The sequence below is a fragment of the Falco peregrinus genome, chromosome 13 (genome assembly GCF_023634155.1).
Source record: "Falco peregrinus isolate bFalPer1 chromosome 13, bFalPer1.pri, whole genome shotgun sequence".
NCBI lineage: Eukaryota > Metazoa > Chordata > Aves > Falconiformes > Falconidae > Falco > Falco peregrinus.
The window spans coordinates 22,263,790-22,405,281 of record NC_073733.1 but is presented as its reverse complement, the minus strand read 5'-3'; the positions used below and the strand labels follow the sequence as shown (position 1 = coordinate 22,405,281).

General features: G+C 45.7%; 5 protein-coding genes across 7 annotated transcripts in view; 4 read left to right on the top strand and 1 right to left on the bottom strand.

Moving 5' to 3' along the window:
* Positions 1–6,780: 6,780 nt before the first annotated feature.
* On the bottom strand, positions 6,781–16,173 carry HMGN5 (high mobility group nucleosome binding domain 5). Its single transcript, XM_005242612.3, has 6 exons — positions 15,834–16,173; positions 14,397–14,426; positions 13,841–13,870; positions 12,858–12,908; positions 8,764–8,907; positions 6,781–7,467 (listed from the first exon to the last, which is right to left on the bottom strand). Exons 1-6 carry the CDS (start codon positions 15,846–15,848, stop codon positions 7,420–7,422), a joined length of 318 nt encoding a protein of 105 aa, XP_005242669.1. The 5' UTR covers positions 15,849–16,173; the 3' UTR covers positions 6,781–7,419.
* Positions 16,174–28,691: 12,518 nt separating this feature from the next.
* SH3BGRL (SH3 domain binding glutamate rich protein like) lies at positions 28,692–66,333 on the top strand. The gene is made up of 4 exons (XM_055817830.1): positions 28,692–28,856; positions 54,634–54,819; positions 58,088–58,168; positions 62,376–66,333. The coding sequence occupies exons 1-4, from the start codon at positions 28,812–28,814 to the stop codon at positions 62,406–62,408; spliced, it is 345 nt and encodes a 114-aa protein (XP_055673805.1). The 5' UTR covers positions 28,692–28,811; the 3' UTR covers positions 62,409–66,333.
* Positions 66,334–68,368: 2,035 nt separating this feature from the next.
* LOC101915806 (TLR adapter interacting with SLC15A4 on the lysosome-like) lies at positions 68,369–74,385 on the top strand. Of its 3 annotated transcripts, XM_027794153.2 has the most exons (4): positions 68,967–68,982; positions 69,406–69,571; positions 70,774–70,835; positions 72,700–74,385. In XM_027794153.2, exons 2-4 carry the CDS (start codon positions 69,558–69,560, stop codon positions 73,665–73,667), a joined length of 1,044 nt encoding a protein of 347 aa, XP_027649954.1. In that variant the 5' UTR covers positions 68,967–68,982; positions 69,406–69,557; the 3' UTR covers positions 73,668–74,385. The 3 variants fall into 3 exon arrangements, with proteins under 3 accessions (XP_055673804.1, XP_055673803.1, XP_027649954.1); XM_055817829.1 differs by having other exon boundaries at positions 68,369–69,571; positions 70,777–70,835; XM_055817828.1 differs by having other exon boundaries at positions 68,369–69,571.
* A 4,696-nt stretch (positions 74,386–79,081) lies between these two features.
* On the top strand, positions 79,082–120,033 carry LOC101918234 (sodium/hydrogen exchanger 2-like). Its single transcript, XM_055818338.1, has 15 exons — positions 79,082–79,520; positions 86,201–86,385; positions 87,107–87,225; positions 88,472–88,881; positions 90,363–90,826; positions 91,191–91,441; positions 96,419–96,636; positions 99,828–100,024; positions 104,829–104,918; positions 106,990–107,060; positions 108,198–108,362; positions 109,045–109,156; positions 110,486–110,620; positions 115,053–115,119; positions 117,671–120,033. The coding sequence occupies exons 4-15, from the start codon at positions 88,716–88,718 to the stop codon at positions 117,805–117,807; spliced, it is 2,073 nt and encodes a 690-aa protein (XP_055674313.1). The 5' UTR covers positions 79,082–79,520; positions 86,201–86,385; positions 87,107–87,225; positions 88,472–88,715; the 3' UTR covers positions 117,808–120,033.
* A 4,326-nt stretch (positions 120,034–124,359) lies between these two features.
* Positions 124,360–141,492, top strand: part of LOC101923532 (transmembrane protein 182-like) — an 18,700-nt gene continuing 1,567 nt past the window's right edge. Inside the window, exons 1-6 of the mRNA XM_005236763.3 lie at positions 124,360–126,864; positions 126,945–127,129; positions 127,598–127,773; positions 130,345–130,462; positions 132,499–132,597; positions 135,192–135,329. Of these exons, the coding sequence (XP_005236820.2) occupies positions 126,698–126,864; positions 126,945–127,129; positions 127,598–127,773; positions 130,345–130,462; positions 132,499–132,597; positions 135,192–135,329 (883 nt within the window). The 5' untranslated portion in view covers positions 124,360–126,697. The remainder of the gene's footprint in view (positions 126,865–126,944; positions 127,130–127,597; positions 127,774–130,344; positions 130,463–132,498; positions 132,598–135,191; positions 135,330–141,492) is intronic.

Here is a 141,492-nt window from a genome sequence, read left to right as displayed (position 1 = left end):
CTTTTCCTCCTGTGCTGCCTCCCCTGCAGGCGGGGGGTTACGGAGGAGCCCGTGATTCAGCCCCGATGGAAGCTGGTTCCTGTGCAGACGCTTGCAGGGGCCGTACGCCGCAGCTGCGTTCCTTGGCTTCGGCTGCCCCGCAGCCCGGGTCCAGCAGCACAGGGCGCCGCGGGGACACACACAGCAGTCTGCCAGCCTGTGGTACCTTGGTTATGTCCACGCCGGAGTCACCGCTGTGGGCCTGTCCCCACCAGCAGCCAGAGACGTGTGCACTGTGACAGTGGGCAAGTTTTTCTCCTTTCAGGGTGCCAGGAGCATGGCCAGAGGGGCTCAGACCAAAGGTGTGTACAAGCCTGTGTCCCCTTGCCTCCAGCCCCAGCTGGAGGTGACAGGGAGGGGCAAAACCAGGGGACGGCGCCAGGGTCCCCTCCCAGCCTCCCACGGTTTGCCACTTCGGCTTGTCCGGCACTGTGGATGAGTCTTTGTGTTTGACAGCCCCACTGGGTCATCTTCCAATAATTTGTCCAATCACTTACTAAAGCATTACGATTTTTGGGATCCATTTGGGCAATGAGTTCCTCAGCTTAATTACACATTGTGTGAAATATGTTCGTTTTGCATCTGCCACTTGGTAATTTCATTTGGTGCCGCTTTGTTTGCTTTGTCCTCCAACACAAGAGCCATCGACCCCTATTCACTTTCTCTGTGCCACTGCATGAGTCTATACATCTCCCTCCTCCTTTTTCCCCCTGTCTGTCAATTCTTTGCAAGACAAAAAGGGTAATTTATTTAATTGTTGCTGATATAATGCGCTAAAACTCTCCTTTACCCCTCCAACAGTTAATTACACTTGTTAATTATTTTAATTACTCCCAGGGTACTGCTCCAGGTATGAGGAGGACCCCACTGGGCCATAAACACAGCGCAGGAAAGTCAGTGTTTACTCCAAAGAGCTATGTTGATGTAGCCAGTCTGTAACAGCACGGCTGGTGAAAACGGAGCGGGGAAAGCTTGGCCTAGATTTGCAAATTTCTGTTTGGAGCATGGAAAGATTTATAGGAGGCAGCCTTAGGGGAAGGCAGATCCTGCAGGATTTCCCTTGGACTAGAGTGTGGAGGCTTGGAGAGGCGACTCCAGCCTCTCCCTTCTTAGCAGAGACGATGCTTTCTGTGCAAAATAGAACGGCGACTTGGCCTTGTAGTTACAGCTGGCACTTCTCTGACAGTGGATACTGTTATATGAAGGAAGAAATCGCACCAAGCAAACTTTCCATCCGGCTAGAGAGCCGAGGCTCAGTCCTGGGCCTAGCGACAGCCCATCTCTGGCGACAAGACGTGTGCCATGGGGAACGACGGCCCCCGTTATCAATAAATCGAAAAAGATCATTTGCGGTCTTGCAGAGCGGCATCTGCCACCACCCTCGTAGCCAGGATGAAACCTGAGAGCTGCCACAATCTAAACTTTCTCTGCAGTTTCTTTTATCTTACTGGGGGAAAAACAAACAGAAGAGAATCAGAAAGCTTTGTGGGTAAGATGTCTCACATCTGGTTTTAGCTCCAAGAAATGTATTTCGACCCCCTCCCCGAATTGTTAAATGTTAAACAAAACCCCGTTGATTTTTCTGGATTTGGGCTCTCAGATAACTCGCAAGCAGCTTTGACTGCAAATTCCAGGCCTGTGCTACCCTGCACCCCTAAGGAAAGCAACGCACCTGGCTCGGCTGGGAGGAGGCATTGCCACACGGCGCCCCGAACCGTGCCCTGGGGCAGCACGCGGGCACAGCACGGCACCGACACCACCGCCTGCGCCGGAGGGAGGAGTGGGCTTGACCACTCTATTTTTAGGTGTCAATACAGCATTTTTGCCTGTGTTATTTATGCTTACCCCCCCCTCTTTTTTTTTAAGAATGTCTGGAAATGTTTAAGATGCATCCAATTGTATTAACATGCCTTTGAGAGCTTTATGGCGTCAATCTGATTGCCAGGCTTTTAGAAACAGAGCTTTCTAATTTGCGATTTTATTCCTTTTTATCACAGAAGCACCTACTTCATTTCACTGCTTTCAGGTGACACCTCAATCTGAAGTTCACGCTAATGCATCTGGGCATCACTTACACATCTCCATGTGACACGTTTCGAGCAATCCCCCCGCCGGTGCCACAGGAGGAAGGCAACGTTTCATTCCTCCGAGATCCTCTCCCACCGGCCCCTCGCTGCCTTCTTCCAGCGGCACTGGCAGAGGTGGCTACATCGGGGCAGATGAAGGCTGGGAGCAGCACACCGGTCCTCTCCCCATCCTCTCCATCAGTCACCCAGTCCTAATCACACCTTCAAAAGCAGGGGACGGCGGCCAAACAAGACACTGATGACTTCTGCCACCCACGTCCACGCTTGCTTGTGACCAGCTCCCCTCTTTTGGGCACTGGAACAGTCTCTGGCCAGAAGCCACGTTAACATTGTTCTCTCAAAATGAGAGAGGCTCCTCGAAAGCCACGCGGTGGCCTGGCCCAAGGGGTCTTCTCCACTCCCTGGAGCCCATCCTGGGCATCAGGCTTCTGAGCAGGGGCTTCCATGTCAGCTGCAGGGGTAAGGAACATCACCACGGGGACAATTAGAAAGAAGAGCCATCCATTTCTATTCAGGGGATTCAATTTTCTTTCTACTTCATCAGATTAACACCAATATAACTCCATTAACTACCAAGGAGTTGCTCTTGATCTGAAAATCAGACCCATCAGATTTTCCGGCTTTTTCAGGCAGTCACTTTATTCAAAGGAGCAAAGGTGGATGTAGGACGTGCCTACAAAAGCCTTCCTTGTATGTGCTTTGGAGGTGTTAAGAGTTGTTTTTTTCTTTCCTCCATTTCCCCCTTTTTTTTTAATCCCAAGGACCTCACTGTGATTTTCATTTTCTGCTTGCTGATGGCAGCCATACCTTTCCTTTCCTTTCTTCTTCTGTGCTTTTTTTTGAAAAGTCTGGAGCACCAGTCTGATGGGGAGCGGCTGAGGGAACTGGGGGTGTTTAGCCTGGAGAAAAGGAGGCTCGGAGGGACCCCATCGCTCACTCCAGCCACCTGAGAGGGCGTTGGAGCAAGGTGGGGTCAGTCTCTTCCCCCAGGGAATAAACGACACTACAAGAGGGAACAGCCCCAAGTTGCACCAGGGGAGAGTTAGATGGGGTAACAGGAAAATTTTCTTCACCAAAAGGGTGGCCAGGCACTGGGACAGGCTGCCCAGAGACTGGGTGGTGTCATCACTGTCCTTGGAAACGTTCAAGAAACGCATAGATGTGGTGCTTAGAGACACGGTTCAGTGGTGGCCTTGGCAGTGCTGGGTTAACCGTTGGACTTGATGACCTCAAAGGTCTTTTCCAACCTAAATGATTCTGTGATTCTATGATTCTATACTCTCCCACTCCTGCCCCTGTGCTGCTCCAGCACATTGCTGATGACAAACAGCAGGAATAAGCCTAGAGGTGCTTCCCCTTATTTCAGACCTCTTTCCAGGATGGTGAGTGTTTTTCTACGCCTTTTGCTGTCCTGACAAAACAGTAAGCTGTTGAAGACCCTGTAAGAACACGCATTACTGCAAGGAATGGGAAGTCTCAGTACTTTCTTTTAAACTTTAAAGCCATCCTGGTTACGTCAGCCCCATGCTGCGCTAGGAGGCTGCACCAGAAGTGACATCATGAGTCATATTAATGCACCAAGCCTGGCAAGAATGCCAAAACAAAAACCCTGGTGAAAAGCCTTGCTTTGTCCAATGGTTGCTACCAAATAAAAACATGATAACTAACCTCCTTAGCAATAAGACGGGTCTGAAGCATTAACATGATCCCTTCAGTGTTGCACCAAAATTGGGCCGTTGTTTGCTGTCACCTTGCTCTATTAACCCTGACTCCAGAGACGTACACTACCAGTGTCTGTTTGGACAGGATAATGTGGGCCCACACCGATTCCCACCCAAATCACGCTGGTACCCTCTCGACGCCACAGCACCTCCCGGGCCTGGCACTGGTCATTGAAATGCCCAACGTGACTTAGGCACAGCGGGACGCACCCACAGCCCGCACTCGCCTTGCCACAGAGGTTTTCTCTACATGTAAGATTTAACAATGTGTAGGATTCCTGCTTAGCAGGGTAACAGCATCGGTGCTGCTCACTGGCTGCTTGTTTAAACAGGACATCAGGTCTGTCAAACTGCTTCAACTGACGATGGTATCTACAACGTTACAAGCAGCAGCATCACCTCCTTTCACCAGGTTTCACTGCAAAATCCAAGTCAGCAGTTGCCCACATATCTTGTTTAATAACTGATGAGCTACAAGGGAATCTCACCATTGCAAGGTGTTGCCACCTCACTTTAAATCTCTTCCCCTAGCTAAAAATAACATTATGCCACTGCAGAATCATCAGTCTTTAGACTCGTGAATCTGTTCACCACATCACATTGTCTAAGGTCCATAACTGTTAAAATGAATATTGATCACCAAAGCCCCGCAGCCCACCCTGCCTGCCCAGCAATTCTATGAAACTTTCATAACCAGCACCAGAAGAGGAACACCTGTGCCGGTGGCACCCGGGGCACTGCTCAACAGCCGGCCAAGCACCTCGGTGAAGATTGTTCCTCCACATACTCCAACTGAACCTGAAAGCAGATACACCCAACTGACTGGTCAGTGCAAAGGTTCTCTCCCTTCGAAACCTCTACTTTTTGGACAACCATAAACTAAGCAAAGCTCGTTAGCTGCCGTGGAGCTAGCCTTTGATCCAGTGTCTAGACATCAGCACCAACAGATGAGGAGGATTTGGCAGAAGGCAGGCTCTATTCAGTTGTGCAGCTCGCTCAATACCCCATTGCTCAGAAGAGTTACGAATTGGAGTGAGGCTTGTCTGAAAAGTTGTTAAGCAATTTTCTGTACTTATTTGAAACAGGAATCTCATTATAACAATAGTTATAGAATTAAGAACAACTCTCGTCCTGGCACTAGAAGAGGAAGAAATGAACAAAACCACACAGTCACTTGTATGTTTCTGTAGAACAACCTCTGTATTAAAATAGAGAAACATGACTTGACACAGAGGATGACCTCAATTAGCATATGACGGGTTGATTACACCTTGGCGTATGGATGAGCCCTCTGTGAAGGAGAAAGTATCAACCATATTCATAGCGCCTTCTGTTATTTAAATAACAATGCTTGAAATGCTCAGTGACTAGAGGCCAAAGCCAAAGAGAAATGGCTCAATGGTACCAAGGGTTGGAGAAGGAGCTCACCTTCCTTGCAGAGCAGGATTTGCTATTTTTAAGTGCTTTTTTGAGAAACCACCAGGGGCAGGGGGAATATGCAAGTATAAAACATTTCATTGCAATATGCATTTTCTCCCTGAGGCAGTACAGGCCCATTGGTATTTCGCATCAACTTCAAGCGGCATTCACCACACTTCCACCAAACAAGGGATCCCAGCTACCTCATCGGTTTTCACTGCAGGAGAGACTACAGCGTACACCCGACAGTCACTGCTACCCAAGCTGCGCTGGATTAAGGGAACATACTGCCAAGGAGAAGGCCCCTAAATACTCTCTCACCTTCTCTGCTAAGGAAGATCTAGCTCAGTTAACCCTGATGCTTTCACCAGATGAAAGGTGGTGCAGCAGGAATAAAAATCCCCAGTGCTTTAGGCCTTGAAAATTAAATCCACATTAAACATCATCTAGTAGCCAGTGCCCTGGGGTACTGATCCTGAAACACACATTTTATGCAAGACACTATGCACAGAGATGCTGAGTTAGGTTTTGGATATGAGATAAAATATGCAAGCTTTTGGAATTTCACTTTCCTGGGCTGTGCAACAATTTAATGCACAAGATAAGGGTTCTGCATTGCAGACATTTTTCTTCCTATTAAACATATAATGTATTTGGTCATCAATGTGAAGAGGCTTTATATAAAAGGAAGCTTTAAGAGGAAAATTTTAAGTGTCCTTGATACAAGTTGCACAGAATAGCTGTAGCATCAAAAATGAGGCTGGGTAAAAACAATACTAAAGCCTTATTTAACTCCTGCCTAGTCTAGCTGTCATTTCCCAGAATAATGAAGCCTGCCTTAATGGAAAGCACTTCTGTACACGTACATGCTATCAGGCCAGGAGCGGCTAAGTAAGTCCAAAACAACATTTTGGGAGTAACACACGTGTAAGGAAGAAAGCTATAAACAACAGTTACGGAAGTATGCACTTTAACCAGGACTACAAACATTCCTACATTAACAGAAAACTATTTTATACTGTTAAGGGTTTGATGTAAATGTAGTAGTCTCTAAGCTTCTGCAATATTTCTCAGAGGAAAGACACACACACACTCCCCAAATCATAATCAATTAATAGGTACATAAAAGAAAACCGGACAATACCCTTCAGAATTTGTAGTAACCTCTATAATGGTTAGGGCCTATGGGACAACACCAAGTATGCCACCTCTTCTTGAGTAAGCACCAGAGTTTACAAGGTCAGCCATCATCCAAAAGCACCAGCTGAAGTTCCCAGCTGGGGTAAGCCAGCACGCTTCCTCTGAAATCATCTATTCCCATTTCGGCTACTGAGAGGCTGGCCCCTAAAGTCATTTTTGTTTATGTAACTGCAGACAACAGGGGCTCGAGCCCTAATCGTGCTGTGGCCCAAAGCTGCATAAGTTCCCTCAGCCTGAAGCCCTGCACTACCACAGCTCTCTGGAATTTGGGAGCTTTCCAGCAGTACGTTTGCAGCCCAAGCAACAAACCACAATCAGCTTTTGAGGAGTCTTTTTTATTAAGATAAATCCAGCAAAATTCCTAACAGTGGGTACATACAACCAACCTGCCCTTTTAAAAGAAATGTTTGTATTTCATTTAAAAACATGATTACACTTTTATTTATTTCTTTTTTCAAAACTGACAAAATAAAATTACATTTGGGAAACAACAGATTTCCAGCTCTTAGGTTTTTCATGAAAATAGCTCACCTTCTTTATAAAAGCAACCCACAGAACCACTGGAATGTTTAACACGGTTATTTGTTTTGAGACCTCCCCACTTTAAGAAACCATACAACACATACAAGGGAAAAATTAAAGTCTGAAGTCTGTAAGCATGACTTACACAAAAAGGGACACACTGACAGAAGTCAAAAGCTACCACCACTTATTCTTTCCATGTACCATACAAACTATTACAATCACAAAATTTAAAAACAATGAATTTTTTTGTTTTGTTTTGTTTGTTAGGGATTTAATTCCCAAGTAACCGAGATGAAGATGTTCCATAATTAAATTCATGCTAAAAAAACCTGCATTTATAAAATAGTTGATAAAAATATTCCTCTCTGTTAACAATACAGCATGGAGGTACGGATACCAAATGATGGAGATATAGGGCAGGGTTAACATTACTCGGACTTGGCTTCCTTATCATCAGATGCTTCAGCAGCTGGTGCCTATAAAGGTGTTTGGGAAGAATAGAAATATTATTTGTAATGCTAATCGGATTCCAATCTAACAAGCATCAAAGAGAGACTAGTTTGTTAGCACAGACATGGACAACATTTTGTGTACAGACAAGAATGCACAGCTACTACAGAAAACACCCACACAACACCACGTCAGCTGGTAATTCTAAAAATTGTAACACAGTTGAGTATTAATTAATTGTTGAGTTGACCTTGGAATGTTAAAAGCCTCCAAAGAGGCAGAAGTTTATAATGTATTTTACATTAAGATCAATCATACGCTAGGGAAAGTACCAAGTCCTCATCTCCGTAAGCAGCAGAGTATAGGAATTACACATCAAACCGCGATACTCATGTATTGTCCAAACTCTGGGGAAATTGGTTCTCACCTGTTTTCTATAAAAATGTCTGCTATTATTTTTTTAAGTCAACACATCAAAACTCCAAAGCTTCTATCAAAGATCCTTTGAAGTACATTAGCTCCATATTATTTTTTTAGCAAAGAAGCTCCTGAATTAGTTTTAGAAATGAAAGAATAAACGACCCATTAACTGGATAATGATACCCAACTCATGAACAGAGATCACTGTAAATCAAAAGCAACAGAAAACACAACGGGCTAGTCTGTGCCTACAGGGGCAAAGGGTGCCTGTAGCAAATGTTACTCTTCTACTATCAGCAAGAAATCTGCTAGGAAAAGGCCAGCAGAGGCTGACTGAAGCTTGTAGCTAGTCATAGCTCTCAGGTAAGCAGCTGATACAGTAAAAACATGTAAGAAAGAGGCTTGCAGATCAAGAGAAAAGACCCAAGTTCATTTTGCAGATCTCTCGCTGAATTGTTCTGAGGCAAAGAATTGTTTTAAAGAATTGTGTAAAACTTAAAACCAGATTTCTGGCACAGTACCAACCCACGCTGAGCAGCAGAGGCAATCCAGCAGTCCGGACAGGATATGCAAAGTCAGCTCAGGGCTGGATAGCAATCTTACTGAGCTTCACTGTTCCCCAAATACTCTGCATTGCTCTTGTGCCAACCCCGAGAGGGACACTATGATAGCACAGACCACCTGTGGAAGCACTCTACCACAGAGCAGGAGCAAGTTTGAAGGAGAACACTACTCTTTCAGGCTCTCCCTGGGAGCTGCCCTGTGTAGATACTGCAGTCAGTCTGTCTTTACAGGATGGCAGTGACACACACCACCTTCTCACAAGGAGGCCCAAGCGTTAGCTCCCACAGCTTTATTACCAATACATCTGCGTTTATTCACGTTTACTGTAGCTAAAGTACCTCGTTAGTTTTGGTATCTCCGTTTTCAGAGTGGTTTTCTTCTTTAGCATCCTCTTGTTTAGTTTCATCTTTGCCTTTGGCTCCTTTCTTCCCTTTTGTTGCTGCTTTTTTGTCCTCCTTTTTATCATTTGCTGCCTTTTCTTTCTGTTAAGAATACAGACCGTGATATGGTAAATGCCAGTTTCCACTTCGTACATCTGCAGAAGCACATCCTGAACTCGAAAACCATCTACACAACCTGCTCCTACATACTGAACTTCTATTGACAAAGATGAGATGAAAGTTTCTAAGGAGAAGTGCTTTCTTTCTGTTCTGTCCTGAATGTGCTACTGGGAAGTGCATAATATAAAAGCTGTGGCTGGGGTTAAAAGAATTCCTATTTTAAATAGGCATTCAATTAAATTAGCTAAAAAATGTTAAACTGGCCCATATTTCTGCTGTGCTGCTGAAAGGCGTACCACAGAACAAAAAGAACATGTACAACTAGTGGAAATACCAGAATATTTCAGATGTGCTATTAACGCCTATTTAGAAAACTGTAACAAAGCTATAGTCAAAGGACTTTCCCCCTTCGCTGCCAGAAATATTCCTTACTATAATAAACCACTTGTGTGATAGACAAGTTGGGGGCTCAACAGCATCACTTCAGTAACAACGAGAACTTTGCATTTATTATTTAGGCTCAGTTTCTTATACGTGGACCAGGCTAAATCAAAGCACCACTTGATGCTACAACTTCTGTAGTAACAGTTTTCTATATGGGAAGGTCAGATCCCAACCCCAATACAGTAACAAACATGACTCTCGTTAGTTTTACTTCTGAGGATCTGCCTCTTGCTGCTAATAAGTAAATGCACCAAGCAGACTAGCTTAGCTCCTTGCTTGATTAACCTAGTTCCAACAGAGGAACCATAAATACCTGCAAAATTACTCCTCACAGGTAAGTGAAGATAAACAGATAAATTCTGAAGATATATATCTCTCTCTCCTCTCAGAAGATGGAGTTGTCTCAGTGACTGGAAGTTACAAAAAGTATACTTTCTTACTTCAGCACCTTGCTTATTAATGTATAAAATTAATTCACATTAAAAATGAGCTGCTTGCTAAAGGTAAACCTAGATTCAGAGTATAAGGGGCAAAGTCACCTGATTCTTCAATGATACTGATGCTTAAAAATTCACCAATTCCTATCATAACGCAGAAAATTAAAGACCGGAACTTAGTAGCACTCAAATGGTTGAAGGTTTTTCCTCTCTGACCTCCCACTCCCCAGCCTGACCTTGCTGAGGGGTTTCAGCCCACCTGGGAAACTCTACTATGATACAGTTAGAAGGCCCCTTCTCCTGGGCTGTGCCCACCCTCAACAAACCTCTCCTCCTCTCTGGGGACTGAATTAGCAGTGACATGTAGTGGCTTCTTCCAAGAGATGTGTCACCAGAGGAGGAAAGAGTATGCCTCCACTCACTCTTTCCCCCTCTGCTGGCTGAACAGTCCTCCCAACTTTCAAGAGGCAGGAAAAAGATCACAGTACTGTCAGCGGCCAAGTATTCTGGTACCGCTTGGCAGTAAGGTTATAATTGCACTGCTACTATGGTACTGGTTTGCTCTCTGTCACTAGAACAGACCTCACCAGACCTCTGAAACATACGTAAGTAGTCCACAGTGAAGGGTTCCTCCAGCAGCACCAGCAAGCTCCAAACTCACAAGCCCAGGTGTGTTAGTCACTTGCCCTTCCAATGTAAACCATGAAGGATATTTACAGACTTGGGGTTGTTTGAAGGACGGTATCTTTCCCTTTACCCCATTTGAAAAAGACAAGAAAATATTAATGGAGCTAAAACTGTAATTCTCTGTAGCCCACTCTTCACTGGTAAAGCTCCTCTGAAGAAAGCATTTGAGGAGAATCCACAGAAACTGGCTTCCATGACTGGACTGACCAAAGAGAAAGTGTGTCATAGCAAAGGACTGTGAGCAGGAACCCAGGACCTCTGCTCTATTCTAAGATCTGCGGCTTCTGGGGACAAGCTAGTGGCTATCCTGTTAAGGGATCAAGCCCACTTCCACAACCATGCGAGCCCAGGAAAAAAAATACCCAAGGAGACATTGTTATATTTCAGTTTCCAAGGTTCTTCCATCCTCTCAGCTGGTTCTGAGCTAATACCATTACATTAATTTCCCTGAGTGACTTTTCTATACAGATGGCAATATCAATTCAGTAATAAGGTCATGTGTTTTATAAATAAGTGATAAAACTTTTTTCCAGGCTCTATGTTTTCCACTATGTCTAAGTTTAAAAGGTGAAATCTATTCTTACACACAAAGAAACATTCAAAGAATCTGAAAGTTTTAAAGTTAAGCATTTGGGGGAAACAAGAATTAAAGATGCCTGCACAATTCTTATTACATCCCCTTTTGCAGAGATATTGATCCAATATTAGAAGCTCTGGAGATCCAAAAAGGCAACTCAAATATCCTGGTTTCAAACCAGCATCTTAGAAGCAAGAGGACCATACCCTTCCAACAGGGGGGCAACGTGTGGGGCAATGACCAAGGCACCACTCCTGGCAGAACTGAACAGTCTTTGATCCCAGAGGGAGACTGCACCATATAGCTTGCACAGGGAACTGTCAAACAAAGTTCTGACAGTCACCTACAGTCCTTAACTTTTGAATGCGTATTTTCACAAGATGCGGTTAACACAGCTTTTGTGTATAAACCCTGAGATGTTTCCATATAACTAAAAAAGCAAACTTGGAAAAAAAAGAAAATACCAACAACATGCATTGTATGCCACTGCACTGACCTCTGCATGGTTCATCAGCAGAGGCAGAACCCAAGACTTTTAGATGCCCAAGCCGCTCTCTGCCACTTGGGCTGGAAGAGCAAACACCAGTGGCAGGGGCCCTCCTCTTCCCTAGGGATGAGCCAGTACAGGGAGATGCAATCCAGACTGTGTGCCAGCTGCTTGCTCACACCACAGGAACGCAGAGCAGCAGGGCTCCTAGGTTCCCCTGCCACTCCTGAATGAGATCTAGAAATCCAGCTGCACAACCAAGACATAAATGTGAAAAAACTTGCTCTGCACACCACTGCCATTAAAGAGCCGAGATGCCGGGTCCCCAAAATGACAAGCAGGGTTCTTCTTCTTGTCCATTTCTCCTATCTCTGTTGCTCCACATAGCAGGACTTGGGAGGTAGAATGGTTTTCATCATCTGGAAGTCTACTGTGCCATATGCAATTGCAGGGCCTTTTAAATGTACAGAAAAGAGCTGCAGGTTCCCAGCCTGTCATCCCCCGCATCTCTCACACTTCTGCTTTGCCCATATGACTGTCCAAAACCACAACAGAAAATGTATGATAGGAACAGGTTAAAAAGAACGCTAAAGTTTTGTTGTTGGAATTTTTTTTCCAGCTGCAAAGTCCTCATAAGATCTGAATATTTACAGATAGAAAAAAGCACTGCAAACTGACCACTGGGGAAGTTTGTGACAGGAAGGGGGTACAAAGAAATACTCATGGATTGCAGAACTGTCCCCTTTTGAATTTCAAATTGTAGCTCCAAAACAACAATGAGCTTTAGATTCTTTTTTAAGTATACTGTCAGATATGCCAATATTTTTGACATTTCCAAAATTATCTGGCTTAAGGTAACGGGTATGTAGAACTTTACCCCCAGCAATTAAAATTGTATAAATTGATAACTAACTGACAAGAGTGCCTTTGAATAAAAACATTGTAAGAAACTGTAATTAAAAGCACGATTTTCAATGCCTTCTCTAATTGACCCTCTGTTCTCTATTCAAAGCATTGTTTTCCCAACAATGCACTATATGAAAGTTCAGAATGGCCTTGCAAGGCAAGCAGTAAAGCCTCACCACAACCAATCTGTTCAGTTTACGACATTCCTTCACTAGGAATTGGATAAAATTATCTTTACATCCTTCACATTCTTTCAACTCATGAAATCCAATCTTAAATCTTTAAAGAAAATAATGAAAAAACAAAATGAGCAATTGTGGATCTTTTTTCCCCCCCTATAAACACCTTGAGAACAAGAAGCATAACTTCAGTTCAAGAGATCTCGAGCACTTACCTTAGGTGCTGCTTTTTTGGGCTTTGGCTCCGGTTTAGGCGGAGCAGGTTTCTGTATGAAACACACATAAGAAAGAGTGAGACAAATGCTATATATGTTTTAGTAACACGTTAGTAACTTTCGAAAACTGTTCAAACAGAAAATAATTTAGAGCTGTCTGCTTCATTCTGTAGTATAGAGGAGTAACTGCCAGAGGCAGATCAGTATGCTTCGTTATCCAAATCCACATCTCCTCATGTATGTTACGGTGGCTTTCGTGCAGATGCTGACAGGAGCAGTAAGTGGACCATTACTGTGTCTGGGTGCTACTGTCTGCTGTCAAGGCAAACGCGTGTAAAAAATGAAAGGTATTAACATCTGGACATAATTCTAAGTATGAACACACATCTTAGCTTTCACTAAAATTAAGTACTTTCTTTTTTAAATAGCAACCATTATCCATTTGGCATGTCTAAGATGGCTTAAAAAAGGGCTGGGTGCACTAACCATCTGTAGAAAAGGATGCCAAGAGCCTGTTTAAGGCTGTGGCCTTGGGCTGAACCCTACCGCTTGACACAGATTTACACCCTCTAGGTCTCAGTTTACCCAGCAATTGGGCCCACAAAATCAATGGGCAAATTACAAGTATAGAGCAGGCACTCTATAGAGCTATGAGCAGGAATGTGGATGGAGAAGACCTACAAAGAACAAATGCATCTTGACATCGATATTCCTTGACTCTGGGCGCTCATGCCTCCAGACTGAATGTTAACTAACAAAGATGGTTACACCTCACGTGAAACGTCTAAAAGTAAGACTGTAACATGTTGATACTCATGGACTGGAAACACAGAATAGTAGGAATTTTACTTTTGAACACTGCAATATTCTAACCATGCCTTTCACAGTGCCAGTGGGAAAAAACCACAGTTTCTCTGTAACTGTCCCTTAGAACTTAGCATTCCACGTGATGCAATATTAAGAAAGTAAATAAAGATACTTACAGCGGATAGTCTAGCTGACCTTCTCTTTGGCTGCATAAAGAAAGATGTGTCACTAACATTCAGAAAGCATATAAAGCAGTGCTTTCTCAGAACTGCAACCCAGAATAATAACAAAGCACACTACGTCACGAAGCCCCATACAAAGGGGATTTATGAAATTATGGGCATTATGGTGATGATCTCCCAAAAGCACAGCTTAGTTCAATCATTCTCACTCTATGCAGCTGCCCATTTACCACAGTGAGGCAGTAAGTGATGAAGTTTCTTTACTTGCAGGTGTCGTGCCATTAAGGCTCTGTCACTGAGCCACTGCCCATAAAGCTGAAGGGGACATGATCCTGTTCGAGCCAATGGCCTCAGCCCAGCAGAGCTACTGGCTGCAGCCAAGACACCCAGTGCCCACCTCAGGTGACAGGCCAAGGAATGAGCCCGGGCACCCCGAACCCAGGCACAGGGCCCGCGCCCGCACCCACCCTGGGGGAACTTGTAATTTCTGTGGAGCACCACAGAAGTTCTTGGAGGAGCGGGGACGGGCAACCAAAGAAGCAGCTCCTACCTCCTCCTTTGCCTCGCCTTCAGCTGGAGCCTGCAAGGAAAGCCAGAGACTGAGGTGAGAGGGTGGCGCCATCCCCTGCACTCGGCTCCTCAGAGCCCTGAGGGGAACCCAAGGGCCTGAGGGGAACCCCAGCATCCCCCGCAGGGCTAAACCGTCTCCCGGGGGGGCTAAAAACAGGAAGGTCGATGGCGGCGACCGATCGTCTGTGTGTGTGTCTGTGTGTGTGTCCCCCCTCCCGCCTCCCTCAATCTCCTCACGGACTGCAACTCCCACAATGCCCCGGGGCCGCCGGGCCTACGTCAGCACGCCCAGGCGTCCCCGCGTTTAAAAAGTTCCCGCCAAATTACCTGCCATAACAAGGTCGTCGCCAGCCCCGCGCAAGGACAATGCCGGCGGCCTGGCCCACGCCCCCCACGCTATCGCCCGGGGGGCTTCGGCCTGGCCCCGGAGACCTCCGGCCCTGCCGTGGGGCCGGGGGTCTCCGGGGCCAGGCCGAAGCGCCCCGGGCGAGCCGGGCGGGGGGGGACGCGGCGGGTGGGGGCGGCCGCCGGCTCCTCCTTCTCCTCAGCGGCGGGGCGCCGGCAGCGCGGCCCCGCCGAGCCCTGAGGGCCTCAGGGGCGGCCCGTGGGGCCCGGCTGGCAGTGGCGGGGCCGGGCCGGGCGGCGGGGCTGGGGAGCTTGGAGATGAGGGGGGGGGCGTCGGGGTTGGTAGAGGCGGGGTGGGTGGGTGAGGAAGGAGGGGGGGGTGCGCGGTGGGGCCCGTCGAGCTATAAAGTTACTAATTATGGTGGTGAATCCCTTCCCCGCTTTCCTTCAAGGACAGTTTCAAATTCTGCGCCGCCTAATGGCTCCAAATTACCATTGCACAACCATCTGGTATGACAAGAAGTGGGAGGAAAAAAAAAAAAAAAAAAAAAAGGAGAACAAAGGCAAACGCAGGAGAAAGAGGCACCGTTTAGACCCAAATCCTCCCGGGGAATGGCCCGATCCGCCCTAAAATGCTGCCGGAGGTGGCCGGGGGTGCTGGGGCCGTTCGGCGGCGGGGTTTTGGGCGCTGGGCGAGCGGCAGAGCCCTCCGTGCCTAGCGCTGCCTGCCTGTGTTCTCCATAGGGGCAGCAGCAGCACTATGGCTGTTTGTAATCCAGCATGGAGACACTGCTCAGCCTTCTCCTTGCAAACAAAACAGCCCAAAGTGAACTCACAGGCTTCCCCTGCCCGCGCCAAGCGGCCCCGACACACGCCCTAGCCCTCTCCCTCCAGTCCCAGCTCCGCTTTAGGATATCCACAAAAAATTAAAAATGCAAAAACTCCACATAGGCACACACACACGCGCGCGCGCGAAAATTTACAGGTAATTTTGCAAATCGCTGTTTTAATCTCTCCCCTTCGTTCCCCATCTGTCTCCCCTAATCTTTTTTTTTTTTTTTTTTGTACTTACCTTTCTTTTGGGCATAGTTGCACCTTAATAGTTGATTGCAAAATATATAGATAGAGAGAGATATAAAAAATAAACGTAACCACCAAAAAACTGTTTCAACCGTTCTGCCAAATTGCAAAAAAAAAAAAAAAAAAAAAAAAAAATGTATAAAGGACCAAGAGTTAATTGCAGCACAAACTGAACAAAAAAAAATCCCCCCCTCTTTTATTGCAAACAGTAAAATACACCAACACGCAACCAAACTGCATGAATGGGGAGCGCGAGATGGGCCCAGCCGCCGAGTGACGGCCGCGGTGGCCAATGGGAGCGCGGGCAGCGGCCCGAGAGGCGGGGCGGGGGCGGGGGGCGGAGCGGCGGCCGTAGCGCGAGAGACGCTCGCAGGCGGAGGGACGGCGGCCCTACGCTGTCTGCGCAGCGGAGCCGGCCTAAAGCGCGCGGTGAATACGGCGCCGCCGCCGCGGCGGGGAGGGCGCCGGCAGCGGCCCCAACGCGGCCCGCGGCGGCCGGGCGCGCTGGCGGGCGTGGGGGGTCAGCCTCCGGCCCGCCGCCTCCCCACGCCGCCGCCGCCTCTCCTCAGCGCCTCGGCGCTCTGCCGCCTCCTGCCCCGGCGGCCACGGCTCGCCCCCCGCTCCCCCGCCTGCCTCCCCCTCGTTCCCCCAGAGGCCGGGAAAGAAACTTCCACGAAAGTTACCACAGGCCGCAGGACGACAACATGGCGGCGGCGGCTCCGGCCCTCCCGCCGCGCCCGGCTGCGGGGGGCCGCCATGCCGCGGGGCCCTGAGGCCTGGCGGCACAGGCCGGGCCCGGGGCGGGAGCGGGGAGCGGGGAGCGCAGCCGGCCGGCAGCCGCCGCCTCCCGCCTTTGCGGTACCTGTTGGCGGGGCCGTCGCGGCCCCGCGTTAGCCCGGCCGGCGGCCTTTGTGCGGGGGGCCCAGGGCCCTGCGGCGGCCTCTCGGCCCGTTCCGCCTCGGCTGCGGCGGCCGAGAGCGCACCCCAGGCCGGAGCTGGCGTTTGGGGGTAGGCCCTGAGGTGCCAGTCTGGGCCTTCTGCGCGGGGGCAGGAAAACTGCCTCCCTTTTCCATCATAACCGGCTGCAGCCTCTGCCAGGCCTTCCACCACCTCTGTTTCTTAGGGGAAAGCACAGGGCATTCACTAATACCGCCTTTAGGACCAAAGCAACTGAGGCTGGAGAAGCAGGAGCTGCCACTGTGAGGTGTGCCTGTTCCTGCCAAAAGCTAGTCACATCTCTAAAAATCTACAATGAAGGAGATTTGGCAGGCTTCATCAGCTCTCAACTGTCCTTAAAACCACCAAGTTTTCCCCAGCATCTAAACAGAACTTCAGTTGTGAATTTAAGAGTTCCTTTGCCCAGTGTCTAGCAGATAGAACAATTAGTAAGCATCGATTTACACTAACATTTTAGATGCTGCATCATTTCACATAATACTACCATAGTCTCCCACAAACTTCCTTCTTCTAGACTAAACAAATTCCCATAGATCTTACAATCTCATAGGCCATGTTTTCTAAACCTTTTATCATTCTTAGGCTGCCTCGGACTCTCTTCAACTTTGCATTCTTCCCTACATCTATATCCAATAATCAGGTTAATTAGGTAACCTGTCTGAGTGGCATTTGCTGACTTTGCAATAGCATCACCATGTTGGTTCAGATTCTTCTTCTGATCCCCTGTAATCCCCGGATCCCTTTCAGTGCTTCTCCCTGAACAGCTGTTCCCCCTCTTCTTGACAGACTCATGGTGACTTTTTGATTTGTCACTTTTTACATCACCTCATTCTCAAAGTGCTTATATGTCAATAGTTTATTAGCTCCCTGGACTTTGGAATTAAGCCAAGAAGTTTTCTGTCCACAGGTCTGCCTCTCTTCTCCTTCCTCTGGTCAACATAGAGCCATCAAATTACATGATTTTCTCTGTTGATGCGGACCAATTATTCAAAAATGCCTATGACTGGCCTAAGTACCAGGGAGTGCGTTTTGCAGGCACTGCCAACCCCCATGTAACCTCACAGGCAAATACAATTTAGTCTGTCTTTTCTTGCTGCTACCTGTTGCTGTCATCTTCCTGAAAAGGCTGTGTTTAGTAATGGGTGGCTTTATATGAAGGCTGAAGCAAAAACACACAGCTTTTTTGTATGCGCATTTTCCTTTATTTGTTCTCCTTTTCTGTCAGTAATAAGATTTTCTTTTGTTGTGTTCTTACTTCCAATGTGTATAAATAGAACATGCTCCTGCATCAATGGGTTTCTTTCTCTTACTACCTGTTAATCATGCCACCGTCAAGTTCTCCTGTATTAATCAAGATTTTAAATAATGTTTCCAACAGTTTTCTCCCATCTTCTGAGAACGAAAACTTGTCTGCAACACACTTCAGGAGCTCTTGGTCTTCTTTCAAGAGTCTGTGTCTAACAGCAGAAGTTCTCCATTACCAACAAGGTTTGTGCTTAGTTGCATTTGTCAGTTGCCTTGAGGGTTTTTGCCTGTCTCCTTGCAGTTACTGTTTTGTTCTTTCTGTATTCAGAGAGAAGTCTTTGTACCTTTCTGGAAGAGGAACAGGAATTTGTTGAAGAGTCTGTCAATGTCTGCTCCTGAGCAACTTGCATGACAAGCAATTTGTTTGAAAGCTTGGATCAAAATGCATGCTGCAAATTAAGCACAGATTTAAAATTTGCTACTAATTTTTGCATTATATTTGCTATGCCTTCTTTTTCCCCTGCATATTTTTTCAAATGTTTTGACTTTTCTAAAAATGTTCATTAAACCACAAACTGAACTAAATAATTGTTCGTTAGAAGACCACTTCCCTCTGAACAGACAGGATAAACTGCTGTGAGATACTGTTATGTTGAAAGTATAAATGGCTGCTACTATGCAGACCTCTAGAAAATTACAGACCTGGTTGTAGCCTATGGATATTCTAAACACCCTTCCTTCAGGCCAAGTGAAAAGTGCAATTATATTTAATTTTATATTTAATTCCTTTATGCAATAGTAACTGGAAAGAATAGGAAGTCACCTATCAAATCAATGGGGATGATGACACGTTAGAATGGCATGGACCGATATACCTAATCTGGCACATAGACTGCTGGTACAAAACTAACCAGCTAAACTTTTTTGTTAAATTAGGCCTAGGAGAATAAGTTTATTCTGGAGCATTAGTTTGTACCATGTGACCTTTTTTTTTTGCCTTTTTGTCAAATGGGTTGGTTTTATTCAGTACAAAAAGACCTAAACCTGAATTTATGATATCATATCACTGGATTACATAGAGAGTAAATCAAAGCAACAAGCCAGAAATCTTTTTGTGCTATTTCTGTGAGAAAACTTCATGCTAAAATTTGAATTCTGCTTCTGCAAGCATCCGTATTCAAACCAGGTTGTTGACTCCAGAGGTAAAAAACATCCAGTCTACAAGCAGAAACATATGACTTCTGTCAAAACAAAACTAGCATTCTGAATATGGCCCACACTAAACTTACAGAACAACGCTCAAATGCTGAGAAACTTTTAGAAAAATGGGAAATTGCAGACAACCTAAGTACAAGAACAAACTTTCAGGCTGAAACTGTCACAAGTCAGTTTAGGTTTTTTCCCCTTATCTTTGCAAAACATGGCAAGACTCAGTCAACTCGATGTTGATGCCCCAGTGGTTGGACTCCTGGTTGCTCTGTGTGCATTAACCAGCCATCCCAGAGATCTACATCTCTCCAGCATCCTCCATGGTGCTGTTAACCACAGCTGAAATGTTGGATGGTTTTCAATATGTTTGCTGGTTCACAATATCTCATATAGATATTCCCACTGTTGCCCAAGTCAGGAATGTCCTGCAGAGGAGGAGAGCCTGTTCCTGATATCAGAGAAGATCTGTAGTACTTGATCAATGTTTTCCTACGTTTTCTTCTTGAACTGAAGCAGATCAAAATATTGCTGAATAAAGTCAAAATATACCAAAGTCACACTTGGGTGACTGACGTCTGGCCTTCCCCAAACAGGCAGTTAGTTAGATAGATGTTGCTTTCCCGTTCCTTTGTGCTAAAATTCACGTAGGCTTTGAACATCAGGAGATTCCTTTCCACCATGGGATCTCAGCAGGCTTGCAGCTCTCACAGTCATGCTGCTCAGACCTCGAGGCATTTCATTCCCTGATTCACTTGTCTCTAATGCGTAAAGACTTGGCCTTACTGGAGGTACAGCGGTTACACCATTCCTCACCACTGCTCTCTCTGGGATCAGAGGGGTGGATGAGGTGCACCCGCGGGTGCTGGTGGCGTGGCTGAAGGCATGGCGAGGCTGCCCTCGCTACCTTGCCGAAGTCTGCTATGACAGCTTCTGTTAGAAGCAAGCAAGCACGACACGGGCTTTGGACACATTCAGCTCTCAGCCGTGCCCCTCTAGCTGTGCAACAGCTCTGTAGTCCCGAGTTCAGGGCAATTAGGGTTCTGTATGTGATCATAGTCATGCCACATATGACAAATAACATTAATACATGCATTGTTCTGTGGCAAAATACTGCAAAACACGTTTTCCTGTGATGTACCTGGCATTTAAAGTGTCCGTTAGCCTTTTTTTATATAACTATTGGGATGAGTGGGTTATTGATCTATAGAAGATGTTTGTGCTTGGTTAATTTTATAGTTTGTCCTGGGTAATTTTATGGTTTGTCCTGGGTAAAAATTGATTTATGTGTCAAATTCAGTATTGACTGCAATGAAACATTTAGTGTTTAATTTAATCTGGGAACATGAGGGTGTTAACTCTGTTGGTTGTCTTAGGATTCTCATTGAGGCCGTTTTCTTTTCCTCATCTTTACTTTGGTAAAGCCTTTGGCTTAGCTACAGCTTCCTGCCTAGTCCCCGACAGTAAAGGGGTTGGCTGCAAGCACCAAAATAAACGTGGACTTTTATTACACACAAAATACAGATAAGAAGACATTTCAGTCCATCGCAGTCAGACAAGCTGACCGTCAACAGCAAATTTGTATTATCATTATTTCTCTTCTCCAGTTTTGGTTCTTTATGTGAAGATGTACTTTGGAAAAGCAGTCAAATCTAAGACTACTACTAAAATGAAGCCAGAAAAAGCACAAAAGCAAAAGCAGTAGTTTCATCACCTGATCAGTTGCCAATGCTGTCTTTTATTTGCCTTTTACCTCACAATTCTCACACAGCATGCACTGCTCTACAGGTTTCTTAACGCATAATGACTACCATTAACGGTACAATTATCTTTCTCTCAAAAAATACAAGGTTATGGTAGCGCAGGTGAGAGGAGAAAGGCTAGTCTGAAGGGTGGCAGGAGTCATGCATGTGGGCGAAGTGTTGCCAGTGCCTGACCTTGCATGAAGCACTGAATGGAAGCCTGTCCCCAAAACTGCCTGGAATTATGCTCAGGAGCAGGGTCTGAGGGATATGCCTTTACTGCAAGATGACACAGTGGCAGAAAATGCAAATTTCATACTGAGATATGTAAATAATATAATAGGCAAAACAAGAATGACGTCCAGGGAGCTACAGGCAGGATTCATCTATGCAAAAGCAGATGCTTACGTTTGAATTCAGTGGCTGGACTCCCTCTACAAGCTGGCAGAGCAAAGCAGGCACCTTCGGCGTCTGGCACACCCCACTGTAGGACAGACGTTCAGCCTGGCATAATAAACCAGAAAATACATTTCCTCGCCTAACACAAGGGAGATTATTAACAGGTTTGGTGACTTCTCAACATAGAAATAAATGGAAAAGTCCACTACCCTCATGACACAGGGTTAACTCCAGCTAACTTAGTAGAGATGATGAAGATGAGGGAGGCAGCAAGGGCAGAAAACACAACTGCAATGGGAAATGTCCAGTGCCATGATGTAGACCACATAGCTGCTAACATCTGAGGGTGAGAGGTTAGACACTGTTAGTGACTTTTTATGGAGCAGCTGGCCAGGGAAGCCATGAAGGGAGAAGCTACTCTTGATTTGGTTGAAGGCAGAGAACAGGACCTAACTAAGCAGTCTTTGAATCAGTGACCATTATGGATTTAAGGGTCACCACTCTGATCAGAGCAACAAAAGCCAAAGAAATCCCCTGTTCTTGATTTTGGAAAGGGGAACTCTGTAAAGTGAGGATTCCTGAAAAAGGCTGAAGGGGGTAGCTAAAAGAGTAAAAGGCTTTTATGCAGCATGGAGGCTACTGAAAGACATCACATTGGAAGCTCTGGCCAAATGCATATCACCTGTCAAAAAAACATGTGAGAGAATCAAGCGTGGCTAAAAAAACAGCTAAAAAATAAAACACAGCTAAAAGACGGGACATGGGAGGCTCTCAGAAGCAAGATGACATCCTTCAAAAAGTTGAACTTGTGCTCTGATGTGGAAAACAAAAAAGATCATAAAAAAGCAAAATGCAAAAACAGTTGTGTAAAAATCAGAGTTTGACACATAACTTGCAAAAAGATCTAAAAAGCATAATAAGTAATTTTTCAGTCTTGTCAGGAGCAGGAAGCCAGAGAGACATTTCCTAGTACCAGTCTGCTGTTGAGGTGTAAAATGAATATGCAGAAAAGACAATATTGGAGCAGAAAGCCCAAATGAAGTTTTTGCATCTGCACTTATTGTGGAGGAGGCTGGGGAAGTTCCCAGACAGGAACTCACAAGTTTGCCTGAGGATCTGTCTTGTACCGAAGCATTGGTAAGGGTTAGAATAAATCAACAAAGCAAATAATAACAAACTAACCATTGCCAGATGGTCCTTACCGCCGCAGAAGTGTGTAAGCCTTCCTTTAAAGCTGCTTCCACACACACTGCCTTAGGAGATGGCTGATGCCACCAGCTTTTAAAATCTGATCCTGGGGAGTCTCAGCACCCGAGAGGGTTCTGACTAAGTAAAGACGGCAAAATTTTACAAAGCCGCGCTACCTTTAGCACTTTTTTTTTTTGTAACAAGTCTTTCCAACAGCCATTTGAAGGTGCCCAGAACACAGGATGGAACGGGGAGAGCAAGCCTGTGAGCCGAAGCTGACTTGGTCCTGGAAAACCCCAAGACCTCTGCAACTGTGAATGCAAGGGCTATCTCCAAGTATGTAAAAACTTCAAACAGCAGCATGGCAGGCATCATGTACTGATTTGCAGCTCTACTTCCCCTTCTTTCAGCTTGCTGTGAGCTCACAGCAAGCAAGAGCTGCAGGTTACTTGCTGGACGGGCTCAGAGAAGGCAGGATTTAGTGTTCAGAAGACAAAAATGTGTTCTGTCCAGCCTGAGTCCTGAGTAGGAGCCAGAGACCAGGCAAGGGTGTTGGCTCCTGGATTGTATCTTCTGCCTTTCAGGGCAGCAATCCTCTGTGAACGCCCAGTTGAACAAACTGGCCTAAAACAGCGTTAAAAGTGCAACTATTCCTGTTATTCTGGCTGAAATCCTGGTTTCTGCAGTGTTCCCTTCCATGTAGTTCCCTCGGGTACTTCAGGGTAATGAAGTGCACTTGAGGAGTGTGCACAGGGCTTGTCCGAGCCAGGGCTGGGTGGTGGCTCGGAGCCATAGGATGGGTGGCCAGCCTGGGGCCCGAGGAAAGGGAGATCCGAAATGCTAAGCTGGGAGTTGTGCATGGCCAGCCCGTCTGGGTGGAAGTCAGCAGAGGGACGGGAAGGTGTCAAGGGCAAGGAACGGGGACAATCCCACACTGTCTGCTGTAGCTGAGCCCTGTAAGGCTGCCGTAATGGTTTTGCAGCCGGGGCGGCTGCACAGGCAGCACAGGCAGCCGGGGCAGGACCTGCGGTGTGGCCACTGCCGGCCAGAGCTGGGCCACCTAGGCCCTGGCAGGGGCACAGCCTCGCACTGCCCGTGCGAATGGGTTGCTGCAGTGGGAATGCAGAACCCCCAGCCCTTGGACCAGTTGGCACCTCTGGCTTCACTTGGTTGGGATGTGGAGGTTTTTTTATGTGTAAGATGTAGTCTGCCGAAAATGCTGGAAAGGGCAGTCCAGCCCTTGTCTTGAGTAAAGCTTGGCTCAGTTGCGCAGATCAGCCCTGGCAGGTAGTGGGGTGCAGCAGGAACACACCTGGGCAGTGGAATGGCCAGTGAGGAGGACCCACACATGCTTCCCAGCTGCTGCAGCGCCCTGTGCGTGGCCCTGGAGTGATCCTCCCTGCTTGGCTTCAGCCCAGTGCCCCCCGAGGAGCCCACCGACGGCGGGTGGGTGGCAGCGTGGTGCCTGCTGCAGGCAGAGCCTCGCTGGGAGCTGCTGCTGCTCCCCCAAAGGACAGCTCAGCGTTCACAGAACCCCGGGCAACTTCGGCGCTGTACCTGCTGAGCTGTCAGACCCATATCACGTTATTACAGAAATTAAAATCACCCATTCTGCCTTTAGTTGTGAGCTGAGAGTCAAACTGCGGGTCAGGGTCTGCATCCCCCGCGCACCGGCCGCTCCTCCGGCATAAGCCCTGCTCGCTTTCGCCCCAAGCAAAATCCAGACTTGACAAAGGGGTCGGCAAACGCAGGGGGGGCTGCTGGATGCTCCTGCAAACTTCAGGCTCACCGCAGGCTCCCCAGCGAAGCGCCGGTCCTTCGCCCTGCCCTCCTCCTCCTCCTCCTCCCACGCCCGGGGAGCCGGGCTGGGCCCTGCGCCGGTGGCCCCGCAGCGCCAGCAGGGGGCGCCCCTCGGCAGGCAGCGGCGGCGCCGGGCGGGCTGGCGGGGCGCTGCCCTCGGCCCGTCGGGCGGGGGGCCGCGGGGGCTGGGGGGGCTGCACCCGGGGGCCAGGCCAGCGGCGTGGGGCTCAGCGCCGGCCCTGCCCCGGGCACAGCAGCCCCACGGGCTGGGCGAGAGCGGCTGGGGGGGCTGCCCGGCGGGACAGGGCCGGGGGCGCGGGTGGCACCCGCCAAACGCAGCCGGCAGCGTGCCCGGGAGGCCACGGCGGCCACCGGCATCCCGGCTTGTGCCAGCACCGGCGTGGCCGGCGGCAGCGGCGCAGCGCCCGTCCCCTGCGCCCGGCACTGGGGGGGCCCCGCGAACGCGGGGTTCAGGGCTGGGCCCCCGCTACAGGACAGACCCTGAGGGGCTGCAGCGTGTCCAGGGACGGGCACGGAGCTGGGGAAGGGGCTGCGGCACCGGCTGGGGGGGCTGGGGGGGCTCAGCCTGGAGAAACGGGGCTCGGGGGGGCCCCATCGCTCTGCGGCTGCCTGAGGGGGCTGGAGCCGGGGGGTCGGTCTCTTCCCCCAGGGAACCAGCGACAGGACAAGAGGGAACGGCCCCAGGCTGTGCCAGGGGAGGGTCAGGGGGGATCTCAGGAGAAATTCCTTCGCGGAAAGGGTGGCCGGGCAGGGGGACAGGCTGCCCAGGGACCCGGTGCTGTCACCGTCCCCGGGGGGGCTCAAAACCCCCGCGGGCGCGGTGCTTGGGGACACGGCTCAGCGGTGGGCTTGGCAGCGCTGGCTTAGGGGCTGGGCTGGGTGGCCTTAAAGGTCTTTTCCAACCTACATGATTTTGTGATTCTATTATTCTCTGCTTTCCTTTAATGTTCTTAGTGGTAATTCTGAGCATTGCATGCAGTACCGATGGACACTGCACAAACTAGCAGCAGTTCAAGCATTAATCCTGGAGTAGGTGTTGGTTTATGTTGTGGTTTATGTCATACAGGTACGCAGCTCTGGATTGTGAGGGACTTTAGCATAACTCTAGTAGTTCCATCAGAGGTAATCAACAGGTGAAAAGCAGTAACAGGGTACCATGTTGTGTGCACTGTGGATTTCTTCCTTATGTAACCAACTGCTATGTGTCTTGCACAATTAGATATAAAAACAAGGAAACCCAGCCTTGCTCTGCTTCCAGATGAGAAGGAGGAGGAGAAGCAGATCTCCTGGTATTCCCCACCCCCTTCCACGGACATGTTGGAGCAGGGGAGTGGAGTTTCCACCCACCATAAATCAGCAGTGCACTGGCACAGGCTGTAGCAGGACATGGCTCTTGCAGAGCACGGGTGAAGTCAGAAGACAGGCTCTGAGTCTGGCTCCAATATTGCAAGCTCGGTAGGCTGGGATTGGAGATGAAGAATAGGTTCCTTACTTCCCATTGAGAGTGCTGAGCAGACATCTCTTACCAATAGCACGTTCCTCCATTTCGGGAGTTCAGACAGATCCAGATCATCTTCTCTAGCAATAGTGCAAGTGCAATCAGGGAATGAAACCTGGCACGGTCTCACATTACTAGCCAAATATTTGCAGTTGAATTCTGGATGTATTTCTCTCTGTGCTTACAAAGAAGCCGTGGAGCATTTGGAGCACATGTGCTTCCTGACCTTTTGTACAAGAGGGATTTTGTAGTTTATTACTGTAATATCTTTCATTGTGAGATTCTACTACCTTTTTTTCTTTTTTTTTTTTTTAATGGCTTAATTTGCCAGTACTCCAAAGCCCTTGTTCTTGTGTGGTTTCAGAAAAAAGCGAGTAGATCTTTGCCATTACTGGCAAAATTTTTATCTGAAATCCCCAGATTTCACCCCAGGGTAGCCAGTCCATTGGGTTCCCTGTTGGGAATCGCTTACGCTCCTACTGCCACTGAAGTCAGTGCCAGTGCTGCCACTTGCTCAATATTGCTGCTTCACAATATATAAAATAATGTAAACCAAAATGCAACTGTTCAGTTTTCCTTTGAGTGACAGTAATAAAAGATGCATCCTGTCAAGACAGCCTTGTACAAACACACCTTACAGCAAGTGCACAAGGGAATTGAGGCAACAACAATCATCGCTGAGTATTATATACATACTATTTTGTTGGCTGCACAAGAACAGGAGATTTTCCTCTTAGAGGCATTAGATCAATTTGTTAATTTTGTTTGAGGTTTTGGTCTACCTTGAGAAGGATAATTAAACACTTCACAACTGTTTAATAGTGAAAACAAAAATAACACCATGGATTTTACATGAGTAGCCTGGGAATAGAAAACATCGTGCTTTTCTGCCAATAGAACAGAAAATTTACTATTATGAGTCAAGCAAACCTAGTTGTTTCAATAATACCCAATTCATGTATTGCTTTTAACTTAATAAATCTCTTTCATGAAGACAAAATGCCTTCTAAAGTGCACTTTTGAGAGTAATGATTATATCAGGATTTTTAGTAGGCAGAAAGACAACATGCAGCTCACTCCAGAAGAATTTCAGCTCCGAGGAGCTGAAGCGTGTTACAAGGAGGAGAGGCGAGCTGGCCAGAGAGCGGGCAGCCAGCCAGCAGAGTGACAAGTGAGCCCAAAGTTCAAATAAACCTATCTGTCCTGTTCTCTGCCTGCATTTTTTCATTCTTTCTGATATGCTGCGGTTTGGTTTCTACCTCTACTGTTCCTTGCCATGACTTGGATCACAGACTGGCACGTAGCATGGTGCTTTGGAGGAAATGGGAATTACCAGTGCATTTCTCAAGCAGCTGTGAAGGGGGCTGTACAAACACATCTGAAGAAACATTCCTTGAAGAATTTTAATCTCCTGGACTTAACTCGGTTTGTTTTAAAGAGATTAAAAAGTACACCATTTATTTTTATTAAATCTCAAAACTCCCTGAACTAGGGAATTTTTATTGTGTCCTATCATCCTAAATAAATTTTGGTTTATTGCTTTTTCAAAATGTACATAAATCTTGTAACAGTCTCAAAGGTTCAGGTGTCACAAATAACATCAAAAGTAGCTATGTCATCCTCAAAATAGTTCTTTCCTCCTGCTGTTGGCAAATTAGTAAAATGAATACAGGTGACTTCATTCAATAGACTTCAACAGGTATTGTGTTGTGTTTTTTTTTTTTTTTTAAATCCTTTCTGCAGTTAGAAAAAACACCTGAGAATTTGAGACAGGAAGGCTTAATTTGTTTGGAAAAATAATTTCAGAAATACCTCCCCCCTTTTTGCCAAAGGCAGAACAAACATCTTCCTTTCATCTTTGCTTGTAGGTGGTAAACTTTCAGCTTGCAATGTTTATCACTGTAAGTATTTTTTATCTTCTGTGAAGGTGCTATCAGAATGGATAACAGAATACATAGAAGGTAATATTTGGAGTACCACAGGCAAGTGGAAGACAGGTGCTGAATATAAATTTCCCTAAATAACGTGTCACCCTGGCTGTAGCAATTAAGTACTCTTTGAGGTCTTATCTAGTGTTCTAATTAGCACGAGTGATGACATAGCATGCCTGGAATGGCGGTGTCCCTGTGGGCCTTGGGCACGGCGCCGCGGCTCTGCTGGGGCCAAGCGGGCATGAAGGCCCTGGCACAGCCGGGCGTGGGGCTGCAGAGGGGCCCGGCCCACAGTACCTGTGCTGGTATGTGCTTTTTTTATGCTTTATTTCTGTGGAAGATACTTTATGATAATTATGGGAAGGCAAAGAACTCGACTGGGTGCCTTTTGGCTGTAACTTTCAGGCTGCAATAGATTTTAAAAGGGAATTCTCAATTCTAAATAGCATTGCGCTGTAACATCTGCCCATCGCAGGCTTCCGTCGCCGCTCCACGCGAGGGCCCGGGGGCCGGCGGCCGGGCTCCCCCGGGCAGGGTGCTGCCCCCCGCGGGCTCCTGGGCGGCCCGCTCCTCCCCGGCTGGGCGGCCGTGAGGGGAGGGGGGCGGCCGCTGCCATGGCGGGCCCGCGGCCTGCCCTGCCGCCCCGCTCCTTGCCCCTTCCCTCAGGCGGCGGCCCCGCGGCGCCTCAGCGGGACTTCCCGCCGCTATGGCGCGGCGCCCCCTCCCCCGCATGTCTCGCGTGGTTCGTCGAGAACTTGCCTCGCCCCTTTCTTTCTTCATTTTTTTTTTTTAAACCGTTTTTCCCTCTTCCGGGCCAGGCGGCAGTGACTGCTGGGCGCGCAGCCCAGTGAGCGCGGCGAGGCGGGGCGAGGCCTCCCGCGCCTCCCCGCTCCCGCCCTCCCGCCCCAGCCCAGCCGCGCCGCGCCGCGCTGCCCGCACACACCCACCCGCCCGGCTCCGCACGCCGCCGCCTCGCTCCCAGCATGGTCATCAAGGTCTACATCGCCTCCTCCTCCGGCTCCACGGCGGTAAGGGGCGCCCCGGGAAAGTTGGGCCGGCGGGGCTGGGGGCCGGCGGCGGGCTCCCCGCGGCTCCCCTGGGCTCCCCGCGCCCGGGGGGCGGCGGCCTCCGGCCGGGCAGCGTGAGGAGAGGCTGGGGCAGCCGCGCCTCGCCCCCCGCGGCGGACCGGGAGAAGCGTCCAGCTCTTGTCGGGAGATGGCGTGCGCGGCAGCTGGCCGTCCAGAAGAAAATGCCATTGAAAATGCCATTCGCTTCATGATTTCGCAGCTTGTTCCGTGAGTTGGGTGCGCTGCGCCCACGGCTCTGGCGGGGCCGGGTGGGTGGCACGCAGCGCGCCCCTCGTCCTGCGCCGGGAAGGCGAAGCCCGCGGTGCTGCTGTGCATTTTTTGTTTGGTTTTTTTTTGGTGTGTTTTATTTTAGTTGTCGTTCCAGAAGTTCATTTCTAAAACGGTTTTTCTGAGTTGATTCCCCTTACATCGTATCGTTCGTTAATGGTGGCAGGCGTGTGTGGCTACCGGGTAGCCGCAGTTCGTGGCCGTGTGGGCATACTGGGTTTCGCTTTTTATGGCCCCAGCGCGTTGTAGGCAGAACTCGGTCAGAAGACTGTATTTTTCAAAAGGAAAATAAATAAAAATGTTGCGGGTTCGTGCCTAGGTTCAGATGTAGCTCAGAGCAGTGGTGTTCTCAAGATCATCTGATTTCTGCTTGATCTGTTGGAAAGATGCTCTGGGTCTAAAATCCAGGGGATTCACACCTGATATGAATGTGCTGGAGAGATACAAAATGCCAGAGACTTAGAAAATGCCAGCTATTGCAGTTAATGATCGGTGACTTTTACTAGATAGTCTAGTAGATAAAGAGACTAAGCAGTGGCTCTGTGATGACCTTTCAAGTCACTTTTTAGGCTGTGTACTTCAGGTGCAGATTCCCAAAGTTTCAGAGGACAGTGATGTACAGAAGACAAAAAAAGCCCTCACTGAATTCTCCTTCTCCGGTTGAGTGCAGTCTCAGATCTGTGGTCTTCGGCAGATAAAGCACCACCTTGGTAAGCTTTGCCATTGATGGCTGTGATGCTGTAACCCCTCGTTTAGCTCTAATGATAGAAGCTGAGCCCTGTAGCTGTGGAGTGCAGATGGCACGGGAGTGTGTGCCTTGGGTGTCCCTGCTGTTGCTCTCTTCCCGTCTCATTTTTGTTAATCTTGATGTCAATGCTGACATTGACGTGCTGATGCTGATGGTGAAAAGGAGATGATTGTCTGGTGCTGATCTGGAAAGTCTCTTGAAATCTGGAGTAGTTCATCCATGAGACTGGTCCAGAGGTTCTGCTGGGTTTATACAAAATGATCGTCTGGAAGGAAAGAAGCGGTCATTAGCAAATTGTAAAAGTAATTCTTTCTAGTACAGCTGTTAATAGGTTTCAAGTTGACTGATTCAGTTGCTATAGGTTTTTATCAGTGACCTCTTAATGGCAGTTATTGATTTCTGTCTGTGTGGTGATACTAAGCTCCAGGCGTGCAACCACTGATCTGAATCCTGGCTGTGTTTTCCTGTTTTTAATTATTAGCTTAGTGGTTTCTGCGATGCTATCTCATCCTTGTGTAGATTGTACGTGTTACAAGGCTTGACTCCGACTTACTGCTGCCTTTTAGCTCCTTTGTGCATCCTTGACTGTGGAATTTGGATATGGTGTTGGTATAGCCTGTTTTTGTGGAATTTGAGTGTACCATGCACATAATTGCCAGTTTTATGATGTGTGTGTGTGTATATATATATGTGTGTCTCTCTCACTATATAGACACACTCATGCCTGTGTTTAAAGTTGGTGTAGCTCAAGTAATCTTGTGGTAATGAGCAGAACTTGCACATTCTCAGTTTACCGAGTTCATCAAGGGTGTTTCTGTTGGCAGGGATCAGCCAAGTACCTCACCAGGTGGCTGTTTTCTTTCTAGCCTAAGAATTTTAATGGATGTTTCAACCTAAAGTAAGACAGAGAGGCACCTATCTGGAGGGAAATGTGCTCGATGGGAACAAGTCATTTTTGTGGGTCATAAGATGTTGGTGAGACAGGCTTTGCTTGGAGGACCAGCGGAGCCTTTCCGGGTGCTGCATTTGAAATAACCCACTCTAAGAATGGAAAATCCACATCAGAGGAGGTTGCTACAGAGGGATGGAACAGTCTCAAAGCTGTTCCCAGGAAAGTAACTGAACTGGCTGACATCAGCCCTGTAAGGGCTCTCAATCCTGCTAAGTTGGCTTTGTGCCGTCAGCGACACCCGGCACAGTGTTATTTTGGTGTTTAAAAACCTAATTAGCTTGAGTAGAAGCAAAACAGAAATAAGTGTAAAATCTCTTCTCTTCCTTCCTGGGAAATGACTGCCCCATTTCTGTAAGTTCGTGAAGCTTTTGTGAGACTCTGGGAAGTGTCGTCTCCCACTGAAGGGAAGAGGGGTTGAGATTGCTTCACACCTCACAGCCTGGGGCTGTAAGTCTTGGAGGGTGCCCAAATTTTGTGGTCTTTTATTGGCAAAGTCATACTTTGTTATGCAGTATAATTTGCCACATCATAGTGTAGAAAATGTTTCCCCAAGGCACTGTTTTCCATAAGGCTTATATTCAGTAATATGTATCTGTGAGGAAGAAATATCCTATGAAGCTCATGTCTAAGCAAAGACATCTTACAAGTATGTTTCAAGGAATTTCTGGTGAAGTTCACATAATTCCTGTGTACGTGTGTCATTCAGAATCAGTGCATGAGCATTGCAGCCGAAAGTGGGACTGTAGAGCTGCCCCCTGACAGGTTTTGCAGCTTGAGGACTCAGTGCGCAGTGTTATCTTTGGTGTGCTTCATTGGGTGTGAAGTCTTGTATTTGTTCTTGGTCATGGGGGTTTGCTTTTACCTCTGTATGGTCAAGGTAAAGGTGACTTTGTGTTTGGGGTGGTTCATTGCCATGGTTCTCACAAGCAGAGATAACTGAATATGCTGTAAGTTTATAATTAAGGACTTGGCCAAATGTGATGATTGCAGTCTTGGTCTGTACTCCTATTTGAGTGTCACCCTGCAAATCATAATGTAATAGTTACAGCACCACTTTCCTGCTGTATTTGGAGGTCTTGTATGGAAAGTTGCCCTTTCTCTTCATCTTTCTCATCAATGTGAATGTTGTACTGGTGAGTCGTGGGCTTGGGCAAGGACACAGGAGGGATTGTAATTATGAAGATGAGCTGTAGACAGCAAACCTGGGAAAATGCATGTGTAGCTTCTCTCCAGGAGTCTTTCTGTGTGACATACAGTTGAAGTGAACGGTATTACTGAGTATGAGATGGTGTTGGAGGCTACAAACATAAAATGACAGACGCAAATGCTGCATTCAGAAGCACCCAAGCGTTGACTCGAGCGGGGACTGTAAAGGCTGTGACAGTGATTTGACTGTAGACTTCTATTCATATCCTTCAGGAGACGAAAAGAGGAGAGGCCAGAGAGTAATTAAGATTCTTGCTTCTGAAAGAAAAAGAATACAAGGAGGGAAGAAGCTGAATTGCACAAGTGCAGTCTGTGATTTTCTCAATTAGTGTTTAGGTGTTGTGTTGTTTTTTGGGTAAGAGATTGCCCCAACTTTCCTGCAGCACCAGAAGTACTTGTGTGCATCTTCCTGAATGCGGTTGGGTTACCGGTTTTATTGACCTCATGTGGAAAGGAGCTGGCTGTTTAAATTCTTCTTGGTCTTATGGGTGTGCATTTGTTGCCAGCAACTGCCTGGATCCTGACTGTGGACTTAGTTCAGTAGAATTGTGTTTGCTCATCCCATGTCCCCTTGCAAGCTCCAGGAGCGTGGATGGAACCTGAAGGCGGTGGCTATGGAAGGGAAGTGCCAGCAACAGAGATGGTGGGCTGAGCTCTCCCATGTGCTGCTGCCAGTGCTGTGAGCTGTGGAAACTGGTGTTCAAACTGTTCCTCAGAGCCAGGCGCTTCGTGTTTGTGGTCTACAGCCTGTGCTTCCGTCTCTCCAGGGTCTCCCCCCTCACTTGTTTTGATGGCTGCGTGGGTGGTTTTCCTTCCTCGCCTCCTACTGTGACTGCAGACATAGCAAAAATAAGAGATGATCTCCAGAGTTGGTGTCAGCATCCCATGTCACACATCAGATTTGCCGCTGTTTAGGGATGGTTTTAGAAAGGAAAGGAAATTTTAGTTTATTTTTTCATTCATGAAGTTAGGGATGTGGGGTACTTCATGTTTTTTCTTGTATAGTTTTCTTGCTTGAGAAAGGATCTAGGTCTTCTTCCCACCCACCAGGAAATGAAGAGGAAAGTGGCCCATGTCTGGAGAGTGAATATTTGCTCACAATTACTCTTTTATTTTCCCCTACATAACACACCAAGGCACAGGGGTACTTTCTGGTGCTGCTGGGAATATATAGCCAGTGGCCAGTGCTTTCTAGAGCGTTACAGATTGTAACTGAGGGAGAACAGCTTTGGAGAAGAGCGACTGGAAATGAGCAGAGTTGTGTGTAACCACCAGCTCTTGTTCCTGTTCAACAGCTTGGGGCTTTGGGAGGGCTGGTGAAGTTACTTCACCTTTCTGAAGCAATCCTAGTGAAGCAATACATGGAGGAATTGAAATGGGGGGGGGGGGGGGGAAGCATTTAAATCCCTCTAGGACCTTTTTTCTCTGCTTCTCCCAGTAAACGCCAATATTGCCATCCTAAGACAGAACGAGTAAAGTCTGCATGCTTTCTGTTTCTGTGGTGGTTGGCTGCTTTGAGGTTGCTGAGCGGCTGGCGCTTTGCTGCGTGAAGACCCCAGGAGTGCAGGGCCACATCAGGACGTGGCTCTGTGATGAGCCTTGCTGAGGACAAATGCAGCTACAGCTGGGTGGTTCTTTGCATCCAGTGTTTTTATCAGTGTGCATAATAGGTGAGCCTTGTTCTGCAGTCGCGTTCAAGATTGCAAATGTGTTATCAAAGCCCAGATGCATGTGGTCACGTTTGTCATCCCGGAAGCCCCAAGCAGTGGCAGCAGACGTTCTGGAGCTGCTAACGAACCACCTTCTGTCCGAATGGTGCTGCATATCAGTGCAGTTATTGTGAGGTGAAAATACTGGTATGAATCTCTTATAAATAGGCTTGTAGTATGATGCAACTTTAGATAACCATGTATTATGGGGAAAACAAGCTGCACCTGTAGTTTGAAAAACAATCTCACAAGTGTATATGCATTTTTGTGATTTTGTGGTCTAGCTCATGCATATATACTGTGGGTGAAAACAGACTTGTTAGGCTTGCTGTTGTTTTTTAAACCCATCTCTTGTGTAAACATAATATCTATGAAGTACTTTTTGGATACCCAGTGTTAACCAAACTTAGTTTCTCTCAAAAAAACCCCACGTGAATTGTTCTGTATTAGAGCTCTCAGGGTGAAAGACAAAACATGTAATGTGAATCTAGTGAGGCACTTAGCTAGGATGCATTCCATCTGCCTTGTGGGTTGTTTTTTTTTAAAAGTCATTCAAAAATCCATATAAGTCAAATATTTTTCTTAAAATATTACATTCAGGTTTTTAGTAGAGCCAGAGATTAAATTGGCTGCAATTGCTACAATAGTTTTAATATATGAAAATAAAAACATTCTACTGTGCTCAAATAAAACCAGTTTCCTGACAGCATGAGAAAGATGGGAAATTATACTCCACAGTTAAGGCTGGGAAAGGCTTTCTGCCGAGAATATCTGTAGACTGTATATGCAGGTATGACAGTGTTTGTTTTGAGTTGGTCCATCAGGATTCTGCCTTTCTCATGCACTGCTTGGGGAGAAAAGGCTGACTTGGGGAAGAAGGTGAATGCTGTCAGCTTGCACAATCTTTGCTTGAACTCCAAACCACAGCATCTTTTAAGATAGGATCCATATAGTGCCATGTCAGTGCTAAGCACTTGTGCTTTTGAAATAAATATTGGTGAAGTTGAGCAAGGAACTTTTCTTGTCCTGAGGTATTAGAGTTACACTGAGAAAATTCCTATAGGAGTCAGTCAGTTGGCATGCGTGAAATGAGCAGAGGATGCCAAAAACCAGGAGTCCCTGCAAGGTTATTCTTATTCCTCCCAGAAGGGGAGGAATTGAGGAGAGAGGAGACAAATGGAACTAAACAAACATTGATAGATTTCAGCTGTTCAGGCTCATAACAGAACTAAAATATTTCCCTATATGATAAAAATAAGAGCTAAGGATGTGGCATTGCTGTAGCCAGAGATGGATGAGCTCTGCGTTACGTAGCTGTTCTCTGTGTCCCCCAACCCTTGAGCAGCTGCCCTGGAACCTCTGATCTTTGTTTCTGGCACTAATCAGTGATCTGGAAACCTGAACCAGATCCACAACTTAGATCAATATTATGCTATTCAAGAATGTTTCTACTCAAACGTGACAATACAGTGTTAACAACATTTGTTTAACCCCAGCCATATTCAGGGGAGACCTTTTCTTAAATGCAAACTTTTCTGAAACCTTTTCTGAAATTCAGAACGTAGTAAAGTGAGACCGAGGTTTGAGCCACCAGAAGAAAATGCGAAGGGTTAACATCAGACTGTGGACTGACTAGAGTTAACGAACGCTCTCTGGATACAGCTGAAGTAGTTTTGGAATCCTGACTTGGAACTTCTTCCTGTTGGACTTAAGTTTCCCCATGAGAAGTGGATGTGGTGATTTGATTTCTTTAATTAGCTATCTGAAGTTTAGTTTTCGTGGAGCTTTTTTTCCATGCATGAATACTGCCTCGCTTTTAAGTTCTAAAGGCGCTCGAGTGTAAAATTTTAACTATTACCTGTTGGGAGACCTATTGTTTAAATGGCTGTGGTGTCAAGACTGAAAAAATGAGCCAAAGGCAGCACCGGTTTAAAAAGATCTCAGGGAAATCTGGAAGCTACAAGCTATCTTCCTGTGCTGGACAAATTGATGTTGTTCTTTGTTAGACTTTTTCCCAGCAGCCATGTGGACAGAGATAGAGTGGTGGGAAGAATCAATACACAGGCGGAGAAGAAAGCTGTGCCTCACAGCAGAGTTACTCAGGGCAGCCACCAAGCATACGAGTATGGGTGATGCCTTAATATTGAATCCCTGGACTTCCACAGAAAGTTTTGGACAAGCTTTGGTCAATTTAAGTCTTTTTTTTTTTTTTTTTTTTTTCCATAAAGAAACTAAGCTGGTGTGGGAGAGAAGGAAAGGATTTTAAAACAATTTTTTGGCTTATATAATCGATTACACATCAGTTCTGTGAAACAGATAACGGTCAAGACTTTGGAATATATAGGCAGCTTTTTGCAATATTCAGAAGTTACAAGGAGAGCCTACAGACATCTGTGGTGTACCTTGAGCAATTCAGAGGGAGCGAGGTGATGAGGCTGTTGAAGTGCGGTTACACAGCACAAGAGCAGCCTGCTGTGGCTGGCCCAGGTGGGATCGCCCTGTGAAAAACTGAGGTTTAAATTAGCCGATGCTGTTTAGCAGAGAGGTCTTGGAGCCATACGAGATAATTCTGCAAAAATACCATATTAGTGATCGTAAAAAGCAAACAAAATGTCAGGAATTTTTAGAATGGGAGAAGGCAAAGGAAAAAAAGAACCAAACAACACCACTGTATAAATCTGTATCTTTAATAGGCTGAAATTACTGTGTTTAAGTGATACAAAAAAAGTAAGAAAAGGTATTGAGTAGGGTGTGATGATCACTGTAGGAGGAACAACCAAATAAGGCAGAATTCTGCAGCTGAGAAAGAGCTGAAAAAGTATGATAATTAATAAAATCATGTCAGGCATGGGACAACAAATAGGAAGTGATTTTTCATAACTTCTAATTCAGCAGTGTGGGGAGAGCAATGAGACTAGCAGGTGGCAGGTTCAGAATAAATGAAGTACTTTGTTTGACGACATGTAGTTTAACGGAGAAACTCTGCCAGAGAACATCATATATGGCAAAAACTGCATGGGCTCAGAAAGCAGTGAAACAAATTAAGGGGAAAAGTCTATTAAGGGCTATTAAACATAATTAGTACACCTCTGACTCAAAATTGCGGATTACTGCAAGTCTGGGAAAGTGTGATGTGATGTAGCCCTCTGCAGTCAGTCCATCAGCGTGCTCTTCCCTGGGGTCTGTGGCCAGGGGAGACAGGATACTGGGGTAGACAGGCGTTGGATGTAACCCAATAAACCTGTTCTACTGTTCCTGGATGAAGTTGGCTCTGCTCCCAAAATTATGTTAACAGTTTGCATTTAAGAATGTGTTGTCTGCGAAAAATGTTTGATGGAAGAGAATGTATGTGTGGGTTTAGGGTGTGTTGGTTTGTTTTTAATTTGGTGGTTATTACAAACACCTGCAATTGTAAAAGTATTAGGCTCTGGGCATTTAGGCGAAACTAGAAAGTTCGTCTGAAAAGTCAACAGATTCTATATCTGTTTCATATTCAGACATACCGGTGTGACTGAAATCTTACCTCTATCTGCTTCGCAAAGTCTGAAGATGTGTGAGAGACTGTAGGTATGAGAGGAAGTTCTAATTATATTTGTCCCCTGTATCTTAGAAACCAGGGGGGAAAGCAGAAGATTATGGTAATTCTCCCTTTGGTTTCCTTCTTACAGCCTTGCCCTCCGCTCCTGAACCGAACTGTAGCTGTTCAGAAGTATTGTATGAAGCTGTTTGTTATGTAGTAGCTGCTGGCAGGCTCAAAATTTTCTGTTCAGAGATAAACACTGAAATCTCAAGGTTTGGACATTGAGTATGACTCTGCATAGGGAAGATTTGCCATTGGATCTTCTTTTACATACAGTGAAATGCACGGTGGGATCCAGATCGGGATTGGGCTGTTAGTAACTGGGGGAGTCAGCATGTAGCGAGCTCTGCAAGGTGAAATTCAGCCTCTCCATCTGAGTTTTGAGTTGGATGTTGCGCTCGGGTGTGACTGGGAGAGGTTTCCATTAATCAGAGCTGAAAGGTCACTCTTCCTGGGCTCTTGGGTGGACAGGGAGATGTGAATGAGAGTTTACAGGAGTGAGTGTGGCTGTTCGTCACGTGTCTCATTGCCAATCACAATCTCAACATTTCCTATATACAAAACGTAAGAGCATTTGGTGATACGGACAGCAGGTGATTCCAAAAACAATATGATTTTGCAGCATGAACAACAGATGCTGACATACATCATGTTTAGACCTAGGTAGTAAGGTAGTGTATCAGAAACATCTCCTGCCTTAGGCATAGGTCAAAATAAACTGGCAAAGCCCAATGTAAACAGAAAACTGGCAGCCTTTGGGGAAAGTAATAACAGTTTGCACATAAAACCTCATTTTTATGAGAGTAGTAGTTTCTAGGCAGGTTTAAAAAGCGCATCTGTATTCACCTCATGGGATCACCTTTGGCTCTGCTAATGTCACTGGGAGTTTTGCCATGGACTGTGGCAGGACAAGATTTTACTCTGTAGGAAATACTTAATGCCGCTTATCCAAGATCATTCCTGTGCACATGTTGCAAATGTACTCAGCCAGAGCAGCAGCTGCAGAGCAGCTGGCAAGAATGGGAGAGGAGCAGAATAACTCTGTGAATGAATTAAAAATATAACCCAAAATGTTCTCACTGGGCTTGAACAGAAATAAAGTTCAAGTGAAGCTGACTTATAGATAATAGGTGTAGGATTTTTTTCCCCTAGGCAGAAAATATATGTGAGGAGTAATAAAAAGATAAAAATGAGCAGGTTTGCAAACTTGCTTGTTAGTGACTTGATAATCCTGATTATGAACTGGAAATTCCTTTCCACCTTGTAATGCAGATAAGCAAGTCTCGTGGTTTTGGTGGCTAAACCCATGAAACCTTTGTGCTTGAGCAGTCTTTCTCTAAAGTTCTATTTCCTTTCATCACATTAAAATGTATTAGGAGGTAGCCATGAGAGCCTCCATTTCACCTGCAGAGGATCAAGGTTTGAGTTGTGTGTGCTGTGAAAGGATCAAAGTAGCTCCATAAAGCTGTCTGGGGCAATGCTCCTTCCAGGAATTTACACCTGTATAAACTGAGGAACAGCTCGACAGACAGCTATGTCTTCCATAAAATGATTTGGGACCAAAATTAGGAGCTTGGAAGGCCTTAGGATAGCCATCACCTCATACTGCCAGCCATCGAGCATTAAGCTGAGACTGAAGAATATCAGGGGAATGAAGCTATTTTGGCTGCTTGCCCAGGCGTAGAGAACTCCATCCTACAGCAAATAAACAGCTGGGGGACTTAGTCTTTTAAAAAATAAAATGCAGTGTGTGTTTGTCTTAGTTTCTGATTGTGGTAAGCAGATGCTATGCACAAAGGCTGAAGGAAGCTTGTGGTTTAAACAAAAAAAACCCACCCCCCAACAGATACGGTGGTGACAAAAGTGATCTAAAAAGCTGAGAAAAGACAGTGGGGGGGTTGCAAAGTGGCCTCCAGGTCGGGGCTGTGCTGGTGGCTGTGCCTGCCACCATGGTGTAGGCAGCATCCGGATTAGTGCTTCTGGGCTGGGGTGGAAGCTGGCACTTTCTGGGCTGCAGTGATGCAGCGGGGGAAAGTAGCTTGTTGATGGGAAGGACCTTACTGTGCTGGAAAATGCTCCTTTTTTTCTTTTTTTTTAATTCCTGTAAAGAATAACTTTGGGATGTCTCCTGAGAAATCTTGAGAGCCAATCCCTAGGCATCAGCATTCCTGGCTACCGCAAGCAGAAGTTGGCCAACTGCTGCATTGCTTCAGCTACCGAAAGTATTACAATCGGCAATGCAGCCAATTCTTGTGAGCTTTCCATTTATCTCACTACCCCTGCCTCCCTTAAAGACAGTTTATGAAGTTACAGTATTTTGTCCAAGTCTGTACTAAAATAAAGAGGGGATCAGGGGCCCCCAGGATGACATGCACTTGAAATGTTACCCAGGCAAATTAACTGGTCAGAAAGCTGGTGCCCATAGAGACTGTCTGCTAAATTTTTCGACTCTGGGATGCTTTGGTGTGGCTGTACTGACCTGCTGTTCTGTCTCAGTACAGCCTGACTCTTTTTGGAAAGAGGAGGAAAACTTATATTTAATCCATAGCTTTTCTCTGAATCCCCTCTTCCTTTGTATTATGGTATTTAGGTATTTTAGTTCAGGAAAAAAAGCTTTTTTTCTCTTGACAAAATTATTTGATTCAGTTTTAGAACAGCAATCATCAAAAAGACTTTTGCTAAATGTCAGTGGTGTATGAGATCTTCAAAGATAGAAAGTAACACAGATCAGAAGCACCTGGATTTAGGGAAGGATCCCTGAGGTCATACTATATTTCTTCTTAAAGTAGTTTCTTATTTAAAGGTAATAAATGCCTGGCAGTGAAACAACTATTAATGCTGTAAACTTTTAGTCTTGTCAGTTAATTTAGCCTCTCTTGTGCTAAACCATACAGGAAATAAACCTTCTTTTTATGGCAAGCCACAGGAGCCTTGTGCAATGCTTGCCTGTGCTTTTAACTCCTTGCCTAGCCAGAGTTCATCTCTCATCAGAAAAACAAAACAAAAAATGTTTTTCCTCTCTACTCTCTCTGCCATGCAGGGCTCCTCATTGCCAGCATAAATCCACAGATTCTGAGAAATAATTATCTTAGCAGCTGTTTCCATAAAACACCCCAAACTGTAGCCCTCCGCTGTCTGTGGGGCATGTTGATCTAAGGCTAGCTTCTCAGGCTGCTTCCCTGGTAAATACTAGCCAAATGCTGTGCAGATGGTGGAGGCTGAAGTTTCAGGGTGGAACGAGGTGGGACCTGTGCCATTTTAACTGATGTAACACAACAGCCAGCAGTTTTCATAGGGTGTAGTTGCTGCCAGCATTGCATGGACTGCTAAGACCTGTGCTGGAGCCCTCCATGAAAATGAAGGTAAAGGAGGAATAAATCTTCTGGCTCTCAGAGAGAGACTGGCTGAAAAAATCAGACTGAGAACCTGACAACAACAGCGAAGTTCAGACTTTCAGGACTAAAGCCCTTTTGAAAGCCTCTAGAGCAAGTAGTCAGGTTTTCAGTGGCACCCTCAGTGCCTTTCCCGCCATTATTCTCAGCCACATTGAGAACTTCTGAATATCTAGGAACGTGCCATGTTCCAGAGAGTTTTCTGCATCTTGTAGGATGCTGAGCCTGATTATCTTGCGGGAGATTAGTCTTGTGTTAAATTGCATTATAGTCGGTGTGTGAAGCGTGTCTATGAGGCTGGGCTGGTGGTGCATTTGATACTGTGTGTGGAAACAGCCAAAAATGATCCCTAATCCAAATAAGAAAGTAAATAAGCAGTGATTTGAAAAAATAATTACTCCTGCCAACTAACAGCTTAGGAAAGGAAGCTCTGGGAGGCAAAGGGTATATTCAGAATTGTTCAGGGAGTCTGTGACAGAAGTAGCTTAGACTTAAGAACTTTTTTTTTCTTCCACATAGCAAAAGCTCCTGTTTCCTGAGACGGTTTTGTGCCTCAGATAAGAGTTAGAGCGAGATGCTGAGGCTGTAGAGACACTGGCAATACACTGAACGGTCGTGCTAGGGGAAGAGGCCGTGGCTGGAGGCTACTCTCTGCTCAGGGCCTCTCTGAGTTGTCCATTGACCATCCCAGGTGACCATCCCAAAGGAGGGAGTGAGCATAAACAACTTCACCTTCCGTCATGCCTAACCCAGCTGGCACTGCTTGGAAAAATGGACAAAGAGGCTACAGTGCTGGCTGATGGCTGGGGAGTGGATGGGTGTGGGGCTGCTCCCAGGTGCGGTGGTGGTGGTGGAATGTCTCTCCGCCCTGGGGGGATGGACCAGGAGCAGGCACTTAGTACTGGCACTAACCCGAATGGCTTTGTTGGTGTACAAGTAGGAACATTACACAAGGTTTCATGAGGCTTGCAGTTCTCTGCTGTTCTGCCTGAGTTGTGCCACACAACCAACTGCAAATGTCAGTAATGATTAATGAGGGAAAATTCAGAAGCTGTGACGACAGGTTTGTTGTTAGATTTCTGCTTTCCTGCTAATCATAAACCTTGCTCAGATAAGTGCAGTTGCTGGAGATGCTCTGGCTGATACACCATCCATTCCAGACCCTGGGGCAGTTGTTGTTACGCAGATGCTGGGGTTTGCATTTCCTTCTCCCTGGTAGTCTTGGAAGCCTGGTGACTGCTGCAGGATAATGCAGTGTGTGGTTCCTTTGTCTGCTTTTCCTGCTGCTCTCATGTTTGTGATGTTCAGGAGCTATGTTAGTTTTGTACTGTTTTTTGGGAGGAGCAGATCTGTTTGTTTTTATTTAACCCTGCACAGCATTTGGATGCAGTGAATAGGCACAGGTTGAAAGTCCAGGGAGATACAGACTGCCAAGCTCCAAGCCTGCCACAGAAAACAATCGTGCGTAATAAATGAAGAGTTCATACTCTGCTGCTGCTTATGCTGTGTTAACGGATAACCAAGATAATGGAGCCTGTATTCCTGCAGTAGGAAGCTGTCTCTCTGTTGGTTTTGGACCAGGCAAGCAATTTTCAGGCTTATGAAAGTCAAATGCCACAAAATTGACTTAGAAAATTGCCAAGGGTCAATTTATTTTGTATTGCAATGGTGGTGTTTTCCTTTTGATTGTGACAGTTCGGAGTGCTGCAATGGTTTGTGGGTGGTGTCAGTGCACGTGGTTAAAGCTGTGGCTTTGCAATACATCAACGTTTCTTTACATTCTCATCTAAAGCAAGATAAGGGGAGGCTTAGGTCTGTAAGCTTCGTTTTGCAAGACATTTATTTTGGCTAACTTCAGTAGTATATTTACAAAAGAAACTAGAAAAAACACTGATAAGTGAATATTTGCACTTGCAAATCCTTCCTGTTGCTGAATGAAGCAAAGGCCCGATACAGGGTGGCCTGAGGCCACGGTTTGATACATCCTTTCATCTGGTGTGACTGCTGGGAGAGGCAGTGCTGCATCCCCTGCCTCATTTTCTTCCCTGCCCTGTGCTTTTCCTTGTGACGGCACAAGTATCCACATGTCAGCACGGTGAGCTGGGTTGAGGCCCCCAGAACAATACCATTGTGCAACTGGAAGAGTTTCTCCAGCTCAGACCTCCATGTAGCTGCACCAAGGCATACGCTGGTGCAAGAAGGGGCAAACACGTGCTCAGAGACAAGCCTTTGGAGTTCAAGGAGGTGGTCTCTTTCCATGACCCTGATTTCTGCAGGTTGAATGTGTAAGGTCCCAGTGATGAGCTGTGCTTCTCTGACACTCTCTCCTGGATAACTGTCCCTGGACCCCATGCTGGAGGAGGTGAAGTTTGGGAGCAGCCTAGATGGAGTGCCTGTGTGAGGATAAGCAGGCTTTTGATGCTGGCGAGGTCTGGGCCTATGAGTTTCAAGCTGCTGCCAGCCAGTGCCCAGAGAAACCAGCCTGCTTCAAGTACAAAGTTCATCCTTAATCAAACAGGGCTCCTGGTGGGGCTGTTTGCAGAAACCACATGAAGGGAGGGGATAATTGTGCTGCTGTCACTCCTCCCTGAAGCCCAGCGTGAACAGGGAGTTAAGCAGTAGTCGGGCATCCCCCTTGTTTTACATGAAGCACAGATCCTTCCTTTTGAGAGAGGACAAATCTAAGTCTGACACCTCTCCAGAGCTGAAACACTTCACCCGGTGTTCAGCAGTTGGAAGCTTCATTAGCATTCACTGTTTTTCCGTGTTCGGGCTGTTAGGTTGTCTACAAAAAACATTCGCATAGGGAGGTTTGGTGCCTCTTCTAGTAACAGCTCTGGTGCTGCCAGCCCCTTCTTGTGACTTCTTGGGTTTTAACTCTCCTCCCTTGCCCAGCTGCTGGGGGTCTTGTGTTTCAGGTGCATGGAAGTGCAGAGTATAAAAAGGCTTGCAAACACCTCTAGTTTTTGCCTGATGATGGAAAGAGATTTAAAATGTTAAAAACTTATATTGAAGTCCTTGAAAATGGAAGTTTTGGTGGTATGGGGATTGTTTGTTTTTGAAATCCAGGCAAATAATCCCACTGGGCATTGCTGTCACTTTTCACATGGCTTTAAAAAAAAAAGGGGGGGGTGGGGGGGAAATGGAAAACCCCGAACAAACAAAAAGCAGATCTCTTGATGTACAGAGGGATCTGTGTTTGGAGAGATACTGGTGGTCACCACAGTACACCAGCCACTGCAGTAGCGTACTCAGGGGTGTTGGCATACCAAAAGCATCACGGTTTAAAAATCCAGAAAATGTGTTGTAACTGTTCATACTGTCTGAATCGCATGGTGGGAGGTAGGAGTTGTTCAGATGTACTGCACAACCAAGGTTTTTTAGCTGTTGTACTTTAGTCACTGCTATCAGTCGTTGGTCAGATGGAAAGCTTTCTGTAGGAAGGCCACTTACCTGCCAACTGAAAAGTAGTGTCATGCAGGGTTTAGTAAATCCAGGTTGCCAAGGACTGTCACGCGGACCCCACAGAGAGCCTTATTTTTTCCCCTTGGATTTAGAAACCGATCACTTTAGAGTCACGTGATGTGTAGTGGTTCTTTTCCTCGCAATTAATAACCTGATTGTCAGTATAAGTCAGTGTGTTGGGCACAGTGCTTATAAGCGTAGAGCAAAGATGAGCATGCATGGAGCGATTTGAACCAGATCACAACAGTAATTTAATTCCTTTGTATTGGAGTTTCAGTTTTAACCATGTAGCTCCTTCCTCCAGAGTGAACTCTGACTGTATTTCCAGCAGAGGAGCCACAGGTAACTAGGGAAGACCTTTCCTTAAGAAAAGTGAAACGTGAGAGACATGCCATGTTTATTGTTACACAATGAGTTAATCCATATTTGTGATAAAACCTTGGAATGTTTTCTATTGCTCCTATGGTTCTAGTCCTTTAGTAGGCTGTGACTGCTATGGAGAAGAGCACTGGCAGCCTGACTTCTGCATAACTTTGATTTGGCAATAGTGACTCTTTCTAAGCACTTTACAGAATTAATAAAGCATCTAAAGCAGAGAGTAGAGGGATGTTTAATTTCTTTTTTTGGTGAGGACACAGATACCCTGACTAAAGGCATGTTGCATCTGATCTGTACAACCATGCAGAACACTCTTGTGAGTTTTGTGCATCTGGCTGGTGGGCTTGTGGCTGAGCTGGGCTCTTGGGCAAAACGAGTAGGATGCTGCCAATGTGGTACATGAGCCTTGACAGGCCAGGAAATGCTAAATGAGTGACTGAATTACTGGGGAGTGGCCAGTAGGGAGGAGAGTTAAAGGAGAATGCACAATCTCACTCTTTCTCCTTGCAGCCAAAAGAGAGAAAGATTTACTTCTGAATTTGGTGGCTTCCGTAGGAAAAAGGGTGGTGTTTCAGCTGATGGAGAATCATTTTCATGGACTGGAACTAAATCTGAAATTTATTAAATGGTTCTTTTATACATTGTCTTCAGGTGTTGCTGATGAGAAGATGATCTGTGTTAGAAACCTGGTAGCACCACAGTAATCCTTGACAAGCAGGTATAAAAGGATGAATGGATTAATCTCCCACATTTCCCCCATGCTTGGATAGTATTTGTTAAGAGCAGAATTTGACTTAAGCTGGGATAATATGTTGATCCTTAAGGTACCTTCATAGAAAGTTAACTTAAAACACATGAAAAAGTTATCAAGGCTTCATTAGGCAGTGCTGCTACTGCTGTTTGCCAGAAGATGAGAAGATAAAAGTAAGGAAATGTTAGTTGTCCTCATATTTGACTACTGGGTAAAGGAATCTGCTTTTGGCTACTGCTGCAGGAAAGTAGCTACACAGACGTTCGATGTGATGCGGCGAGTCTGTTCTGGCCTATTTCTGGCCTTTTAGTATCTTTCTTATTAGAACTTGACTGTAATAGAACTTTGGTAGAATTTGCTGTATTGCAACTAGCGACATTCAGAAATCCTGCTGCAGCATTGACCTTGAATCCTGTATACATTTAAATGAAAGAGTTGATACCATTTGAGTCCAGATATTTTTGACTGATGGTACGATGCAACGCTAACAAAAGTGAACTTCTTGTAGATTTGCTTCTGCCAGGTGCTGGTGTGATTATGCCCACAGCATGACTAAGGAATTGCTTAATGTGCTCCAGCCTTGCTTCTTGCTAACAGGTGTCTACTTTTGTAGGTACCAAATGACAAATACCCCAAATCACCATGTAGTGTAACTGTGAAGAGCCTTTGGGATCCTGTTTCTGAGCAGTTGCTTTCCATGACCATTGCTCTCCTGATGCATGCTCTTCATAGCACTGTATTTACAGCTCCGCCTGAAATGATGTGACACTGGTGCTCACCTGGATCTCCCGTGGGTGGGAAGTAACACTGCCATGTGCACAGCCAGTGATGATGGAAACCAGGCATTAGTGTATTTACACCACTACTTTCCCTCAACGCTTATCATACTTTACAAGGCACAGAAGTCCTTGCCTTGAGCATACGCCATGTGTGCTGTCCCACCGTTCAGGCCTTTACACACGTGCAGGGTGCATGACCACACGTCTGTGGTACAAAGGCACCGTCCATCCGGGTGCCGAGCACCGACCAAGATGAGGAAGGAGCGGGCAGCTCACCTGCCTTTCAGAAAAGTGAGCCTGCGTGGGTTCCTTCAGCTCTTGATGCTCTTCCACAGCATAAGTGAAACGTGTGAGATACTGCATTTAGTGTTCCCCTGTGCTTCTGAACAGAATTAGGCTCAGATTAGTTTTCTAAATTAGTATCTTCAAAATGTTGATTATGTTACTTTTTCTTTCCTTTGGAACAATGGAGAAAAAGTTTCTTAGTTTTTGCTAAGTAATTTCTTGAATTCGATGGCAAGTCAGCGCCATAGCAATTAGGAACCTACTCAGCAGGCTGCTTTACTGGGCTGTGCCCAACAGAGGAGCTAAGCCTGTGTTACTGGCTGAACTTTCCAAAGCAGGCTAAGGGGACTAAAAGCCAAACTCCCACTGGGGATTTTATTCTCTTTGCAGTCTGTGTCTAAGAGTAAATAAAACTGAGTGGGAGTCGAGTTCATAAGGGCCTTTGGTTCCGTTGAGAATCCTGATCCCCAGGACTCCAGTACATGGAGGTGACATTAACTTTCATACTTGGTTCTTCTGGTAGGAAAAACTTGTTGAATACACTAGGATCTTTTGACTTGGGTTTTGTTGGTGGGGGATTTAAGAAAATTTTAGGCTTTGAGTTGCTGAATAAGTGCACTTACAATGCATTATAATCCATAAGAGAAGCTTTTATTTTTGTTCTCATGAATCAGCTTTTCCATTTATATAACTTTCTGTGGTTTCTGGAGCGATTTGTTTTGGGAAGTACAGACTTTGTTCTTTGTGCTAGCTTTATTCTTGGCTTGTGCTGCAAAATCTGATCTGTGGTGTGGTACCTTACGCCTGGATAATGCCCCATTGCAGGCAGACCGTGTGCTGCCAGACGTGACACAACCTCCAGGTTAGGTTGCAGAAACCTTTCAGTAGCCTTGATTTGTTTCCCCCAACCTTGCTCTTAGTGCTGCTCTTTTTGCATCCTTTCACTCCAGGACTTCTTCCTGCTTTTAAAAAGTGGCTTCCAGAATCACATGCAAGCAACAGGAGTCTGGTTGCCGCTCTCACTGTGAGCTGGGGCCCATTCCCTCCTGCCCTGGGTCCCAGGCTGGAACATGATGCTAATGCAGCCCAGGGTCAGTGGGTGCCTGGTGGTGAGAGCCATATCCAGATAAACAACTTTTAAGCTGTTGGGAGCAAACCACAATAAGATAGGGCTGCATGGGCTTTCCCAAAGGGCCCTGGAGGGAGAAAGTACATATGGAGTCCATCTGGACACTGCCTGATTTCTGGGGAAAAAAAAAAAAAAACCAAAACAAAACCAACAACCCAAATCCAAAAACGCAGCACAAATACAGCGTGAGCTTCTCCAGCCTCTTGTGTTTGATTTAGGTCATGTAAGTTCATGGTGGTTTTGCTGTGTTTGTCCTCAATCTCATTCCTTGCAGACCAGAAACCAAGTGCTGGGAGAGAGAATGACGACATTACTATGTGTAAAGCTTGGCTTAAAACAGCCAGAACAAAGAAGTGGTTTGAGTTCTGTAATGATAATTGCCCAGACCTAGAAATAGGTAGGTTTTCTACCAGGCAGAGAGGAGTAAGAGTGAGACACGAATCACTGGGAGACACCTCAGAGACAGTAGGTGCCTACTGGTTTCCCACCCTTTGTCCACTGTTGACAGTGGATGGTGACCACCAGCACCACCGTAACTGACACCTCCTGATTTTTAAGCTGATAGGGGGGAAAAAAAACAAACTGGCTTGTTCATACAAATAAAATCAACAAACACACTTCATACAAAAATCTGGTTCCTTGAATATTACAGTAAAAACAAAGAAAACTGATGGAGGCCCAGGACCAAGCCTGCTCAGAGGTGTTTTGTCTCTGAAGGGAGCCCTGCTGTAGTGTCCTGAGGGTGGAGAACAATTTTAGGGGGCTGTCAGGAATCTAGGACATTTAAATACATAGCTGAACTGCTGTGCTGTTTAACTCCTACAAATTACATTGTGCTAGGAGGTGAAATGACAAGCATTTTGCAACTAATTTGCAAGTATTAACTTCTGCATTAGCAACACACATGAGGAAGACATTACCCTTTTAGAAATCTGATGAGAAATACCAGAAAACCCCCAAACCCAACCAAAACCCACCCAACTTTTTTTTTTTTTTTTTTTTTTTTTTGCTTCAAAAAATGGCTGTGAATTGCTGTGGTGTTAGCCAGCCGCAGTGGCAGAGGTGGTCAAGTCCTGAAGTCAGTGTTCAGCTCAGCCTGTGGGACACCCTGTGGCAAGTTAATTTGTCTTGGCAGCAGTGCAGCATTCCTTGTGCTGCCCTGCTCCCTCCAAGGAAAACCATTTTCTGGATATTTTCACCTTGGCTGAAATGAGTGAAAGGATGGCACTGCTGGCTGCCACTGGGATTTGATGAAGATTTCTTATGCTGCACTCTGCTGTTTAAACTTGAGTTCATCAGTCTTCAGAAAGGTACTGAACCATTGTAAGAACTGATGGTTACAAGTCTGGCTACAAACAGTAGCATCATCTGGGGATTGGAACTCTTTCACCTTTCCGCACAAAGTGGATACCCCCTGTGGTTTAAAGAATTGCCCCCCTAATGATGAAACAGCTTGTTTGAAATCATCAGTGGCTTGAAATACAACTGTTTTAAAGATGTAGTTGGTTTTCCTAATCTAGAACCCAGAAGGTTGGAATTGGAAATGGTAAAAAACCCTTTTAAAGCTGGTTTTGTCTTTAAACCAAATTGAGAAGTGTGCAAAATCTAGATCTGCTGTAAGGTTTTGCTTCTCTGTTGTCCTGCTGCTCCTGGCTGTGAGGTTGGGAGAGGCGGTGCAGGCCACATGTTCACCTGGAGCTGGACACTATAAGTGATGATATAACCATGGCTGGGAACTTTATAGAAGGGGGGAAAATTCCATGGTTTTTTCCTGCATGGAGGTCAGGACACAGGACCCACAGAACTGGTGGAAAACGCCCCATGCCGAGCGCCAGAATGGCAGAGCTGCGGCTGCATTATCGGCATGGGGCAGTTTGTTGTGGGATCAAAAAAGCAGCGTTCAAACTGTAAACTTACTTAGGGTTCCTGTGGTCCATAAATAGATTTCCAAAACATGTCTATTGTCCAACAAGGAATGTATTTATAAACTGAAAAAAGAACAAGACCTAAAAAAAACCCCAAACCCCTCTTGGCCAGCAGTGTAAACTAGACTATTCTTTTCTATGTGTATGGCTGTGTATACAAAATAAGATAGAAACTTCTTTGAAGTTAATTTCAATAAAGTGTTTACAACAGCTGTTGCCTTGCAGCAGGTAGTGCTAAGAGAGGCTGGCTGTCAGCCAGTTTACAGGCCTGGCTGGAGGTGGGGATGAAGTATTGCCTGCTTGCTGGACTGAGGTCCTGCAGCATCACCCCCTGCCTCCGTTCTGTTTGTTATCTTTTAGTTGAGTTTTTTTTGTTTGGTTGGTTGGGGTTTTTTTGTAATGAGTAAAGATTTGGAGGAGAGAAAAAATCTTGAGTCTAAAATGTTTCCAGCATTTTCTGGGAAGTTTTTCTGCCCACTTCGGGTTGAAAGCTTCATTTTTGATGGACTGTGATTCCTTGGAAAATGTCACCTGTTTTTACTCTTGGCAGCTTTGACGCAGTTTCTCTTGCATTACTGACATCATTCACTGATGCAAATTAAACTTCTGATGTGCATTCAAGTGAGGGACAATACTTGTTCATAACTCTAAACTACTCATTTTCATAATGTTATTCTGTACACATGCTCTGTTGAAAGCTTCATGTTTTATGATCAGCTTATAACTAGAAAGGAAGAGAATCTTAAAACAGAAGGATATCTTACAAAAAAAAAAAATCTGGAAGCATCAGCTTCTGATGTTGCTCATGCAGATTCTGCATGCAGAAGAGTACAGCTTGGTGGTGAGACTTCGCTTAACCACCAATAACTTAACATAAAGCTATTTCTGTCTCTGGAACAGACATTGAAAGGCAAAACAAAGTGGAAATAGATTCATTTGGTTAAAGCTTCCCTTTTAACATTATCTTAGGAACATCAGCAAAAAGTATAATGTTTCCACTTGGGTATTTTTAGCTGTTTTCCCCCCGGAATGGCTTGAGAGAGAAGTGTAAGTCAGTGTGTTCAGGCTGAGAAACCAGGTGTGTGTTTCTGGGGTGGGGGTAAAGCCATCTGTGAGCAAAACTGGCTTTCGTGAGAGCATACTTGTTTCCCCAAGCAGGGTAGCAGTGAGCTCCAGCAGGATGCGGCCCTTCCTCTTGGCAGAACGGACTGTGCTGCTCCCCACCCCAACCGTTCTTCTGTCCCTCTGGCTCCATCCTACCTCCACCCCTGGGATTTCACCCCTGTCTCCATCTATCCATTTTGCTTCTTCCATCTGCTCCTGCCTGTAGCCTCTTTCCTTCCTTGTTGTCTACCCATGCCTGTCCTTGATTTCTCTGTTGTTCTTGTGCTTTTGTGTCTATCCACAAGTCCTGCCTCACCAGTGCTGGTCCCCAAGCCTCAGGACCACCCGGCCTCAGCAGTGTTGCTCTCGGCACCCCAGCTCCTGTGCTGGCTGCACACATGTTCCCAGCTCTCCACTGGCACACTCTGCCCTGCAAAATGTGTCGCAAGCACTTGCTGTAAAGGATTTTCATGGTTGCAAACTGTGGTTAGCTACAGCTAACAGGCCAAAATAGCCGTAGATATGATAGTTGTTGGCGTAGGACAAGGTGCAGTATCAGGGAGGGCGCTGGCCGGTGTCCATGCCTGCTTTGGTAGCTGGGAGAGGGTTTTTTGGGAAGCAAGTGCTGCATGTTGACAGGCGCATCCTGAAGAAGGGTTCCTCGCTCCTTACCAAACATGGGCAGCAGGAACCATCTTCCAGGCTCTTGTCCTGGGGACAGCGTATGCCCTTTTGATTAAGACAAAATCCCCTGAAGCAGCAGCAGCCGTCTCTTGCTCTATTTTAGGCACTTCCCTCCCAGTGGTATTCTGCTGCCTGAGATTAACAGAAGTTTTCTAAATAAAATCCCATAAAATAATGCAGTCTGGCAGCTCGGTGTCTGTTCAGCCCAGTGATCGGTGCCGTGTTTTGCTGGAGCATTTAACACTCTTGTGTAAGTGCTTGTCACTGTGGTCAGAAGACTTGTCTGAGGAGCTGGGGGGAAGACATCATCTCTTTAATCTTCCAACTTGTTTTTTTTTCCTTTGGCCTGAAAACTAGGATTTCAAACTAATATTACTTATGCATCAACACCAGCTCGTTGCTTTTCTTTAAAGTTCTTCAGAGAATTACCTCCTTTGACCACAGGTAGGCTGAGAACAGCACAGAGACCAAGCTGTCATGCTTGCCTTCCATGCAGTGCCTTCTCTAGCAGAAAAAAATATATTTCCAGCTTGCTAGCTCTTCCTAAACAAGCAGAGAGGGTTATCTGCTGTGATAGCCCTTTGGAGCTGCGGTCGTGAACTTGGGATCTGGTTGTGCTACCTGTAGCTGAAAAAACAACCCAGACTATCCTTGCTTCATGAAGCTGGGAGAACGAGCAAAAATAGAGCAAAACAGGCAATGTGGCAGTGTACAGAGAGATGTTTTGCATATGTATGTGTAAGAGGAAAACTCTGTTTAAGTTCATCGTATGAAATAATGGCAACATAGGATAGCCAGAGGCATTTTCTTCCTGTTGAAGAAGCATCTGAATGGCTGAGGTAGTGCAGCCCTGTCATACTGAGTGCTGCACGAAAGGAGTGGATAGGGGAATCTGCCTGTGGAGGGGTTGCACTGTAAGCCTGAGCTGAGATGCTGTGAGGAATGTGAGGATGTCTTTATGGCTAGGAGGCAGTTGAATAGTAAAATTGATTTAAAAACTAAAGAGACTTGTCAGGAGATCAAAATGCTAATTGCTGTCAAACTTAGAGCTCTTGTTTTACATGGCAGAGCGTGTAGTTTGATAGCAGATTGGGTTAAAACTTGGTGGGTTTCTTTTCTTGAAAATTCTGGGACATCTCAAAGTGTGTTTTCACTAAGCAGCAGATTTTGGAGTGAGACTGATGAAAACTAGTTGGATCTGGCATTTACAAATGGTGGGAAAAGGTTAATTAAAATGTTACTAGTTTGGGGAAAAAAAATATCTGTTTATTACCAGTTCAGTATGTTGCCTTAGATACTGACTACTTGTGGCCTATGACATACCCACAACCACTGACAGAGGAGTTTACAATTACAAAGATCTTTCCCTTACTTTAGTCCTACAGAATAATTCATGAAGGAAGTGCTTGCCTTTTTTTAACCTCTGAGCTGTATGGCATGATGTAGAAAAACTTGCCCTGACTGTTGCCTCCTGCTGTGACCCCTGTTATTAAAATAAAAGCAAGCGAAGAAATCTCTTACCAGTAGATTAGAGTCTGCTGAGAAATGTTTTTCTATACAGACTGTAACATGAATTATTTCCTTAGAGTGGTATCAAGTTGTCCATTTTTATTTTTAGCCGTGATGAAAATTGGCTAATGCCCAGCAATATTCTTATATTTGAGGGTACAAGAGTACTCACTTATGGAGTTTAGCAGCTCCTCTGCTGATGTGTTGGCCAGACTTAAGTTGGCTCTCGCAGCCCTGGCCAGGTGGCTTCTCCGCTGAAGCTGGGAGCACGTTTTTCCTCTGTCAGGAGGGCAGGGCTGGTCCCCTTTGCACTACACTGAGCTGGATGCAGAAGATCTAGCTATGCAGGTTTTTAAAAAACACCCTACGCTACCCCAGTCCTAGTTTCACCTGGGCCGGTTCCCCTATCCTGGATTGTCGCACAGGCAGCAGGGATGGCTCCGGAGCAGCTGCTCCACGGCAAGGCAGTGGATGGGTAACGGCTGCCGAGGCATGGCGGTCTCCGCCTCGGAGATGCCACACGCTGCTCTCCTGGGTTGCTCTGGAGATGCCACACGCTGCTCTCCCAAACTGCACCCTTGCCGGTTTTGTCCCGTAGTAGCATTTTTCCTACGCGGGACCTCTCGCCCTCCCTGCAGCTCCCGTTCTGTGCGGGGCCGCAGGCACCACATTTAGCTCTCCGTGGCTGGGTGCCCGTGCTGTGCCGTGCCGTGCCGCCGGAGCTGCGTGCTTTCCCTTCACCCTATATGGAGAGGCTGCTCGGGGAGGCTGCTGGCTGACCTGAATTAGCAGCAGTGCCACATCTGTATGAAGTGCTGCTTTTGTTGGACTGAGCTGATCAGGTTAAAGCCGGGCCTTGGACTGGTTTTGTACTGAAGGGAATAATTTGAAGGGAACAAATTTCCCATCAAATCTCATTTTTAATTGTTTGCCAGGATGTGCATGGTTATAATTTCCTCTATGGTGGAAAAGTCATGCAGAGGAAGAACAGACCGTAAGCAGAACATCGCCGTATCAGGAAGTCTGTAATTCATATAGGACAGTAATGAAAACCACCTTTCCTGTAAAAAGCCAGCAGTTTTTGCCCCATAGGCCCTGCTTTCCACTTGGTTGCTGTGTGAGTATGCAGAGGATGGGCAGCATCAGGTGTGAGATCTCATCCGGCCTGTGCAGTCACTCCCTGAGACTTCTGGAGATGAATGAGGACAGGGAGTGCGGGGTCACAGCTCTCCAGAAACCATACCAGCCGCTGCTGAAACCTGGAATGTAGCAGAAGAGGGGGATTTTTTAGTGCAAAGAAACATGAGCCAAAATTGCTGTGGGATCTTGCTGTGAGCAACTCAGAGACCCCTGTCAGGAAGTCCCTGCAGTGAGGTGCACAGCCTAGATGGGGGGGGACAAAAACCTGGACTCTGAGAAGGGTGGGTTGAGACTGTGCTTCCAGAGACGTGAAGGAAGCAGGTTGTATCTCAGATGTCCTGCCAGCAAACTTTACTTAAAAAACAACATTCCCCTGAGTTAACTCTAAAGCCCAACCACCATAGCCTCTGCAAGGTGGCTACTCGCACCTTTGCTTGTGGTTGGAGACCTTTAAGGTTCACAACACTCATGTGTATGCTGATAGTGTCTTTAGACTTCAGCCTATTCAGTTATATAGGAGGCAAGTCAAGGCTCAGATATGGCTCTTTAGAAGATATGTATTTGTTCTAAGAAGTTTCTTACCACTTCCATTTTCAACCTGTTTTGTACCCCCTTGTTTCTGTATTGAACCCTGGAATTGCATAATCAGCAGTGGAAAAAATGGTTTGACTGATTTTGTTTGCTTTCTCTCCCCTCCTGCCTCTTTTGTGACAGATTAAAAAGCAGCAACAAGATGTGTTAGGTTTCTTGGAAGCCAACAAAATTGAATTTGAGGAAAAGGATATTGCCGCCAACGAGGAGAATCGGAAATGGATGCGTGAGAACGTCCCTGAAGACAGCCGGCCCGCAAGTGGGAACCCCCTGCCGCCCCGGCTCTTCAATGACAGCCGGTACCTCGGGGTAAGCGGTGGCTTCAGGTCTCCATTTCTCCTCCTCTCAGTCCTCTAACTCCCTGCCATAGCCTGTGCTTTGCTGCTGTAATCAGCGGGGAAGGACCTGGCCAGCTCTACGTTCAAGTGTGCAAACCGTGAAGGGTGTGGAAGGTGTTAGACATTTTCCCCTCCTCTTGATCTTTTAATAACAATTGGTTCTTGAATATTCTAGTTCTGCCATAGAGGAGAGATTAAAATTTGGACTTCCTGATTCTCAGATCACTGTGCTGTGTACTGGACTGAGCCTACCACCACCTTGCAGTGTAGATACTTTTTTTTTTTTTTTTTCCCCCTTTGGGTTTTTTCCTCCTCTTTTGGCTCCGAAAGTTTACAGAGTTTTTTAATTCTCATGTTCACCATGATTGTGAACTAACACTTCACAGAAAACCAGTACTGTTGCACCAACGTTGTCTCCTGTAGCAAGTTCAGAGATCTGTTCAGTCTACCTGGGCTTTGCCAATATGTGTGGATCCCAGATCGCTCTGTAGTCTGTTCATCTCCCAGAATAAGTGCTTATATGAAGTGATGTCCGCCACGATCGTAAGTCAGTTTTCTGATCTTTCTTGGGATCAGTTTTAATGTACTGATTGCAAAATGAAGGCTGTTGCGGTCCACTTACTCCAGTGCCTTGAACTGTTTAAAACTCATGTTGCAAATACGATTCCTACTTGTAATTATTTTAATCCTTGATCAAAAGTAAGTTGCCCTGCAGCACTTCTACTCAGCAGGCCATGCTTGAATGATTATTAGATTAACTGTTAATTTTATTTTTAAAACTTAATATCTTCTGAAAAGAGCTCACAGCATGCGTTCTTCTGGTGCTGTGTTGGTTTCTGAGTCATTTTGCAGCCTGGTTCTGTCCTGCAAGGCCTGTAAGTCATAACCTGCTAGTTCTGGACCTTTGCAAGGCAATGCAGTGGCTACTGAAATTATTCTCAATGCGCCAGGAATTTTTCTTGCTTGTAATAAGAGCAGAACTTGAAACATTATCCACAGTGAGCTAATGTACCACTTGCCTCTCAAAATTTTACTGTCGTTGTGACCTGGAAAAAGGTTGATTTGGAGCAACAAATGTAATGATCAATAGTTGCAGCTGAAAGGTGGGAAGCGGCATGTCACAAAAAGTTGAAGATCTCTGTTTCGTTATCTCTCTTTAAAAACAAACAATCAAAAAGAGGCAAATATTTCTGTAACCATAGAATGTCCAGTTGCAACAGTATCACCCTTCCCCCTTGGTGTGTCCCAGCTTTAGGGATGCAAGCAGATCCCTGCGCAGTTGTCCTTTATCAGTGAAACGTTGCCAAATTTCTGTTGCATTGCTGCAGCTGTGCAGCAGAACGGGGCTTTACTATGCAGTGGTGTGGGACAGGAAGAGGAGAAGCTGTGTATGTACCTAGATCTGGATGCTTGCTTATCAGAGATGTTTCTGTTGTATCCCCAACTGCAACCCACAACAGTTCTGAATACAGTAATTTTGGAGAGAGGAGTACAAATGCTTCAGATTGGTTCTTGCTGTGGGTTTATTCATCCCCAAAATTTTGGTTGGTGTCACTCTGAACTTTCAAAGTTCAATCAATTTGTGTAGCTGGATTCAAGTTAGTACAGTTTAGCTTTCAGGAAGGTAAAAGTTAGTTCTGTGCCCACACACTTGAACCCCTTTATGCTTCTATCTGATCTATCTCAAGCATGAACTACCCTGCTTGTTTCATCTGATGCAGCATAACTGGCAGAAGAATGAGCAAAATGACTTTATTGGCCTGTGCACAGCGGGAAGGCTGTAACTATAGATGCCGTGCAAGTTGGCATGAGCCCTGCTCCTTAGTCACAGGCATTCCTTTCCTGGTAGATGCCACAAAGCAGACTGCTGGACTATGTGCTAGCAAGATAAACAACCCCTTTGTTATCAAGCAGCCCCAGTGCCGTCAACAGAAGGGCTTCAGGGAGGATTTAACATAATCATACATGTTTTTATCAAACCAGCACCTGAATGTTGTGTGTACAAATGGAACAAGAATTTGACATCACTGATCTGTAGGCAGCTCGAATCCTCTGTTCGCTGTACTTTCTTCTGTTCCAGCTGCAACAGCCTCTTAGAGCTGCCCCACTCTGAACACGCTGCTATTTTCAAGCAGCATTGGCTATTTATTGGGCTTTTGCCTACCAGACAGACGGGCATGTGAAGCAGTGTGCCCTCAATGGCAGCTCCCTCCCTGTCTGCAGCCCGAGACTGAGCCTGCTCTGATCTGCTGCTGCCTTGCCCTGGGTTTCTCAGCCAGGACTCCTGCATCAAAACACTCCCCAGTAAAGCCAAAGGAAGCTGGTACTGTTGCTTCAGTTAAAAAGGGAGAGAAGGAAAGTCATAGGACAGATATGTGCTGAGTTTGGAAATCAGAGTGAGTGAAGTACAGTAACTCGGACAGCGGTGGACTTGCACAAACCTGGGTTCGTTTGGTTGGTGTTTGGCAGCTGCTGTTGCTGAGCCACACTGGCATCTTACTTGCTTTTTCCTAACTTAGACAACTAAGCTGAGTTGTTTGTACTCTGTACAGCACTGCATTCTGCCTCAAATATAAGAAAGGGCAGAGAGGGAAGCATTGGTATTTCTTTTATTATTTCATTGTTTTTACCTTAATTTTCCTGGGAAGTGGCTGCGTGCATATTTAGAGCAAGTATATTGCACCTTGAATACGATGAACAGTGCTACCCCATTTCCTTTATTTGCACAGACTAATCACTAATGGGAAACATGATGGGAAAAGGTGTATTCTCATTTACAGGTTTAAATTTAACTTTTAACAGGTTTAAGAGTTAATGTCCATAGTTGCATGGTTGCCATTACTAATCAGTAGTTATCAGTGACATCTGGAGATGACATGTTTCTGATGACAAGGTACAGGCCCAGCCCGTTCCCACAGGAGGGACACCCGTGCCAGCCCAGTGACAGCTACCTTGCTGTGGAGGCTGTCCCTCTGGGAAAGGTGGGAGCACCTCACAGCAGCATCTTGTTGCTACAGATAGTGAAATTCCCAGCTTGTCACTTTGCAAACAGTACAGTTCACGGGGTATTAGTGCTAATGTTAAATACCTGAGGTGACAGGCTGAATTTTGCATTTGGCTGCAGGAAGGAGTTTGCTCGGTGTAGGTTGGGTAACACACCAAATTGAGCTGCAGTTATTTCTGACAATTCATACTTCTCTCTTTTGTTTCCACACCCCACCCCAACTCCCATGCTGAAGGACTACGAAGCTTTCTTTGAAGCGCGAGAGAACAATGCAGTATATGCATTTTTAGGGTTGACTGCACCACCTGGTTCAAAGGTAGGTGTGCATATTTCTCACATGGAACACAACCTGTATTTTACACCTGGTTCTTCTCTGCTTATAGTAGGATACTTTTGTGTGTTCTCTGACTGCCCCAATCAGTCTTACCTCCTAGTCTGATGTTCGGTCTCCAGAGACTAACTTTCACGCTTTAACATTGCAGCAACACACCGTTGTTACGTGCTGGTTTATTTGGAGGATGCTGTGTTCCCTGGTGGCGTTTTCCACCCCCTCCTCCTACCAGAAAAATTCAAGTGTTTGGTACAGATGCTTTTTTGGTATTCTCACTGCAGAGCCATGATGCTCCTTTTTAAGTTAATGGAAAAGCTTTTGTTGCTTTGGAAAGAAGATCTGGGTCAAGCTTTGGAAAGAAGATCTGGGTCAAGCTATTCACTAGTAATAATTGTCTCTTACTAATGTTACCATTGGATTTTTTTTATTATTTTGTTTATTGTACATGCTTGGAATAAGTCAAAGAGTAGTTAGTATTTGCACTGAAGAATGCACAAGAAATTTAGGTGAAAAAACTTGTCACAAAACTGAAGAGTTATTTCAGTTCAGTGAAAAAACTTCATGCATCTGAAGTTTTGAAGATTTTTGTACTAGAAAATACTTTGAAACCAGAGTCACTGTTTTTGAAAGAATGTGGTCTTGCTTCAGAGTAATTTTTATCTCCAGCTTGTTATCTGAAGACTTGTTTCCCTTTGCCAATTACAAACTGGGTTGCTGCTTTGTGGATGCAATGGGCTGGAATTCTCCCTTTGATTTTGATAGGATGGGACAAGCCTGCTTTGTACGTTTCACTTAGCAGCAGCAGGATCCTCCAGGTCAATTCCAGATTTCTTGTTCCAATGGATAAACATGCCATTTCCTTTCAACTTCATTCATGTAAGAGTTGAAGGTCATGCTGTGCACATCACTAAGAGACCTAATTTTAAAGGTGGATGATGACCCACCAGCAGTGAGCAGTAAAAGTTATGGGTCAGACTGAAGCAGATTTGGGAGCCAAACTAATTTCTAGCATTAGCTCTGCTAGTGTGAATGGTGAAACTCTGCCTCGTACAGGGTTTCAGAGAGCAAAACCTGTGATATGTGTCCTAGTATCATGGGTCACCAGTGTCCGAAGGCCAGCTGCACACAGTGCAATAGTCACGTTAATCTTATTAAAGTTACTTGGAACGTCTGTGTGGCACTGCACGAGAGTATGCAGGATGGAGCCAAGGAGTGAGAAAGCAGCCCTGAGACCATGGGATGCAGGAAAGCTCATGCATTTCCCCTCACAGTCGAGATCTGGGAAGTGCAGTGGTGCTGGGGAGCAGTTGCTGCTGTAATGAACCAGGTTATCAGTCTCTGTAATGTTTACAAACATTCCTGCTTACTTAACCTGCCAGACTGCAGAAGCAGTCTGCATGGCTAGTAGTTGCTCTGATTCTGTCCTCAGGGATGCTCGGAGTCCGTCCTCACCCAAGTTAAGGTGAGGTTTAAAAAGAAATGTAATGCAGTTCTCTGTTGCATTTCCGTATTACTTGCTGCAACTTGGGGAGGTGCATTTGAGCTGATGAGGATAAGCTTTGCATAAGTGACCTTGTACCCAGTGCTGTTGGTCTGACTTCTGGTATCTGTCCCACAATTACACAATGTCAAATCAAGCTGATTGCGTGCTGCTGAGGAGGAGAAACTGATTTGTAGATGCTGAAATTGGTATTTACAGAATAGCTCCGTGCAGCTTGCATATAATATTGTCGTTAATAACATTGTGCCTGCGTATGCTGCTACAGAAAATGGAAGGAGTCTGGGATCAACCTGTGTGTGATTGCAAGAGAGGACCTCAACAGCAAACCTCCATTAAATGTCATTATGAGAGATCTGGAAAGATAGTTGACTCTGAACACAAAGGTCCAGTATTAACGCTACCAAGAAGGGCTCAGGAGTGAGCATGGGAAATGCAAGTAACTGTTCACTGGGCCTGGTGGTTTGGTTTGTGCTTTGGGCACTGAGCGTGCAACTGGACTGACAAACCCAGGGAAAGGGTGGCATTCAGTTTATCTTAAATATACCTACTTCAAGCAGTATGGGTGGGGTTTAAAGGGAGAGGATTTTGTGGGTTAAAGGCTGTGATGTAAGGACTGAGAACATGCTCAGTGAGGGGCCTTGAGGGAGAAATAAGGACAAGTTTGAAAGAGGGATGGTGTCAGATCCAAAGAGCTGAGGCTTTCCCAGGTAACGTGCAGGAGCACGCCCAAGGAAATTTTCAGGTTTTGAGTGAAAAATTTGAGCTTGACCTTCAAGACAAACAGGTTCGCATGCTCTTTGAGATACTTGTACCCATTTCCCTGGTGATGAGGGAAATACCAGGAATCCTCTCCAGCTTACCAGTGCCTGTTTTGAAGACAAGTACCTTGTCTTGCATTTTCTGGAGGAAAAAAAAAAAAAAAAAGAGCTGGATGTCACTTCTGTAGTGCCCAATGGAGTTGTTACAAAGCCAAAGGAACAATCTCCTCTTTCTTACCTTGCAAAGAATCACATTGTCCTTTAGAGAATATCAAACATCCTTGTTTTTTCCAGGCTTTCTAGTTCTTTTTAATCTTTCCTTCGTTCTTCCCCTGCCTTTTCTGCCATGAATAGATAGGATGCCCTCACATGAGCAGCATGGGTGTGCGGTGATGCCCCGGGCTCTGCTCTTTGACCTGCGACGTGCAGCCAGAGAAGCAGAGCGCAGGCCAGGAGCACAGCAGACCTGAGCCAGCGGTCTGCGCGAGGCTGTTCCCACGCCCCTGGGTTGAGAGGCAGCACAATGCGAGGCGCTTGGGCAGATAGCCAGGAAAACCAGAGTGATCCACCATGTCTAAGATAAGGGAGATATGCATGGTACTTCCTGCCCTGCAGGCTGCGGTCACCCTCTGTGTCCCCTTTTTACAAGTCTCACAGGCTTCTGGGAAATTCCCTTCTTAGTCCTTCCTCCTCTTGTTTTTTATTTGTTTAGCATACTGGCTTATGTTAGCAATTATTGAGTCTGTTATTGTCAGTATTTCTATGCAGTCGCAAAAGCAAACAACTCCATTATATGAAAGTTGTTTAGCAGATGTTGAACTTTTTCCTTTAAAATAAACCAACTGTCCACCCTGAAGTGCTACAGTGGGACTCTGTTCATCTTCTTGTAGGCCATGTTGCTGCTAACAGGTAATAAATGAATCTTCAGTAACAAGTACACTTGTAGAAACCATCTTCCGAAAAAAAATCCTTTTGTATTTCTTCTGTTGTCATTGCTCCCGTTTGTGACCATCTTACAAAGGCTAAAAGAAAACTGCAAAATGCAGGCTGTTATTTTTTAATGTTCCTTCTGAAACATCCTGAGAATTGTTAAGAGGTTATCTGGTATGTCTGCCTAACTGCTTTAGCTGTTCCTTCGTCTCAGAAGCTTCATAGGGATGTTTTCATGTAGCCGAAGGCACCTTGAAGAGGTGTGGGTTGGGAGCCCTGGGCATGGGGAGCTGGTGGCAGGCAGGAGCTCCCCAGGGAGCACATCCTGCTCAGGCTCGCTTGCCTCTGCAGCAGGGAGCTGGCACATTACTCAGCAACGCGTGTGCCAGGACAGACCTGCTGCCAGCCCGGGACAGGTCTCACGCAGTGGCCTTGTGCTGGAGCGGCTCCGGGCTGCGTCTGCCCAAGGACTGGCAGGCTGCTCTGATCACTGTTCTGGAAGGCAAAAGCAAAACGCTGGCTTTTGGCTGTTTGATAGGGTTTGGTTCAGAAAGTAAAGTGCATCTCTGCTGAGACTTTTTTTTTTTTTTTTTTTTATGTGGGGGCTTTTATTAATTAAGAATTCATTTTCCATTTAACCATAGTTCTCTAAATAATCTTTGATCTCTAAATAGTTCTTGTGTCCTAATGTGAAATGAGGCATCACTTGTTACATCTGATCTTCCTTTGTTTTAAACTTTTATGGTCAAAACTGGCTGTGGGCACAGGCTGGAATATTCCTGTAGGTCCTACTTGAGCTAGCTCAGAATTGGGGCTAAAGCCAGCACCGTATGGGCCTTGTTTTATAATGTCATCACAGGCAGCGAGGTCTCTCTACTGAGTTGGGTTCAGTGCTACTCACTTCTTAATCACATACTGCTGCAGTTTTTGTTACATCATATGCAAACACAGATACGTAGACTCATAAAGTACTAATATGTGTAATTCTCTTCTGCCGTTTCAGGAAGCTGAAGCACTGGCAAAGCAGCAAGCATGAATTTCAACTGCCTTAAATGTTCTGTAAAGGGAATTTCCACAGCTTTTTATAAAATAGTACAATTGTCTGCTTCAAGAAACGTAGATGTGATTTCTAACATATGATTGGTGCTTGCAGCATTCACCATACATAACACAGATTTGAACACAAGATGAAAATGTGAACATAAAGGTAGAGAGCATGGAGTGTATTATTACAAAGTTGGAAGCATAGGAAACTGAAGCAATTAAGACATGAATGATTTCCATGTAGTTTAAACTGTCTTGGCAATCCGTCCATTTTGTGTAAACTTAAAGAAACTATTTTAGTACTAATAATACAGATGGGGTTATACCTAGAGGTCCAACTATTTAAAATATGGAAAACAGCATCTAAACCCTTGTCAGATACTAACTTTAGTGCCTGAGTTGCCTCAAAAATGTTACTGAATTACACAGTAATTCTTCAGTGTCTTTTCTGGTTTCAGATGAAATTGTAGGTGGTATTGTGTAGTACAGCCATTGTAGTCACTTTTGGAAGTTGTGTTTGTTCTTTTGTAGAATGGATATTTAAGATTTGTATTGTAACACACTGTACAGATGATTAAAACAAAAATGCCATGTAGTTCTCATCTAAGTGATCCATGTGGGCTCTTGACAAAAAGGGATTTCAGCAATGGACAGCCTTTGCATTGGCAAGTTCATCACCCAGCTGCCTATGCATGACTCAGTGACCTGTCTGTGTGCAAGATTCAGCCACATATGCGCTAATTCCCAGGCAACGTTGCAAATAAGCCAAAACGGCCAGAAATGGCATTTCCTTACCTGTGTAAGGGTGAAAGCCTTTAATGTATTTCTCTGCAAAAATACCAGTTCACACTGCTTATAGCATTAGGCATATTACTGCATGTTCAAGTAGTCATTAGATTCATACAGCATTTTTTCAAATGAGGAAATGTTTGAATAGTGAGAACTATTGTAATTAAGCAAGACTTCTTAAGGCTTAAAAACTTTTTTTCCATTGTTATTGCCATATCATGAAGCTGTTACAGGAATTGCAAATCTATTAAAATGTCTTGTATTGGTGAATTTACCACGTGCAATATTAACCTGTCGGTTCCCCCAGTGCTTGTGAGATAGCATGTATTTCTTGGCTATATTCTACAAAAATAAAAATAACTGCAAGTGCTCTGAAGGGTAAGAAAAAGGTTTTAAAAGTGTGTGGGTCATTTAAAATGAGTTTGCACCACATAATGTACTTATTCCCCAAAAGCATCAAAACACAGTAAGAAAGATAATTAGTTCTTGCTATAGTTAAAGGATCATTCTAATAGCTCTGTGCATACATATCTTGCTTTTTTTTTTGCTTTATGACAACAGAAGCAGGTGGTACAGATCAGAGAAAGCCTGCAACGCATCATTGCTGTTTGGTTATTTTACACTGATGCTGTAAAATGTATACAGAGCTTTTTAAATACTTTCTGAAACAGATTACAGTTCATAGTTTTGCAGGCTGAAATTAGGAAGCGGATAAAAGTAAAAACTTATGTTTACAAAAGTGTTCCAAAGTGCAGTAATCAAGTGCTTCCCTCGCCAACATTTCTTAGGGGCTTTTGCTCCACTTTTGTTCACTATAACTGATGATTTTGTCAACATTTGTTAGAAAAGAAATGCAACTAGTTGCTTTGGTAGGAGAGCAGCTCTGCTTCTACACAGCTTGTGATGAAACAGTCACAGACGTCCAAGAAAGCAGGATCAAGCACGGAGCCAAATTCCTTAAAATTACATTTAATTGATGTTTTATCTTTGCTGATTTGGGAGCCTGGGAGTCAGTTTGAGGCTTGTGCTTACAAAAGCCAGCGCAGTACCACAAGGGATAGATTACTGTTGCCTTACCTTCAAGATTTAACACATGCATTTGTGCTTTTTCATTAACAGGCTTTATCAGTAATTACTGCAATTTTGTGAAATTTATTTGTAAGATCTTTTGGGGATGGAAGCTAAGTTACGTTTTAAATCCATTGTCTGGTTTTTGTTGTTTGTTCTGATTTAGTCTTTCCCAGATGAGGTGATTTTTCTTTCTTAATATTGGCTTTGTCTTTCTCTGTGTCTAAACTAGTGGTCAAATTTTTGAGAAAGTAAGAATACTAAGTGAAGTCTTGCGAAGAAATTGGAATTTGACACACAGGTCGCTATACTCATGCCAATATGCTGCGTTTCCTGTGTAAGGAAAGTATGGTGTAAGCTTTGTGAATTACAGTAATTATTTTGGAGCAGCTGTAATTGAAAGTTGCTGCCAAATTCTGTCAGTTCAGTGACCCAAAACATTCTGAAACTATGTCAATCTCTGTTTCTGATGGTCAAGAAAATTGCCCAGTTTAAGAAAGCAGAGTCACTTCCCTCATCTGGTCTCCCCCCTTGCCATATGGTAGCGTTCAAACTGTATCAGCATTCCTAAGAAAGCTCTGTTGAGACAGACTGAATTATTTCTTTGTCTGGGGAACAAGGCACCGACACAAACTGAAAAACACCGAAAGTAGCTCTTTGTTGTGGGACTGCTTGTAAAACTTTCATTTTGATGCGGATATCTTGCATGAATTTAGGAGTGCTAGGAATCTGTTGCCTATATGCTGGTTTTCTGTTTCCTATACCTGTGTTAGTTTAATGATGGGCACAAGAACTGAGTTTGTTCTTTTTTTGTTCTCCGCCCCCCCCCCCCCCCCCCCCCCCCCCCCCATGTAGAAGGCAGGCATTGAGGACTTAACCTGTATATTAACCATTCCTTTATCATTCCAATAAAACTGTTTTAGAGTGCTTTCTGACATGATTTACTTGTTTGCATGTTTTGTTCATGGTTTGAGGTGGTCCCCTAAGTTGAACGGAGTTTTCAAATGAAAATTTTTTTAAAAGTACAGGATCTATTCAACAGAGCGAACATAATGCATCTGCTGCTGCTGCATGTGAACTCTCTTGGGTTGGATCTCTCACCTGTTGCAACTAATGGGTGTTGATTACATCAGATACACCTACCCAAAATAGTCATTGGAGGTTTTGGGGGTTTTGGGAGAGCGCTGACTACACTCCCTAATTAACCCGTTTTTCCTGCTCTTGCCCCAAGGCAGGTACAAACTGAAAGTGGACAGGGCAAATCGGCTTCGCCCCATGCCTGCAGAGCTTGCCAAACAGTCTCAGTTGCTTTTTTTGCAATGCGTAATTAATTAGCTTTATGCTCACAGTGGGGAAACTATGTTATTTAGTATCTGTGTTGCCGGAGGGCAGTGTAGGAAAATTTTTTTAACTAAAACTATTCACTTTTACCTCTATTTGACTGGTAGATCCAGCCAGGTGCATTCTTTTTAAGCTTTGTACCACCTACATCTGTAGAGCTACGGAAGGTGCATCCTCAGCTCCTAAACTGCACTAGGATTGACTTGCCCAAATCCCAGACTTCAATTCACATCCTCTGAAGGAAACCAATACCTTAATTCTTTAAAGAGTGGTTTCAAAAAAGCGGCTTGTTTTGCCATTTATAGGATCAACTTTTTTCTCTCTGACCACCTCAAGCACAACCGAGAACTGTCAGTTACACCGATGTCATCTAACGGTGTTTGTGGCTTGTCTCTCATGCTTAATTGCCCTTTAGTGTCTTAAAAAATGGTCCATAACGTAAGATAGGGAAAAGGGCTTTTAATGCCATTTCTAAATCACGGGTAATCCCATTTACTTTCCTTGTATATGCACTTCACTTGTGTAACTCAGAAAAATCTCTGGTTTTCCTGTTTATAAAAAAAAGTCTTAAAAAGCCCAATTTGTTATTCATTAATGTAAAGCTCAATACAAATACTTTTCAGAAATCTGTTTGAAAAACAAACCACGTGTGCGCATATGTTTACTTGCTGTTTCAGTTTACAATGGTGTGCACTGTAATAAACTTTTCTACCAACTAATGTGGGATTTCATTAATTTCTTGTTTAATATTCTTAATCAATATGACATGGAACATTCTGTAAAGTCTGATTGTATCGTTCACCTCCTGTTGCGTGGATTTCAAATACGAGAAGTGTCTTGCAATACAAATTGGAGGTGTGCATAGTGGAGATGGGTGCCTGCTAGCCCCTTACTGAAGACTCTTCGTTCAGCAGGGCAGCTCAGTTACCTTCACAACGCCCAGAATGTGTTACCGTGAGGTACAGTTGCAGTCAGCACAAGTAGGTAACAAGTCGCTCTTGAGCACCTCGATTGCTGGTAGGAGGTTGTGTGTATTATGTGTGTGTGTATACATATATATACACACACACGCTGTAAGTAAAGATCTGTTCTGTGGCTTGGTTTTCTGTTCGGGTTTATTTTTTTAACATTAGAAAAAAGTATTGGCCAGTCCTGTGCACTCAGGCACACAGTTCGAGAAATACAAAAAAATAAGACTTGCGAAGCACAACGTAATTTTTTTTGGACTAATTTAAATCTATCAATGTAATAATAGATTCAGATTGATCGGTAACCTGTGTTAAGAACTTTTACCAGACCAGATCTCTCCTGTGTTTTCCCCATTATGGTAAGAGAATTTTAATAGCCAATTTAAAAAGAAACTCGAGACAGCTCATTACCTGGGACCAAGCCATTAACGTTTCCTGACTTAGCGTTTTCCTCTTTTGCCATTCTTGCTTTTTCAGGATTTTTTGTGTGATGCAAATACAACAGTGGGAGAGCCTGCACAATACTGCCTAGAGAGGTATTCTGTGTTTGCATCTCCCCAGCCTCTGATGTCGAGCTGGTTCAAGGGGAAAGCAGAAAATGAAGGCATGTACTCGTTGCTCCCATCCATACAGCCCGTTTCTGATCCGAGTACTGGCACTGCATTTCTTCCATGTTACTTTCTTTTCCCCTTTGTCACCGGGATCATGACAGCATCTGCGCTTGTTCTGGAAATGGATTACACTTAGTGTAGAAAAAAAAAAAAGATCCATGAAACGCACCTGAATTTGTACCTACACAAAATAATCCCACTCAAATTACTTGTACTGAGCTTCCCACAGAAGTAGTCTGTGATTTGTCTAAATTATGTGATCTTGGTAGAATGTTTTAGATTTCAAAATTGTTAATAATGAACTTTTCTATCAGTAACAATTTTGAACTGTTAGTAAACTTTTGGAAAAACTCTGGAAAATGCAATAGGATTCTAAAAGCTTAAAGCGATGAAGTAATCACTCTTGGTACAGGTGGTGAGCACTGTTGCTGTAAATAATGAGCATTCCGTGTAAAATACGTGTAGTATGCTGCATTTGCGGAGTATCAGAATTGGTTCTATCTACAGTAATCCCTTCTCAGGTTGGTTTATTGAAGGCATCTTCAGGAACTTTGAGACTTCCATTTTCAGTCACTTGGTGTAACGTCTCAAAATCCTTTAAAAAAACCTACAGCCAGCAACATCATTAATATAATGTCAACTGCAGTACAATTCCCCTCTCACTCCAATCCCTTTTCGAGCCCGCTCCCAGCAGGCAGGGCAGGTTATTTGTCGTTTATGCAAACAGAACTGGACCAGGCACCGGCATTAAACCCGGATTCGCGTCCGCCGGGGCCGCCCTTCCCACCGCCTCCGGCTGCGGGGCCCGGGCCGTCACCCGCCCGCAGGCCGGGGAACTCGCCCCGCTGCTCGGTGGCGCCCAGCCCCGAGTGCCTGCGGCCTCCCCTGCCGTGCCGGGGTTCGGGCTGGGCCGAGCGGCCGGGGCTTCGCCCCCCGCGGCCCCGCCGGGGGAGCAGACCGTCATGGCGGCCGCGTCCCCCCACCGGCCGCCGCCTCGTGGCGTTGCTGCGGCGGCAACGAACCGCCATACAGCGACTGGGCCCCGCCTTCCCGATTGGCCGCTCCTCCTGTCAGTCAGCGTGAAGACCCGCCCTCCCTCGGCGCTGGGGCGGCACGGCGGGAGTGGGGTGGGCGCGGGCGGCCTGTTCCGTTACCGTGAGGCGTGCGGGGGCGGCCCCGCCGCCGGGAGCGCCGCTCTCCCACTCCTCTCCGCAGCGTTCTCCCGGCGGCGGCCTCGCCGAGCGCGGGCCGCCGCCCTCCCCTCGGCGCCGGGGCCCGCCGCAGCTGTGCGGCCCGGGGGAGGCGCTCCGGACCCGCCTCCCCGCGGCCTTGGCTCCCCGCGGCCCCGCCGTGCCGCCCGCCCGCCGCGGTGTGGGGGGCTGGGCTGCGCTGTGTTCACGAAGCACTGCGGCCCCCCGGAGCGGCGGCCGGCCGAAAGGCCGTGGGTGCCGGCAGGTGGCGGCGCAGGCCCGCGGTGCGGCCGGGCGGGGCCGGGGCTGCGCTCCGTGCATCGGGCACGGGAGGCGGCGCCGAGGAGCGGCGGTGGGGCGGGCGCGTGTCCGGGACATGTGCCCGGGAGCCGCTGTGCCGGGGCGTATGGGCTGCGGGGAGCTCGGGGCTGTTGGAATGGAGTCCTGCTGCTGCGAGTGGCAAAGCCTTGCAACAGCTGTGCTGGGGAACAGCGACCGTCAGCAGCTGCTGCTTCACCGCCACACGTGCATCAAACACCGTGTCAGGGCCGAAGTCAGGGGCGTTGCGTACATGCTGCTGTATTTCAGAAATGTGACAAGTGCGTGTGGTAATACGCACTGCTATATTAATTTTTTCCCTATACATGAATGATGCAGTCAAATATTTTTTTTTCCTTTATACATTCTCCTTTAAGTTCAGCCTCGGGATTCAGACGTGCTTGTCTTGCTGACTGGCTGCAGTCTGTTTCCAGCTTCTGAAATTACTTTGGTTCTGCCTTGCTCTGGTTTTATTTTTGTAATATTTCTATTTATTTTTGGTAAGATCTTACTAACAGAAACACATTGGCAAGATCTTATTGATAGAAATGCATTCATTTCCTTGCATATTGATGCATTTGACACCTGAGTACAACTGAAATGAAAGGTGACTTGTTTTTAATCACTCAAGACTAATTACCTAATTTGATTTCTTCCTCTCCCTCTCTCTGTTACTTTTGTGTTTTGTTGAAACTACCTCGCAGAAAACACCACCACAGCTGGCACTAATTACAAGCTCAGTGAAGGAGGCAAGATTTAAAACTACATGGAATTTGAACCACCCTGTTTCCTGCCCTCCAAGACTGGGGCAGGAGTACTCTGTTGAAGTCACAGCCCCATCTAGCATGCAGAAGAAATGAATGGTGTGAGGTGATTAAAAATAATTTTAAACAACTTTTAAATATGAAATCAGTTTTATACAAATTCAGCGGGACTAAAAATGGCTTTCATTCTGGCTCTGTAAAACCAGAAGTCTTTTTTGTGAAATACAGGTGATAAGGAGGGAAGAGGAATAATTTTAGAGACTTCATTAGACCTATGTGGTCATAGTTATATCAAACCTTACATTAATTCATTTCTAAGACTCATCATTATTTAATTGCCAAAACATGTTGCACGATGGGTTGCAATCAGAATGTTGTTGTAATGTTATCTTTGCACTCTAGTTTTATTTTGCATTTGTGTCTTGCTCATATCACTACATTAAATGGTGTCTTTTTAAGATCTTTTGTCCAGTACTTGGTTGAGATTCAGCTTCCGAATTATTTATTTTTTCATCTGCAAATAAGGAAATTTAGAAAGGCATCAACAGAAAGTCTTCAAACTGTAGACTGGATCTGGTGCTGGGGGAGTGGTGTGGCTCAGTGCAGTAGCTCAGCCTCAGCTTGTGGGAGAAGGACACGCTAGCAATGCCATGGGGGCATGTCTGACGTGCCATTGAGATGGAGTTAATTTCTGAGCCCAGAGAAAGTGGCTTTGGTCAATGAGCAAAAAAAAAAGTGATCATCCACAGCTGTCTGATTGCTACTGCTTTCAGAGGCAGATTCTCGTATTTGTGTTTTCTAGACAAATGATATTTCATCAAAATCTTGATGAAACAAAGTTGTCAACTGCTTCCCCATCAGAAGAAGGTCACAAGACTATTAATTTAACTTATTGTTTCAAAAGGGGAAATTATGTAAATAACATCGCCTCTGTAAGTCAGGTGGATATTAGAACAAAACTGAACTTCTGTAGATGGAAATGTTTAGAGGAATTGTTTCAGTTTTGAACAGCCTGGCAAAGTACAGGCACTCTGATCCTTTAGTAGTCTTTGTTGGTTTTAAATGACATTATGGCAGTTAGCAACTCATCAGCGTTGCACCACAATCGGAAACATCTCTTCTTTTTTTTTTTTTAACATCCTCTTTTAGATCTAGTGTCACTTTGTATTCAAAAACCACTCACTTTTCCAGTGGGATCACTTCTGTTTTAGAAGGGAAAAAATGGGGAACTAAATCATGTGTATGGAAGGTTTTTTTCCACATAGACAGCAGTAAAGAAAGAGTATGTAAGAATCTATTCTCTTACAGCAGCTGTAGTAGGAGAGTTCTGGGCTATGTGATTATCTGCCTCTCTCACCCGACTAGGATCGGTAAGTCTGAGCTTTTTGTGCCTTTAAAAAAATTCTTATGCTTTGTTCCAGAATGCAGACACTATTTAATTTTTTTTAAAGACAGCAGTTTTGCTAAGACTGCCACGTTTTAGCTCTACACTAGCACTATGAGCATTTTCAAAGCAAAATTATTTAGCATGTAAGGGTCTAGGTACCTGTGTCCTGCTTTTCAGAAGCAAATGAGGCATGCAGCATTGCAAATTCCATTGAGGTTCAGCAAGACTGAGACTGCCAAGTACTGTTGTCTCTTTTGAAAACGGCACTTGATTTCCTAAATGCCTTAAATGCTTAAGAAAATGTTGTCCTGCTTTTTACATATGTAAATGATTCTGTAGAGAAACAGTTATGCTAATGTAACAGGCAGGGCATGGTGTACTGCCTTTCTTGTCTGCTTTGGTCTCCCTTGCAAACATACCGCAATTTCAGTGTTACCTTCAGCTTCAGGGAGGGAACAGTGCCATTCAAGCTACAAAAAAACCCCGAAAAAGAAAAAAACCAAACGGTTGTACTGTGGCAATGTGTAAATTTAGAAGAGAAGTCGAGAAATTCCATCTCTCGAGTAATTGGAGTTTTAGAACTGGGATTAAAAATAAATGACCCTGTGCATCAAGTTTTGTTGCAAAACAAATAAGCCAGAGTATATGGTTTGGTTGCTGATAGAAGCAAATGAGTTGAGTGAGGAGGATCTTTCTGGTTATATATCAGATATCGTATTAAATTTGCAGTGGTTTCGTTTGTGCACAGAACTATCTAGTGACTGGCATGGCATTACTACTGATGTGAATTGCCAGCACTGTGAAAAGTATTGAGCCTTAGTTGTCCCTGATATAAGCGGCGTTTCTGGTGAATTTCAAACAGCGTGTCAGTACATCAAGTTGTTTGGGAGAATTATGATGTACTCTTCAGTAAAACTGCCTCATCCCTTGCCTCCCCTGTTCCAAACCATGAGAGGTGTGTGAAGGTACTTCAGAGATTATGAAGAGATTAAAAAGTCATTTGAAGAACAGAGAGGTTTTCTTGTGTTGACCTTTCCCATTCCTCCGTCAGAGGAGTGGTGATGATCTTTTCCTTAGAGAGTCTAGGTCGGACTTGGCTCTGAAGGGAAAGATTCCCATTGATTTTAACAGTAAGCAAATTGAAAAGGAATGTTAAGGAATAATTAACTGTAGCAGATTATTTTGAGACATATTGGCTAGCCTTTAATTACTCATGTGCATTTAGTGTAACTGTGGAGCCTATAGATACAGAAACATACTACTCATCACTTCACTATTAGGGAAGACTAACTAACTATATCTTTAAAAATCATCATTAAGAGGAACTCTAAAAACATTTGTGTATGTGAATTGCATTTTGGATGCAGTTTTATTAGGCCTGAAGAACTATTGGCATCTTTTGAAGATCCTTGGCACCTTGCAGGAGGGCTCAGGCCAATTCAGAATCAACCTCTAAGTCTGAATTTGATCTTGATTTCCTTCCTGTGTCACCTCTTTGGCTCTTAGAAATTGTTGTCTTTCGATGGAAAATCTTGATTTGCAACTGTTGGTAGTGATATAGACAAGTAAACTAATCTTGCTGATTTTTGTAGCTTTTCAACTAGCCACAATGCAGAAGAGATACTTAGGAACAGAAGTGATACTACAGATGAAAAACCGGGTTAATGCCCTTTCTGTGTCTTCGGAATTACTTTTGTTGACATGGTATAGAGGTTAAAATTGTAGAAAATAAAGACTAATTTTCCTTTTTCTCTAAAATATGAAAGGTGCGTTGTTCATTTTTTATTATTATTCCTCTTTGTCCAAATATGTTTGAGATACTCTGCCTGCCTGTCCTTCGCTCACAGGACCACATGGAACTCTGGTGATTAGACTGTTGCTCACGCTTGTCGTCATGCTGGCAGAAGGCATCTTAACCAGCCTCATCTATAAAGAAAGCTGTCATCAAGATAAACCTCGCAGATCTCATGCATCCAGAAAGGTTGAAGAGGGAATTTGGAGACAGAAACTTGTAGATAAACCAAAAATTAAAGGCTTTGCTGATGGATGTGAGAAGCAGAGTGAGATCTCTGCTAGGGGTAGCAAAATGGAACACAGGGGTGGTCCTCAGCGGAGATCCATACAAGAGGCACCTCCAAAAGATCAGAAAACACTTGTTAAAGGAACTGTATCGCCAGCTTTACATATCCCCAAAAGAGAGCAAAATACTGAGCAGATGGACTTGTACAGATCCTGGTCATGCAACAGTATTTATCAAAACTATCCTGACTTACATATTGGGGGAGACCGTGTGGGGGGCCATACGTGTGATTCAGGTTGTGTTTTGGACCATGTGTGTGATGAACTTCCCGATGGCCCTGTTCTGCTGTCCATAGATATTCCTCTGGGGCCGTCCCCTCTGTGTGAGCATCCCGAAAGGCCCAATATAAAATCTCTGTGTGGAGATGAAGCTGGAGATAGGAGTATCATTCTCTGTGAGGAGCCTCTTTCAAACTCCGTGCTCAACAAGTACATGGAAACAAAAGTGGCAGAGCTCTATAAACAGTTTTTTGAAGAGAACTTGACCAGGTGTGGTTCTGTAACAAACCTCCTCACTTCCAGTTTGATACGGAATAACGTGTATCAGTTAAGCTTTCAGATATCACAGGAGCAGAGTATAGAGACGTCAAAAGCCAGAGAAGTGCTCTTGCACTCTTTAGCTTTGTTTAGTTTGCACACTACCCATAGAAATAGCTCTGAATTTAGTACTCCAAGCTTACAGATCTCAAACCCAGCATGCATGAAAAAGAGTGGCAGGATGCAGTTTACATCGTGACTGATGTACTTAGCTGAAGAGATGAATGTGGTTAGGAATGAATATTTCACTCTAAGGATTAGGTTGGGGAATGAAAACATTTACACACTACAGACTTTTTCAAATAAATATATTAAGGCTTAAACCATGCTTTGTTAGCAAAGGAAGTACAGGTCTCTTCTTCTAATAAAGAATTTGAAATTAATTTATCTCAAAAATGCTAGTCAGCCATATTTTTATGTCCTTCTCCTAGGACCCTTGGCTTACTAATTGTAGTCATGTATCATCGGATTTATTTCTGCAAGACAAATCAATCAAGACGTGCTGGTAAAACTTTGCTCTGTGAGACTGAGCCAGCCAGTGAGAGTCACGTTGTCTATTTTGGACTTTGGGCTATAGAGTTGAAGGCCAAGTTTTGGATATTCGGGTTCAGATTTTGTTCCTTGAAAAGCTTGATCACAGTGGCTGAAAAAATGTTTCTTTGGTTTGAAAATCTTGTCAGCAGATGGAGGTGTTCAGGACTCTGGATTATTATGTATATATTATCACACACAGGAAATATATCAACGTGGCACATGAGTGCAGATGCCGATACTGTTGCATAGGTATGTTTGTACTGCATAGGTGGAGTATGCTACCATGAAAATCAAGGTGAAATTGTTGATCAACATTGTGAAAGTACTTAATTTTCTGTAATAAATGTTTTTCTTTTAAATAAATCCTGACCTTTTCAATGAAATCTGCACGGTTTTCTGTCAGTACATTGCTGGTTTATGTTCTATTTGCATTTTTAGTAAATGGACTCTGCTTTTATTTCCTTGGAAGTGAAGCACCTGCAGCCTCAGCAAGCTAAGACAACTGCAACATTCCTGAAAAGCCAGTGCAAGCTTTCTTCACCTTGGTTTGGAAACTTAAATGCAGATTTTGATATGGAAACTTTGTTAAATTGCTTTCAAACTCATTGTCTTGCTTTTCTGTTAATTCTCAGTATTTCAACTGGAAATTAATCACTCTGTCACCAGTGTAAAATGATGAATTACTTAGGCTGCTACCTGGTCTGCAGAAGCTTTCTTCTGGTAAGGAAACCTCTTCCCTTGCACTGTGACTGAGTAGTTTGACATGCCTGCAGTTCTGAGTTTGCAATCGTGAAATCCCAATCCAAAATCTAGCAACAAACTGTTTCTATAAGTGTAAGCTTCCCAAATGCACGCTGGCATGCCAGTGACATCATTCTGCCTGGGTCCTGATGCCCCTCAAGGCACAGGTATGGGACACGGTGTAAAGCAGAGCTGCTTGGGGAAGCTTGCTCCGAAACAGCTAACGTAAACCCGAACCTTCCTTGCCTTTGAGACGCATCTTTTAACCTCTGATGCATAATACGCATTTTTTTACATGTTTGTCAACCCTCTTAAGAGAATGCAAAGGATCTGGTGATCTCTAGGTAATAATTCATCAAATGCAATTTTTTACATGTTTGTAAATGAAGGCCCTTGGCATCCAATCAGTCCTTTGAAGAGATCAAAGTTGTTGGGGTTTTGATGGCTTATTTTGCTTTTTTTCTTTGTTTGTTTAAATCCAGCATCTTAAGTTGTTGGGCATTTTTAAAAATAATCTCTGAGCTGGCATTTACAATTAAAATATCCGTAGGCTTGAAAGAATGCCTCAGAACATTGAGAAGACAGGAATTCACAAGGGATTCACCTGGAAGCTCTTTATTCAAGTAATTTAGCTTATGAATTAGTTGTATTTACTGTAATAGGAACTGTGTGATGGGGCTTTGGGTTAAAATTGTGTCTGTTTTGGCCTATACAGAGAAGGAAATTTGCAGAGGAAAGGCGAAGTGGACCCGTAGTCAGCTGTACCTGTGTAAAGGCTGCACCTTGGTGGCTGGGGCTTTTGGAGGAGGAGGGTGCGACCGCCGCTGTGTGCGTCACGGCACGTGTTGTCAAACAGCCTGCTAAATACAGCACTGTGCATACTGGAAAGGGAACTACAAAACTTTTGGGTATCTTAAAGATTTTTTATTTTTTTTAACCTTTCCTGATGCCTTGCAATGTCGTTTGGGATGGGTGGAACTTAAGCGCACAGCTCAATGAATCTATGTACGTAACGTTTAACACACGCTGGGGTGGCAGCACGTGGGTTTAGTGTGGTATGTGTGCTGAAGTTTGAGGTCAAACCTCGAAGGTCTGAAATCAAACAGAAACCAGCTGGCCAACGAGGCTGCTCAGCCTGATGGGTGGTGGTGAGTGAGCCTGTCTAAGCATCGAGCCAATGCAGCGTCTGAGCGGAGCAAACACCCCTGGTTTTGGGGTGTTTCCCCGCTTTTTATACACTTTCATCTGGGAGCTGTAGGAAGATGGGCGCTTTGCTTCTCTTGAACTGTCTTGAAAGCTGCGTATGCTTTTCTCTGCCTTTAAAAATCCTATTCCTGCTCTTTGTCATCTTGAGTGCCCAGCTTTCAATGGGTTACTTTGGCAGGCAGCCTTCAATCTGAGGTAGCTTTTTCTGTGATAGTGTTGTGGCAGGATGGGGGTTTCCAGAGGGGTGAAGGAAAAGAGGGATTGCTGTAGTTTGGTGACCAGCAGGATTGGGAAGAACCTGCTCCTGCAGGGAAAAGCGATGTGGGTGGCCAAAGTAAGAACCTGTCTCCTGATCGAAATGACAGGCAAACACAATTCCTGCTGAGTATGTAGCAAATAATTAAATAAAATCAGACTCATACGTGTCCAAGACCTAGGTGAACATCCTTGCCTGATCAAAAATTCCCATTGATCTTAGTGGTGCAAGGAGCAAAGTAATACTGAAACTAGTCCTTGTTTTTTAAGAGAAAGATAGGGAAGGATGCTTTGCTTTTACTGTGCATTGCCCTAATTCCACGTGTGTCTCAATCCCCTTCTCAGCATTCCAAATCAAGTTGGGAGTCCTTTGGAAGAGGCGAAATGACTTTACTAAATTCTGGAGGAGTCCAGAGTAGGCAGCGTTCTGAAGTCTTCCTTGGTAGAGGGGCAGAGAATAAGTTAACTGAGGGTGAGAGGAAAAATACTCCAAAGGGCATCACCAACCAAAGGGTTTGCAATTAACCATAGAATAAAGTGCTCTGTGGCATTTGTGCTGCCTTGCCCTAGCCTTTGATTTCCCCTGGGATGTATTTATAGTTTGAACTAAAGTCTTAAAAGAAGTTAATTGCGCAAGGTGCTTCCTCAGGAAATATGCGAGTCAGAGTTTAAAGCTGGGGTCTGGACTCTGGTCGTTTTTCTGTCCTGAGAAACGCGTTCGGGGAGACCTGCTCTCCCTCCTGCTAACCCCAGCCCCCGGCCCCAGATATTGAAGCCAGCTGCGGCTTCAACACTGACCAAGCCGCTGAGCACCATCAGCTGCTGGGGTGGTGGCCCTGCTTCTCCCGTCACCATCAAAGAAACAGAGTGACAGAAGAGAGTATGGAAATGAATATTCCGTATTTGGCAGAATCCAAGGTTACTGCAAAGCTGCGTCCGTCCCACACCTTTCCAGGACTGGTTACAGAACCTGGTTTTGAGTTACTGTTTTCAAATACATGGACAATTTTAGCTAGAATGAAAAGAAAACACAGCACAACAAGCAATGTGATGAGAAAAGCTTGCTATCTGTAGCCTTTATTATAATTACAGCCAGTGTTACAGCGTGATGGAGGCGAGAAGTGTGCTATATAATTCCTGAGAGCAGCTCTGCTGAACCCAGCCGTACCGTGGATGCAGCTGAAGCCAGGATACGTCTCGCACCTGTAAGGATAATACGTGGCTTTATTGCAGGCATGCTTCTGGGCTTCATTTTTCTAACAGAAAAACATAAGGTGACCTAGTTTTTAGAATTTTAATAAATAAACAGTACTTAGCACAGTAACACTTGTTTTAGCAGTGCAAGGGAAGATGTAGATAAATGCACGTTGGTAATGTGAAGCACCACAAATGATATTTTTTTAAGGATGCTATGTGGTTTCGCCTGTGGAAAAGTGTCGTCTGGGTACTTTTTCCACCCTGTGTTTGTTACTCTGGTTTAATCCAAAACTTAAATAACTTCTCAAAATTAACTTCTCTTTGTAGGAAGATACCTGCAGTGTTGCTGCAGAATACATTTTAGGAGCAAAATCTGCTAATTTCTGGAAAGATGAGACATACGTTTATTGCTCACTTACTATTTTTATTTCAATGCAATTTTAATTGACATGTTTCAATCCATGAGATGCTTTGGATTTATTTCTATTTGAAAGATACGAAGTCCCATTCTGAATTTAAGTGAGGAAAACTCCATCAGCTGCACTGAAGCTGTGCCTGTTTTCACTAGCAGGAAGAGCTCTGTGAACTCAAATTGCATAAGGAAAATCCCTTAAAAGGTGTGCTTTCCCAGACTCCTGAAGGACAGCAGATGTGTTTTATTACAAATGAAAGCAGTGCCGAATTTTACAGGTCAGACATATAAAACCACATTCTGGCTGGCGGTTATTTTTATCCACATGCCAGAAAATCTGAAATTGAAGGAGAAATGCTGGCAGGGAATTTTTTACTTTCATACCCGGTTCTGATTCCTTGTTGCCACAGAAAAACATTCATCAGGTGCTGGGACCAGGACCCTGGAGTAAGCTGGGCTTTTTAGCTAATTATAGCCAATTAACTGAGACCTGTAGTTGGGATATCATTCCCCAGCCTGCTCTCTGCTGTGGGAAATGAGCCCCTACGGAAGGTGACTTAATCTACCTGGGTGTTTAATCAGGATTTTTACATGCCAGATCATTGTTAACAATTTTGCTGGTATCTATTCAATAGTCAAATGATGATACCTAGTGGTGGTTTCCTTTAGTACCTTTTAGTTCAGGATTTCCAGAGCTTTGCAACCATTTTGCAAATAAATCCTAAAGTCCACCTCTCTTTGGAGGGAGGATTATTTCCCGCAAAAAGGATGCCCAGGTGTGCAGAATAACAGCTTCCATCAGCTGATGTTCTTATATTCTGCAGGTTAAAATCTAGAAGGATGGTAATCCAGCTTTTCCTCCGCTAGTTTATGCATGAAATCGAAATACTGATTTTTTAATTTCTGTTTTGCTCCTGTTTTACAAGTTTCCAACGTTTAGCGTGTTTGATTTTAATTAACCCATTTTTCTTTACCAGAAGATCCTTACCACTTAATTCCTGCCTGAGTTAATTTATTTGTGATAACCCCATCAATCTATTTGGAGTATAAATCACCTGTGTGGGCCAGCAGCCACACAGCAGCTCGGTGCTGAGCTGCTAACAGATTCTGCTACTGCTACGTCCTGGCTGCCTGCAGGCTTCGAGTGGAGATGGAAGAGTTTGGTATTGACCTGTGAATCCCAGGAGGCCAAAGACCCACCTTCCTCGTGCCTCCTGTCCCAGGCAGGGATTGCAGATGTTCCCCCGTGGCGCGAGGGCTGTGCTCTGGGGAAGACTGGAGGGGCAGCTGGTACAGCAGCACAAGTCGGGGTGATTTGTGCATCAATCGGCACCGTGACTGTCCGGAGCTGAAACTTGCACAGACGTGCTGGGGCTTTTTTGTTGACTGTGTCTATCAGGGCTTTATTTTGCTTGGGATGCTTGTTTGGGGCTTGCTTCCAGGAAGAAAATTTGACTCTGTTGTTAAAATCTTGTTAAATTGCTGTTTCTTGTGAATAATCTGGCATCTTGTCACTTTTCTTGGGGGTTTATTTGCTGATGTTTGTTGAAGTGCTGAAAGACAAGTGAGCAAGGAGCTGAGGAGCTTCACCTGGTGAAGGATAATGGCAGGGAACCAGAAGAGCTGTGTCTTTAAAAGCAGCAGCAGAAGCAGCATTAAGACTCACAGGCTTTTTCCATGTCTCATTAACTCTGCTTTTCCTTGAGGGTAAGTGGAAGCAGCATCTTTCCTAAATATAGCTCTGGCTATGTAAAATTGAAATATGTGGCTCTGAACTCTGTGAAACTCTATATTGGGAATATAAACTCTGCTGTCCCGGTGGGCTGGGGCGGGGGCTGCTCCGCCTGGGGAAGGGAAGGCTCCGGGGAGACCTTCTGGCACCTTCCAGTACCTGAAGGGGCCGACAAGAAAGCTGGGGAGGGGCTTTGTACGGGGGGGGTGCAGTGACAGGGCGGGGGGGAATGGCTCTAAGCTGACTGAGGGCAGACTTAGGGCAGATACTGGGAAGAAATTCTTCCCCGTGAGGGCGGCGCTGGCAGAGGCTGCCCAGAGCAGCTGTGGGTGCCCCATCCCTGGGGGTGCTCAGGGCCAGGCTGGACGGGGCTGGGGGCAACCTGGGCTGGTGGGAGGTGTCCCTGCCCCTGGCGGGGGTTGGGGCTCGGGGGGCTGTCAGCTCCCTCCCAGCCCAAACCAGGCTGTGGTTGTTTGCTCCGTCCATCGGCAGTGCTGGCAATTCAGCCAGCCCTGGGTTACAGGTTTATTTTGGCAGTGTCACCGCAGCTGAATTGATCCCAAAGGGGGCTGCTGGCTTTAATGTCCCTCTGCTGTTTCTGTGGGACTGGACTTCCGAGCTTTGCTGTGAACGCGGAGTGTTATTCCTCGGAGCTGAGGTGCTTCACTTTACGTTAAGCAGCACGGTGTGGCTCTAACTCACTCTCACGCCTCTGCATCAGGCTTTTCTGCAAACTCTCAGGTCCTGCTGTACCCAGCTGTAGGAAGCCCCACATAGATTTCCCAAGTTCTAAGACACAGCATATGCTTAGAGTTCCCTGTGATAGAAATGCACCCACAGAGCATTGCTGATGTGTAAGCTCTGACTCACTATTTAGTGCTCCTTGATGCTTCTCAAAAAAATTCTTGTTTTGTGCAATAATATAACTCACTATGCGATGCTGCTGTTTTTTTCTCACTCTCCATCTGTAGTGAGTATACACTTCTGCTTTCCATTGCCAAATTTCTAAGACACTGACCATTTACTTGCTCCGTCCATTGCTCAACCTTATAAAGCTGATGTTTCAATCTGAGATGTAACAAAAGTTAACAAAGAAGAGTGAGTTAAACCCCAGACTCATGCCTGCTGTTGCTCATTTTGTGTACGTAAACTGTTACTGATTTGTTTCAAAATAGCAACATTTGTGAACTTAATGGAACAAGGAACATAACTGCAAAGTAGTTTCCAAAAAATCTTGGCTTGAAGTTTTAAGTTAACAAGTTTTGTTCATTCTTATTCCTCTTTCCTGTTAGCTGAATTGCAAAAAACTGGAATAGAAAATGAAAACATTAATGTTGCAGATGCAAAAATTGTGCAAGTTAGACTGTAAAATAATATGATTGGGTGTTTGCTGGTGGCGATTGCATGCTCAGAGAAGGAACTGGCACAACTCTGTTTCCCCTTGCTAACCATGCACCGCTGGAACCCAGCTATCAAACATAAAGTACAGGTCACTGGTCACAGGCAATGCCATTGCATCGAAATGGCTTTTGGCCAGATCTATTGAATATTTTTATGTAACAAATACATCCTAGGAAGTAACCACCTTCCTATGTTTATTCCACAAAAAGAAAGCAAAGGCTACGTTCAGCAGATAAAGGACTTTCTCTAAAGTAGACCCCTCCTAACAGAGCATCTCCAGCCTACCTTGGAGTATGTGGGGCCAGAGTGTGGGTGTCCAGAGTGAGCTGTGTGGTGCTCAGTAAGTCAATAAATGGGGACCAATCTCCACCCAGAGTTGAACTCTGTAAATTAAAATATCCATATAGCTAGTAAATACAGAATCCTCAGGAGGCACAATGTGCTCACCCCTCTGAGGTGAAGAATTATTGTGTGTGTGTATGATCTACTATGACTTTATTACAAGGCACGTGGGAAATAAGGAGGTGACAGCCAACATGGCTCCACTAAGGGCAAATCACGCCTGAAAAATTTGGTGGCCTTCTACGATGGGGTTACAGTGCTGGTGGGTAAGGGAAGAGTGACCAGTGTCATCTCCCTAGATGATCCTGAAGGTCCCTTCCAACCCAAACCGTCCCATGGCTTTATTGCCAGTCACAAGCTTATTGCAGGTGGCACTGCAGTTTGCCTGCTGAAATCACGGTGATCCCCAGGGCCGTTTTCCTCTTTGGCTCTTGCTTTATTTTGGGATTACAGAACTGTCATGACCACACACCATGACAGCAGTAATACTCAGCGTTTGGTTTGTCCAGGCCTGCGTATTTTCCCAGTGGGCGGTTAGCAGTTTGGACTGGGGAAGGAAGGGTTGAGTAAGCTGGCAGAAAAAGGTGAGCGAGAAGAATTTCTTCCCTCCACCCTTGCGGAGGCTGGTGTGAGTGTGAGGGGAAGCCCCCAGAGCCGTGATGGAGGGGGAGCAGCTGGCAGCCCTCCCCTCCCCAGCAGCCAGACCACAGCTGGGGAAAGGATGGAGCTCATCCCAGCAGGACAGCTTCCTGCAAGGGGTTTGTTCCTTGCACCGTGAAATACCTTCCAGCCTTGTTATGTGTAATACCTGAGGCCAGAGCAGGAAAAATCTTTGGCTATGCCCTCATGAGGAGGGCTTGAAGGATCTTAGGAAGCCCCATTGGTTTGGGCACCTAATTAATGAGGAACAACTGCCATGTCATCGTTGATTCTGCTGGCTGGGCTCAGCCTTTGGGTCTCAGACTGACCCACTGTACCACACCGTGACCTGGAGAGTTATTTTTTTTGGTACAGATTTAAGGACTTTAGTTTGATCATGTAAAAAGTAATGAGTCTTAAAAGTATGATTTAGTGGAAGAAATCTCATACCACCACTTGAATATGAATCTGAGCTGCAGTTGTTTGAGTTCTGGATTTGTCTCTAGGTATTAGAAGTTTGGACTTTTAATCAGAAAAGCGGTTTGTAGATTATCAAAAAGGACAAGTATTATTGTTTTATTGTGGCCACAGTTACAGGCTTCTCCTGTTATAACGATGAAGAAAAAATTAGACCATTCCATGTACCGGTCATTTAAGCAATTGCTCAAAGAGCTCAAGCTGGTTTTGACAAAAACAATCTGAACAGAAGTCGGTGCCAAAATGATTAAAGTGGTACTTGGCCTGGGATTACCCTATAGGAATTCTTTAAGGCTATGCTAATTAGGCAGTTGTTAAATGTAAAGCTGTAACACAGCCAATTTGCAAGTCTGCTGCGGGGAGCACAACCAGGCTGCTGTGCTGACAGGGAGAGCAGGATGGAAGCTATATGGAAGCTGTATGGAAGAAGAGTAGGTGCTCAGTGAGGAGACTATGGATCTTCTGGATCGTCCTAATATTGGTATGGGAGGGACTATTAATTAAACTCTGTCCGTTTAGGCAAGGTGAAACCATCAGTGGTAAAGCTGTGATTTTCAAGCTGGAGAAATGTTAGGCAATAAACCACAGAGTTTGTATCCAGCACTGTATGCATCTTCTGCAGCTCCCTGGTGGGGAGGGGGAGAGTGTCTCACTCTTTTGATTTATTCTTCTTTACTCATTTCTTATTAATATTACATTTGCTCAATGGATTTTTTAATTCAGGTTCTCATTGAAACCAGATTTGTGAATGAAGTCGCTGATGTTAAATTAAATGTACGTTCCTGCCTGGGTTCAATGGGGTGCCAGTGAGTTCAGCAGCGTGTCAATCCATCCAGCTCCCTGCAATGCAAAGTGAGTTTCTCAACACATCGATGGGCTGTGATATGCCACCCCCCCACTCGCCCCACCCCCCATGCTATGGCTTTGGATTTTAAGGGGTTTTCCATTCCTGCTGTCCAGAATAGCTGCAAGTGTGATCTTTCCCAGCAAGGGAAGTGTGACAAGGGCTTGGGTTAATTTCAGTTTTGATTAAATCTTCTTGCTAAACTGCCTGCCTGCTTGACCCGTGCTCTGTTTGCTCGCAGGCTTGTGTATGGGTGGCAATATGTGCTCTTCTGTCCTGGCTTCTTCAGAAAGATCTGTATTTTGGGCGCAGTCTTCACTGGGCATATTAAAATGTAATGGAAAATGTAGGCAATGAGGAGGGGAAGCTGAAAAATAAGGTGATTATATGTGGAAACAGAAGCACTTTCCATTCTGATGGGGGGAAAAAGAGATTTTGCATGTTCATAAATGAGAATGGCTTTCTTCTTCCGATTTTAGCCAATGCATGTAAACAAATGGCTGTTCTGATGACAGTGGGAAAAATCATATTCACATACCAAACGTAGGTATCATTAACATTTATATTTTATCTTTTGACAAGCTGACTAGGTGAAGTGTATGGATAACTTTTTGGGAGCTTTGCTATGTGCCCCTCCCTCAGCTTTTGTCAGAGCGCTGGATCTGTTACAGCGCAGACCCAGCTCAGATGAGGATGCGTATCTGGATTTTTGCTTGGGATGGAGAAAAACCAAACTGCCATCCCTATTTAGCTTTTTTGAAGAAGTTTCTGGCTATTAATCTGCTTGTGGAGTGGGATGCTTTTAACGAATCTCTTGGCTGCTTTGTGCAAAAAGGAAGCTTTGTGGGTTTTTTTGGGTAAGAGGGGAAAAAAAGGTTTGCTTCAAAGAAGGGGGTGGGAAAGGTGATAACACTGAAACATCATGTGGGTGATCTCTAGACGAGATACACAGAGTGTGGCATGGCACACGAAGGCTTTCCCCATAGGGAGCCAAGAACTCCCGCAGGGATAATCCACTGAGTTACCTCTGGGGCTGGTGGTGGACGGAAGGTGAGCGTTCCCTGGGGGGAAAGGGTGGAAACCATGTTGCTGCTGAGAACTGTGAGAGGAGAAATTGATTGCTCTGCCGTGCCTGGAGTGTCGAAGCCAAATAGTCCTGGAAATGGGTGTAGGGTAGGTAAGGGGTTGGGGTCTGCTGGCGGTTTTTGAAGAGTGGGGAGCTGTGGGGAGCAGGCTTGTCCCAGCAGTGGTAACGCAGTCGGGGCCCAGATTGTTTCTGGAGCGTGGGGGGGCGGCGGGGGCAGAAGGGGTGCGGCGGGGGGAGAGCAGCTCGCTGGGCTGGGGGCTGCAGGGAGCGGTGGCCATGGCGTTTGGGTGGGGGTGAGTAGCTCGGAGGAGCGTGGCGGTGCCTCGGCCACCCTAGGGAGACCACGAAGTTGGGCAGCCCGCGGGGACGAGCGTGGGCCGCTAGGGAAGCAGGTTCCCCCTGAGCGTGCCCCGGGCCCCTGAGGGGCGTCTGCGTGAAGAGAAAACACAAGCCACCCTGAGAATGCACACAGCGGCTCTGTTTAAATAATTTCTGGAAATACTAAACTTTCCTAGTATAAAAATAGAAAAGGAATGCTTAGCCTGTCTGAGGTCAGTAAACACCGTGAGTACTTGTTTGAAACCCTCTTCGTTCTCGGCGCAGACCGCGATCCAGAGGTAGAGCTGCCCTGGCTGACGGCAGCCCTGGCGCTCCCGCGTTCGTGCGGTGCCACAGCTCTGGCGTTTCTTTGTATGCAAAAAGCAAGGTTTTCTTCTGTGAAGGAAGAAGTAATTCTACCAGGATTACCTGAATCCTACTGAATACTGGAAATCGGCGGGAGTCCCAGTGGTGGGAAATCCTGCAATCCCTTTGCACGGAGGGGAAGACAGCCGACGCGTGTTGAGCTTGGCGCAGTTTTTGAGAGGATTATACTGTGATTCTTTGTGCTGGGTATTTCTGGGAGGCCCCGATCCGATGTAGCATTTTCAGGTGTTACTAACCATAAGCTGTGAAACCTTGAGCCCTTGTAGTTGAGTAAATGCTTAAATGCTTTCTTGATTTGAGGCCCGAATAATATGGAAAGTCTTTGTGATACCATAGCTAAAAGGTACACAACAGATTATTTTCCTTTCCCCTATATAAGGCACAAACTTATTCAAAGTTATCTTTTATCATTTTCAGTAGTTGATATATGAATTTCAAGAGGTGATGAAAACTGAGATTTACCTTTTTTGTGTGTGTGTGTTAAATGATACATGCATACATAGCGAGTTAGAGTGCCCTTAGAGGTAATTATACATCAGGAAGGTAAGAGAAAAGATTTCACACCTTTCCTTTTGCTCTCAAAGTAAGTAAAGAAAAATAATTTGTTGTAAGAAGTTAAAATAATAAATTTTAACGTTTTTATTGTAGGAGCCTGAATTCTGGTCCCTGTCACCGTATCACATGACACTTTGTTCTTCTCATAATCCTCTTCATTCCAGCAGGAGCAAGGGACCCATCAATGCAATTATGGGGATTAGAATCTAGCCCGGAAACCTAGAAATGTGGGAAAGCACTTTAGAGCAGAAAAAATGAAAGCTTGTCAATAAATGTATGATCAAATGGTACTCACATTAAAAAGCGGTTCAATAATATCAATAGTTATTACAAGAGGAACAACACGTATTCTGTTGTCATAGAACTCTAGAAAAACGTTTTGTCTTTGGCTTTTGGTTTATTTACGACTAATATGTAATGAACAGGCATACGTATAAGAATTGAAGGGAAGTTACAAGCTCATTTCTATAGAACTTCAGGGTAAAACAGTGCAAAGCTGAAAAATGAAAAGTTTCAAAATTCTAAAATCAAACTTGAAGGTTCTCACTGTAATGAAATACAATGTCCAAAATATTTATGAAGAGTCTTTTGTTGTCCTTGCGCAGGTCTAGGCAGAGCAAGCCGGCAATTAGAGCGATGAGAAGGAGAACTGGGTATTCAGGGAGGTGTGTGAAGGTCTGCAGGATGAACGCCGGGCTGCAGAGAGGCTGCGCTGACCCATCTGCGTGCAGCTTGTGTGGGCTGCTACGCTCGCCACAGAAAGGAGCGGAGAAGAAAACAAGTGAAACGGGTTCGTTAAAACCCCTGCACGGGGGGCTGGCCCAGGCTCTGTGCCCCTCGGTTAACATTTATATCTTTTTCTGAAGAACCACGGTTGGTTTGCTCCCTTCAGAGAGCTTTGGTGAGCAGTTGAGGTCAACCAGTGCGCATGCGTGTCTGTCCGCTCCAGCTGATCACTGGCTTAGTCCTTAAGGTCCTGGTTTCATAAGCTGACTTTGTTTGAAAAATGGAGCATATTTTAGTGTTAGCCTCTCTGTTGACCTTCCTCAAATCCTGTCCCAATTCTATTGGTTTGTTTTTTTCTGGTTCCATTATCAAGTAGATATTGATTCTACGCACAAAAAGATTTTCCAGGCGGTGCCATTGAGCTCCCCACTTCAGGTCTTTATTTTTTTTCCCTACAAGGTGCAAACATTTCAATTTTGGCTTAAGGTAAATGTAAGTGAATATTAACGTTCTTGCTTTTTTCCTGAGAATAGCAGAAATCAAAGTGGCTCATTTGAGGGTGGAGGGGAAGGGGGGGTTGGCAGAACTCCTCTGCCATCCCACCAAATCGAACAAGTCTTCAAACGCCCAAATTCAGCACCAAACATTTCAGCAGAAAGAGGAAATATGATGGCTTGGCATGCAAGCACAGGCTCAGGACTGCTTCCACTGCTCTAAACTCTGGCTAAGTAATATCTTAAATACTTCTTATTGCTGTTAAGAGCACTGTGTTCTCCCTCCTTCAGAGTCATGAGGGATCCCATCTCCTCAATGCTTCCTCTCATCCCCATCCCAGACCCTGTGGAATCAAACTATGGAACAAAGACCCTGTGGGATTTCTGTCCTCCAAGCATCTGTCCTGCAGGTTTGGTTTTTTTTTTTTTTTTTAATATACAAAGGGAGAAGTGGCACCAGGTTTAAAAAGCTGAACTTGCTAGAAGACTGCTCTAATGAGATGAGTATTGCTTTGCTTCAAAGTCAGCAGGGGTGGTAAAGGCACGCTATAAATTTAAATTAACCACGGTAGAGTAGAAAGAAGTCGCTCCTGGAGTGTACCACTACATCTTTCCTGTCTCCCAAAGTTTATCCCCCTCCTGCTTTACAAACGAGATCAGGGACAGGGAGCTGCCGTGGCACGGAGCATCCCAGGCTCTCTGCCTGCCTGATGCCGGGTTCTGACTCTGCAGCAGCAAAGTGGGTCACCAGCTTGTTATTGCAGCTCAATTTTGGTGTCGTTTAGGCAGCTGAAGAGGAACAAATAGGCCATCGATCAGCCTAGCAACAGCCCAGGGCCTTCATATTTTAATTACATGTGTTCTTTGGACCAGGTTCATCCCTGTTGAAACATCATCACCTTAAATGAAACCCCACAGTGGAGGGATTTGGCCTGATACGTGTGGGGTTTTCCCCTCTGTGTTATTAATACATCTAACACTGTTGAAAATAACTTCATTTTTCTGTCTCTCCAACTTTTCGAAGCAAGCTCACTCAGTTTTTGATGCCATTTCTAGTGGTGAAGGGAGATGAAAGTAATTTTTCCTGGTGGCCTTTACTGTAGGAAGAAGCTTTAAGTAATTGTTGAAACCTACTCGTCCAGCGCAGCATTACCGCTCTGTGTTTGGTGTAAAAAAGCTTTGCTTGATTTACCAAACGGAAACTGTAGCTCTCAGTAATGTTGCTGCCATGTGGTATCTGTGGGCACTGGAGAAGCCCAGTGAAGTCCACTGGAAGGTGAGGCCGTTTCTGGATGGGGCTGTGTTATGTGGGACCTGTTCCATCAAACCTGGCTGCTCTAGCAGCGATGAAGGATTTTTTAGTGGTTTTTTTTTTTTTTTTTGCCCCCTCCAAGAAGGATTTAGACCACAAGCCTAAATATGCCACGAGTTAGGACTAAAATGCAACTTGTCTCTTTCTCAAGCATGCGTAGATGTGCGATTTGGCTAAGGGCACACAAGCTGCTCCTTCAGGGAAGCATCTGCAGGAGGAACCTCCACACGTTTGCTCACACGGTGCCAAAGGGTGTGATTCTCCAGCACAGTCTCCTAGCTGGAAACTAACGGACCAGGGAGGGGAGTCAGCGTGAGGCGGAGCAGTTGCTCCTCTCTTTGCAGTGACCCGCACATCGAGGGCGAGCCGAGCTCCTGTGTCCCCAGCAGCGCTCCCAACCACTTGCCTGCAGCAGTGAGAGCCAACGGCCGGGAGAAGCCAGTTGCCAAATCCCCTGGCAGACAGCTTCCAGGGCAAACGGAGGGGCTGGGGCCAAGGTGCCAAACTGCAGCTGCTGTCCTAGCTGGGTCCCTGCTCTCCTCCATCCTCCAAGCCACCAGGGTCAGAGCCCTGCAGGGCTCCCCACCGATGTCGCTGCTAGAGGATGTGATCCTGGAGAACGTCAGCTGGGCTGCCGAGGAAGCGCAGGGCAACGAATCCTCAAAGCACGCGTTTTTCTCTCTGGATTATCAGCATGTCCAAGTCCCCTTTGAAATCACGCTCTGGATCATGCTTGCATCCTTGGCCAAAATAGGTGAGGTACCTTGAGAGGGATGGGGGTCTCTGTGGGGATGGGGTGGGCAGGGGTGGGGTGGCCTTTGTGTCACCTCTTCTCCAATCTTGGAGCCTGAGAGATTCCTGCACGCATGGAAAATAACTACCCGGTTGCATTTTTGGAATGCAACGTTGGAAATGGTGGTTTCCCGTCTAGGAGTTCATGCCTCTGCATGCTGTTCTGTTAGTACAAAAAATATTAGGCTTTCCAGGAGAAGGGATTTTATTTAAGTGCAGCACGTGCCCAGGTGTGCTTCCATCTCGATGAGCTTGCCAGCTATGCTCCATGCAGGTTGTCCACTGACATCTTCATCTTAAAATGAATCCTCCTCGTTCTTATAAAAGGGTCCTGTGCCTGGCCAGCTGCAAGGAGTAATTCAGTCCGTGTGCAGGGTGTTATACAGCCTAAAATAAAATCCCTTTGCATCGCGGAGGTTATCTGTGCAACAACACCTAAGAAAGGATATTTTGTATAACTTGGACCTTTTTTTTTTTTTTTTTTTCTTTGCAAAACTGGGCATAGGAAAGTCAAAATTATATATTCTCCCCCCGCCACCCAGGAATTGTGTTCACTTCTGTTAAATTACAGCTATAAAAGTTATTTTACAGCATTTTTTTCTTTATTTTTTTTCCTCAGAAGGGAGAAGCCTCTCAGATTCAGTCAGATAAAAATTTTCTTTCAGATGGAAATTGTCTTTTTATTTTGCTGTTCTTCATCTTTTATGATGAGATCCCAATTCTGTTGACATGCCTGAAGAAATAATAATAATTAATGATCACAGATTATTCCCCGCCCCCCCCTTATTATTTCTGTTCCAGTTTCATTTGTTTCAATTACTTTTAATAATCACCTTGAGTACTTTGGTGGTTGTCAGCATTTCAGCATTTCTCTCTAACGTTGGGCATTGCACAAGGCTGGCTTGATTGGACATTTTTCAGTGTTGCCTTTAGCTTTAAGTTTTAATGATTAAATAATATTAAGATTATAAAGTGCACCATTTATAATTAATAGGAATGCTTCTTGTGTTGTTTTTTTTTCTTAATGTGTGGAAGGAATCTGTGTTGTGTTTCAAATGAGCAGTTGCTCTTTATGTTAGTGCTGAAGGTAGCCTGTGAACCAGATTACATTGTAGGTAATTCCACTTTTTTTATTTGTGCAGATTATTTCCTTTTTCTATATGTGTATTACCTAAAAAATATATCTCTAACCTTATGCTATGGTGAAAAGCAGTCTGAACCAACAGTTTGGTCTTTTCAGTCCTTTTTCAGATGTTTCTAGCTGATATCTGATTGAGTGACTCCACCTTAATTGCGTGTGTTTGTTACTGGTGCTCTGAGCGGAGCCCGATGGGGGCGGGAGCGTGGGGGTCTTCCTCGCCCCGACCAGGAGTGGTTGGTGCTCTTTAGCCAGTTTGGGCTGGTGAGATAATACATTTTTTTTATTTATCCCTCCCCTTCCAGGGTTCCATCTCTATAACAAGCTGCCTTCTGTTGTTCCCGAAAGCTGTTTATTGATATTCGTAGGACTCATCATGGGGGGAATCATCTATGGCTTAAATGACAAGTCACCGCCCGTTATGGACAGCGATATCTTTTTCCTTTACCTTCTACCACCCATCGTGCTTGACGCAGGTTACTTCATGCCCAGCCGTCCCTTTTTTGAGAACATCGGCACTATCCTCCTGTACGCGGTGGTGGGGACGATATGGAACGTGTTTGGGATCGGCTTTTCCCTGTACGGGATCTGCCAGGTGAAGGCGTTTCGCCTGCAGGACGTGTCACTGCTCCACAACCTCCTGTTCGGCAGCCTGATCGCCGCCGTGGACCCCGTGGCTGTGTTAGCCGTCTTTGAGGAGATACACGTCAACGAAAAGCTACACATTTTGGTCTTCGGCGAATCGCTCCTGAACGATGCGGTGACGGTGGTAAGGACTAGCTTTTATTATGAGTATTTAATGTCTAGAGGGAAGATGGGCAGGTGCCAAGAGGTGGGATGTGGGATCTGCAGAGGGAGAACAAAGGCATCAAGAGCCTCTTCTAGCAGAGGACTCCTGGCCCACTTCTCTGGCCTCGGGTCCTGAGAAGCTTTCAGGTGAACATCTCTTCAACGGTATGTCTTGAGGCAGCAGTGCTATAGCACTCCCCTGGTAGGAGCCTGACCTCCAGAGAAGGATGCTGACCCTTGGCTGGCAGAAATCCATCCCAGCAGTGTATTTTAGTCATTGCTACATATGGCCGTGTCTAGTGAGTAACTTGGTGACGGCTGTTTGTCTCTTGTTTTTCATCCAGGTGCTCTACAAGCTATTTCGATCTTTCTGTGAAATGCCAACCATCAAAAGTGTGGATGTTTTTGCTGGAGTTGGAAAATTCTTTGTGGTCGGACTAGGAGGAGTGTTAGTAGGTCTTACTTTTGGGATGACCGCCGCCTTTACCACGCGGTTCACCAAGGATATCCGGGTCATCGAACCGCTCTTTGTCTTCCTGTACAGCTATCTTTCCTACCTCACTGCCGAGATGTTCCACCTTTCGGGGATCGTGGCGTAAGTATGTCCCAGCATCTCACCTGTCCAGGAAAGCTTTCTGGCTGTATGTACTGAAAAGTATCATAAAAGTTTTAAAGTAAGTTTGCTTAGTTGGAAACCTGTGTACGGCAGTGAGGAGCGAGTCCAAAAGCCTGTGGAGGAGCAGAGAGCTGTAACCCCGTTGCACACATTGCAGTTACACGTCAGTGGCAGTAGCTGCAAGTCACAAGCCATGCAGATGACTGCCACTGGGCAAGCTTCCCATGGCTGGTCAGCTTATGGAGGCTGTTGAGGAATGCTTCTTTGAGCTCCATGGTTTCTGTTTGGAAACCTCGGACATCCAAGCAGTGAGGTGTCTAGTAGATTTGGCGGAGCCAGGCGAAGCTTTCTTGGCATGTTTTGTTATTGTCCACACATTGCCTAGTCAAAACCAAGATTTGAAGAGCTACAAGAAGTATTTAAACAACTCCTTGGAAGGGTTTGGTCTCAGTGTACAACACGTCTGTTTTAGTGTCCCCCGTCCCCATCCGTACCCCTCCCCACCAGCTGGCTCTGGGTGGTGGCCCCAGAGGTGGGGACTGAGCAAAGCGAGTCATGGGGTGGGAGCTGTGTATCCCCTACAGAGCCAAAAGCCTGGCCATACTCCTGCTGTTTGGGAGTGGAGGCTGTGAGGAAACCTCTGCTTTGAAGAGTCTGACTTACTGCCGCAGTTCAGGTGCAGCTCTGGAGTTTGGTCCCCTGAGTGACAGTGTCACCCGTCCTCTCGATCTCCACTTGGAAATCTGCTTCAGCCACGGTTCTCAGAGGCTTCAAAGGTGCTAAACCAAACTGCTTGCAGCTTCCTACAGCGCAGCCAGCCCCATACGCTCTTCAGTCTCCAAAGGGCTTCAGAGTGCGGCGGGTGTCTCCGTGAGCTGCCATGCAGCAAGGGCAGCACGCGGGGTGCACGGGGACCCCCTGTCCACAGCCCAGCCCCACGCCCGCTCCCCGGCAGCTTCTCCGGTCATGAAGCCAAACGACTTGTTTCTGTAAATTCAGTCTTTCATAAATGGTCGTTTATAGACAATACAGTTAATTTATTTTTCTTTTTATTGGGGAGGTCTCTTGATAAAACGAGTAATTTTGGGTCAGATCCTTCACTTTTAAGGGATGCAATTGAACCTCGTGCTTACCTCGTCGTGCATTTCGCTTGCAGAGCAGGTGCTGAGAAAAAAATAAATGCAATAATCCTAATGGTCAAAGAAAGCTCACCTGGGAAAGCAGAGACAGACGAAAACCAGAGCAATTCAGTCCTGGTTTCTGTGGGCTGGTATCTGTTGCATTTGGTTCTCCTACCTGAACTTCAGTCAGCTGGGGCTGAGGATCACAACGAGCTATTTAATATTTCCCAAAAGACTGTAAAGTGCACTTAGACTGCATTGATAGCTACAGTGCAAACAGCTATAAATCTGACCTTTTTTTTTTTTTAATTTTCTTTTTATCTTGATTGTTCTGTTGGGTATCACTAGACACAGAGTATCTGGAAGATCTATTTTTAAACTAATGATACTGCTTTGGATATAAACCATTCCTATATCTTGCAGATTTTTTTTCCTTGAATGGTTAATGGAAGCAATATCCTAGCATTACTGAAAACAATTCTAGCTCTGGGAATAGGTGAGAGAAAGCCTATTTATAGGGATGTAAGTCAGAACAGTGAAATAAATATGCTGCATAATCATCACAGAGCAGAAAACATTCAATCCTAATGGTGTCTCCTCCTATCAATCACAATCTACTGTACCCATTATGGAACCCATTTTCCATTCTTTTGAATAATGCATTGTTTCTAAAGCAAAACAATTGCAAAGGCAGCTGAATCCTGCACCGCTGGCCTTATAATTGCCACATTATAAATGCCTCTTTCATATATCTTGATTTCAAACAATTCATTCATTTGTGACCAGGGAATACTATATTATAAGAAGCAGATCTTGGCAGTTTGTTTCTTTGAAAAATAATATGATTGCCAAAAAATCAATTCTATGTAGTCAAAGAAAAAAATAATCTGTGAATGCAACCCAATCCGCTAAACAATTCTGCAAATGTTTTTAGTTTGATGCCCCTGCCCTGCCCCCGTAGCAGTGTCCATCTTTGAAGCTGTGGCAGGACAGGTCAAGTTTATACCTTCTCCGTGAATCTGGAGTGAGCCCATATCCATTCTCTGGTAAGTGTTCCCAAACCAGGGCTCTGGAATTCACTTGACCATAAACATTTGTTGGGCTGCTTTGTTCCTAGGTAGAACTATTTTACCCACTATTTATTGAGGCCAGCACAGAAACAGAATTCATTATTTTCTTTTTAGCCTGTGGTTCAATCCCTGTTACTCTTTCTAGCTCAGTGCTTTAAGCAAAGTGGATCAGTCAAAAAAGGGTAAATCAAAAACGACTGATTTCAGAATATTTTTAAGTATTGGTACATTTTTTTAGGAGGTGAAAGATGTGAACTCACACAGCATTAGGTGAAAAACGGATTTGAGTCTTGGACTCATGCTGCTGGATAAAGCGGGGTCTCTTTCCCCAGCAGGGTTACCGTGGCTTTCCTGAGTCTGACCTTTCGTGTCCTGCACCTTTAGTACAAGTCCTCTTCCTGGAGCCCAGTTTTAATTTCAGGCAAATCCAGATGTTTCTCCTTCAAAAAAAGTATGGTGTGTTTTCACAGTAATGAGGAAAACCAAATAACAATTACTTTTAAGTGATAGATATAGAAATGTGTTGCATGCATATTGGGGATTTTTTTTGTTTGGATGCAAAGCCCAGTAATCAGTAACTCACAGTGGGCAGAAGTGGATATTCATTTGAAAAAAGATTTTATTTTCCTTCTAATTTCTTAATTATTTTCCCAACCAAATATCTGATAAGTATTTTCCCGTAATAGTGTTGCTGATTTGCTTAGTGCTTTAAGTACAGCAGAAATGAATGTCGCTGCTGCCCGTTCCGCTGCCTGGGCCCAGCGGTGGGTGCTGAGTGGCGGTGAGGGTGAGCTGGGGGCTCGCTGCTGAGCCAGAGGGCAAGTGGCCCTCACTCCGCGTCGGGTAGCGGCGGTGCAGGTGAGGAGCAGCAATGCAGTGGACGACAGCATCTTCCCGAAATAAATACATAGCTGTGGAGGAGAGAATCGGGGTCTTTGGTTTCATACAGTTCATAAAACCACATCCAGAAAGAAAAGCTGGTGAGGGGCTTTGTACGGGGGGGTGCAGTGACAGGGCGGGGGGGGAATGGCTCTAAGCTGACTGAGGGCAGACTTAGGGCAGATACTGGGAAGAAATTCTTCCCCGTGAGGGCGGCGCTGGCAGAGGCTGCCCAGAGCAGCTGTGGGTGCCCCATCCCTGGGGGTGCTCAGGGCCAGGCTGGACGGGGCTGGGGGCAACCTGGGCTGGTGGGAGGTGTCCCTGCCCCTGGCGGGGGTTGGGGCTCGGGGGGCTGTCAGCTCCCTCCCAGCCCAAACCAGGCTGTGATGCTCTGATTCTAACCAGAGCACAGGCAGCTCTGCCCATCTGCAGGCTTGCCAGGGGGCAACCCTGGTTTTTTTCCATCACAACCCCCAAAATGCAAAGAATCTCCTTTGTGAAATTCTGCGGTTAAATGTGATGGTTTTGCTGCAAAGCAGTAGTCGCATGGCTCTTTTCTGACCAGCTCTTAGCTGAGAGGATATGTTATGGATGATGTGGTGCAGAGGCCACCACCTATCCTAACACCTATTTGCATCTATATGGGTCACTTACCTGTCCTGGTCACAGCTTTGTAGCTTTAGGTTAAAGCTGGTGTTTAAAGCCAGTCTGCCAGACCCAGGTGCAGTTCTGCAAGCCAAGGATCTTCTGTGGCCTTGTCTGCGCTTGATGTGATATGAAGAGAAACCGCTGTGTCCCATGTGAAAGGAATTTTTGATGTGATAAAACTGTGCGGATGGCGTTACCAAATACCAATGGAAATCAGGTCTCAGAAACTTAAAACTGCTTTTCTGTCGCTGGTAAAATATTTAGAACAAAATGTTGCTGTCCAGGTAAAAACATAAAAAAAAATGGAACTTTGGCTCTTCGAGTGCTCAATTGTTTTGACCTTTTAAAACTGCTGGCCTGATAATGTATTTATTTGAAAAGCTGATGGGTTAGGCTAACCACATATACCCTGCAACTTGAAGAACCAATTATCCATGAAAAATTGCAAGGCAGAAGTTTTAATTGGTGCTGCACACTTCTGAATTGACCTTGGATATTCAATACCTGAGGAGGTCAGATGTTCCGACTATAGCAACAGCATTTCTTGGCTCGTTGTGCAGCCTTGTGAGTGTGCTTTAGCGTTTTATTGTCTGTGGGTTGCGTGGAGTCGATGGCTTCCTAGCTGTGCCCAAATAACCTACTGTGCCAGCCCCGTCAGGCTTAGAAATACACAGCGTGAGCTATGTCGTGAGTTTCTCCAGCTTTAGACTGGGTTCGGTCCCTTGTGTGAAGGGTACAGCACTGGGGCTGCTCTTAGACTATGCTGATCCAGAGTCCTGCAAGAATCTGTTGTAGTGACCAGACACCATCCAAACTCCCAGGAGTCCTATTTACACGTCTCATGCTGAGAAACAACTCTCCCGTTCCCTCGAATGTCTTTCAGCCAGGCAAAACAGGGGATGGGGACTGCTAAGCATGAAACTCTTCAGCCCAGGTGGTTGGAGTTAAAGGGCTGAAAATAGGTTGTTGTGATGGGAAGAGCTGGGTGCAGTTAATTGTAGGTATGGCTGTGTAGCTATAATAAGCGCAATAGACGGCAAGTTGTTTATCTGTTAAAAACCAGATTCAGACAGTCTGGTCGACCTGCATAGTATCTTATCATCCTGGTGGTCCTCCTGATACCATTGGGCTGATGTAGGAATTGAAGCACCTGCAAATACCTAAGACCTGACGAAGCCGATTTGTTTTTAAATAAATAACAATGTGTCAATTTTATTGTTTTGTTTTCATTTTCTCAGCATCATTGCTTGTGCCATGGGCATGAAACGTTACGTGGAGGCCAACATCTCTCTGAAGTCTCACACCACAGTCAAATACTTCATGAAGATGTGGAGCAGTGTCAGCGATACCCTCATCTTCATCTTTCTTGGAGTTTCCACCATTGGAGAAAATCACGAGTGGAACTGGCCATACATTTGCTTCACTGTCATTTTCTGTCTCATTTGGAGAGCACTAGGTATGGTGAAATTACAGATTTTATTTTTTTTTATATCTATAACCCTTAAGCAGGGTGTCAGCTAGGCAGGACTGTGTCCAGATGGCTTTTGAGTATCTCCATGACTGGAGACTCAACAACCTCCCCGGGAAACCTACTGCAGCCCTTGACCAGCCTCATGGTAAAAAAGTGACCAAGGTTTTTGTGTGAATGTATATATATGTGTATATGTATATATATATATATATCTATCTCTCAAGAGGAAGAGAGCTATGCATGAAAATACTCCTCTGATAATTATGGCTAACGATAACCTTCTTGAGATGAGTTACAATGAAAATCTGAGTCCTGGTCCCGGAATACTCTGGGGTCCTGATTTCATTCATTGTAAACGACTAGAACACCAGGTGCAGTGTTCTCCCATTGTCCCCAGTTGTACCAGTTGGTTTAGTGTTCCGAGAGGCTGATTCTCCAGTGCCTCTAACATTGTGCAGTTACTGTCACCTATATGGGTGTGGAATGGAGTGCCTAGCTCCTCAGTTATGGATGGTTGTGTATATTAACTGTGTCTGCAAATGGAACGGAGCTCGCGTTTTGGCAAAGAATTTGAGAGCTAAAAGTATTCAACGGGATTTATGTTTATGAACCACAAAGAGAGTGAACTCAAATTTGATAGACATTTCGAGAAATTGCTTAAATAGGCCAGGCCGTGATTAGCAACACATAGCGGAATGGGTTTCATTAGCTGGTAATACAGGCCAGGGTTTGTTTTAGTAACTGCACCATAAACATGCTTGGAAACATGCTTATTAGTCAGTTATGTGTACATTTTAATGTTTTGTTATGATTAAGTGGTTTGCTCTTAAATGACTTGCTCAATGAAGCAAGTTCTGAGTGAGTCTGACTTTTTCTAGTTCAAAACGTCTTTATTGCAAGACATAAGGAACACAGTAACATTATGAAAGTGCAACCAGACTGCTGCAGCTCTCCAAACGCTGCTCTTCTGATTGCATCCTCTAATTATGCAGCACATTATTAGCGCAGGGCTCAGCACTGCAGCCAGGAAAGAAACCACTCTTTCCATTCAAAATTCCCCTTAAATTAAATGAGAATACACAAACCAGGGCTGAAGATAGTCTTGCACAGCTGATGCCGAGTAAGTTGTGCCTTTTCTGCAGCGCCTTCCTGGAGAGCTGTAAGCATGCCGGGAGGATGCGAGCGGGGCAGGGTGCTGCATGAAGCCGGGCTGGGAAACGCCTGCCTTGGAGATGGTGCTTGGGAGGAGAGCCCTACCTGCTTGACGTGCCCAGCAGCTCTGGAGCTGCTGGAGGCACTGGTCCAGAGCTGGGAGGTGCCCAGGGAGTTTGCTTGCAGGAATGGGGGACTCTTGTGATGATGGTGCTGGGGTTGGGTGTCAGCTGTGCCCCGGTCCTTGGTTGGATTCTCCCTCTCCTCTCAAACAAGAAATGATTTTGCTGAAGCCTGGGGACTGGAATTACTCTGATATCAGAGAGATCATCTAAAAAGCAAAATACATTAATTGCATGACAGCACTAACATTCAACTGTTATCCAAGCACCAACGAGGCTTCCTTCTGCTCTTTCTGAAGGTATCTCTCTAGAAGAAGATATAATCTGCTCAAAATGATTAATTGTATGTAATTTCTTGGAGCAAACTGGTCTTGAATTAGTTTAGGGCATGCTAATAATAATTTATGAGGAAGGATTAAATTAAGACAAAGGCCAGGATATCAGATCCTGTAAATTTTGTTCCTTTAAATCCTTGGCACTGTGTGAGCTTTACCATAGCCGCAGATGTGATCTGAGGTATGCTTTATTTAACGTATTTATTTGTTCTTAAGTTACAAAGAACCTTGACACTGAAGTACTTCATGCCTGCTGGTCTGGGCGCCCTTTCCACAGAGCTCCAGAGCTGGGGAAGGTGTTGCAATGTTCGGTTAGTGAGTTCCCTATTCCTAAACAGCGCTGGCTTTTTGTTTTCTTCAAACTGCGCTGACATGCAGTCAGAGTTCAGATATTTTTAGTTGTATGTGTGTGGGAAGATGTTGGATACGTACAAGTGCACTGTTTTACAAACACCCTTTAGAAAAACCATAGTGATGTGGATCCAGCTGGTTCCTAGCAAAAGTCAGTGACGGCCTGTGTCATCAGTTCTCAAAACAGCCGTATATCTTCAGGAAAGAAGATGTTTATTGTATCCGTTGGTATTAAGATCATGGCTTACTGATTTATGGCCTGACTTTTTGTACCTTTCTGCATCTGTTTATGTATTTGCAAATGACTATAATTTACATCAATTGCCATGTCACCTTGCGCAGTCTTAAATTTGCACAGTGTAAATCTTTGAGTGAAAGATTTGTGAAGAAACATCATTAATGCAGGCAGAATATAGCTACTTATCCAAGCTGCTGCTTAGAAACTTTTGGAAATCGGAGGGTAACCTGTGGCTAAGCTGTTGCTGATGGTTTGCCTCGAGAGCATTTTTAACCCAAGCAATCAAATAGTTTGTTATCACCAATTAGAATAAATCAATTAATATTTCAATTAGGTTCTGAGGATCTGGCGCCGTATCATTATATGGGTAAAGTTTCAGCTGACACATGACCATAGAATGGCCCTATAAACCTTAATTAATTACCATCAAAATAAATGTGCTCATACATCCTCTGTTGCCAGTAGTTCTTGTTTGTTCAGCATTTAGCTGACGCTTAACACCGAGTCACCAGGTGGACGGTGTGTTCTGGGGACCCACGGTCATGGGAGCAGGATGACACAAACACCCCTGTGGAGCTGAGTCCCGAAAGACACTCTGGTTTCCCAGCCGGACTGTGGTAAGCACAAGGCTGAGTTAAAAACCAGGAGAATTTGCTACAATATGTGCTACCTAAATACTTACAGTCGTACAAACCCCCAGAACTGTGGCCATTCAATGGTGTTTGCAATCCCCCAAATCAGAAATGTGTTGGGGATTAATTTTTATCTGGACAAATCACATGCAAACCTTTTGGACCAGGCTGGAAGCAAAGCCCTTTTCCAGTGGGATGTTGGGAACTTTCCACTTTGGGCCCTGGTTCCTTGTGACCGGTGTTTACCATTTCAGTGATGTTTCACTGTGAAATACATCATAGGATTGAGTTTTATCAAATTGCTCCTTTTGTTTGATGTGCTCCCATCTTCTTTCCTGCTTTTCAGGGGTTCTTGTGCTGACTTTCTTTGTGAACAGATTTAATGTGAACACCATCACCAGCAAGGACCAATTCATTATCGCCTACGGGGGTCTCCGAGGAGCTATTTGTTTCTCTTTGGTTTTCTTGCTCCCTGACTTTCACAGAAAGAAGCTTTTCATTGCAGCGACAACTGTTGTCATCCTCTTCACTGTGTTTGTACAGGTAAAACAATCTCGGTGTCACCAGGAGATGTAAAGAATGAGAGTGACTTATTTTCCAGACAAATAACTGGTACTAAGCCATTAGATGGATATTAGGGTTTACCAGTCATTAAAACTTTCCCTGCGTTGAGTGGCTAGGCACGTAAAAATCTAAAATTATTACTGAAAGAGGCAGAAGTGTGAGAATGTGTCACACATTCATGAGGCTGGCTAGCAGTTGTTGACTTACAACGTGTGCTGTATCATTTTCCATGATAACTTGTCCCATCTTTGATCTGGTCCACCCGTATTGGGGTAGCAGTGGTGAAAACAGTGAAGGATGTTGCTGGCATAGGTTTCCTCTCTGGAGTAGTGCTGTAGTGCTTCTGCGTGTTCTATGGGAGAGCAAAGCCAATGCAAACCAATCTCTACAACTAGTTTGCTCTTTGAGCAAGGTAAGAACTAATTTTTATTGTAGATCTTGTCATGAACTGAAATGCCACCTGAGCCGTGCAGTAATGAAGGTCAGTTTTGCTGATCCCAAAGGTGAGAAGGTGGAGGATGACTGGAAACACTCCAAACCCTCTGAACATTGACAGCAAGAATTTTAAGAGGTTTATGGTTTGGTCATCTCAGTTTTGGTAGCTCACAAACGGGACAATGTAAAGGGACCTAATTTTGAAGGAGTGACTTCCTAATGTTTTCTGAGAAGTTCCATTTTATTGGGGCATCCAAGAGCTGAAGCCACAACAGTCCTTAGTTGTTCATCAAAATACTTTATATATACATCTGAGATGTTTTTAAGTTCATGCAGCAAAGCAGCTGCGGTTATTTTATGATGATGCAGCAGGAAGGGGATTGCTTTAACTGGAGAAAAAAATGTGGGGGTGTGACTTGTTATACCAGGCAAGGAAAATCAGAAGCAAATAAAGTCATAGCACATTTTATTTGCCTCTAACTTTTCTTTTATAAAGGAACCCTAAGCCCTGTGTCTACCTTCTTTCTCCTTCTGCCCTGGCGATTCTTGGGTTGTTTCCCACCCAGTGGGAAAACTTCTGTGAGTGAGTGCAACCTGCCCACATCACGGAGTGGTTGTGGACGTGTTCATCTGCCAGGGTAGGAGAGGGAGGTGGACCTTCACAGCACTGTTGCTCAGAGATATTTGATTTATTGTTTCAAGCACGAATGTACTATTTTTTTCCTGGGTTTTTTTTTCCTTTCTTTTTAAAGACTGTTTTTTGCCGTGGGTGTGTTTTGCAAAGCACAATCCTATATGAAGGCTGTAGGAGCACCTGCAGCTTGGGCTGCTCCTGGGGAGCCCATGGGAGGTGGTACATCTGCCCCTGCCTGCTGTCACACAGCGGACAGGGTCCCAGGCTGGCCAGCCTGCTGCTGGTACTGCTCTCCTTACTAACGTGCCTTTGTCACGGATTCTTAATTAGCACCCTCCAGGTGTATGATGGGGAAAGGCTGTGCCTAAAGGAGGGAGAACCCGAGTTGTGAGGAGTTCCTGTGCCGCAGGGCTGGGGAGGAGCAGGCAGCAGCTCTCGGCATTGCTGTGACATCTAGTGGTGAAAGCCTCCGTGCTTCCTCCGGTGGGCTGGAGGCTGTGGATGTGCCTCCCCTCTGCCCAGCAGCGAGCCTGTAGGGGCAAGGATCCCTTCCCTGAAATCCACCTTTTAGTTCACCTGGCAAATGCTGTCATATGCGAAGGAGGATGCAGAGGATGGAAAAACTGGGGCTGTCCGGTTGCAAAGTGAGCAAGGCTGATGTCTGCCTGGTGTGCTCTAGCCCAAAAAGTTAAGAGGAGGTCCCTGTAGGGCTGACGCAAGTGGGATGGAGGTCTGGGAAAGGCACCGTGCGGAAGAGCTTGCCGGGAGCTCCTGCGGCAGGGCGTGAGGTCCGCGCAGAGCTGTGGACCCGGGGCTGCCCTCCCGCCCTCGGATGGGGGGAGCAGAGCAGCTGCTGGGGCTTTGGGAGACGGCAGCTCACAGTGACAGCTGCCGCATGGCCCATGGCTGAGCATCACCCTCAAGAGCAAATCCCTTCCACGTGGCCTCCCCGAACCCCTCAGGTGGGGGGTGTTGGGTACCCGGGCAATGTGGAGGGTTGGGGCTGACGCTGTGCATCCCCACATCCACCGAACCCTCACCACGAGCTGCAAAACATGGTCAGCAAGTGTGACGTGCTGATGGGCTCGGAGCTGAGACCTGAGGGCAGCTGAACTGGGCACTGTTTTCAGGCTGAAAGGAGCGAGCAGGGGCCGGGGTGGGGGGAGCACACTTAGGTGGAGGTTGACAAGTTTTAAGATGCAAATGTGGGTCAGAAATTGAAAAGATAGGGTCACTAGGCACGTCCGCTCATGCAGAGACGCTCTTGAGTCTCAGACAAAGGTTGTTCTAAGGCAGCAGCTCCATTCTGCCGAGCCTTCGGAAAGTCCTTCCCAGGACTGGGGAAAGGGCTTTTGTGTCACCTCAAAGCTCAACTGATGATGTCATCTCTGTGCGAAAGGGTGAGAGTTAAACAGGGTCCCCCGTGGGTATGTGTCGGCGGGGCGACCCCCTGACCTTCAGCCATTCAGTGGGAGCGCAGCATCTCTGGAGGCAGCTTTCACCTGGTTCCAGGTACCTGCGTGGTGTGTGCCTGAGGATGGGGCAGGGGGAGTAAACTTACTTCAAAGCAGAACCAGAAAGATGTTGCTGTAGCTCAGCACAGGAAAAAATAGGTAAATATAACAGAAGCAGGTATTAACAGGGACCTGTAGAAACCTGGGCTTGCAAATGATTCCTGCAGCTTCTGAAGCCTGTGTCACTGCTTCCAGCCCATCGGTGGATGCAGGGTTGAAGTGTGGACATCTTTCCCATCCCAGCATCTTTCATGGTGCAGGGCACTTTGGGTGAAAAGGACAAGCAAAATGTTGACTACAAAATAACTTCTGTAGATAGTGGAGTGTCGCTATTTTGCGCAGTAAGTTTTCTTTATAGTCACAGTGATACCAGTACAGACTTGGGGGGGGGTGTCTCAGTGTGAGGACAGGAGAGACAGCCTGGGTGAGATGATTTGGGCCCTTTTAAGCTGATGAAGGCCAGCAAAGACATCTTGTCAGAGCACAAACCCACTTTATTTTCTTGGAAACCCTGACCACGCTGTCTGAAAAGCCTCACGCTGCACAGAATAATGACCGATGTGGAAGCAGTTGGGCTTGTCCGTACACCTTGGTCTATCGGTGCATTACACAACCCAGGAAACTCATCTACTTTGGCCTTTCTAACTCGGTTGCATAAGGCTTTTCCCACAACAAGCCTGGTTAATAACTTTGAGAAGGCTGACTGAGCAATTGTCAGGTCCTCAGCACTTCTAAGCAGGCCTGGATATGTGCCATGTAGACCAGAAAGTCCTCCAAGGAGCTGTGGGCTCATCTGGAATGTCACAAAAAGCCCTCATTGTTCCGCCTTTCAGTGCGGTTTAAAAATGAAATACCATGTTCTCCATTTGAAGTTTGCTCTCTCAGCCTGCTGGCCTCTGACCCCTTCCATGAAATTGTTAGCAAATACAACAATTGTGAAGAGGTTTTGTTGTTGTTGTTTGCTGCCTACACTGACTCAGCAGCTATTGGTCTGCTGATGGTAGAAAAACTTTGTGAGCCATCACAGAGCCGTCAGCGTGTGGTGATGCACTTCAGATGAGTTATCCTTGGTGGGTACAGGAGCATCACAGGGTACCTACAGGTGTGCTGTGAAATCACCTGTGGCTTGAAATGACTCGTGGGATTCCCATAACGTTCCCAAGGTCAGGAAGGGCCAGAGGTGTTTCTAAGTTTGGGAGTCCTGGTCACAAAACTCCAAAGTGCCACTTTAAAATGCAGCTGATTATCCAGTGAAGGCAAGAGACCAAATTATATTGTCTCTACGTAATTTTTTTAATATCTGTTATTTCTGAAGTTGTGGGTTTTATGTTATTTACTCTGAATAGTGATGCATTTTTTATTGCTATTAGCTATTAAAATGACATATTAATTGTTTCTGCAATTAAAAATGTGTTCAACTCTCCTCTCTGCCAGCATTTGTGACATTCAGAAGTCATAAACATCAACTACTCCATCGTTTTTGCTGTAAACATGTCCTAGAAAAGCCATTTCATACTGAAGTCAGGCTAAGAAATGCACCACAGCAGCATTTTAGAAGTTCTCTCATGAGGTTCAAAGGACATTAAAACTCTTCCCTTGACCCTTCCCACCAGGTGGATACTTTGATTAGTAAACTTAGCCACCGGCTGGCCATCAAAGATCACTGGAGTAATGATCTGTGACACATAATACTCAAAAAGTGAGCAGACAGGTGCTGGTGGAGGCTGCGTGCTGTGAAGTCGCCGGGGCTATCGTTGTTCCAGGCATTTGAACTCTGAAGGTTTCAAGCCCCTTTCCAGCTGGGGGGCCACGGGCGACAGCGAGCCGCAGGCCTGACCTTGGAATTAGCGGTTGATGTTTTGTGGTCTGTGCGATGCCAGATGAGGAGAGCAGAGTGTTTCCCCTCCTTGCCCACCCCCATCCCGAAGCCTGTATGTGAGCTCCTGTCGACAGGCTACTACCACGAGAAAACAAAATGTTTGGCTCACAACTGGGAGGACAGAGTTTCTAGTCTTGTTGAAGCTTTGTGGTTTTTATCTTGCTAATGAAACGGAACAGAGGGAGACACTCAGACACCAGGGCTTGTTCTGGCAAACAAGCTGTGGCTCATACCATGCCATGTGGGTGAGTTTTGTTCCAGTGCAGGTACCGCTAAGAAAGCCTGATGCAAAGAAAGGCTGATTTTTGTCATTGTGTGCAGGGGATGACCATCCGTCCTCTCGTTGACTTGCTGGCTGTCAAGAGGAAAAGAGAGAGTGCTCCCACAGTGGGAGAGCAGATCCATATTCGGGTAAGTGATACCTCTGCCAACATGTGGCCAGAGCTTTCCAATAGGCTCTGCTGGTAGCAGTATGGTCCTTCTGAAGTGTGGGTACCTCCAGGGACTCTGCAGATCTGCAGTTTTACCTGAATCTTCTGCCCTTCGGTCCCTTTCCAGGTTTTAAGTCCTATGCAGCTTCCGAACCATGGGTTGTTATTTGTGTTGGATTAGAAAGCACTGACTGAGTCAGGCTGATGTTGCATTAAATGGTGCACAAACATGACAGAAAACAATGATTACTCACCCAAAAGTTTGTACTCTAACCTAAACTCCAACTTTTCTGCTTCTCTGGAAGGAGTGAAAAAGAAAACAAGGCTTGGCTGCTTTCAGGGTTGGGATCTCCCATGTGTTCGTGAGTCACATCACCACCACCAGTGTGGATATTTTTGCAAGAAAGTTTAGAAAAGGGAGGGCAAGGTTAGCACCGTGTTGGAGGGAACCACTGAAGTGCCCCATCCCTGGGGGTGCTCAGGGCCAGGCTGGACGGGGCCGGGGGCAACCTGGGCTGGTGGGAGGTGTCCCTGCCCCTGGCGGGGGTTGGGGCTCGGGGGGCTGTCAGCTCCCTCCCAGCCCAAACCAGGCTGTGATTCCATGATTCTGAGTTCATAACCCAAAGGTGGAACTTAGTTCACCTTCTCGCCATCCAAACATTGGCCTTTCTAGTCATAGAGGACTTCTTCAGAGAGCGTGTCAGCAGCAGGAGAAAGCGGGGTGCTCTGCATGCCTGGGTGAGGCTTTGCATTTGCATCTGCATCCAGTGGAAAATTTTGTTTCCACACTGGTTCACCAGTCACATTTCTGCAGGTATGAATCCTTCAGTAATATTTTTGTCTTCTTTTCGGGTAGCTAGAAATGAAGACATCGGGTCTGAAGACATTTATAAAATCTGTTTGGCACCCTCACAATTAGGCTGTATTGCGGGGCTTTGTCCGAGGTTCAGAACAGTTCAACAGGCTGAAGAGTCTCTCCCTATCACGAACAGAGAATACTTTTTTTCTTTTGTTAGTGTGTGAATAGTACATTATCTCTGCAAATGTGTTTATTAGCAAATGTGAGCTGAAAATGGCCCATGTACCAATGAAGCTGCGAAGGCATCAATGCAGGTAGCTGGAAATCAGGGCTGCAGAAGCCAGAAACAGCTTTCTTCCTCAAATTTATTTTTCTGTCCACATCATCGGGATATTTTTGCTTGCAAAAGCGATCATCAGTGATGGGGAGGCAGGGGGGCAGGTAATTTCTGCAATGTGAGGACTCTAAACCTGTACCAGGCTGCAGGGCTGAGCGAACCACTCTGAAATTTTTCTGTCTCTGACCCCCCCAAAATAATCTTTTAAAAAATCAGACCTGGAGGAAGCTCCAGGGACATCAGGGCCTGAGTGTGGAGAGGTATTGACCTGTAGTAGAGCAGAGCCCTCTCCCAGGTTAGAAATGCCAGTAGGAGGGAAAGCAATTTGGGAAATTAGAGATTTAACTTCTAGATGAAAAAATTGACTTGTCTGGGATTTTTAATGTAATTTTAAACAATAATAATGTTTTTGTATAAGGCGTGATATGACCAATGATTTCATTTAGTGGGAAGTGTCTGGGGGAAGGCAGTATTTCTTATTCAAGTCAAAGCATCATTTGTATGTTATCTGCATCTACATCCTGAAGATAACTGATCTCCTGAGACATATTGAGGTTTTTGAGGACAATTTGAGCATTTCCTGCTTATCAAGGCCTGATATGCAGGACATGCAAGCCATCGGCCACCCTATACATATCACAAAGAGCATATCCACGTCCCTCAGCGATTATTTTTTGCTCGCACAGACCTGAAAGCAAGCAGCCAAACCCCTTATTGTACTCCAGGACTAAGGGATACACGTGGATGACTGGATTGGGAATTAGCCTGACATCCCTTCTCCTTGTTTGCCGGCACTGTGTACTGGGCTAAAAGCATCTCCCGTTTTGTCTGCTGGCTTTTGATGTTTGCTGACTGAATTCATCAGGTATGCGATGCGTGCAACTGGTGTATAGCAAAATCCTCTCTTCTGTTTAGTTCTTGGATCATTTGCTGGCTGGCATCGAAGATATATCTGGACACTGGGGACAGTACTACTGGAAAGACAAGTAAGGATTTGCCAAAATGCAACTGTGTACATGTGTAGAAAAAAGTGAGGCTGGTTTCTATCCCCTAAGATTCCACTGTGGGCAGCTGAGCCTTGTTCAAACTTGTGGCACAAGGCTGGTGACAGGGGGGCAGCTTTTCCTTGGCCAAGGTGAGACCAGGTTCTCGGGGCACTCCTTTCTCTTCTCCTGTTGTGTTTGCCCCTTCTTATACAAAGAAAGCTGCTGGAAGCGAGGGGGCCATGCCAGCACAGCGCACAGCCCCTGTGGCTTCAGCCTGTCGCTGCCTGCAGCGGTGCTGCCCCTGCCCTCCGGCCAGGCTGGGGACCCCAGCCCCGCCTGTTCACAATTAACACTAAATATATGAGCTTGCATCACTTGGAGGGGCAACTGCTTGTTGTGGACTGACAAATTACAGAGGTTCTCTACAGATTTATGTAGCAAAGTGCTCAATTTTCATTAAGCTCTGGTAGATTACACGTGTAGGAGATATATATTTTTTTTAAATAAATACAAATAACATCAAATATACTAATGGAAATTACCAGGTTCAATTCCATGGCTGTGCAGAAATATGCAGCTAACTTAATGGTAAGGACTGATTGATGCAGCTGGTAGGGATTTTCTTAGGAATGCCCATGCTTGGAAGTGCCACTAGAGGGTATGGGAACTGCTGCTGTGCTGCGGAGTGTCCTGGCTCCTTGCAAGCAGGTTTGTGAACAGCTAAAACCAGCCAAACTTGAGCATCGGTATTTGGTACTGGCTACTTTTTTGCCAAATGTTGTGCGGCATTTGAGCAGAAAGCGAGAGCAAATGACTCAAGAGGAAATCTGGAAGTGTTTAAACCTGTTGCATCCCCTGGGGCTACTGTATGTACTTGTAGTGCTTAGAGTTCATGATAAACCTGGCACTTTGGGGAGTTTTTATTGTATTTGGCAAAGTTTTAATATCTGAGCTCGTGTGCTATAATGCAGAAATAATTAGGGATTGACCTCTTGGACCATTGATTTCTGGAAAGAAGGTAATGGAATATAACAGAATATGAGGCAGTCATGGGCTAGGAACCTGCTGGCTTGCTCAGGTCCATTTTGGTGTCGGAGAGTCATGGGAAGAGGCTAAGCCTGTTTTGTTCTCAAACAGATTAGAATATTTCAACAGCAAATACCTGCAGAAGATCCTACTTCGAGAATACGACCAGCCAAAATCGAGTATCGTGCTCCTCTATGAAAAGCTGGAGAGGAAACACGCCATTGAGCTGGCAGAAGCAGGGCAGCTGGGTCATGCTGCCTCTCACCCGTCCCTGCTGTAAGTGCTCCCCTGCAGTCGTCCCCTTTCCGTCACTCCTCCCAACCCTCCTGCCTGAGGGAACGGGTATGAAAAACTTTTGCAAACTTCTCTGCCTCTTCTTCTCTTCCCTGCTGGGCTAGCCCATGGGAACAAGCAAGGTAGCTTGGACAAATGCAAAGTAAATGCTATTTAATAAAGATTAGTAGGTGGGTATTAAAAACGGTCAGGTGGCTGAGCAACCTACTGGCATTGATGGACACAGATTCTGACTTTGTATGTGGAGGCTCACCTGTATACCCCAGAGTTACACAGGAGCAGTGCTCTGTAGAAGAGGCTCTGCCACCATTTTTCAATGCCTTTGCACCATCACGCCTACTGAAGGGACCAACAGTGAGCGTGAGCATCAGCTGAGACAGTGGCGTCAAGTATTTGCATGTCAGAACGGCCGTCTCATCCCTCACTGAGGCTTCTGCTCGGTCACAGCTCCCCACAGCCCTTTTAACTACCAGGGAGCACAGGGACGGACGGCACAGCCCCGGTGCAAACACCGCATGCCACTTCTGCAGCGAGCTCTGTCTGCAAGGGTTATGCCCACGGGTGGTGGGGTCCCAGGGGGCTGCTGCAAGCTCTGGCCTTTGGGGATGTGCTGGTTGCGCTGCTGTGCGTCTACCGAACTAAGATGTTCTGGGTTTTTTTGCAGCAACAACAGGACTGTCATATCGGACAAAAAACTGGTGGATGCTCTGAATCCGGATGTCCTGGAAAACATACAGGAAATATTGGCAAGGAACCTGTACCGAATAAGGAGAACGGTATAACTCTTCCCTCAATCTGTATTTTAGATGTCCAATAACAAAAGTTATCTCAGTTATCTGAACAGCCTGAGCAGATGTTATGAATATTTACATAATTACTAATGATGTCTCTTTGTGAGCAGAGAATAGTTGGCTGTGGAAGCCAGATCCAGTTTCCAAGTCAGTGGCACATTTCTGTTTTCAGCATGACAGCTTTTGAAAGGTTCACCTAGTCAGCCTATAATTTCATGAAGTATTTTAGGCATCAGTACCCAGAACCAGAAAGGAGAAAGGAGGAGCACGTGGATCTTCAGGCATCAGGTTAGCAGATCCAGCAGTTGCAGCAGCTCCTGGTTGCCTACAGGGCAGAGCAGGGATGGGATTATCCTCATGTTGCATTTTTTCCCATAGAAGAGAACACAGTCAGTGAGCTGCAAGTGAGAATTAATCTGCAGAGGTTTTAAAACCGCTTGGCAGTCTTGCCATGAAACTGGTACAACTAGTTAAATAGCGCAGAAGCTACCTGCTGTTTACAGAACAACTCCTGAATTATCTGTCTGAGGTTTTCTGCAGCACCTAGGACTGTGCATTATAATTGCTGTTCACGTGGCGGTACATGGAGCCTTATCCTTAAAATCCACCTAAGCCTTTGTTTTATGGATTACACATGAAATACTGAGTCCTTGGGGGTGCAGCTGGTGTGGGCAGCTCAGCACAGAGAGATCAACCACCCCCTCCTGTCCCTTTGCTGAGCCGGGAGAAGCGAATAGATAAGGCTGGGAGACAACTATAGAAATGGTGAACGGGATGAAGATGAAGGCAATACCTCCTCTTCACACTTACTCCTGTCTAAATCCAGCCTCACCCCTTTTAGTGACAGTTATCCCAGCTCCCACTGATGTTAGTGGGAGATTTAACTTCGACTGGTTTATGGTTTTTGAAGAGGATTTATGGTTCCTGTTGATTGTATGATTAATATATGAAGGTGGGGTCGATATAAAAAACATTGGAGCGGAGGCACTGAGGCCAAAGACACCTTGAATAGAGTAGCTAATGCTAGGTTGGTGTGTCACCTGGGCTAATAGAGATGCATCTCAGTCTTGTCGTTCAGCGATTGCTTGGGCACTTTTGCATGAAGAAGCAGAGGCTGGAGTCCTGTCTTCCTTCTTTGGCTCTTTCCCTCCATCCCCGCCTCCAGTACTGGGGTAGATCAGTTTTTCCCCATAACTGGGCAGGATGGCTAGAGGGTGTGAAGACCCCTGACAGACACAGGCACTAGTGAGGGAATGCTGCTAGGAGCGAGGGATGGTCCTGCGGCCAACGTGGTCTCTCTGGTGCAACGTGCAGGGACCGGCGTACAACAGGCATACCCTGCCCGGGGAGACCGAGCCCGCGGAGCATGCCAAGGAGATCCTGATCCTCCGGCACAAGAGCCTGCGGGTGGAAGTGAGTGGAGACGGCACGGGCAGCTGCAGGAAGGAGGTAAGAGGGAGCAGGGAAGGCTTGGACCTGCAGAGACCGTGCACGGGCTGCCTTTCCCCGCGGGTGTAACTGGCACTAGGAATAGTGCTGTTTATTGCTGGTGCTATTTCCTTCTAAAGGCAAATCCCGGTATCTTATATTAAAAAAAAAAAAAAAAAAGCGTCTTTCAATGCGAAGTTGTGCTCCAGTGAGTAGGAAATACCGAGGGGAAAAAAGCAAAACCCAACCCAACTCCTGACAGACAAATGAACCATCCTACATGCTGCGCTGCTCAGTGCTTTGTGAACACAGGCTTCCATCCATGCTAGGAAAGTTATTTACTGAGCAAATGTTATTAATTTGGTTTCAGTCTGTACATTCAGAGGCCTGTTTTTCCCATGTTTTCTTTTCTGGGAGATTTTGTCAAAGGCGGGAATGTGGTTCGCCCATTGTCAGCGGTCCAGATGGACTGTAAATATTTGAAACTGTTCTGTGATTTCCCCCCTGCCCCAACCCTTTTGAAAGGACAGAAACATTACTGCAAGCTTTCTTGTTTATTCTAGAGGTGATTTTTTTTTTTGGTTTTAAAAGCAGCTATAGTTCTGGGCTGACTTGGAGAAAGTAAAATAGAGGGAAGTGTTGCATACTGGATTCCTGGGAGAACCACTTTGAGTCCAAATTTACTGCTGGCACAGCTCCACGCCTGTTCATGTTCTGAATTAGAGGAGAAACAAGGTAAATACGTTGTCTGTGGCTGGTGAAGACTTTTGCTGGCTTCTTTGGGAATCAGCAAGAGAAGCTGGGCCAACATTTCCCAGTGGAAAGATGAAATGTTCCAGGAATGGTGCAGGAGGAGCAGGCTTGGTCTTTTCAACCCCTCCTATCCTCTGTAACTGTTGCTCTGGAGGAGAAGCAATTAGCTCCCCCAGTATTTTGCTCTCACCCCCCAGGTCAGCAGCAGTAATTGCCGAGCCATTCCTAAATTTCACCCGCTTCCCTGCATCTTAGGTTTTGATGGCTTGGACTAGAGCACGGTCCAAGTGCGAACTGCAGCCTCTAGTCTGGGCAGCAAGGCTCCCTCGTGGAGGAGAACAGAATGACCTTTTAAAAAGAAATAATTTATCTTTCTTTATTTAGATAGTAATTTTCCACAACAGCAGAAGAACTTGGGACTGCCTCAGGCTTTCTTCCACTCTGATTTCTTTGTTCAAATGCCAGTCATTGAAGAGCCCACCGAGAACGGCAGTAACGCACCAAATGCTGCTGATTCTCAGCCCTTCATTCACAGAAAGGTGTTCCGGCTCTTGCAAACAACTTAAAAGATTTAATTTGATCATTTACATGCTGATTGGTACTTAGAATTCAAAATAGATAGGCAAGAACATGGCATGTTCCTGTAGAACATTTGGTATAATTAAACTTCAAAAGAACAACATCAAACTAGGGCTGATTTTGAGCACGATGTTACAGACTTTAAGGACATTTGGTTGTTAACCCTCGCGCTCCTGCTCTCCCCTTTGCTGCTGCTCCCCTTAGGCACTACAGTGCAGTTGGTAGGAAACGTAGCACCTTTGGGAAGATGGTTTCTCCTGTTACTTTGCTTACAGCTGGCCTTTCAGGGAGTGGAATATTTTGAGGGGAATTGCAAAAGCCGCAGAATTCACTCTGTTTCTGTACTGACTCAGGGATGGTGGCTCGTGCCCTATGGGAGCGGTGAGCGCTTCTATGGATTATGCAAAATGCCAATTTAATGCTGAATACTGCTGTGTCGTAGAAGCCATCTCTTGGTGCTAATCACGCCTCTTTACAGCAGCTACCTTTGCTTTGTGCCACTCTGAGTGAAGCAGATGTAAATTCTGAGAGCCCAATCCCATGGCATCTCTGACGTCGAAATGGCATGACTCTAAGCCCAAGAAACATCCTTCTGCACCCAAAAGGAAAACCCAGGCGTGTTCTGTGTGATCGGCAGCTTATTTGCTAATGTTCTAGAATAGCTGCCTCATTGTACCGCAAATAGAAATAAGGCGATACCCAAAAGCAATGGGATGATGTTCTGAAAGAGCCCTGGAATATTAACACGAGGTGGGAGGGTGGGTGAATGCTGTTACTTTATGCTGTAGGAGGACAGATCGCAGAATTTGTCAGCAGGAAGAAGGAACAGTGTGCTGAAAAGTAGATTTCATCCCATTAAAAGCAGCTCAATATTTTAAATTTTGGGGGAAAAAAATCTAGCCACTCTGATTTAGTTTCATGCCAGATTGACAAGCAAACGGCATTTTCCTGTTTTAAAAAGGAGATGAATGAAAAACATAGCTGGTTAGTGTTTGAGATTTTTCTAATTGTCAGCTACTCCATCTTTCGTAGTCCCAAAAGGAAGGGTTTGGCCTTCCAGGTTTTGAGTCAGCAAGAAAAAACTAGATGCTCTCCGGCCACGCACGTTCCTGTTCTGCATTTCACCACGAGATGGAAGCATTACAACTGTGTTTGTAAAGCCAGCTGGAAATCAAGGAACTGCCAAACAAACTTCAAGCAAAGGGCCACTGCAAACCCTTTGGTGCTGCTGAAACACCTGCACATCTACTGCCAGTCTTTGGAAAAAGCTCTGGTGATACATTCCATCAGTGAGGTTGTTACAAGCTGAATGAATAATGTAAAAATCCCTTTGGATAGTGGAAACAGTGCTGCTTCTGCTCGCTGGCTGTCCGTGCATACATTTTTCTTTTTTAGTGAAGCTGGTTAGTGCTTTGCTATTAAAACACGAAGCTGTTACAGCTCAGTTAGATTCACCTCATAGTTTATTATGTGCTGGTTGGTCTTTTCCCCCCTGTGTCAGTCACCACGAAATAAGGTATGCTTGGAAGAGCATCTTTCCATAGGTCTGTGGCTCCACCAGGTTTGGGGGGAGCCGAGCATGAAGTTCACCTTTCATGATGGACAATCCATCCCCTTCCCCAGTTGGTGGGGAGAAACCAGTGCCTGCACCAGGACAGGCACAGCTCCGTGGCCAACAGCAGGCTTCAGCCAGGACGACTCGCCCCTTCTCTCTGACCTGGGTGGCTTCAGGTGCCCTTGAGGTGTCTGCCTTCGCTTGGTGAGGGATGGCTCCTAGGCTGCGTTGGAAGCCCCCGCCAGGGAGAGGTGTGAGGGTCAATAGGGAAGGCAGAGAGAGGAGGTAGGAGAAGGGCACTCTTCATCCCTCTCGAGTCAACGGCGCAGGTTAAATGATTTACACCAGGCAGAAAAACCTTGGCAAGACTACGAGGTGACTTCAGATCTGAATCGCAGCCCAGAGGATTAACTCCAAGACTATCTATTTCCAGCAGAAAGTTCGCCTTCCTCTGCCTAAGGACAAAATTCCTGCCGAAGGCTGCTGCTTCCTGGAGCTGTGCATCACGCTGGCTCTGAACGCTGTCCGGATTTTGAGATTGCCTTATTTTAGGCAGGGGTCCAATGCAGCGTACGCTGGCAGAGCGGTTTCTGAGACCCAGGATAGCTTTTATTTACCACCGAGCACCCAGAAAATCCTTGCACCTGTAGCCAGGCAACTTCATCCTCTTTTCTTCTGCCAAAACATGAGCACACTCCCCCAGAAGGAGCTTATTTGGAGCTGCCTGTAAGCCATGTGCGTAAATGACATACTGCCTTTGGTAATTATGTCGGAGCCCTTTCATGGAGCATGCTCTGAGAATCATTAAATGCCCCTGGGAATGGCTTTCCAGGGAGCTGGCCGCTGCTGCTGGAGCCGGGAAGGCATTGTTATTAAAATGGTCAATAAAAGTGTGAACAAGGGATGGAGAGCATCAGTCCTCGTTAGGGGAGGGAACGAACAGAAACAAAACAGAAATCCAGGCTGGGAGGTGTCCAGAGTTATTTTGGCAGTCTGGGTTTCTGGACCGAGGTGCCAAATCAGAGCTGCGTAAGAGACTTGTTCCCAGTTTACAGAAGCACTGAACAATTCAGGCAGCATTACGACACCTGATTATTTTATTTTTTTTTCCCCCCTGAAGGGTGGAGATTAGCACTGGAGTGAAAGGACAGGGAGCTCGTTAGTGCAAGCTCATTACCTGCCTCCTTGGCCTGCAGCCGAGGTGGGGGACAGCCAAGGTGAGAGGCGCCCGTGGCCTGGGGATGGGCTTTGCCCCCCACGCTCGCCTGCCCTGTCCTCCCCGGAGCTCCAGGGCTGCTCCGTCCCATCCTGTCTGTTGAATCACTCCTGGAGAGCTCAGACCTCTTCCACAAACTGGAAACAAATCACTGTCTGTAAATATTTCCTGCCATCTATTTGGTCTATTTTTAGTGATAGTTCTTTTTGTTTTTCTTGGCAAAAGTAAAACAAATGGAAACAGAGTCCTTGGGGATTGCAAATGGCTTGTTTATGAAGCAGGAGTGTCATTAGCAGGCTTGCTAGCAATCTTCGTAAATGCATTAAAGTACTTTTCTTCTTTAATCACAGAAGGACGACTCCTACCTGGCGCAGGGTGACTCCAGCACGCAGCCCAAGCTGTGCCGCTCCTTTACCGGTAAGCTGGGGAGCCGGTGGGTGCTGGCAGCGATTTCCTGCCCCCCCCTCACTCACCCTGCTGCATCCCCAGGGATGGCCCCACGGGTGACAGCGAGGATGTGCTGAGGTCTGCGGTGTGTCTGTTGCAGGGCTGGGATTTGGGAGACAGTCAAGGCAAAGCCCCCTGCCCACCCTGCAGGCAGCAGCGGGAAGACCTGGGCTCTGTGTTGCGGGCAGGGCCATTGCTGCAGCCCGGGGGACAGAGCGGGGCTCCTTACATCGCAGAGTCACAGAGTCACGTAGGTTGGAAAAGACCTTTAAGGCCACCCAGCCCAGCCCCTAACCCAGCGCTGCCAAGCCCACCGCTGAGCCGTGTCCCCAAGCACCGCGCCCGCGGGGGTTTTGAGCCCCCCCGGGGACGGTGACAGCACCGGGTCCCTGGGCAGCCTGTCCCCCTGCCCGGCCACCCTTTCCGCGAAGGAATTTCTCCTGAGATCCCCCCTGACCCTCCCCTGGCACAGCCTGGGGCCGTTCCCTCTTGTCCTGTCGCTGGTTCCCTGGGGGAAGAGACCGACCCCCCGGCTCCAGCCCCCTCAGGCAGCCGCAGAGCGATGGGGCCCCCCCGAGCCCCGTTTCTCCAGGCTGAGCCCCCCCAGCCCCCCCAGCCGGTGCCGCAGCCCCTTCCCCAGCTCCGTGCCCGTCCCTGGACACGCTGCAGCCCCTCAGGGTCTGTCCTGTAGCGGGGGCCCAGCCCTGAACCCCGCGTTCGCGGGGCCCCCCCCAGTGCCGGGCGCAGGGGAAAATGAGCACCGTGACGAGCATCGTGAGTGAGCGAGCAGAGCTTCGAGCCTCCCCACCCCCCAGTGTCCCACCTCGGCCCCACCTGAGGCCGGGTGTGCCGAGCGCTGGGATGCGCTGCTGGCAGTGGAGGTGCTCCGGGCAGCTGCGAAGTGTGTCCCGGTCCAGGTGTTTGACCTCCTCATTACCTGTGTGCTGCAAGGGGGTGTGTGTGAGTTTTCATGCAGCTTTCTTGTCTCCCATGTCCAGCCAGGCCAGCGTTTGAAACTGGTACCATTCCTCATATTCCATGAAGTGCTAAGATTTTTGGCAGTAATTGCAGGTCATTCTGCCCATGGTGACGCTACTGAATAGACTAAAACCTTCTAAAAGTTAATGATATTTCAAAACATGAAGTTTGTGCTCAAATTCTTTCAAAAAATTATATTTTTTTTCTTGCTAACTATTATTAAAATGCTTTTTGAGTGCCCCCTTAGCAGCACTATCTTTTGAATATCTGTTACAGAAGGATCAGTGGCTCAGGGCCTCATGTTTTCTTAAGCCCAAACTCAGATAACTGAAAGCTTAGTTTTCACACTTAAAAAAAAAAAAAAAAAAAGGTTTATGAACTTTTATGAATTAAAAATGGTCAATGAAGCGTCACACAAAGTATAGCCAGTCAAAACTGTAGGCAGAGTCGTTTCAGCCTCTGAACCTCAGTGACATCATCAGTGGGAAGCAGAGCACTGAATTTTTATGATGCTTGGCACACCTTTTAGGACAATCTCATCTGTAAGAATGGTGGTTGAAAAGATTCAGTGTTCATTGAAAAAAACCCAAAAAAATAATGTTGCCTCCCAATATGGGCTGAGATAGCTTAAGGGGCTGGGTCTGACATTAACATACAGAACATTTCTTTATTATATATGTACTGGAAAAATATTTAAGAAGGGAGAAAGTTTCCTTTCAATCTTTTTGTGTTCTTCTATTTCTAATGTTTTCTTCCTTTGTAATTTTCTTTAAACAATTAACTAAAAACTTGCTAAGTAAAGAGCCGTAGAACAGCTGGCAGGTCGTCTGCATGATGCTATCTTACTATGGGTTTGCAAGAGTGGATGGAAGGAACACAACCGTGTGGCATTTGTGTGTTCATAACATGGACATCTGCTGGGAATGCAGCTATTTTAATCCACAGTGTATTATAAATGTTTAAACTATCTTCTTCTGGAAGAAAAACATGAGTGTGAGCAGAGTGAAGTGATAAAAAGCGGTGTTTCTAGGTGGGGTTTGTTGGGCTTTTTTTTGCCCCAGGGAAAATGTGGGCACAACGCCCTGACATACCTGGTGACAGGGCTGGAGGAGACCGTAACCCTTCCATCATGACTGCACATACATCCCCTGCAAAAAAATCACTTAATGTGGTGACATGGAATCGTAGGTGCTCCAGCATGACACCTGCATCTTTAAAAGCTCTTTTAAGGTAGTCACAGATGTGAATTTTTGTTCTGTAAAGTTGCTGATAGGGACTGACAAAAGAATGATGATACTGGTCAAGATATGTAATAGATTTCAAAGTACGAAACAGGGTGTGAATTGTCTTTATTTTTCTTTTTCCTCCATTGAAATACTGATCTTTGTTTTTTGTTTTATAACTGAAAAGTGATCCTTGTGGTGGAATAGCTCATCTCCAATGAGGAAACGGCCACCTCCGTAGTTTTCGGTATTTCTTCATTCCTGTTGATGCACAAAGGAGAACATTTCTCACACAAGTTAGTGTTTTTCTCTTCCTGCAGTGGGGAATGTGGAAAAGGTCCGGGAAGTGAAAGAGAACCGGTCGAAGTCGGTGTGTGTCATCCCACCGCCGCAGCCCAGTGGGACGGCCTGCGCTGAGAAGAAAGAAACGGAGAAAGAGCTGACGTTGGAGATGTGAAAACACTGGTAGATGGCTTCCCACGAGGGATCTGGCTGTCTCGTGGCTGGCTACTATACATGTAGATAATGTAAATAAGACGCATATTGAAAAGGACAGCACAGACAGGGCAAAACATCCTGAGTGGTTGGCATCGAACGTGCTCTCGTTGCACAGTGCTGGGTTTCTAGAGGGAAAAGGGGCACAGCTGAGCACTAGCAAGGCAAGGTAATGTCCGAGGGAGAATTTCTTAGAAACATCTGGGAAAATTGTTGAAACTGTCTACGACTGCAAGAAAGGGTGTTTTAATAAGGTGAGATATCGGGTCTTCTCATTAGTCAGCAGGGATGGAGTAAACAGCAGGGAGCGTTTAGGTTATACGTTAAGGAAACTGTGGTCTCGAGGGGGGTTTCATGGGGCGCTGGAGCATGCCATCTGAAAGGCAGCAGAAACAGTGAAAGATCTTTCCTGCTCCTCAGGAACTGATGGCTCCTGACTATGAATGCTCATCACCTGAAATCCAAAGCCAAATCATGTAATTAAGTGGGTGTCATACCAGAGGGACTGTCCTGCACCTAGACATGGTGTTCTTTTAATGAAAACTTACTACAGCTGCATTAAAAAGGGGAAATGTATTGTTACTGATTTTGTAAAAAAAATATTTAAGGAACGGCTCGCCTCAAAAAGTAAATCAGGGAAGCTCCAAATCCGCTGGTGATACTTTTGCAAGCCTCGTGCGCTGCGGCTGGCTGGCTGCAGGAAGCCTGCAAGGGCTCACTGCATGATCTCTGCTGCTGTGGCCCAGAGCTGCAGGGGCGGCGAGGTTTGGATGCATCTGCCCAGAAGATGCGGCAGAGAGAGGGACCCAAACCCTCACTGCTGTGGAGCACTTCTGCCAGGAAGGTGCCATCCCCTCTGCAGGGCAGGTGCAGGTGACCTCCAGGGGTAGTACCCGAGGGAGACGGGTACCTCTGCGTTTGGGTAATGCTCTTTGAAACTCCAGGTAAGTGTTCAAGACTTTGAATCCTCCTCCTTAGCTGAACCTGATAGGGTAAGTTTTAGCATTGTAAATGTTGAAATTCTTTTTCTTATTTCCCTTCCTCTGCATTGAAGGATCCAAGAATATTTAATCTGAACAAGTGGTTCCTTCTGAAATAAAAGTAAAAGCAACTGTAGGAATTTGCGTGCTCCTGCCCATGATATTTTTAGACTTCTAGAGTTGATCTCCTGTTTGCAGAAATACTCGAGGAGACCACTGCCTAGTACTCTGGGGCTTTAATTTTAAATTAAAGACACAAAATTGTGTGTACTTGCTTTGCAATGATGTGGAGGTCTCATTTTCATTTGAACAAACTCCTTTAGTGTCCTGACATAAGCTGATGTAGTTAGCTTTGACGTGAAGGCCATTCTTCACTGCCCCACTGCTGGAAATTCACCTCATTGCAAATGAAAATTGGACCTTTTAGCCTTATATGTGTATTTTGTGTGTGTATACGCTTATATATAAGAGTTTATTGATTTTAGTGTAAGTCCATTGTCATCTTCTATGACTTTATTGAAATGTTGGCTTGTTCCTTAGTTTAATTCACCTTGCATGGGAGTCGTGTGGATTTGACTACACAGTTTAGAAAACTGCCTGTGCTTCAATATGTTGTAATATACAACTTACACGAACGTGTTGTAATGTACTACGTTTCTATTTCAATTAAAGATGCTGTATTATGAAATCCCCTCAGTTATTACCTCCTCGCACCTGCAGCACGCTCAGGCTGACGTCAGGGTAGCAGTGGCACGGGGGGTGTCTCTCTGGGTGCCACCGCCCCGGCACAGCAAGCCTGGCCGATCCGCTTTGAACAGTGGCGCATTCAGCTCTGCCCCGTGCAGCCCTTGCGCAGCGATCACAAGATCACCAGTAAGGCAAGCAGTTGTAACCAGTGAGAAAAATGGGCTGTTCATGGGCGTAAGCAGTTGCATACAAGTTCAAGGGAAAAAAACCCTGAATCTGAAGGTCCTTGGCTATCTGGGGATGGAATGTCCACCCTTTACCTCCAGTTTAGTGTCCACTGTGTTTAAAATTTCTCTTTAAGTTCTGCAGAGTAAATAGCTATAGAAAGATTTACTAAGATGGGTCACTTTTATCCTGTAGCTGGAGAGCAAAAATGAAAATAAATCAAGTTGCTTGCCAAGGAGTTTTTAAATTTTTTTTAAAAAAATCAAGGATAGATACTTTGTGAATCCCTTGGCCAATTCCTGCATACTGTTTTTTTTTTTGGGGGGGGAAGGGGTGGGGTGGGTGGTGGTTTTTGGTTTGGGTTTGGTTTTTTGGTTTGTTCCCCCCCCCTTTTGGCTTCTGAACTGCCTTGCTTTTGTCCGAAACATCTGGATGTCTGTACTGTCTTTGGCTTGTACAGCATCCATCATGCTTCTGGGCACCAGGTACTTAAATCATGATTTTTTTCCATCTGAGTTTTCCATCATGGAAAATGAGTTCTCTGCAATATTGTTATGGGCTACCAAGGACCGTACCGAATGGTGGCTGTTTTGGCATGTGTCGATTTCTTTGTAATGTTGTAGTAGGCAACAGAAATGGTTAGATAAATCAGGGCACTTCCAGAAAATGGAATTGATGTTTTATCTGATGGGGGGGGGGGGGGGAGGGGGCGCAAGAAAACAACCATTTTCCTTGTATTTTTTCAAAATTGTACATTTTCATCTCGCTTTAGCACAAGAGACATTTCAATGCTTTGAGCAATTGCAGATGTTGCTGGGCTCCAGGTGTGCATCTCGGTGGCTCGTTCCTGCAGAGGCTGCTCCAGCCAGCCCCGCATCCCTGTGCACACGAACTGGCCGCATCCTGCGCAGATCCCAGCCCGTTAATCACTTCCAACCCTGCTTTGCAGTGCTGGGACCATAAATACCTCTCTGCTGTATTAACAATTTGCTTGATCTGCAGGGAAGACAATATGCTGTGCAGTACATATTTCCCCAATGAGTCACACTGCCCCAAATTTAACCTTCTAGATACTATGGATTTTTTCTTAAAGTTTCTTTACAAAATATAATAGCACAGCTAAAGCTTTCATGAAGTATTTTCCAGTTGCTTAGTGGCCAAGCCCTCTGACTAGTATGTATTTCAGCCCAGAATACCTTTGATAATCTTTGCCAGTAGCCAGTGTTGGTGGTCTTAAAATTCTACAACCGAGTGGAAAACTGTTAAATGCTCAGGCTTTGGAGCATGCCTAATTAATTCTTTCCAGGGTTTTAGTCCTTTAAAAAGTGTTAAAAACATGGATTCAGTGTATCATTGAATATTGCATGGTTCTGTGGAAATAAATTGCATCAGTTTGATTCCTTTAGTAGTTCAGAGAGTTATTGCTCTGTGCTTACTCTGGAAGTTTACAGGAGTCTTTGGAAAGTTAAGGTTGAAACAGGCAAAAGTTGTAACCATGGAGAGTAGCTCAATGGCAAATGGAGAGCCCAAAAACTACATCAGAAAAGTCTGGGCACATAGGTCAAGCAGCTGCATTTAAAAATCAGGCTAAACCTCCCCTGCACTCGCAGCTCTGAAAAGCATTGGTGTTTAGCGTGGGGACATTTTTTTAACTTTTATTTTGACCAGAAAATCACACTTGTGTTTATTTTATTTCATGACTGCTTAAGGAGATTGTAATGGCTTAATCCTGGAAAGTACTGGCAACACTTAAGAAGCAGGTGAGGCAAATCTGAGCTTTTTTCTCTCCTGACGTCAAGTACTGGGCGGTATCCAACCTCCTAAGAAACATTAAGGATCTTTCATCATCCAGGCTTTTGTGCTTCTTCCAAGAGACATGGAGACGGGAGAGATGAAAAAGGACCATGTGATGGAGATGAACTGGTGATTATAATTTTATTGCCGAATTAAAGGGGCAAATGTCAATATGGATATCTATTCCTCTCCCTTCCCGTGCTGTTCATACTGGGGGGTTGCTCTTTGCAAAACCGTCCGGGGGATGTTGCTGGCATTTCCAAGGCGAAGCTGGTAGTGCCTGGGTAGTGCTTGTCATGGTCTGGATGGCTTTGCTCTCCTCCTTGGTTTCTTCTTGTTCTGAGGTCTGTGGAGACAACAGTAAAGGCAGAGACCCGTGAGAGATATTAACCCCATCTTCCTAAAGAAACGTTACATGGAACATCTTTCAGAGCATGACAGATTGTCAGGGTAAGCTCCAAGGCAGAAAGGTATGTAGAACTCCAAAGGGATTCGGGGAAGTCTCTGAAGGCAGCCCTGAAATCACATCTGTTTGTAAAATTGCAAGAAATCCTCTGCTTTCAGCATGAGAGTGTGAAAATATGTTGATCTATCTACATAATATGTAATTATTTTCTGCAAGCATGGATCAAACCTCAAAAAATAACAATAACTCAGAGCGTGCTGATGGAGTCTTTGACCAATCAAAAGGTAAAACACTGATTCTGTGAAAAGTCTGAGCTGGCTAGCCCCAGCGCCTTGCTAGAGTTTGTATGCTTGAGAGAGTCACAATTGCAGTTTAAAAGCTTAAGGGGAAAAAAAATCATCAGGGTCAATTAGGAAATAAAGGTCACTAAACTGCCCAGGATACAACTTCCTTTTCCTTCCATCCAGGTCCTGGGCTGTCTGTGGTGGCACCTCGTTCGACCTCTCTGGGTAAGAGGACCCTGAAGGCAGCTCCCGCCTGGCACCAGAAGAGGTAAGGGAGGATGGGGAGGGTGGTTTTCCTCAGTAATTAAATGGTATTTGTGTCTGACTTTTACACGGATCAAGGTGATGGTCAGTTAATACACCTACCTAGCTTTGGTGTAGCACTCCAGAGATCCCAGCGCAAGCTACAAAGGGCACCCAACATCATTGCTATTTTCTATAGGCTTAAAAATTGTTGCAGAATGTTACTTTTTTGGGGGGTTGTTGGGTTTTTTTGGGTGGATGGAGGTCCTAAGCCTATAGCTATAGTGCTCCAGGGGTGTTACATTAACTCAGGCACTGGCTAGTGATGGGAGGAGGCTGTAGACTAGTTTGGGATGATCTCGTGGCTCCCCCACACAACCACCTGCCCCAGGCTGGGGAGACAGGCAGAGGAGCTCCTGGTCTGCCCAGCATCCGTGTATACGTTAGCCTGTTTGAAATGTTTCCACTCAGAAACAAGTGTGGTCCTAATGGTCATTTGGGCCAACCAAGAGCTGCATCACCATCTGGAGGGGCCTCCTGGACCTCCTGCTGAGGGGTGGGATGGACCGGGCAGAGCATCTGTGGGACCTGGGGCCACGGTGGCGAGTGCTGGTACCAGGGTCTGCTGCTCCTGGCTGGGAAACTTCTTCTTTCCTTCTCCTAGATTAAAGGTCACCTCTGCTAGAAAAGTAAGATCAGGGCTCACTGAGCCCTCCATAAGGCTGAGAGATGGAGAGTGAAATCCCATTACATTAGTGAAACTGAGAAACCCACTATCTATGTGTTTTTGTACAATAACAGCCCTTTTAGTCCCATTTTCTCCCCCCTGTCCCACAATATGTTGCAAACACACAAAGGGTGGTGGAGCTCAGGCTGGGTAGATGCTGGGCCAGCCATACAGCCCCACTGCACTAACCTCCCAGTTAGAGGTGCTGGGTGTTGGATGTTAATGGTGCCACCCCAGGTTGCGGTCTGGCCCCCAACACTACACATGCTGTACAGGGGCATCATTTCCACACAGAATTCAGATGCAAGGGAATCATAAAGCACCCCAGGAAACAACCAGATGAAAAAAATACAGATGAGCTCATCACGATTAATAAAAATTATTTTAATAAAAATTTTACATCAATATACTTCTTTAATAATTGCTTTAGTTCTTTGATAGACATCAAAAGATGGTTTTCCATCCAGAACGTAACTTTTTCTTTAAAAATGTTGAAATGAAATGTTCAAAATTAAGAAACGGCTTGCTTAAATTTTTTTCCAGAGGTACTAACTCACCCAGCCCTTCCTCAGAAATGATTTGGTTTTTAAAGCCCACGTTTTCTGATTAGTTCATCAAAAAATCCCCAGCCCCTTCTAACTGCAGAGGAAGAGAGGGGGCTGGAATGATTTATTGGTGGCTTTCTTGCTGTTTCTTTCTTTTTTATCCCTTTCTTTTCTTCTAGTATATGTGTGTCCGGTCTAGTAACAAGGCTGTCTATTGCACTGTAGGAAATATATACGAACAAAATTCTTGCACAGAAGAAAATCAGAAAACTAATTTATGCTTTGAAACCAGAATGGGTCTGAGTCTTATAATTAACAAAGATGTTTTTACTGAAGAGTAAAGGAGCTGGTTTTTGTATTAGTCTTATGAAAAAACCAGTCCTGTTACAAGAATTTTAATTTTATAATTTTTTTCCCCCAAGCATGGGTGAAATAGAGGAGCAAGGGGTGTGCAGAGGTTAGGTGGACCCTGGCCGAGCGGGGCTGCAGAAGCTTGCTCCTCTGGTAGCTCCCAGTGCGTGCTGGTGTCAGGCCCCAGCACCTTCTGGGCTGGCTGGCTGCAATGGGGCTGATGTCTAATTAAAAAAAAAAAAAAAAAAGAATCAAGCAGAATGGAAGGAAACGCAAGTGCATTAGCTGTCCTCAGCAAGCATGGGTGCTCCCACCACATGCTGCTGGCGCAGCTGCCCTGTCCCTGCAGCTGCCGGTGCCCCATTGTCCATCGTGTCCAGGAATTTTTCAGATCCTAATAGCAATAAGCACGTGCGTGGGGGTGTGCCAAGGAGAAGGGGAAAGTTTGTTGCGTGGAGAGGTGTTTTTGACCTTGCAAACTCAATTCCTATTCCACAGCCGAAGAATTTGGAAAAGGTTTGGCTGGGCGCACAGCAGCCCGCGAGGAGCCAAGGCTGGGCACCAGCAGTGCTCTGCCTCAGCCACGCCGGGGTTTTCCTGCCAGCGGGACCCAGAATTGCTGAGGACACCTTCCAAATGGCAAACAGCGCTAACTTGCGAATACGCATTAGCATAAATACAGCAATGCCAAATACAGCTGACTAAAAAGCGCACACACATCAATGTGGAAGTGTGCATTAATCCCTTTTTTAAAAATACACAAGTGCCCACTTTGCATTTTAATTTTATGCGATTGCAGTGCAATCTGCAGAAAAAAAGGCCTCACTTCTGGTGTGCAAACACTTGTCTTCACCGAGCTCCTTCCAGCATTGCCAAAGCCCCCCCGTCGGTTGTGTTTCAGCCTTGAGATATAGATCACAAGGATAGATGGCAACTGATTTTCCTTGTCACTTCAGCCAGGTTTAACCAGTACTACATGTTAGTTAAATAGTAACTGATTGAAATTACACTTATTGAGGATTATTTAGGTGGCAGACATATTGCACATTGTATTTAATTAACCATTTTATGTTCAATACAAAGACATCATCTCATTGCAGTAATCGTTGCCTGCAAAGTAACCAGACGACTGTGAGATGGGTATGTTATTGCAGTTCAAAACTATGGAAAAAGAGTGGATATGCTGGGCTGCCCGGGGATGAGCTGGGAGAGGGTTAATATGTGTAGGAAAGGGACGAGTGAAGGTGTAGGGGGGGTGGCCACAAGCACCTACATGCGAAGCCATTGAAGTAACAGGGAGCAGGCAGCTAAATGCGGGAGGGTAAGTGGCCGAGGAGGGACAGGTCGTGTTTATCCATGCAGAATTACAGGGCTGAGCAGGGCACGTTTCCCAGGTGGCACTGCCAAAAGGGTGTGGGAGGAGTGGAGCTGCTTGCTGTTCCCCCACGGGCATGCCAAGGGTTTTTGGTGGGAGGCTGTGTTATGTCAGAATGATTTCTTTTCTCCCTTAGCTGACTAACATAGTTCACTTGGAAGAAACGGAATAGCTAAGCAGGCTGGAGGCACGATGCATGTTTTCACTTCCCTGAAAATGGCCTTTGTAGAACAGCCCTCCCCTCAGATGCACGTCCACCGCTCCCTGTCTGAAGGCCACACAGTGATGTCCCGACCTGCCGAGAGCAGTGTTCAGCCCTGCCCTGGGGACTTTCATCTCATGCTAACATCAGAAGGCATCCTTCACTTTTAGCAGCCAACCAAGATGTAAACCTGACCTTTGACACAACCCTCTGGCCCTGTCCTGCAGCTCTTTGTCGCCCTGTTCACCCACCATCTGCCCTACCATCCCAGACGCGATGACATCTTCTACCCTCCTTGCACTCTTGCCCTTGGCAGTCCCACTCTTGCTCTAACTAATGGGGCTGTGGGGACTGGGGCTGAGTTTCGACCTTGTACGATGGTAAGTCTGCAACCTGTCCCACCTCTCCTTTCTCCATGTGTCAGCGCAGGGACTCCTCTAGGCAGGGACCTCTCTCCTGGATCCTATGGGATGCTTCATGTGCTTGCGGTCAGGTTAAACAAACAGCAGCTCTGCCACTGCCACGGTGAGGAAGAGAGGGCTAATGTATTATATAAATAATATCCCTGCAACATTTAAGAAAGAACAATGCAGAGGATTGAATGAATTATTATAATTTAAAGTCTATTGTGCTTATAGAATAAGAGCGAGCATATTCATCGGTCCATATGTCTCAACAGTTGGCTGGAAATGTAGTCAAAATTTTACCCAACCCTCTCTAGTTTCCCTAACCAGTGTGCAGTTTCTCTGAGATACCCATATGTTCACAGTTAACTTTATCTATTAAATTGATTTGGAAATTAATTTGGCAACACAAAATCCCATAGGATAAGGAAGTCAACATCTTCATCTACCCTCCTTTTTTGAACAGGTCATGACTTAGGCTAAGGTTAGAAAATCAGAACTTGAGTTTTCACTGTAATTTGAATTTCCTCCCCCAGCCTCCTGGCAAGTTGTAGGAATACAGTTATTGCCCTACAGAAATTATAATTTTCCTAGTCTGGCATCCCATTCCTGGCAGTGATCTACAGCAGATGCTCCAGCAGAAGACAAAAACATTAGGAACCAAATGGCAACAGAATTATGTGCAGGAATGTCCTCATTCCCTGAGACACTTCTTCCACAGCAGGCTTGGGCAGTGGGAGAGCTCTCCAGCAGGAGAGAGAACACCTTTCTACAAGCCCATAGCAAGACACTCCAGGTATGTTGGTATGTACACCTGATTTAATGCTCCTTGTCTAGCCAGATGTGGACCTGCCTGATTTAAATGTGTTTGCATAGGTCGATCGTATCACTTCTGAGAGCACCGAGGCATTTAAGATATCGCCAATGTGCTAATGTTACTGCTCGGATCTCGGGGCTTCCTTTGTGTGAAAGCTGCTCTGTTCAGAGGAAGCAGGAGCTGAAGGAGCCGCATGTTCCAGAAATGCAGCTTCCATACTGCGCTTGTGAGGGCACGGCTAAAGGTATCTCGCAGCAATGGCTGCGGAACTTTGCACTCTGTGACATGGTAAAGATATTTGAGTTCAGATCTGCTCCAGCCACGCATAGCCTCTCTGCTGATCTCCTGCCCAAATGGGGTTTCCAAAACTCCCCCGTGTCCTGGGCAGTTCTGCATCGTAACCACTCATGACCTCCAGCCGCTGCGGGGCCGGCCTGGGCTCAGGGCTCTGCACCGCTCTGCTAAAACCAACGGCCATGTGTTTATTTGGAAATTTTCCTGCTCTGTCTCAATAGCTATTTATCATGTTCCTTAATGCCACAGCTGTTTGGTTACGCCAGGTCATCTGCTTTTATTAGTCCTGTTCCCACCGCCCACTGAAACTCACACCAGACAGGAGATTATTATCCGTGGCCAAAAATAGCGCTCCTCTCATCCGCCTCTTCCAGTGATCCTGGAATCTTCAGTGGTTTTCTTCTTTCCTGATTTCCAGTTCTGCTGCCTACCTGCTGCCCGATGAAGGCTGGAGTGGCCGCCCTGGCAGCCGGCATCCTCGGTGGCACCGGCATCTTGCTCTTCCTCGTTGCTTTTGGGACAGACTACTGGCTTCTGGCGACGGAGTCCTGCGGGGTCTTTGAGCATGGGAATAGTACTCTGCAGACTGGGCAGGTAAACTCTGAAATCTTGTCTCCCTTTGCAAGAATTCACTTAAGTAATTGAAGAAAAAGTTTTAAATCTGTGATAATATGCATACTCATTGAGAGTGTCTTGCTGATGTCAAACATCAGCCTGAGCTAGTGTTAAAATCCAAACCAGCTTTTCCATGCTATCTAGCGTTCTGACTGATGTAAGGTGTGTCTAGGAAATGTGAAGATAGCACCTCCGTAATCTGGCAGAGATGAACATTAGGGAATGAAAGGCAACAATGTAAGAATGAGATGTATTTGTTGACAGCAGTCACCTCTAAACACAAACACTATCTTCTGATATTTCCCATTAGAAGATTTCTTCTGTCATTTCTTCATTTTAAAATAGTTCATATTTTAAGGTGTAGGACTTGGCAATCATTGCCATCTGAGGTGATACGACTACAGCACAGGCAGGAAACAAAAGTGAGTATCAGAGGCAGAACAGAGTAGACAAGAGTTTCCACCCATCTCGCAAGAAGAGGCCTATGTATTTTCAAATTCGGATTTATATAGGATTTTAGTTAGCAGGAAATGTCATTTTCAAAGGACAATTTGTTATTTTAAGGCTAACTGCTGGTGTCACTTGGTTATAGATCCTTTCAAAAGTTTGATTTTAGCTGCACTTGCTATTGTCTAACTCCTCCATGAAATAACAACCAGATCAGTTCCTTGAGCCTCCCACTCTTCAAAAATGTTTTTGTGCCGATCAATGTATGGTTTCAATTACAAAATGACAGGAAGATCCTTGTTGTGTGCAGACTTTTTGTTACTTCAAAGTTCAATCCAATTAAGTTTGATTTTTTTTCTGGTGTGGTGAGTCACACTGGGCAAGCATCATGATGCCAGCAAGAAACATTTTCCTTCATTTCAGAATCCCATAATCAAATGTAGGACACTGTTTGCTTGAGTCATGTTTCCAAATTACTTTTGAAAAAAAAAATTATGATAGAAAAACTGCCTGGCAGAAGACACTGTCTTTGCTGTTTCAAGCAGTGCAGTAAAGCCCCGGAGATGGCAGAGCGCCACGGACAGAGGAGTGCCGCTTGGTCGGTGCGCTTGGGAAATGACAGTGTGAATTGTTTCAGATATCTGTTTGTGCTGTTGTCTTTTAAAGTGGAGAGACTAGAGATGCTGCACGGCACGTGTGAATAAGCACCTCAAATATCTGAGCTATACTCTTGGCCAGCTGTTAGTGTGCCTGTCGCTAAGGCAGAGGTGACTTCAGAAGTGCCAGGCAGAATTAGGAACTGCTCTTGCTCTTTCCTCTGAGCTGTTTTATTTCTATTTCAGACACTGTTTCTATTATTTCTATTTCAGTTACCCGTTGTGTACAACAGGCTGTGTTTTTAGCTTCTCTTCCCTCTCTTAAACTGGCAAATCCTGTCCCTTACAGATAAGGATGGGCTCGAGCATCTGCCAAACAGCGATTAAATGTGCCATAGATGCCCTCAGTCAGCAGCCACCCAGCTGATGAAGCTTGAGGGCTGCATCCTACCGTTGCCATAGTTCACATTTTTTCCCAAAAGTGAAAGGAGATTCAGGTCAGAGCTCTGGAAGCAGTCATAATTTGATGCATAAAAACCCCAAGGGGAGGGCAGTTTCCTCTAGCACCTCCTCACTGAGTCCCACCTCCTTTTCCTAGTTCACAGGGTCCAATCCTGTATGGAGTTTCTCTGTCCTCCACAAAATGTAATTTCATAGCAGTCACGTCTCCTTGACCAAACTGTATGTGATCAAGATAAAATTTATTTTGGCTATAGTTTTAATAAGTTTTTTGGTAGATAGTTCACAACTCAACTTTGCGCATCCTCCCTTGTGGAAAGGCCTAAACCTTGTGCTCACAGGTCTGGCCTGGGGGCTGAGGTGGGCTCACAGAAAAGGGAAAACTGCCAACATCCCTGTTGTGGTCTATGAGAAGACTGGTGTGGTCCCTCGTACAAAAAAAAAGAGTAATTTCTGTCTCACTTAAGTTTAGCATAACTTCTACCAGGCTCAGCGGAGGGAGAGAAAGAAGGAAACTTTTGGGCTGGAGTTTGGAAGAAGCTCACTGGGAGTGTTCCAGTTGGGATGTCTTCTAGGGTTAAGCCAGATCTTGCACAGATCTTGCAGAGTAGCAAGGACATCTGAATGGTTGCATTGGGTCACACCTAAACTTGCTTACCTGTTAATCAGCCTGCTTCCTACCATTTGCAACAGCAATAACATTTACATAAGGAAAGCGTTTAAGAAGTAGAAATCACCCAGAATGCTCTGCTCCCTGACATGCCTGTCCAGTTCTGGCCATCAGTAGTTTAAAGATATCAGGGAAAGAACTGTTTTGTGAAGGTCTGCAGGACAATTTGTTGTCAGAACATTTTGTAGCTGTGATACAACAAAAAATTAAGGATAGCAGCTGTGTCTGTGTTCCCCAGCTCCTCCAAAACCAACTCAAACACCAAATGAAAACCCCAACAGAGAATGAAAGCAACAATTGTCTAAGCAAAATAATTTCACTTTTCACCTTTCCACCATGATCATCCCTGTATCAGCTTGGGCTTTCTTTCCTCCTCAGGCTGAAACACTGACTGAGGTCAGGAAGGAGATCCTCACTTTCCATCATGAGGGCTTCTTCTGGCGGTGCTGGTTCTTCGGCGAGGGCCACCCAGAGACCATCTGGACCTTCTGGTACAGTGAGTACAGTGCCACCACAGCATTCTCTTACAGCTTGAATTGCAAATAAGCACAAGAAGGGCTCCCAGGGATGAGGAGACAGTTGCCTTTATTTAATTTTTTTTTCATTCACATCATCTCTCTATCAAAAGCAAACTTGGCCCGCCCTTTCTGTGCTCTTTTTTTGACTTGGATTTTGCTCTTGGAGGGTTGGTCACGGAAATGTAGGATCCTGTTGGCGCCATTTGATATATCACCTACAAAGTGTTATGTAGAGGTGGTTTCCACCAGCAAGACCAGCTCTCTCTCCCATAACTCTTCATGTTTGTGCTCAACTAAGGTCGGCTAAATCTGAGCCTGTACCTTGGCTGACCATTGGCATTGCTATTCTGTCAGTGCTTTCAGCCACCGGGGTGCTGAGCGTTGCCAGCTCCTACCGATTTCAGCATGGGGAAGGCTGCACATGCACGTGTGTGGTCTCCCTGGGTGCTCAGGACCTCGAGCAGCGGGCAGTGGTGGACCTTGGAGAGCTGTAACCACATGTGTTTATGCTCTTAAGCACACAAAACCTTTATTTTAAGAACTTGCCTCTTTTCAAAGGTCATTGAAATTAGAGGTGTGGATGAACACAGACGGATGCATTTTTTTTTTTTTTTCTGAAAGTGCATTCACTCTTCAAAATAAATTGAAGGAGAAAGAGAAACCTGTTCTGAGACACCAGTTGGTGCTGACTGGTGGCCCACGTGCAGTGAAGCGTGGGGTCTTGGCCCAGTGAACCAGGTGCTCCCACCAGAAAGAGCAGAGGAGTGAGACCACCCCACAGCACCAGCCGGTAGCCGAGCCAGCAGCCAGCTCACCTGCGTTAATGCACGGTGGGTAATTAGAGGTCATCCTTTCCCTGGGATGCCACAACCCTAGAGAAGTACTGGGGATGAAAAAAAAAAAGAGATTTTAAATCAGTTCTGCAAAGGTTTTAAACACTGCAAAGGCCTTGACCTGCGCTCGCTGGTGCTTCGATCCGCTCAAGGATGCTCAGATGCCTGTGGAGCAGCGTGATCGCTGCATAGGGCACTGGACTGCAGGTAATGCAGGTTCTCACAATAAATTTACTCTGCGCTGATTAAAATTTCAGATGACTTTGCTGTCTCCCGGTCCCTGACCTGTGTTTCCTGTAAAATCTTGCAGGGACGGTTACTACCACCTTTCAACAGAACAATGTGAGATTTTTCACACAGGAATTTTTGATAAAAAAGGACAGGCTTGCGAGAGGAAGTTTGCTATCTAATTACATTATATGAAAATACATGATAGAATATAATGTTACCTGAAGTAAGATGACTCTGATAACTGGCAAATTTGTATTACTTCTTTAGGTATTTATTATAATAGGATTGATCATGGCAAATTAATTTGCTGCTCTCGTGGATGTAATAATTAATTCAATAGGTATTCCATAGTCAATTTAGCATGAACTAATGTCCACCTATTATAAAGTGTTCCTTTGAGCTGGGGAACATATTTAAATAAGTGGCCAACCATTAATTAATTCATTTAACATTCATTCTATTACCGTTAATCATGATAAGCCTCAGTGGTATTAATATTGATGGGGCACTTCCATTCTAATTGTGCTTTCCCTTCTCACAAACTGGAGGTCTTGTGAGGTAGCTTGTTTGGGTACCTGAATGCCTTTGCCCCTTCCAGGCGGTCTGACATGTTTTCTGGAGGAAAACAGCGATGGGGATATTTACACTGATTTCAGTTGCTGTGGCTTTCATGATTTATGTCCACCTCAGACTCAGGTTATGAAGATGAGAAGACGTACGGGTAGCGGTCTCAGATCCTGTTATATCTCCCCTCTCTCATAATTCTTCTTTTTCTTTTTTCTTTCTAGCCAGAATTTACTGTCTGTCTTTACTCCCCAGCCTTCTGCTTTCAGTGAGGGTTTTGTAGGTATTGCAGAATAGTACGTTGCCATCTTAATACTCTCACTGTGACTTTGCAGAAAAGCAAAGCAAACCGGGATTTATTTTTTTTTGTGTGTGTTCTTTTTCAGCCAGCCAAGCACACCCCAAGTTCTGCATGCATGGCTACCTCTTTCCCATGCCCATCGCTCTTGGACCTTTCCCCCACCCTACCTACGACACGACCGCAGGTGGGTTCCTTTCCTCCTCCCCCAGCAGCTCCTTTCCAAGCACTGGGGCAGAGATTTACGACGCGTGTCAGGGCTGCGGTTCTCCCATTGTAAATGCACGTGGCCAAGCATGACCAAGACTTTTGCAAAGCTCCCTTACAAAACGGCCTTGCCTAGTTGACTGAGCTGAGCTGTGAGCACATCAGGACATTCTCCTACATCTTCTTTCTCCAGAGCCTGCTATGCCTGGCCATGAGCTGTGCACCCTCCCGCTGGGTGCTTGGCACCTATGAGCTAGGGAAGATGCTAAACCCACTCTCCCCCACCTCCTTGCTCACTGGGAGGAGCTGGAGGCAGAGGGCTTCAGCCTTGTGGCCAAATCCAGACCCCGTAGGCGAGCAAGGAAAATAATTTCTCCTGGGCTGTAGGCTTGTGGCAGCCCAGTGCTGACTCGTTTCCAGAGCCTGGCTTCCTGGGAGAGCTCTGGTGTTGATTTGTTGTAAGACAGGATAAACAAACACTGGAAAATCAGTTAAAGACCAAATTGTTAGAAGACCCACGTAAGTGACTGGCTTAGTTTTAATACAGCGAACATGACACAGTTGGAGAGCTCTCGTTTCAACTGGTTCCCTTTTTATTTATGTTTCTCTATATTTTCTGAGTTCTTTAATGAATGAGCTGCTGTTAGGAATTTTAATTTGCTAAATTGGTGGCAGCAGCTAGAATTAATTCAATGATCTTTTTTGAAATGAATTGATTTCTTTAAATAGTGTGCATCACTCTGCGTTGCCTCTGGGGATCAGGGCAGGCGTACTGCACAAACAAACATCTTGACCTTTTCCTTAGCCTTTAGCAGTACCTTTTTTATTTATTTTTTATTTTTTATTTTATGAGGAATTAATTAAAAAAAACCCCAACATTTGTCAGTCGGAGCATGTGAGGGAGAGCAGCTAGTTTCTTTTGCTGTGCTGTGCAGGATTCCTGCCTCGGGGAGCATGCCGTAGTGTAAAATGGATACGAGGGACCTGTCAATCAGAGGAGGAGGAGGAGCTCGTTGCAGGCTGTGTGCAGCTAACGTGTGGGTTCAGCGGTGGGATTTTTTCTGCTTAGGAGAGACACGGCATCTAGTTTCTGAATGGTCTGGCTGATAAACATACTATTTTTTCCCTACCAAATAAAGGGCCCTGGAGGCATCTGTTCCTGCCTGTCAGCCCTTGCTATGAAACCCTCTCCAGCTGCCTCTCAGAAATGCCCGTTGGGTCCCAGGAAGGTGCTGGGGAACTCTGCCTGGAGGGTCCCGGCAGTCACCCAGCTATGATCCCTGGGGAGATGAGGATGTCTAAGCACCCACATTTAGGGCAGAGGGAGCACAGGGCTCTTTTGCTGCGCTGTCCTGGCTGCAAAGCCTTTGGACATCTACAGCGAGCAGATGCTTCCATCGTTAATGCTCATTTTATTTCAAATCAGTCTATCCTCATACGCAAATGATGACAAAACAGGAGGCCATCCAAGAAGAGGGGTTCTCCAGCTATTACCTGCTCCAGAGATAATTCTGCCTTATCTGCATCCTCTTAGGCTCCCTGAGAGAAACGGGTGACGGGAGGTTAAACATGAAAATGAATTCTGTGGTTTTGGAGAGTTCAAGATACTTATCTCTCCCTAAGTGGCTCTCCTGACAAAATGGTTTCAAATGAGCAAAACGCATCTTCTCTGTATCATTTTTCTTTCAAGTGTGAATCATTTCAGCATTACCAACTTGCTCGTGCTCAGCTTAAATCTCTAAGTAGCACTTCTGAAAAACAAGGGGCAGGGTGAGATGCAGGGGTCTGAGGGGATCAGGTAATTGGAGGAGCAGGAGGCAGGTACCAGAGGGTCTCTGCCAGAAGACCACCACCTCTGGCCAAGGTTTATGGCAGTGACTGGAAGAGGCTTGGTTACTGGGAGGCTGAAGTCCGTGGGCTATGTCCCATCCCATGGGATGTGATGGATACAAGCTTGTTCGGCTCGGGCTGGTGTGGTTGCATGAAGTGACAGCAACCCCCCTGAACCCGGTGGATGAAGAGGCAGCTGTTCTCCTGCCCTGTTCTCTTACTTGGAGTCAAGTAAGGCCATTAATGGGGGAAATCATTAGCTCCCATTCTTCCCACTGTCCTGCTAACAAAAATCACCTTTATTTTAAATCAGGAAACTGGCACCTTCCGTAAGTGTTAATTAAAATGGAACAAAGATGTGGTCTGATTCCATCTCTCCAAATTTTGCTATTTTCTTTCCTTTCTTGCCAAGCTTTTCCACCCCCCACGGGCACAGCTAAGCACAGTGTCCTTTACTCCCCCCCCCCTTTGTGGCACGCTTCCCTGGCAGACCCTTCCAACCACTTGTACTCATTCCAACCCCATTCTGTAGGGCATGACATTCAACCTGAACTTGCATGGCTCCAGGCACGTTGCACCCACGCTGCGGCAGGCAGTTAGCAAAGCGGGTGCTCCAGCTCTGCCTAACACAAGCAGTGTTACAGGTTATTGCTTTTGCTGTTGCTGGTGCAGGAGTTAAGCACGGACTGAAGAAAACCGCTTTTGCTCTTCTTTCCCCTGACTTTGCTCTTTTTGACCTCCCAGTGTACAGAGGCTTCTGGACGGCGTTCATCATGCTGGCCGTCGCCGCTGGGCTGGTGGGAGGGCTGCTGCTGGTGTGCGGCGTGCCCTTCGTCAGCCCCCGGTCCTACAAAGTGGGAGGCGGATTCCTCCTCACCTCGGGTAAGCTCTGAGCTGGGTAACAGGATGTAACCGGGCAGGAACGCAGCAGCCGCGCTCTGCCTCGTGGTGCCGGGGAAGGGGAGGCAGCCAGGGGGGAGGCGCAGCGGGGGGAGGCGAGGGACTGGTGCACTGGGTTGGAGTAAATGACGGGAGCTGCACTGACTTGGAGTAAATGATTTCCCTCTTCCCCTGCTGGAATTAAACTTCTGTGCTTAGTCAAGCCTTAGCAAGATAGTCCTTAGTCCTAGGAAGGCTGGAGTCTGCAAAAACTGCTTCCCCCTCCCGCCCCGTTCTATGCAACCCAGAGGAACAGAACATTTCTTTTATTTATTTACTACTTTTATTTTAGTAAACTCTGTAGCTGCATTTTTTTATTTACTACTTTTATTTTAGTAAATTCCGTAGCTGTGTGTTTTTTTATTTACTACTTTTATTTTAGTAAAGTCTGTAGCTGCGTTAACCCTGGGCAGCAATCAGCCACGCTCTGTTCCCCTAAGTCAGTCTCTGGATTTGGGCTCTCCTGTCTCTGCTGTTAACATCTGGCAGCGCTGGAAACCCACTGAGTGATGAAAGGCGTACCCAGCGACGCAAAATGGGAGGGCTGCCTTAATAAAACCTGAAAAGATAAAGCAGTGGCACAGCAGGAAAATGAATTAAAAATAGACATTTATTCATTATTCCCTCTGCCATTACAAATTATTCCACTGAATTATCACTTGGGCTTCTTCCTTCTCTGTATTTGAGAAGGAATAACTGGCTTAACTAGTAGAAATACTTGATTTATAGTAGTGGCTCAAACTCACGCAAAAGCTTTTTTGCGACACAGGCAGCTGAAGGCTGGCGCTCAGCTGGGCCATGCCTAGTGAGGAACTTCGTAATGAAGTCAGGCCTTTCTCAGAACACCCACTGCTTAATTAGGGGTCCTGCACCAGGTCCTGCTTCCTCTTACACAGCAGGAATCAAACGTGAGCCAGTATCTTTGCTTCCAGTTTGGTCTTTAGGCGTGCCCAGGTTTTGGGGGGCTGCAGGCATCCATGAAAGTGTTTAATAAGAAAGGTCTCAACATTGCCCTTGGAAGAGCTCCACCTAAACTTCCAGTCTCACTGTGCCCTGCTATTACTATCTTTTACTCTTTCCCCCCATCATTTAGCTCCCTATCCATTTTATAGCTCCTTTCCTAATTTCTGTCTCCTCCAGATGTACTGATAATTAACCATGTGATGCCAGCTGAGCTGCTTGTTAAAACAAAACTAGATGACATCTATCTATTTGTCTAAAAACTCTGGAAGGCACTAAATCAATTTGGCCCTACCTGCCTCTGCTAATTTGCTTTGCATTTTGTCCAATTTTCCATTTGCCTCCAGGTCTTCAGTTATTGAAGTGAGGGCAGCAAGCCTGCGGGTATCTGCTTATCTCTCTCTTATATAGTTTAATAAAGGCTTGGTTGGGCTTAATTTTTCTAAGGGCAAATTTCACATGGTTTTATACACACGGATTTCATTTGGGAATGCAAGATGTCTAGCTATGAGGTCTCCAGCAGGTACCAACGCCTTCTGCTGAGTAGTGTTGGCCACCCGACACGTGTGTGTATTGAACCCATCTCTTCTCATGAGACTAGGGCCAAATATTTGAATCCTCTCAGATGTGACACCCTGCCTACCTCAGTTAAAGGCTTACCCCTTCAAAATACTCAGCTTTCAGCCCAGATGGAAAAACTGAGATCAGTCACCTTCTGACAGTGGCTAGAGAAGTGAAATATCCCACAGAAAAGGGTGTTGAGTAATAGTGAATCACTGTATTCTTCCTTTTTTCAAATTGTTTTTGCACTTCTTGATTAAAAAGCTGGGGCATAGAATGTGACGCTTTTTAGAAGATCTGATTATCCATCATATCTCTTGGCATTAGACAAAGATGCTGCTGTTTAAACTGAAGTTTGTATTAATGCAATTTCAATCTGAACAGCAATCATTGTTATTAACTGCCATTAGGAGGAATGAGTTCAGCTGGAAGAGACTTCCTGCTGCATTTTCAGTCTCAGTGAGAGTTAGGAGAATGCAATATTATTTCAGCAATTTCAGCAAAGTTTCAGCTGACCCTTATTTTTCAGTGTGTGTGTGTGTGTGTGTGGTGTGTACCCTGAACTCAGACCTCTGGATCCTGCTTGGATTCCTGATGGATTTGGGATGCATCCCTCCATAGTTATTTTTCTCGGTATCCCTTCTAAAAATATTTTGCATAATTGCGCTAAGCAGTAGGAACAATAGATTTAACACAGCTTCAACTCCCTAGCCATCCCTTTCCTTCGGATAGCGGAGAGACAACGCAGGAGAAAGTGCGTCTTGTCTTCTAATCATGGCCTGTGGGTCAGTGTTAATTAACCTCCCTCGCAGAAATGATCTCTCCTTGAGGAAGTGTGAAAATGCTGGCAATTTGTAGAGTGGGAACATGGTCTGGCAGTTGGATGGTGAGATGGGGCACCATGGCTGCAAGATGTCCCAGACTCTCAGGGCATCCTTTATATGCAACTTTATTCCATCCATAAGCCCCCTCTGTCCCTTTTGGTAGCAGCCCACGCTGGGGCCATTAAATCACAGCTGTGGCTGATCATTGCAGAACGATGCACCACTTGCCACTGAAAGGCTCTGAAGATGTTACTGGTGCAAATGCGCTCCTAGTTGCATTTTATGGGTAACCAGCCTGACATGATCTTGAGGAGTTAGTGTGCCCCTCTGTTGCCGGGGTGGTGGTGGTGGAATTCAGCACCTAAGGGTGAGGATTGTTATTGCTCAATTAGATCCCTTTGGGTTTCCTCTCTGAGATGCCTTTTAGTTACTGCACTTTCAAGAGGACAAATCTGACTGTCTGCCAGCTACCATAACATGCTCGGTGGGGGGTGTTTCTGAGAGCGCTTTCACAGGATCAGAGCCATCCCCCTTGATTTCCTCTGCTGGGCAACTCGGGGAATACAGCCAGAGCCCATCTGACATTTGCTGCTGCTTGCCTTTGCACATCTACTGCCCCAGCTGAGCTGCTATCCTTGCCAGCCTGCTCCCCAAAGCCCCCGAACGGCATGAGCAAAGAGCCAGCCTGCTGCTTTCCTTCTAACGTTTGCCATCCCAGACTTAGCTCCAGCGCTTGCAAGGGGGAGGCAGATACTGCCTGGTGACTAATTGTCCCCTTGTTTCAACAGTCAGATGACAATATGATTAATTATCACTACAATGTCACCAAGAGGGCCGGGTGAACACTGCACTGGAAATGTTTGAATCGCTGAGACAACTTTGCTGGTGCTCCTTGGTTTTCTGTGTGTGTGTTCCTCTGTTTTCTTTTCTTTTGGACATTTTAGAGACCAGGCTTAGAAGTGAGCACACACTTCTTCCAGACCTAGGGCAATCATTGAGCTTGCTGTGCTGCCCTAATACTTCTGGACCAGCTGCGTAGGCTTAAGTGAAAAAAGGATTTTTCCATCCCATCGTAATGAACAGAGGCAAAGAGGAAAGGGAGAGAAAGAAAGAGATCACTTGGCAAATTTTTCAGTAGTAGAAACCACAGGGATGTTGAGAGGAGCGTGGGGATGGTCTGCTGTGACGAGGTCTTTGCTTACGCTTACCCAAACCCAACACACATCCTGCATCTCGGACATGTGGGTCGATGCTGGGCTCATTTCTAGGGCAAAAAAGTAGATTATGTTCAGTTTTTCCTTTTGTTGCCCAAGGCAGGAAGAAATCTGGCTCTGTACATGAAAAACCATTGGGGGCTGGCAGGAAGCAAAGCTGCCTTTCCACTGTGGCTGAAACTAACCCCCCCACCAGAAGGGGGTCGTAGAGTGAGATCTGTTCAAAAGATGAAAAATCCAAAATAAAATAGCATTTTAAAAGAAAACCACCAAATATTTACTTTGGTAATATGGGAGTGGAATATGGAGATGTTCTCATTATGAAGAGTCCATTAATGTCTAAAAATGTGACAATTTTTAGGCAGTTTCATGAATACTTGTGATTGTTCCAAATAAGCATTTTTTTGCTGAACAGTTTCCAGTGAGCTGCTCTTTCTGCACTTCCACCGTCCTTCTCCAGCTGCACCTGGCCTTTTGATTTTCTTTTCTCGCCGAGGAGATGGTGTAAATCCCAGGGACTCCTTGCCACTCAGCTGTAATTATTCCAGGGAAGGCGGCTGCTTACTTTACATTTTCTTGTCATTTTCCCAGAGTGTGAAAATGTTCTTAATTTAGATGCCACGGCCGAGCCATCACCTCCAGTACCTGTTTAATAATAAATCTGTCCATACTGAGACCTGGTGCTTCTCCTGGGGCGAGGAGAGGGACCGATTCCCCATCCTTAGCTCCTGGCGAGCTCAGGGATGGTGCCACCCGCTTGTGAGGCTTCCCTGCACCCTCCTCAGGAAGAACTGGTAGGTTTTAATCCGATTTCTTCAACCAATGAGGCTTATGCCATCTAAATTGTTCCTGGGACAGTGCAATGCAACCCCCTGCAGCTGGGTTAAAGAAAAGTATGAGAATTCAAAAGTACGAGAATTCAAAAGTACGCTGCCCTACCCGTGTCCTCTGTCCCGTTGGGGCTATGGTTTTATTTGCGTCTCTTACGGTAGGTATTTTAAGTTAATGAAATAGAAATTGCTCTTTAAAAGAGCACTTTCCAAGGTTCAGTTGCTATCTAATTAATTTAATTTTAAATTACATCAGTAATAAAGACTTAATTGCCGTCTTATCAATATATTGTATTTTGTAAAGGACATGTGACTATTTAAACCTGCAATCGTTTTCTTATAGTAGAATAATTGGTATTTTAAGCATACAACTATCATATTAAGTGTAAAATATTTATTTGTGCACTTAATTTCAAGTGGTATCAAAATCTCAATGAACATGCAAATGTTACAACAGCTGTTATTTAACTCCTAGCCTGCCTTCCCAGCAAACATAAGGACTCTCCCATGTAAGGAAGAATGGCTGGAAATAGCAGCGTATGGTGATGTAAATTATATTCACATGGTTACACCAATTTTTGATTATTAAGATTCAATCTGCAGTCTTGGGGTATAGGAGGCAGTATAGTAGACATGACAGCTTAGGAGGGGTAGCTCCAACTTTTGTATAACACGTAGGAAGGACTTTGAACCCTCTATACGTTCACATAAGTTTGTAGCAGCAGATGTGCTTATATCCATTATAAGCAGAAACACAGTGAAACACTGATGTGTTTAACACATATCAATGTCAAGCTTTACCTGCTTCCTTTGCTTAGCATGGGAGTTGGATTTTGTAGTGTATAAGCTGCCAGGAAGAATAATTAAATACAGTACAAGCTACCTTTGATTTAAAAATTGCAAGGGGAGAAATTAAATCCAGCAGAAGCCACAGCACATCCACAGAACTGTGCGGTAACTTTTCAAGTACATTAATTTTGAACTGTTCACTGCTACTATAAAAAATATTAGAATCTGTGATTTATTTCTTTCATATATGTGTGTGTATGTGCATATATCTATATGTTATACAGCACCACTTAAAAATAGCAAGCTTCCAATCTAAATGATTCTATGATGTAGCAAGAGCAGATATTACTGGTTTCAGATCTGCCAGCACACCATCACTGTTCAGTTTTAATATATGTTGACTTTAACATGCACTATATATATTCTTCAATGTGACACGGTAAAGAATATTTGGGCCACTCTAGTTTTTGTCATCTGCTTCATACGGGGGAGCTAGACCTGCAGCCTCTGACCACCATCACTTTGAATCGCAAGGAAAGGAGGTTCCTATTAAGGCACTAAAGCCCCCAGAGCTGCTGGGGGCTGCGGCAGGGCCGGGGGATGCCTGTTCCCCACGTGCTTTTCAGATGTGACCGAGCTCTTCCTGCAAACGCTGACCTTCAAGGGGTATGCGTCTGGAAATACAAGATCACGAGGTCTCATGGGAGATCTGCTATTTGGGTCACAGCCATCCTGCAAGGCTTGGGAGCTCCGAGGTGAGCGGACCCTCGCTGAGCAAGATGCTGACCTTGCACTTACTGCTCAGGCTTGAGTGTGGCCTCAGCCTCCTCCCACCTGGCTCCAGGGGAGGGCAAAGGAGGTCTCACTTGCTGATAATAGACTTTCTAGCCTCATGGTATAAGCTGTTTATTATTCTTTTTATTATTCT

Excerpts from the sequence above, each read along its gene's own strand:
- LOC101915806 (XM_055817828.1), top strand. Across the intron at positions 70,836-72,699 it reads CTCTCACCCGACTAGGATCG|GACCACATGGAACTCTGGTG; the intron begins GTAAGTCTGAGC and ends CTTCGCTCACAG.
- HMGN5 (XM_005242612.3), bottom strand. Across the intron at positions 12,909-13,840 it reads GGTCAGCTAGACTATCCGCT|AAACCTGCTCCGCCTAAACC; the intron begins GTAAGTATCTTT and ends TGTTTCATACAG. Across the intron at positions 8,908-12,857 it reads CCAAAAAAGCAGCACCTAAG|AAAGAAAAGGCAGCAAATGA; the intron begins GTAAGTGCTCGA and ends TATTCTTAACAG.
- SH3BGRL (XM_055817830.1), top strand. The coding sequence starts at position 28,812 with ATGGTCATCAAGGTCTACATCGCCTCCTCCTCCGGCTCCACGGCG. Across the intron at positions 28,857-54,633 it reads CCTCCTCCGGCTCCACGGCG|ATTAAAAAGCAGCAACAAGA; the intron begins GTAAGGGGCGCC and ends CTTTTGTGACAG. Across the intron at positions 54,820-58,087 it reads ATGACAGCCGGTACCTCGGG|GACTACGAAGCTTTCTTTGA; the intron begins GTAAGCGGTGGC and ends CCCATGCTGAAG.
- LOC101918234 (XM_055818338.1), top strand. The coding sequence starts at position 88,716 with ATGTCGCTGCTAGAGGATGTGATCCTGGAGAACGTCAGCTGGGCTGCC. Across the intron at positions 90,827-91,190 it reads TGAACGATGCGGTGACGGTG|GTGCTCTACAAGCTATTTCG; the intron begins GTAAGGACTAGC and ends TTTTTCATCCAG. Across the intron at positions 115,120-117,670 it reads GCTGTGCCGCTCCTTTACCG|TGGGGAATGTGGAAAAGGTC; the intron begins GTAAGCTGGGGA and ends CTCTTCCTGCAG.